We start from the raw sequence: 144,179 nt of genomic DNA on the forward strand, positions 1-144,179 counted from the left end.
CATGGCGGGCTTAATTGAAACCACAATGAAAACACGGCACAAAATAATAGGCGACACTGAAAATAATATCGATTACAGGCTCATAACATTGGGCGAAACAGGCATTCTTGAGTGCGTTTAAGGCGAAACCTTATAATATTTTTTTATTACGAAATAGCTAGGAAAATTGAAGGAGATGTGTGTGGTATTGATAAGGATTTTGAAACTTGGTTTATGAAATGTGTATTAAAGTGAAATAGTTGAAGTTGGAGTATATTTTCTCCAATTGGGATTAAAAATTGCACATGAAAATTTCATTGGTTATTTTCTCATTGTTATTGATTTGTCAGATAGGCCCTTATCGCGAATCCCTCTCGAAGTTATCAAAATAAAAAAAAAATCAAAATCAAAAAGTGAATGGGCTACTGCTGAGGATGATGTTGAGATAAGCGGTTTCTTACATGCTGCTTTAAAAAAAACACGGAGGTATTAAACAAAAAAAAAGCAGAGCGAGTGGGCTACTGCTAGCATTGCAGATGAGCGGATTCCTGCATAAAACTTGAAAAGAAAAAAAAATACAAAAGAAAGCAGAGCGAGTGGGCTACTGCTAGCACTGCAGATGAGCGGATTCCTGCATGATGCTTATAAAGAGAGAAAGAGAGTTGAAATAAATTATCGAATCAGCAGAGCGAGTGGGCTACTGCTAGCATTGCAGATGAGCGGATTTCTGCATGAAACTTGAAAAGAAAAAAAAAATACAAAAGAAAGCAGAGCGAGTGGGCTACTGCTAGCACTGCAGATGAGCGGATTCCTGCATGATGCTTATAAAGAGAGAAAGAGAGTTGAAATAAATTATCGAATCAGCAGAGCGAGTGGGCTACTGCTAGCATTGCAGATGAGCGGATTCCTGCATGAAACTTGAAAAGAAAAAAAAATACAAAAGAAAGCAGAGCGAGTGGGCTACTGCTAGCACTGCAGATGAGCGGATTCCTGCATGATGCTTATAAAGAGAGAAAGAGAGTTGAAATAAATTATCGAATCAGCAGAGCGAGTGGGCTACTGCTAGCATTGCAGATGAGCGGATTTCTGCATGAAACTTGAAAAGAAAAAAAAAATACAAAAGAAAGCAGAGCGAGTGGGCTACTGCTAGCACTGCAGATGAGCGGATTCCTGCATGATGCTTATAAAGAGAGAAAGAGAGTTGAAATAAATTATCGAATCAGCAGAGCGAGTGGGCTACTGCTAGCATTGCAGATGAGCGGATTCCTGCATGAAACTTGAAAAGAAAAAAAAATACAAAAGAAAGCAGAGCGAGTGGGCTACTGCTAGCACTGCAGATGAGCGGATTCCTGCATGATGCTTATAAAGAGAGAAAGAGAGTTGAAATAAATAATTGAATCAGCAGTGCAAGTGGGCTACTGCTAGCATTGCATATGAGCGGATTCCTGCATGAAACTTGAAAAGAAAAAAAAAATACAAAAGAAAGCAGAGCGAGTGGGAATGCAGATGAGCGGTCTACTGCATAAATCTTTAAAAAAAAAATGAGGATAAGGAAAAGAGAGCAGAGCGAGTGGGCTACTGCTAGCACTGCAGATGAGCGGATTCCTGCATGAAACATGAAAAAAAAAGAATTTAAAAAAAAAAAACAAAAGAAAGCAGAGCGAGTGGGTTTCTGCTAGAAATGCAGATGAGCGGATTCCTGCATAATTCTTAAAAAAAAAAAATGAGGATAAGAAAAAGAGAGCAGAGCGAGTGGGCTAGTACTAGCACTGCAGATGAGTGGATTCCTGCATGATGCTCAATAAGACAGCAAGAGAATTGAACTAAATAATTGAATCAGTAAAGTGAGTGGGCAGCTGTTAACAATACAGATGAGGTGATTTCTGCATATGCTAGACGGAGAAAATATGAGATTTGAAGGAAATAATTAAAAATGCAAAGCGAGTGGGCTACTGCCTCCAATAAGTAGATTTGGGTAGTTTGAAAAGAGAACTAGGAATGAAAATAAATAAGAAAAGTTAAGTCTCTAAAAAAAAAAATAATAATAATAATAAACGTGTGAGGCTCTATTTTTTTTAGCTTATTATTGTTCTTTATATTCTTTCCTCTGCAAGAAAAATATAGAAACATGACTTCCCCGTTATCGTAGATCAAGTTAAACTTGTTTGATTTGAAAGTGGATTGGAAATTTTCTGGGTGTTACATTATGGATTTTCAAGAGGCTGGCCAAAAGTATCAAAGAGAAGTGATAGAATTCAGATAGTATGGCTTGATGAGATTCAGAACATGATAAATTCGTTGTTGAGAAATTTAATTGGAAGCTTTTTTGATTTGTTGACGGCTCCAAGAGAAGTAATTAAAAGAAGCTTGTAATAATTTTTGAGAAACTTTTAGAATTGATGGGTTGCGTAAATTAATTGAAAGTTTTCTGGTTTTGTAACATAATTTTTTCAGGAACCTGGTCAGCTCCATCCAAAATAAAAAGCAGTATTTATTTTGACATTTGGAACTTAAAATTTTGTTTGCTGAGGAAGTTGATTGCAGGTTTTCTGGTTATGTTACTAGATGGTGATGAAGTGATAAAAAACCTGCTAGTATTATCATTTTAAATAGAGAACATGTGAAATTCGTTTGTTGAGAAAATTGATAAGAAATTTTCTGGTTTTGTCACTTGACGGAATTTTTCAGGAGCCTGGTCAGCTCCATCCAAGAGAAGTGATGAAAACCAGCTAGTATTACCTATGAAAATATAGAACATGTAAAATTCGTTGTTGAGAAAATTGATTTGAAATTTTCTTGGTTTGTTACTTGACGGAAATTTTCAGGAGCCTGGTCAGCTCCATCCAAAAGAAGTGATGAAAACCAGCTAGCATTACCTATTTAAATAAAGAACATGTAAAATTTGTCGTTAAGAAAATAATTAGAAATTTGCTGGTTTTGTTACTTGACGGAATTTTTTAGAAGCCTGGTCAGCTCCATCCAAGAGAAGTGATGAAAACCAGCTAGTATTACCTATGAAATTATAGAACATGTAAAATTCCTTGTTGAGAAAATTGATTTGAAATGTTCTGCTTTTGTTACTTGACGGAATTTTTCAGGAGCCTGGTCAGCTCCATCCAAGAGAAGTGATGAAAACCAGCTAGTATTATCTATGAAAATATAGAACATGTAAAATTCGTTGTTTAGAAAATTAATTTGAAATTTGCTGGTTTTGTTACTTGACGGAAATTTTCAGGAGCCTGGTCAGCTCCATCCAAGAGAAGTGATGAAAACCAGCTAGTATTATCTATGAAAATATAGAACATGTAAAATTCGTTGTTTAGAAAATTAATTTGAAATTTGCTGGTTTTGTTACTTGACGGAAATTTTCAGGAGCCTGGTCAGCTCCATCCAAGAGAAGTGATGAAAACCAGCTAGTATTACCTATGAAATTATAGAACATGTAAAATTCCTTGTTGAGAAAATTGATTTGAAATGTTCTGGTATTGTCACTTGACGGAATTTTTCAGGAGCCTGGTCAGCTCCATCCAAGAGAAGTGATGAAAACTAGCTAGTATTACCTATGAAAATATAGAACATGTAAAATTCGTTGTTTAGAAAATTAATTTGAAATTTGCTGGTTTTGTTACTTGACGGAAATTTTCAGGAGCCTGGTCAGCTCCATCCAAGAGAAGTGATGAAAACCAGCTAGTATTACCTATGAAATTATAGAACATGTAAAATTCCTTGTTGAGAAAATTGATTTGAAATGTTCTGGTATTGTCACTTGACGGAATTTTTCAGGAGCCTGGTCAGCTCCATCCTCGAGAAGTGATGAAAACCAGCTAGTATTACCTATGAAAATATAGAACATGTAAAATTCCTTGTTGAGAAAATTGATTTGAAATTTTCTGCTTTTGTTACTTGACGGAATTTTTCAGGAGCCTGGTCAGCTCCATCCAAGAGAAGTGATGAAAACCAGCTAGTATTATCTATGAAAATATAGAACATGTAAAATTCGTTGTTTAGAAAATTAATTTGAAATTTGCTGGTTTTGTTACTTGACGGAAATTTTCAGGAGCCTGGTCAGCTCCATCCAAGAGAAGTGATGAAAACCAGCTAGTATTACCTATGAAATTATAGAACATGTAAAATTCCTTGTTGAGAAAATTGATTTGAAATGTTCTGGTATTGTCACTTGACGGAATTTTTCAGGAGCCTGGTCAGCTCCATCCAAGAGAAGTGATGAAAACTAGCTAGTATTACCTATGAAAATATAGAACATGTAAAATTCGTTGTTTAGAAAATTAATTTGAAATTTGCTGGTTTTGTTACTTGACGGAAATTTTCAGGAGCCTGGTCAGCTCCATCCAAGAGAAGTGATGAAAACCAGCTAGTATTACCTATGAAATTATAGAACATGTAAAATTCCTTGTTGAGAAAATTGATTTGAAATGTTCTGGTATTGTCACTTGACGGAATTTTTCAGGAGCCTGGTCAGCTCCATCCTCGAGAAGTGATGAAAACCAGCTAGTATTACCTATGAAAATATAGAACATGTAAAATTCCTTGTTGAGAAAATTGATTTGAAATTTTCTGCTTTTGTTACTTGACGGAATTTTTCAGGAGCCTGGTCAGCTCCATCCAAGAGAAGTGATGAAAACCAGCTAGTATTATCTATGAAAATATAGAACATGTAAAATTCGTTGTTTAGAAAATTAATTTGAAATTTGCTGGTTTTGTTACTTGACGGAAATTTTCAGGAGCCTGGTCAGCTCCATCCAAGAGAAGTGATGAAAACCAGCTAGTATTACCTATGAAATTATAGAACATGTAAAATTCCTTGTTGAGAAAATTGATTTGAAATGTTCTGGTATTGTCACTTGACGGAATTTTTCAGGAGCCTGGTCAGCTCCATCCAAGAGAAGTGATGAAAACCAGCTAGTATTAGTTATGAAAATATAGAACATGTAAATTTCCTTGTTGAGAAAATTGATTTGAAATTTTCTGGTTTTGTCACTTGACGGAATTTTTCAGGAGCCTGGTCAGCTCCATCCAAGAGAAGTGATGAAAACCAGCTAGTATTACCTATGAAAATATAGAACATGTAAAATTCGTTGTTGAGAAAATTAATTTGAAATTTTCTTGGTTTGTTACTTGACGGAATTTTCAGGAGCCTGGTCAGCTCCATCCTCGAGAAGTGATCAAAATCAGCTATAGCATACTATAGTATTACTTATTGAGGTATAGAAAATGTAACATTTGTTTGTTGAGAAAGTTGATTGCAGGTTTTCTGGTTGTCTTACTGGATGGATTTTGTTTCTAGGAGCTACATCCAAGAGAAGTATTCGAAATCAGACAGTATAACCTTTTGAGAAATAGAACATGTCAAAATCGTTTATCAAGAAAATTGATTTGAAATTTTTTGGTTTTGTTACTTGAAGGATTTTTCAGGAATCTGATCAGTTATTTATATACAAAAAAAAATGGAAATCAGCTAGTATTACTTCGAGATGTAGAACATGGAAAATTCGTTTGTTGTGAAACTTGGTTGGAAGTTTTCTGATTTTGCTTTTTGATAAATTGGTCAGCTCCATCCAAAAGAAATAATGAAAACCAGCTAGTATTACTTGTTGACATGTCAAAATCGTTTGTTGAGAAAGTTACTTGAAAATTTTCTGGTCTTGTGGATTATTCGAAGCGTTGACCATCCTACAAAAGTGATGAAAATCAGTTAGTTATACTTATTAGGCTATTGAAAATGTAAACCTTGTTTGTTGAGTAAACTGATTGCAAGTTCTCTAATTTGTTACTAGACGGATTCTTCAGGAGCCAGCTCCATCTAAGCGAAGTGATTAAAATCAGCTATTATTGTGATATAGGAAATGTAAAACTTGTGCGTGCAGAAAGTTGATTGGAAACTGTCTGATTTTGAGACTAGATAGATTTTTCAGGAACCTGATCAGTTCCATTCAAGATGAAAACGTTGCTAATGTTATTTATTAAAATATAGAACATGAAAATGTACTCAATGAGCAGTTAATTGGAAATGATCTGGTTTTGTTTTATTTGTAAATTTGTTACTAAAGATCTTGCATTGACATACATTAATATGTTTATGTTTATGTGTTTATTGTTTTTTTTGTGTTTTTACAAGTTTTAAGTCTTGAATATGTCAAATTATAGGAATATTTAATCGTGGTCTATAAATATGATAAGAAGAGATGTTGTGCTAGCAGTTATAAATGAATTATGGAAATGAATGGTAGCAAACTCTAAAATGTTGATTGCGTCAAAAAAATAAATAAATAAATAAATAAAAAGCAATGGTTGCTGAACATGGAATGGAAATCAAAAATATTACTTTAAATATGAATGATGAAAAGAAGGTAAAAAAAAATAAATGTTTTAAAATACGACACCGATAATTTCAAGTGCTCAAAATTCAGAAAATGAATAAACTCCAATAATAACGTACCAGGGTTTGCTTTAAAAAAAAACAAATAATTCCTCAAATTTTAATCTGACCTTAGAACATATTCTGCAATGTATAGAAATGTTAAAAAAGCTGTTTCCGAATAGTACTAATCTAAATATTTTATTAAAAAGATGAATGGTTAAGAACATTGAGATTAATCGAATTATGTATTAATTCTAGTTATTTTGCTTGTGGATGTATTATCAAAGGTAATTTTAATAGAAATAAATGCTACATTAAAAACAACTCTCTATATATAAACAAAATAATAGATAGAAAATTGATTTTGAAATTTTCATCTTTCCTTTGGCTATTGTGAACATGAGATTAATTACTAACTGGAAAACTTGTCTAAGTAATTTTAAGGTGTAAATCAACGATTTCAATACCAGATGACTGGTCATCAAATAAGAAATTCAACATTGAAGTCAAGTAAAGTGTTTTTATTTTGTTATCAAAACTAAAGGTCAATGTTTACTACAGTTAGAACATCAAACTGAATAACATTATATTTGCATTTAAATTGAATTGTTATAAATACTCAGTCAATTTCAGTTACACTGCAGTTAAATAAATTACGAAAAACAATAATTAAGTCCTCGCAAGGACAGTTTCAATATCAATAATGTCTATAATTTTAAAAGGTCTTTAATATAATGAAAGTCCAAGAAGAAACGATTGACAAGATAAAACGAAGAGTTTAAGACTTATAATAGTTGCAATTCTTGGAAATAGTTAGATTCATATATGATTATGTATGGTTTGTTGAAACGATTATGTTAGGATACTCCATGCGGTAGTTTTTTTTTGTTAATTACTGTAAAAAAAGTGAATTCAAAACTGAGAAGACATGCAAACAAAAAAAAATGTATTAACATATTTTTGACAGCAATTTATGTATTAATATGAAGAGTAGAGAAAAAGGCGAATGTAGTATCATAGAGTTAATGTAGAAAATAACAATTCTATCGTAAGGACACAAAATCATTAAGTTCATAGCTAAAAAAAAAATTTAAATATTTTGATTCTAGAGCATTTCGTTCAGTGTAATTGTAAGTTTTGCTTTCGCTTCCAAGTGATCGAAATCATCGAAATGAACACGAGAATGTATGCGAACAGCGAGAACGAATGCGAAGACAGAGGGGTTGAGCTGAATGGATGCGGAAGAGAAATACGTCGATTGACGCTACGACGCGGGTACTGAATAGGATGGAATGAAGCAAAGTGAAGGAGGAAAAGAGAGGGGTGTGCGTCGCAGTAAGACTGGTCGATGTCGTTGCGCATGCTCCTCAGTCTAATAACGAATTTTGACGCGGACGGTTTGCGTTCAGTTTGCTCGGAGTGAAAAACAAAAAGATAAAATAAAAAAATATATAACCGCTGGTGAAGCCATGAAAAAAAAAAATGTTTTTATTTTGAAAGAATACGACAAAACCTACTAAATTCACACATTTTGACTTGCCATCCATCTGCATAGGCAGTTCATGGGACGTCGAAGCTCCAATTTGACATGCTGACGTCTACATCCCTACAGACCAGGCAATGGACATTAGAGTGGTTCAAAAAATCGTTTTTGCCACACCGCTCATTCGCTTCTAGATCAAATTCTGAGTGTCCTCCCAAAATTTGAGCTCATTTGGATGAAAACTGAGACTGCACAAGCCCTTCAAAGTTTATATAGGAATTACTATGGGAAAAGCAAGCAATTCATTCAATCGGTCATAGTGTTTGCCCATGTGCTCTTGGGGATTAGAGCTACGTTGATACTGTGAGATGCATTCATTAGCTACAACTTTGCCGAAGACCGTTTTCAAATCGGACGCCTCAGTAATTAGTTATTGATTAATATCCAGTCACAAATTCTTCAGCAGTGCTTATTAAACTTATGAACAGGCAACATTGCTGCACCTGGCGCGAAAGATAGCACGCACAAATCATGGCTACTATGTTTTACTGCATATATCCAGTGATGCCTGCAGAACAGCCCAATAATTAAAGCCAAAGTTTTACAACTCATTCAAAAATCAATAACTAATTACTGGGGAGTCCGATTTAAAAACGATCTTCGGCAAAGTTGTAGCTGATGAATGCATCTCACAGTATCAACGTAGCTCTAATCCCCAAGAGCACATGGGCAAACACTATGACCGATTGAATGAATTGCTTGCTTTTCCCATAGTAATTCCTATATAAACTTTGAAGGGCTTGTGCAGTCTCAGTTTTCATCCAAATGAGCTCAAATTTTGGGAGGACACTCAGAATTTGATCTAGAAGCGAATGAGTGGTGTGGAGCAAAAACGATTTTTTGAACCACTCTAATGGACATGCCCTATATCAACTGCAGCGATTTGTAGTAGACAGAATGTCCCGGGCCCGATCTATCTGACAAGCCAATCGAGCCCTCTGTCACCATAGAAGATGGTGTCTCCATCATGTCGATAGCCTGCTACAGACGGTACGATCAGTTCATCAAACATTTGGCTCCGCCCACCGGTGGTTTGAGAAAAATCAAACTTGTTTGATTTTGATCGACCGACTCGCCAACCGTCAAATCGGTACCACAAACTGTCAGATTGGTTCGTCAAGCAGCATCACACACGGTCAAACTAGAGTGCCTGTAAACAAGAGTGACGTCATGTTCCAGTTTTGACAGGTCTCCTGCTCAATTGGAACGCGGATTTGTATAAAAAAATACAGTTCGTTGTTGTGCCAATTTGACGCCAATCCAACATTGGCGCCACTCTTATATAAACCCACTCGTGGTCAAACACAACACCAACATGAGCATCAACCTTGGGGCGGAGTCAATGTTGGTCAAATCGTCTGAGCGTCTGCCGTTTATTCACTAAACATGTCTCTCAAGCTTATACTATCAATCATCCTGTTTTGTTTGACCGAAATTGACAAGTTTTTCAAGCATGGATTTAATAGGGTCCTAAAGCCCTGTCCCAATTGTAGTACCAAACTTAAGTTTAGGCCAGAAACACGTGTTTACTAGATTTTTTAATGGTTTTCGTTAGTTTAAGTCCAAAAAAACATTTTATTATTATTTTATTGAGATTTTGTCACACCCCTTGGTTTAAACTCAAATTTTGGGAATATTTTGGTTTCCGCGTCCCTTCCGAAATGTCAAATAGGAACAACCCCAGTGTTAAAACTAAAAGCCCTGTGGCAATTTTGGAGACAAAACAACGTCAAACACTCAGAAACACGTATGGTCACAGAATTACTAAATTTTTAGTAATTTATGACTATTTTCTATCTGCCTCTCTATCATTCTGCAGGGAATTTTATTCCTATTTGTCAATTCGCCTGGGTTGAAGCATCGCCAACCCAGGCGAAATGACATTCAGTGTAGAAATTCACACTAGAATGAAAGAGAGGCAGATAGAAAATAGTCATTAATGCATAAACTTTAGTAATTCTGTGACTATATTTATTTCTGAGTTAACATGATCAAATGTGTCAAGGTTCATTTTTCGAACCAGTTTTAAAATTAAAGTTTGAAAATGTTATAGTCGTTATTTGAGCTTGAAAAATTGAAAATACCTGAAATACCACAAAAGTCAATTTGGACAAATTGAGATGTAAGATTGTAAAAAATAATAGAATCGTTCTGGTGGGCTTCGATCCCACGACTCCCAATACGCTAGACTGGGCGCGTTAACCAACTGCGCCACAGAACGGGTAACGATTCTGCAGCGCGATCGGCCAACCTGAAACCAAAGTCCGTCACGACCCCATTTTCTCCTTCACAACCCTACAAGCCTTCCTAAGCCGAGTGGTTAGAGTCCGCGGCTACAAAGCAAAGCCATGCTGAAGGTGTCTGGGTTCGAATCCCGGTCGGTTCAGGATCTTTTCGTAATGGAAATTTCCTTGACTTCCCTGTGGAGGTGCTCATAAGAACACTTCGCTGAGAAGCAGGCTCTGTCCCAGTAAGGACGTAATACCAAGAAGAAGAAGAAGAAGAAGAACCCTACATCTCCTTCGGCTCTCATAGATGCCCAATTCGACTCTCCTAAAAAATTGCTGAAGTAAGCTGCAAGAACATGCTCTTTAGTATTATTAAATAAAAACAAGAATTCATCAAACATTTTAGGAACCAATTGGAACTTTTCTTTCAAAACTTCTCAAACACCATTGAAAATCTTTTATTTAAACTCAACTATTTATTTACGAATAAAATCACTGTACAATGCATTCCAAGTTCGAAAAGATTCGACACGCACGGGCACCCTTCGCTCAAACTTGTTAGTCAGTTAAAATAATCTTACAAAGAAAATATAAATAAATATCCGATAACATTAAATGCTTCTGCTGGCAGCTCTGCCAACGTCCGGTCTTCGCTAACATCGGTTCTTGCTCTAAAAGAATCAAAATGCAGTCTACTTTACGAGTGCGATTGCTTTTACCCTTGGATTTTTTTTCTACACGCAGCACTGGTTCCCTAACTGGTAAGCCCAATTTTTAAAGGAGTGTTTCACTCTTCGAAAACGTAGTAAGGTTTAAAAATTGGGCTCATGCTTCAGTGTGGCCAGTTTCCGTTTCTTCTTCGACGTCTAAAATGGGTGCTACACCTTACGATCTAAGTATTTGTTTTGTCTAGCTTCTTAAGTTTATACAGTATTCTGTAGCGCTCATAACTAGTTTGTTTACGGGGTGAACTATTGAATAATGGGAACAGGGAGTTAATCTTTGATGTAATATTTTGGATCACGGTGATGAACTGGATGGTCGATTGGAATGAGAGCTGATTCGCATTACTGTACAATTGCCCGGCCAGAATAGCCCTTAACATTGAGCTCATCTATCGAGGACTTCTTCCCGTTACCTTGGAGTCGTGATGCCAAACCACAAGTCTACAAAATTCATAAAATTAGATTGAAGAAACATTTAAAAGTTATTATATATGAAAAACTCACAATTATAGTCGAAAGCGCCAGCAATCCAGCTAGTAATCCGGAGATCATCACAAAGTTCTTGCACTGATCAGGCACCTCTTTGTACCTCATGTCGTCATACTGTCCGGGCATGATCACAGTATATTCTATATTTTCTTTGAATTTGGTGAACTCGGTCGTGTTCAGGGAAGCCCTACGATGCCGATCGTGTCCGATCATTGATATGAGATTTCCATAAGCTATTTCTCCTGCAGAACGACGACGTCTTCCAAGACCTAAGAATCGAAAAAACAGTATTCAATTTGTTTGAAACCCATTCCAGTCAGCATTCCATACCTTTCCGCTTGGTAGGCTCGTAGAGATCCAAGCAAAAATCCGGTTGACAATCCATCGCGTCCATGCAGGCCTTGATCTGTGAGTGGATCCAGAGAGTGCTTCGTTCCTTCATCGAGCTAAGCAGGAAAGCTTCAAAGTCCAGGAAGACCTCATTGGGCTTGTCCCGATATCGAGCGGGCTGATGAGGAATGATCGAGGCGAAATCTCGATTACGACATCCATCGCGAACCAAAGACACCGATCCGGAAGCATGTGGATCATCTGGATCGGGTGAAACAGTCACTTCCAGCAGTTTGACATATTTCCAGACGCTTTGAGCACTGATGCGAGCCCGCAGTTGCAGTTTCGTTCCAATAGGGACTGCTTGATCCACTGGAACCTCATTATTCGTAACCGAAGGTAGAGAGTTGGATGAATGGTTTTTCATGCCAGCAATTCGAGCGATCGGAGGAGCTTCCTTGTAAAGCGCTACTTCATATTCCAGACGGCCGGGAGTTTCTTCGACAACACCGGAGACACGTGCTCCATGGGGGCTTGAGAGAGTAATGTGAATTATGAGTTTAAGGTGTCATTTTAATGCGATCATGTTGCTTCATTTACCGTTATTATAAAAAAAATGGCACCGAAACTTTTAAGTTCTTCTACACCTCGGGCCCGATTTTTAAAAAATATCTTTAAATAAAATTTTGAGTCACGCCCTGTTGTGTACATTAATATGGTATAACAATACCGACAGTCGTATCTGAATGTTTAAATGAAACATAATATTTGAATCTTTTCAAGCTCAAGCTTTTTGAGGAATTACGGAAGCTGATTTCATTGTATAATTAGAATAAATAGCGTTGTTCAACAAAAATTCTAGTGTACACCACCAGTGATTCTTGGCAAAAAATAGTCTTGCGATCTCATGTGACACACTTTAGAGCCACAATAATACGTTGATCATTTGAATTAATCAGATAAAGGGGCCCTAAACTCTCAGTATGCGATTCCAGACAATCAACTCAAATCAAATTTTGTTTCCCATACTGTGACATATAAAATCACATTAAATCGACAAAAGATAACCATCAGAATCCAATCTGGTCATTTTGAATACCTGTGACCATTTAAATTTAAGGTTCATAAGCCTGTTATTTTTTGTTGATTTATTATTGGAAAATACCCATTAGACGAAAAATAGTAAAATACTAATCGGCAAATAAAGTTGGAATAATGGAAATAAAGTTTGCATGTTCTGGATGAGTAAGGTAAAAAAGTATCATATGCCTCTTGAAGAAAAACTGCGCTATCGCAGTATCAAATGCATGATTTTTTTTGTAAACGATCCAAATCTTGACGTTTTAAAACTACCCGAGCAATATGCGCCTCCCGCAAAAAAGAAAGTTCCACAGCGTTGTAAAAACAGTATTTTTTTGTTTTTTTTTTTTCTTGCGAAATTTGACCAAAAAATTTTATCACTAACTTCGTGGCCAGAAATTATTCATTCTTTGAATTTAAAACATTGACGAAATCTTCTTAAATTTATCAGCAGGATTTTTATGGATTCTATGGCAAATCGTTCGCTTTTATAAGCTTCGTTTTCAAGACCATCTATTATCAGGGGTCTGCAAGATGTTTGTAGACCTTCTAAGGGGGCCGCAACTTTCAAAAGGAACCACTGGCATGGAGCATATAAAAAAAATTTCCTCAGCGTCATCAATTGTCGAAAACCCTTAACTTTCGAATGATGGATGAAGATTGCAATTCCGCAACTTGAATCATTTTTCTTCGATTGCCACGATTAATGCGTTATATGTTTAAGTTAAGTTAGGTTAAGTATATGTATTTAAAACGTTTTTTTTTTCTCTTATAAGCAGGTGAAATTAACTCACCTGTAAAAAATCTGAACTGCTACGGCAAATGAAATGTAATATGTTGTTAACAAAATGGTTATAAAATCGTAGGTTGGTTAATTGGTTTGACTTTATTAACGAGATTTTTAGCCCTGGGCTAGTTCATCTCGGGACCAACGGCTTTACTTCCCTTCTGAAGGAAGTCGTCACTATAACTTTTTACGTCATAAGTGACTATGTCGGGGATGGGATTCGATCCCAGGTCCTCGGCGTGAGAGGCGAGTGTTCTAACCACTACACCAGGTCCGTCCCCTATAAAAAAAAAAAAAAAAAAAAAAAAAAAAAAAAAAAAAAAAAAAAAAAATCGTAGATTTGTATTACCCAATTAGGATGATAGTGTTGTCTAATAACACAGAACACCTAGATATAAGAACTTATGAATGTAATGTTTGAAATGATGCGAATAAAGAAAGAATTAAAAAAAAAAGCTTGAATGGTTTTAAATAAACCGAAATGTGTGGCCTTTATATGATTATTATCCCGTATACTTCCTGGCTTTGACCACTTATTCTGGTCAATTTTAGCACAATAGGGTCTTAAAGACCTGTTCCAATTTTAGAACCAAATGCTTAAGTTTATGCCTTAAACACATATATACTAAATTTTTCAATGTTTTTCGTCTGTTCAAGCCCAAAAACATTTTATGTTATTTTGTCACACCCCTTGGCTTAAATTCCAATTTTTGGTGTATTCTGTTTTCCGTGTCCCTCCCGAAATGTCAGATACGAACAACACCAGTGATAAAAAAAATCAAATAGGAACAACCCCTGTTCAAATTCGGACCAATTTCAAAGTCAAGTTTGAAAGTGATATACACCGTTATTATGAAAAAAAGGTCCATCAAATCTGACTTTACATACTAGAGTGATTTGAGTATGTTTTAATATGGCTTAAGCCAGTAAGCTTAGTTTAATGGAATGAAATCTGAAAAAAATAATTTCAATCTAATGTTGATGGTATGTTCGATAAAAGTGAAACCAGAACTGAATATTATTTATTTACAGTTTATTTTTCGACTTTCACACTAAGTGACCAGCTCACTGTAGCCTGCCTTATTTATTTTGCCTAATAATATTAGCTTTTTTGCACATCAGATTCTACTCCTGATGTATACGTCTAGGTTTTTACCGGGTATTGTCTACAGCACTTAAAATTAACGTATTCTGAATTTTCAGTCACAACAGGATTTTGGCTACTCGTGGAACATCATAGCCACATGTCAAAAGTATTCCAAGATTTAATAAGTTTTCAACAACTTCAAACAAATCCTCAATAAGTACTATCAAAGTTTCAACATCACTAGGACTCCCAATTACTTAGTGACGAAAATCTATCTGTGGCAGGAAATATTTTAACATTATCTGGGAAAGCTGATGTATCAAAAGTCGTAGTGAAGTCAAAATCATATTGTGGCTTAAAATACAGAATACTCAGTCGTAAAATTGACGTATACTTCAAAAGTAGATAAGACAAAATAAATACGGCAGACTTCAATGAGCTGGTGCCTTAGTAAGAAAGTCGAAAAACAAGCTGTAAATAAATAATATTTAGCATTGAATGTTTAACTTTTATCGAACATTACATCAACAATAAATTAAAATTTAGTTTTTAAAATTAATTCCATGGAACTTAGCATACTGCTGTACTGCCCATAAAGGCATAACTGTCCCATATGGAAAAAGTAGGCATTGAGAAAATTGCGCTCAAAGTTGGAACTTTGTCTTCTCATATAAATGTGCATAATTTACTAGTGAATTTAGGCAAACCATATTAATGTTTTTTTCTATCTTTATTAACGAGATTTTTAGCCCTGGGCTAGTTCATCTCGGGACCAACGGCTTTACTTCCCTTCCGAAGGAAGTCGTCACTGAAGTTTTTAGTGACTATCTCGGGGATGGGATTCGATCCCAGGTCCTCGGCGTGAGAGGCGTGTGCTCTAACCATTACACCAGATCCGTCCCCCAACCATATTAATTGAACAGAACCGCCCATATAACTCATTGTGCTCCTATTGATCAGCAGAAAATATAAACATGATCACAATTCACGTTTTGCAGCTGCTATTTGGGTTGAATGTTCATATAGAGACTCTTATGCCTTTATTTTTCAATATGGGACTACACCAACTTCATATTTTTCCACAATATTTTCAAACAAAGTGTGTTAATTTTTATATGCATTGTAAAGTATATATTAAAACATGGATGTTGTGACGAAAAAAGGTGTTGGTTCGAAAATCCATATGGGACAGTTATGCTTTTATGGGCAGTGTAGCCTATATAAAAAAAATATAATTCAGTCGCTCCGGTATATTAAGTCAGTTGTAAATACTTACAATTACAACAACGATAACAATTATATATTAATTAAGAAAAGTTTTTCAACTTTGTAGCGATTTTGAATTGTTTTTCGGTGCTATCGCGTAATTTTTATATAGAATATGTTGAAATTTTTAGTAAAAAACTTCAAATCAAGGTTTCTCGAGAAACTTCCCTGGGATTTTTTTTAACAATTGGCTCAGATTTCCAAAATGACCTCAGAAATCGAGCCCTATACTTAACATTGATGGACATTTTTTTTATAATAACGGTCTTTCTGGGCACCGTTATAGATGTTATTCGAACAGGAAAATTTACCGAAGTAGTAGTAAGAACTGGCTGTCTCGTGTTATAAATTAAAAACAAGATTTTATCAAATGTTCGAGGACCCCATTAAAAACTAAAGTCAATAATAGAACACACTTAGGTATTAGAGAGACATGTAATGCAGATGGGCGTTAAAAATTTTCTTGGATATCTATAGAATATGTGGACCAAAGTAGGAATTTTGGACCGGCAAATTTTTAATCTTTTCGTGTGAAATGTTTCCTATACAAATAAGAGCTTAAAAAGAATAAGAAGCTGTTCGGAATTTCATTCAAAAATACCAGAAATTTGAAAAACAAAACATACTCTTCCGAAATAAAAAGTGGAATTTTGATGCCAAGTCAAAAAAAAACAACTCTAATTTGACTCCGGGTAGTTTTAAGTTTACGAAACAGTTGGATTTAACGTTACGCATGATGAGAATTTTCTGCAAACATGCATCAATGTGCCACAACATTATTGATCCAAAAATATATGAATTTGAATTTAAACCAACTACCAGAGTTACTGAAAAATAAATCTAAAATGACACGTACTCGCCCAGAATGTTCAAACTTTTGGTAGATCAATCAGACTCTTGTCCGTTTTGGCGCCAAATTTCATCATGTTGCGGAATCCAAGTCATCACTGAATATTCGAAAATTAAATATTTTGAAAGCGCGGAGATAGAATTATTCGAAAAGGCCTTAAGTGTCCGTAATATGAATCAAAACGGTAGAGTGGTCGTTGAAAATTACGTGTATATTGATGCTCCTAGTATGTGCATGAAAATAAACTTTGACTTACAATTTTTTTTGCTGTGCAAATTTTACCTTTTTGATTGAATTATCTTGTTCAAACTTGCACATCATTAGTTTAGGCATGTGAAATTCAAATTTTAACACTTAGAGTAAGTGGGGCAAAAGTTCGAGTGGGGCAAGAGTTTCTTTTTAAGATTTCTAGCTCAATTCAAAACAAAACTTAGAAATGTCATGGTGGTTCGAATGCTATTCAAGTAAGAGACTTTCACTCCAAATTTCATAGAAATCGATAGAGATTTGAAAAAGTTATGGCTATTTGTTGTTTTTCGACGTAAATATTGTAATATTTGGTCAAACTTTCGATGCATGGAACCAAATTAAGCTGAAATATTTTTCAATATTTTATGTAAGGGCGTTTCTTGGTCTATCATAAGGATGCTTTAACGTGTATTAGTTTTTGCATAAATGCTTGGAAACAATTTTTGGCCCATAGCGGGGCAAAAGTTCGAATCTGCGGGGCAAAAGTTCGACCTATGTATAAACTCATGGAAAAAAAATCAAATTGCCTGAAATCCATATATTATCTTCAAATTTAGCAAAATTTTCCTGATCGTGCGGAAAAAGTCACAAAAATTTTACATTTCCACTTAGTTTTGCGAAAAACTGCTATTTTTGGGTGTATTACAATTAACTCTGTTTTGGGCATTTTTTCGATGAAAATTTAGTGTGTATTTTTCGGCAAACAGAAGTTTACGACGTGTATAAAGTATGCCTGTCATAAAAGTATTGATATTTTGTGTTTTAGCCAACGAACTTTTGCCCCACACTAGATTCGAACTCTTGCCCCACCGGTGGGGCAAAAGTTCGTTTAGGACAATCCAATTTGAAACTGTTATAATTAAAAATGGGTTAATATTTTGACACAAGTTTGTTCAGCAAAATCATAGCCAATATGTTGAAGGTTCGCTGTATGGTATTTGTTTTGTTCCATCTGCTATTGTTTTCCTGGTAACTTTGATTATACCACTAAGGTCGAACTTTTGCCCCACCTTACTCTATAGACTACTGGACGATATATATGCATTTTTTACCGATTTTCATACAAAATGGCTAACTTAAAAATAGATCAGAGTTATTAATTAATCAATTTGAAAGAATCTTTCACAATTCTCCAGACATAACTTGTATATATTACTGAGTAATTTTCCAAATCATGAGTTCAGAAGTAATAAAAGTGTGACTACAATAAATTTTATTGATAAATTTTAATAATTCACATAACATTATAAACTTCAAGGTCGGTACCAGCTGCAAAATTGTTGGTTACGACGAGATTAACTATTTCATTGCAGACAGTTTTTGTGTAAGGTTTTCATGTTTTGAGCTAAATCGTTCATGATTTTTCGTCAAAAATTTCAACTCAGTCAAACCGCTATTATATTTGAACTCGAAATTGGATTTTTTTTTTAATATATGTTGAATTCAAGGTAAGTCTGACGCGCAGTGAAAACAGCTTTTCGCATTTTGTTCAATATCCATTTCGTAAAACAAGATTTTGTACACAGAACGCTATTTTTACTCACCATACGAATTAGGGATGCGACGTGTTCTTGCGAGGAAAAAGTTCGGGAAAGTCTCCGGAATAATTGGGATAACGGAAAAAGACTAAGGTTCATTTTGTATGGGGGAATTCAATAGAAATATTAGTAGTAGAACGCTAGAAGCGTTGTTCTCACAAAATTGATTTTAATAATTATTACCTTAAATTATGGGTTTTCATTGTTTGTTCAATACCATGTTGTTGTTTTGGTTTTGAAAATTAATTTGACACTTTGAGGCCCGGTACTCACGCTGTCAGTTCGTGGCAAACTAGATGTTGGTAACACAAACAGCAGCAAAATTAGCATTCTTAGGTTAATGCTTCTACTGGGAATTCTTGACGTTTTCTAACAGCCTACTTGATGGCAAGACGAAGCTTGCCGGGACACCTAGTACGAAATAAATCTTTTCAATTACAATGTTTAGTACAATATACTAATTAGAGATTACATTTCATTGCGAAGTTGGTCACATACATGGAATATAACTATGTCGTAGAAGAAAACCGCGAATATTTTCATCGTTTAAATGAAAGATTCCATTTCATAGTATATATATACAGTGAAGCCTACCAAAATTGGTCTGTTTTGTATGGAAAAGCGATAAAGTTGTAAATGAGTAATTCTCACTGAGACCGGCCCACTATTTACACTTGGTCTTTCAAAATGTTCAAATTTGAGAGCACCTGTCGAGTGAGTAAACGAACTGCATTACGTTGGTCAAATTGATGGACCCCTTAGTAGTTATAATCAAAAAAATATTAAGAACCCCTCGGTTTTTGACAATTATTGGCTCACTTGAGCTGCCATAGCTCAGAAATTTATAATCCAATAAGAAATAATTAAATAAATGTCTTTCTAAATAATTGAACAATTTCTTCGACAACTCCTTCCAATAAAATGTTTTTGGAACGAGAAATCATAGAAGCTGTGTTTGCAAAAATAAAATAAAAATGGCATGAAATCGCACATATCTTTTGATCTTGAAAACATACACCTCTGTTTCTTCAGTTATGGCAGTTTAAGTGAGCCAGAAATTGTCAGAAATCGAGGGGTCCTCAATAACTGTTTTGATACTAACTATCGAGGGTCAATCAATTTAACCATCCGAATGCAGTTCCTATTCTGACGCGACAGGAACTTACGAACGAGCATAAATTTAAATATTTTGAAAGATCAAGTGTAAATAGTGGGCCGGCCTCATTGAGAGTTACTCAAATGTAATGAGATTAACTTGATTAAAGAAAAACAGAGGAAAGAAGTAGATGAAAAAAAAACGAATTTAGTACTATACCATTTAATTCCACTAGAGTTTGTATCCTTTGACAGATACGCGTATTTCGACCTCAACTGTAAGGCCGTCTTCAGTGTCGTGTACTAGACTCAAGTCGAGTCTAGTACACGACACTGAAGACGGCCTTACAGTTGAGCTCGAAATACGCGTATCTGTCAAAGGATACAAACTTTAGTAGAATTAAATGGTATAGTACTAAATTCGGTTTTTTTTATCTACTTATAGGTATTCTACTAAACAGCTCGAAGATCAGAGGAAAGAATTTAATAAATAAGTGTGGATTCAGGCACACTATCACTCATGTACTTAGATTATTAAAACTGTTGAAATGTTCAGGTTTTAGAATCACTCACAAAAATTTTCTGCGAAAAACTGCCTTGTGAAATTATCCGTCGCAAGAACAAAGCGAATATAAATAATATCGCACATTTTCACAGCAGTGAGAAGTTGATTTTCTCTTTCTCCTAGCCATGGAGAACTTTTCCTGTGTCCATCGTCATGAGCAGCAGTTACTTTTATGCACCAAATTTACCACTACTTTAGTTATGTTGATATGGAAGCATGGTTAACGTGCAAGCATCGCAGTTTTTTTTAGCAATTTTCTACGTTCGTATCCCGTCGCCAGCACCAGTTTTTGTTTATCCACATAGATAGTAATAATACTCGGATGAATTTTGTGAGCAAAAATATGATAGAGTGGAAAACAAATCATCCCCAAAGTGGAATAAATTTCGGTTATCCTCTAGGGAAAATAAGTATGAGCGAAAAAAGATGATCACGTGAGTAAACTTTTGCTTACTATTTTTAGTATTCTTCTTTCCTACAAAAAAAATAGATTTCGCATCATTGATACGAAAATTCAGAGTCCTGAACATGATGTGAAAATTAAAAAACAAAACGACTAATTTAAAAACGTTGGATGCCAAAACCTTGAAAGGATAACACATCTAAGGGCCGTTTTCTTCATCTTCGCTTAAATCGTAAACCAAGTTTACCCATATGGTTAAACTAGGTTTAAGACCTAAGCGATGGCGAAGAAATCGCTTATAATAGACAAAATGTCGAAAGGGATTTCTAGAAAACGATAATTTCTTCCAAGAATGATGTATTTGTCTCTTTCGACGTTTAAAGATCCGAACCTAAACCTTCAAAAGGGCGAAACTTAAAACTCCGTCTATTGATTTATGTCCCAAAGTAAAAGACGATATGAAAAATGAAATATGGAATAACTACAACTGCCTAGGGCTGAAAATCTCAATAATAAAAAAGAAAAAACTACAACTGCAAAATCGATCCAAAGGTGTAAACTGCATAAACAAGCCACAATTAGAAGCTTCGCTAGCTATTTACTATTTTTTGATAATAAACAGAAAATGAAGCACCGTGCGCGATCGTATGTAATTACTCACAAACTTCCAGCAAAACCGGCGGCCTTATTCTGAATAACTGTGGGCTCCGGGGGTTTACACATGATGATCAATTCCTGATCGGACTGCATCACAACTGACGGGAACTGTGGGAACCAGATCCGTACGTGTACGAAACCCTAAAACCAAAAGAAGTTCACGCGAAATATTTCAGTAGTAAACGGTAAATCATAACTCATAAACACCTGATCATAAAACCCACAGAAAAGCCACCAAAAATCGCCCATGCAAAAAACCGTCATACGACCCAGTTACCAAAATATGGGCCACTCAGGGCGACCACAACCAACAGTGCACGGGGAGCAAAATTCTTACATTCCTCTTCAGCACACCGCACCGTGAGAAGTCGGTGATCTTGAGGTCGAAGCTGAGCTCGCTGGGGTCTTTCCGGTCCTGCTTGATGGAGCATGCGAAGTCGGCTTCGGGATTGACGGCGCGATCGTCTGCAAACAAGGGTGCCCCCTTGAAACCGATCGGTTTCTTCAGCTTGGCCGTTATGATGTCACCCAAGTTGGACCCCTGCGAGGCAAACGAGCACTGGATGTCAGTCACTGGAGTACGACGCACCGGCCATGATGGGAAAAAATAGAAGCGGAAAAAAGACAGAGAATAGGCACACGGTCGGTGCAGGTGTTAATACGGTTTTAGGAGCCATTCAAATTAAATCCGAATAAACAGGTTATAAATTTTGAACGCGGTGGTTTTCCTAACTGCCAAGCAGGCAAATTGGGCATAGATATTGGGAAGTCATTTATGGAATCCAACGGATGGTGGCTTACCATCGTAGTCTTGCGCTCGGGCCAGTGGAAGCTGTGGAGAGAGCAAAATAGGAAAATCATTATTGGAATTGAAATGTATTGGTTTAATTTGATTAAATAAAAGAGTTGTAATGCAATAAATTGATGGATAATATGGATGTGCCTAATGAGGTAAGCAACTCCTAACTAAAATCCAATAAAACATGTAGACGTAATGATACCGTATGACCAAGAAAGTCGTGAAAATTCCTAAACTGATGAACTCCATGTCAAAACGTTTCAGTGTATTTTTTGTCTTGTAGCTCAAACGGTTCACTACAACTTCTCCATAGAACATTTTTCTCTGAAATCAACAACTTCGGAACTAGAGTTTTTTAAATAAATTGCATGCAAAATATCATAGGCCATTTTCAAAAGTTATTCTTGACTCAAAATGATTGATTTATCCATGGAAAAAACTTATTCTACCATAGTGAAAACATGTGAGAAATATAATCTAAATCAAAAATCATCGAGCTCAATTTTTATCTTATTTTTTAACGACTCATTCTTGATGGAATTCATCGACTGGAAATCAAACCCAGCAACCTTCAGTAACCAAGCAGGGATCCATAATACGCACCTTTTAATAGCACACTATATTTTGATATTATACCTTAATTAGGCATCGTTCAGTGGTTCAGGTGTTGACTGCACCTCAATTTCATAGTAACCCCTCTATCGTCAGCTTCATTTTTTCACGACAAAAAATATTCATATCGTGAAAATATTTCTTTTTCGTGATATTTTTGCACCATTTTTTCATAAGCTTTCAAAACATTTTCTTTTTTTAGAATCACTGTCGATATTGACCGTCAATCATCTGGTTTTGAAGATATTCCGATTTTCCTTGGGGGACCGACACTTCCCATATACAATTTATTTGACTCCTTTTTTTGTTTCTAGTCAATTCAACAAAAATAAAATAAAAATGGGCTATAAAAAGTCAGATAACAAGCAGCTTCACTGAAAAAAACATACAAATAGGTTGAGCTCGGACGGTCATCGCGTGCGCTGAGAAAGCGTTCAAGCAGAAGGGAAGAGGCAATCGATAATTCACAGTGTTACGATAGATGTTAAGAACGCGTTCAACAGTGCCACTTGGGAGGCTATCGCCACAGCCTTACACAGAATGCAGGTTCCCGAATATCTGTGTAAAGTTTTGAAAAACTACTTTCAGAAACAGGTACTTGTTTAAGACACAAACCAGGGACGGATGTCAATCAAAGTAACAGCGAGAGTTTCACAGGGATGTGAATGCTTATAACTTATAGAAAAAATGAAGATATTGTCTTGGTATGTTCAGCAAAGTTTTGTATTTTGAAAATATATACATAGTCCTAGAACATTGGAAGCCATTTAAATCGCTTTGAAAAAAGTTAAGTGAGTATTTGTACTTTTGAAGTGGTTTTTATATGGAAAACGCTATAAATCCTTTGTTTTAATAGATAGAGTTTAAGTGTCTTCCACAACTTTTCTTCATTTAACAATTCCAACAACTTTGTAGAAGACACCAATTGCTTTTAACGACATACAGAGAAAATAAAAATTCATATCACTTAAGAGTAAAAAAATCAAAAATTCGTGAATGTCAAAAGTTGCTGCTTACCATATGCAGTAACTTTGCCAAATATAGTATGACAATATTTTCATTCTTTGATACTGAAAAAGCTGATGATCGTGTTTTTTGGATTTAAACCACTGTGCTGTGTGGGGTTTAAAAAAATATATATGAAAATTCATCAAGCATTCTTCAGATATTACAATACGCGGTAATTTTCAGTTAAATATTCATAGAATAGGCTTCAGATTATATTTCGAAAATTACTTCTTATACAAGGTTCATCAATACATTATTCAGGTAGCCTGTATAAGAAACTACTTGGTATAGTAATTTATTATTGTTATTCATATTTTTTATTCTGCAGCAATTTTCTCCTATGGTGAATCCATTATTTATTTGATCCCTTGGCTCTCGAAAAGTGTAATACGGTTTTGCAAAAGAGGCTCTTAGTAATAAGAGATCACATCAGATATCGAAAGGAAGTGTGCACAGCAACAATTGAAAAGTCCATTCCATCTTCCTATACCTATATGACGTACCCTCCTGGATTCGATAGTAAGCTGCAAAAACTGTGTCAATCACTCACTGCTCACTTGCAATGGCACATGCCTTGACAACTCCAGAATGGAGCAAGTTTTTCCTTTTTACTGCACTTGATTCCCTTTTAATTGACCCACTAATCGAAACTTGTTCATCAGTGCATTACTTCCACATAACTCGAACGTGGATGGAGAGGAATTGCCAAGAGATTCTGCTGCAATTTTTTCCAAGCGCATTGATAAGTAGTGAGAGTGATATACACGGGCAGAAATCAGGATCGAAAAACAAGATTATGACTCATGATATCATGATTTCAGAGTGATTTCAGCTTATAGTGGTATTTTCTACACCATGATTTGGACTCATTATATTATGAGTCATATTGCCGTTACGCAACACAAGCGTTATGTTTTTGTTGCGGATTGCTCGGAATCATGGATAGCGTGCTTCTTGACATTTTAGATTTTTTTTTTCGTTTGGGTATCTTGAACTAGTTCTGGATTATTCTAATGTATATCAATCAAAACGAATCTAAATACATATTCCGTATCGTCACTATGCCATAGTATTTCTCTGCAAAATTAAAAAAAAAACTGATCACCGTAAAAAATTGAAGAACATTTCCAAGAAGCTTAAACTTCAAAAAAAATATAAACGTGTAAGAATATTATGCTATGTTAGGAGAAGAATCGCATATATTAGTCAAGAATTCACTTTAAGCCTTCACTTCGAATCAATCTTTCACTAAGAATCGAACTGCTGATCATTATCTGATGGATAGTGCTTTAGATCGCTTTTTTTATTCCTGGTCTTGAAGCTTACAAACGTGAGTTAGATTGTGGGATGAGGAAATCAGACTTCAAACTGCAGGAAAAAGTGACTTTTGGGAACACCTTTATGGTGAAGCAAATCTCAAGTGTCAGCATCAGGATGTGTTTCTATGCTTATGATCAATTGGCTTGTTACGACTTTCAGCCTAATTAAATTCATAAAGTATATGTACGGTGACGGTGTTGATGACTTCGGATGAATAACGGATTTTACGGTAGAAGCTTTGAATGAGAGCTCCGAGAATAAGTTTGAATGTAAATCAACAAGAAAAATGTGCTTATTCTGTATATTCGTTGAGGTGACAGAAGCCAATTTGCATCCATTTGAGATGAACTTGTATCGACTCGCTGCACAACTTTCGATGAAATGTCGGTTCGACAAATGTTATATTTTTTCTATTATTGCATCCAAATGACCACCAAACGTATCTTCGATTAAACGTCATTCGACTAAATGTTTTTCGACCAAATATCATAGATTCGTCTCGGAGAAATAAAAATTGTTAATCCATTTTTTGGCATTATGAGTCATATAAAAAAGAGTTGTGTTTGATTTTTTGCTCGCGTTACTTGCTCCTGCGGAGGCGGGTAATGTGAGCAGGAGCAATCGTGCTGCGCGTCGCTCGCGTAGCACGAATAAATAGTGGATCGGATCGCGTTAGTAGTGTTTGATCTTTTGATCATATTGTTTGCTCTTGCGAGAGCGAGCAATGAACTCTTGTTCGGCAATAAATGCATTTATCGAATAGTATCGCAAATCGGGTTATGCGTGAATGTATCATAGGTGGCATAACCAATCGAAGCTGACTCCCAGATTTTAACCTTATCCCACTAGCACAATACCCTTTCCATGACAACTGTCGATGATGCAGAAGATTCTTCGGTCTCTAGTAACAATGGTTGTGTAACTAACATTCCTTTCCTTCCCCCGATGACCGTAAGGACGTGGCCGGCGCCGTTATTGGCTTTTAAAATTTGAGCTCTCGACTTGTGCACATTGAAGAACGGTGAGCTGATCCCAAGCCCCATTCATTAATTCCCTGTGCACCTTCAATTGCTCTGGTCAATCACGGAGTAGCAACTACGAATTGTACGGTCATATATGCTCATGCACCATGAGTCATTTAAAATAGTCAAACTCCACAATGACGCAAAATAAACTTGCCAGTTCTTCATATTTCAAAGAATGCACATGTGCAAGAGAGAGACAGTTTTCGGTAAAAAAAATTAATAACTCCAGATAGCAAACTGCCTGTATCAATGACACACATAAGTCAAGCAAAAACAAGCAAGATGACGTATGAAGTGAAAGAGAAATTGTGACAAGAATGCGTTTGCATTACCACCTGTCAACGAAAGACGGTATGTGCAATTACGGTGTGGTAGGTACATACCGAACAATGAAGATGTATAATGAGTGACATTTGCTTGTCGGTCGTACTGCTGCTCAGAATGATGATCCATGTGTTTTGCATATGATGGTCAGTCTGTCTGCTCTGATTGTTGGTTTTGTGTGGGACAGCACAATTAGCTCGAGACGTTACAGGCAAGGAAGGTGACCTGATTTCATCATATTATTTCAAAATTGACTGGGTTAGCTCAATTTCATGAGCTAATAAGTAAATTATGACTATTTAGCACAACATGATAGAGGTAACTATTACGATTAAAAAGTGCGTTTTTGTAGTGAACTTGTATTTTCAATACGTTTGAACAACTTATTTTATCTGGTTAAATGGCTTAACAGTTCTAATGGTTTTGTAAGCAATGTTAAGTAGGGACGATGGTTTGTATTACAATCTTCTTATAGTTTCATGTGGTAGCACACCGGATTAGTGCAATATGGATTTCACAATCATTAACTAAAAGATGTCTTTGCCATTTGACTATTATTTTTGCATTCTATGCTCTGGGAAATCCTGAAAATTTTATAACCGTTTTGGCCACCAGAAAGTGACATACACTACCCGTCATAAATATGGACTCACTGAAATAAGTATTGCAACACTCAGCTGAATAATGAATCACCCCCAAAAAGTTCAGCATCACCTCAAAACAGGTTAATTCACATTGCTATATCTCGAGATCCTTATGACTTACAAAGAAGCGATCTTCAGCAAAGTTGTTCAGGGGATCAAGGACATCCGGAAAGCGAACAGTTTAGTTCGCGATTTTGCCGCTAGGTGGCGCTAGTGAGCATGTAAAATTGAGCATTTTGAACTAGTTCTAGCTTGTGATCCATAAGAGATAGAAAGTTCGGGTCTTGCGCAAAGTTGCTCAGGGGTTCAAGGACATCCGGAAAGGGAAAAGTTTAGTTCGCGGTTTTGCTGCTAGGTGGCGCTAGTGAGCATGTAAAATTGAGCATTTTGAACTAGTTCTAGCTTGTGATCCATAAGAGATAGAAAGTTCGGGTCTTGCGCAAAGTTGCTCAGGGGTTCAAAGACATCCGGAAAGGGAACAGTTTAGTTCGCGGTTTTGCCGCTAGGTGGCGCTAGTGAGCATGTAAAATTGAGCATTTTGAACTAGTTCTAGCTTGTGATCCATAAGAGATAGAAAGTTCGGGTCTTGCGCAAAGTTGCTCAGGGGTTCAAGGACATCCGGAAAGGGAAAAGTTTAGTTCGCGATTTTGCCGCTAGGTGGCGCTAGTGAGCATGTAAAATTGAGCATTTTGAACTAGTTCTAGCTTGTGATCCATAAGAGATAGAAAGTTCGGGTCTTCGGCAAAGTTGCTCAGGGGTTCAAAGACATCCGGAAAGGGAAAAGTTTAGTTCGCGATTTTGCCGCTAGGTGGCGCTAGTGAGCATGTAAAATTGAGCATTCTGAACTTGCTCTAGCTTGTGATCCATAAGAGATAGAAAGTTCGGGTCTTCGGCAAAGTTGCTCAGGGGCCGAAGACCCGAACTTTCTATCTCTTATGGATCACAAGCTAGAACTAGTTCAAAATGCACAATTGTACATGCTCACTAGCACCACCAAGCGGAAAAATCGCGAACTAAACTGTTTGCTTTCCGGAAGTCCTTGAACCCCTGAGCAACTTTGGCGAAGACCCGAACTTTCTATCTCTTATAGATCACAAGCTAGAACTAGTTCAAAATGCTCAATTTTACATGCTCACTAGCGCCACCTAGCGGCAAAATCACGAACTTAACTGTTCCCTTTCCGGATGTCCTTGAATCTCTGAGCAACTTTGCCGAAGATCCGAACTTTCTATCTCTTATAGATCACAAGCTAGAACTAGTTCAAAATGCTCAATTTTACATGCTCACTAGCGCCACCTAGCGGCAAAATCGCGAACTAAACTTTTCCCTTTCCGGATGTCCTTGAACCCCTGAGCAACTTTGGCGAAGATCCGAACTTTCTATCTCTTATGGATCACAAGCTAGAACTAGTTCAAAATGCTCAATTTTATATGCTCACTAGCGCCACCTAGCGGCGAAATCGCGAACTAAACTTTTCCCTTTTCGGATGTCCTTGAGTCCCTGAGCAACTTTGGCGAAGATCCGAACTTTCTATCTCTTATAGATCACAAGCTAGAACTAGTTCAAAATGCTCAATTTTACATGCTCACTAGCGCCACCTAGCGGCAAAATCGCGAACTAAACTTGTCCCTTTCCGGATGACCTTGAACCCCTGAGCAACTTTGCCGAAGACCCGAACTTTCTATCTCTTATAGATCACAAGCTAGAACTAGTTCAAAATGCTCAATTTTACATGCTCACTAGCGCCACCTAGCGGCAAAATCGCGAACTAAACTTTTCCCTTTCCGGATGTCCTTGAACCCCTGAGCAACTTTGGCGAAGATCCGAACTTTCTATCTCTTATGGATCACAAGCTAGAACTAGTTCAAAATGCTCAATTTTACATGCTCACTAGCGCCACCTAGCGGCAAAATCGCGAACTAAACTTTTCCCTTTTCGGATGTCCTTGAGTCCCTGAGCAACTTTGCCGAAGACCCGAACTTTCTATCTCTTATAGATCACAAGCTAGAACTAGTTCAAAATACTCAATTTTACATGCTCACTAGCGCCACCTAGTGGCAAAATCGCGAACTAAACTTTTCCCTTTTCGGATGTCCTTGAGTCCCTGAGCAACTTTGCCGAAGATCCGAACTTTCTATCTCTTATAGATCACAAGCTAGAACTAGTTCGAAATGCTCAATTTTACATGCTCACTAGCGCCACCTAGCGGCAAATCGCGAACTAAACTTTTCCCTTTCCGGATGTCCTTGAACCCCTGAGCAACTTTGCCGAAGACCCGAACTTTCTATCTCTTATGGATCACAAGCTAGAACTAGTTCAAAATGCTCAATTTTACATGCTCACTAGCGCCACCTAGCGGCAAAACAGCGAACTAAATTGTTCCCTCTCCGGAAGTCCTTAAACGCCTGAGCAACTTTGCCGAAGACCCGAACTTTCTATCTCTTATGGATCACAAGCTAGAACTAGTTCAAAATGCTCAATTTTACATGCTCACTAGCGCCACCAAGCGGCAAAATCGCGAACTAAACTTTTCCTTTTCCGGATGTCCTTGAACCCCTGAGCAACTTTGCCGAAGATCCGAACTTTCTATCTCTTATAGATCACAAGCTAGAACTAGTTCAAAATGCTCAATTTTACATGCTCACTAGCGCCACCTAGCGGCAAAATCGCGAACTAAACTTTTCCCTTTCCGGATGTCTTTGAACCCCTGAGCAACTTTGCCGAAGACCCGAACTTTCTATCTCTTATGGATCACAAGCTAGAACTAGTTCAAAATGCTCAATTTTACATGCTCACTAGGCCACCAAGCGGCAAAATCGCGAACTAAACTGTTTGCTTTCCGGATATCCATGAACCCCTGAGCAACTTGCCGAAGACCCGAACTTTCTATCGCTTATGGATCACAAGCTAGAACTAGTTCAAAATGCTCAATTTTACATGCTCACTAGCGCCACCTAGCGGCAAAATCGCGAACTAAACTGTTCGCTTTCCGGATGTCCTTGATCCCCTGAACAACTTTGCTGAAGATCGTTTCTTTGTAAGTCGTAAGGATCTCGAGATATAGCAATGTGAAATTACCTGTTTTGAGGTGATGCTAAACTTTTCAGGGTGATTCAATATTCAGCTGAGTGTTGCAATACTTATTTCAGTGAGTCCGTATTTATGACGGGTAGTGTATATTAAAAATATATTTGATTCTCTTCTGGTTGAGTTTGCTTTGGAAAGAAGGTCTCTCTTCAAACTTGATCTACAATCAACTCGTTGTTGTCCCTGCTCATGCGATGAAATTTCTCAAAGGTGGATTATTACATTTCCCTTGTTATAATTACATTGATGTGAATTCATATTGTTGCTCTCACCATCTCAGCTTCCTTCTTCTCCTTGTCAATGTACAGTAGGGTGCAGCTTATTTTCGAATGTTCTCAAAACCAGTTAGAGTCCGCGGCTGTAAAGCTATGCTGAAGGTATCTGGGCTCGATTCCCAGTCTGTCCGTAATGGAAATTTCCTTGACTTCCCTGGGCATAAAGTATCATCGTGCCTGACACACGAAATACGAATGTGAAAATGGCAACATTGGTAAAGAAAGCTCTTAGTTAATAACTGTGGAAGTGCTCATTGAACACTAATCTGTGAAGCAGGCTCTGCCTCAGTGGAGACGTAATTCCAAGAAGAAGAAGAAGAAGAAGATGTAAATCACATCACATTAAATTATTATTTTTATTTATGAAGATGGTATAAGATTCGAAATTGGTTGAAAAATAATTCGATGAATCTTCCATGAAGATCTTCTTCTTCTTTCTGGCGTTACGTCCCCACTGGGACATAGCCTGCTTCTCAGCTTAGTGTTCTTATGAGCACTTCCACAGTTATTAACTGAGAGCTTACTATGCCAATGACCATTTTTGCATGCGTATATCGTGTGGCAGGTACGAAGATACTCTATGTCCTGGGAAGTCGAGAAAATTTCCAACCCGAAAAGATCCTCGACCGGTGGGATTCGAACCCACGACCCTCAGCTTGGTCTTGCTGAATAGCTGCGCGTTTGCCGCTACGGCTATCTAGGTCCCTTCCATGAAGATCATATTTTATGATTCAGCTACAAGATGCTTGCGCCACCATTAAAATTTAATGTTTTTTGCTCAAATTTTGAAGTTTGTCCTTTAGCGTGATTTGAATTCAATGGAGCTTACGATTTTTTGGTTTTGAGAACTTTCAAAAAATAAGCCGCACCCTAACGAACAGCCCCAGCGGCAAAGGTAAACCTAGTGGTGGCGGTATACCTCAAACAAGAGGTTGCGCCAAGAGGAATCTGTAAAAAAACAGAAGCCGGCGCATTGCAAATTAGCATGGAGAAAGATGGTCGGTACGCAGGAACAACGTAGAACAATGTGGCAAGTAGCAAATACAAATTACGTGTTGAAAGAAGCGTGAAACATTTGCTCCCGGCTTTTCAGCGCATCATTATACAATTAGCGAAGGGGTGTGGTTCATTGAACGAGGTTCAGGTTCATGGCGGCCGGCGGGCTTGACGTTTGCGCTTCAGTTGATCGAGAGCCAAGAGGATGGGGTCAATTACGCTGATAGGGATAGCTAGATGATGATGTTGTTACATTTCTCAATGAGTTTTTTTTTTTTTCAAAAGATGATATGGCTATTTGATATTATACTTCTGTCTGGAATTACAAGTCCACTTCTATATGCATTTAAATGCCAAAAAAATATTCAGCAATAGTTTCTTAACAGGATTGCTTTGAACTACATAACCACATATTACAGAAAGCGAAAGATAAAGAATCTAATATAACACAGCTGGGATCTAGCTGTAACTTAATTCAAATTTCAAACTCCACTAGACTTCAATTGCTGTATTGAAGGGGAGGGTGTTTAATGTTAACAGTATGTTTCAACACCTTCATAATTGGTACAAACTAGTGTGCTATTATCGATAACACTTTGCTCTCGTCCATGATAGCACAGGGTAAAAGTGATTATTTTTAATTGATTATTGTTTGCAGTGGAAATTAGCAACCGAAGAAAGAAGGAGATAATGTTAAACAAGGAAAAATTAATTGCTACGTGTATGTAGTTGAACTGATCTGGGAATATACATAATTTCATCTATGGTAAACTAACTTTATGGTACATATTATTCGTTGAGATGATGATAATGATGATCCTAAGACCAATTGAAGAAAAAGCTTGAAACAAATCGAGGGGCACAAAATCAAACGGGTGTAACTTGCGAATGCGGTAGTTATTGAGCTAAGTACAAAGAAAACAAACCGATTCATACTTACTAACTTATTTGGCTTTACATCAATAATTTTGATAAAGCCTCGCTAACGATATTTCGCCAATTCACTCGGTTCATGGCCGCTTTTCTCCATCCTCGACTGTGACCCACGCTCTCCAGGTCCTGGTGCACCTGGTCAGTCCACCTAGCTCGCTGCGCCCCACGCCTTCTTGTTCCGACAGGATTCATAGCAAACACCATCTTAACAGGGTTGTTGTCCGGCATTCTTGCAACATGCCCTGCCCAGCGTATCCTTCCAGCTTTAGCTATCTTCACGATACTGGGTTCGCCGTAGAGTTGAGCGAGCTCGTGGTTCATCCTTCGCCGTCAAACTCCGTTCTCCTGCACGCCGCCGAAGATCGTCCTTAGCACTCGGCGTTCGAAAACCCAAGAGCTTGCAAGTCCTCCTCGAGCATAGTCCACGTCTCATGCCCATAGAGAGCTACCGGTCTTATGAGCGTTTTGCACATCGTACATTTGGTGCGGGTGTGAATCTTTCTTGACCGCCGTTTTTTCTGGAGCCCATAGAAGGCACGACTTCCGCTGATGATGTGCCTTCGTATTTCCCGACTAACATTGTTGTCAGCCGTCAACAAGGATCCGAGGTAGACGAACTCGTCCACCACCTCGAAGGTATCCCCGTCTATCGTAACACTGCTTCCTAGGCGGGCCCTGTCGCGCTCAGTTCCGCCAACCAGCATGTACTTTGTTTTCGACGCATTCACCATTAGCCCGACTCTTGTTCCTTCGCGTTTCAGGCGGGTGAACAAATCTGTCACCGTTTCAAATGTTCTCCCAATAATATCCATGTCGTCCGCGAAGCAAACAAATTGTCCGGATCTCAAGAAAATCGTGCCTCGACTGTTAAGTCCGGCTCCCCGCATGACACCTTCAAGCGCAATATTGAACAACAGGCACTAGAGTCCATCACCATTGTCGTAGTCCCCGCCGAGACTCGAACGAACTGGAGTGTTCGCCCGAGATCTTCACGCAGTTTTGCACACCGTCCATCGTTGCTCTGATCAATCTTGTGAGCTTCCCGGGAAAGCTGTTCTCGTCCATTATTTTCCATAACTCGCTACTATCTTATGCCGCCTTGAAATCGATGAACAAATGGTGCGTATGGACCTGGTACTCACGGCATTTCTGGAGGATTTGCCGCACGGAAAAGATCTGGTCCGTTGTCGAGCGGCCGTCGATGAAACCAGCTTGATAACTTCCCACGAACTCGTTTGCTAAAGGTGATAGACGACGGAAGAGAATCTGTGGTAGCACTTTGTAGGCGGCGTTTAGGATGGTGATTGCACGATAATTTTCACACTCCAGTTTGTCGCCCTTTTTGTAGATAGGGCATATACCCAGGTAACAATTTGAAGCTGCTCAAACGCTTTTATAGCTAATTCAATTCAGCCTTTGTTTGAACAAAAGCTGTTCATAGCCTGCATTCACTGTTGTTCAGCTGTTAAACATCTAATTCTGGCGATTTTATTCAGCCTTAAGCTTAATTGAAGCTGAATAAAGGTCTATCATGCGCTTATTCAGTCCTCTTTCAATAACCATTATTCTATTTTTAGAACAGATGGCAACCTTCGAAAGCTTAACGATCGCTTATTCATCCATTATTCAACAATTAACCAAAAAAAATTAAAAAGTATTTACAGGTTTATAGTTTTGGGTTTTATCAACGCAACTAACAATTTCAAACACACAGTGTAGAAAAGTGCTGGAATTTAAAGATGAAGATTAGTAAATATGTGCCATTGAGATTTGAACTGGGATTCGCTGATTTATAACCACTTACCTTGACATCTGCTTCACATAAGACTGTGTGAACATCATCAACAACAAGGGACTAACATATTGTTTTGTCTGAATAAGGGCTATTTTAAAGGCTGCATTGAGGTTGAAGAAGTGATAACAGCACTATGCAAAAACACTTGAGTAAGCTGTCAAAGTGTGTTGTGATTTTTGTTCAAAATAGAATCCTCGGTAATTTTTAATTTCTGCTATTCAATTGTTGTCAACGCAAGTTGGTAATGATTTCGATTTCGTACAGTTACAGTTAATGTTACGAAGAAATCTGCGTCATCGAGTGTAGTGTTCCATCTTGTTGTTACACAAGGTCATCGATGCCGAATTCAGGATTTTTTTCGACAAATGATAGGCCCGTGTGCGTTTACAGCATGTCTGCTTCGGGATGTGAAAATTTTGTTGTTCGATGAAACAGTTTTATTATAATTAATTTAGTGTTCGACCCAATGTGGGTATATATTTCGGTATATATATTTTTATCAACATGCAGGTGAACAATTTTTCGACAATGGCTGTTGATTTGATTAAAGCTTTGAATAACCTTTAATCAATATCATTCAGGTTGGCTAAACAAAAGTTAAAACTGTAGATGAAAAATAGTTTGTTCAACCCAATATTCAGCTTTGAGTATACTGCTGAATAAGAGTGCTTAATAAGCTTTTCTTCAAATTATTGTTTAGCTGTCACGGTGTTCAGCCTTGTACACCATTGATCAGCCAATATTCAGCAAATACTCTTGTTGTTCAGCTTTCATTGTTACTTGGGTAACGCCTTGCTTCCACTCCTCCGGTAGCTGTTCCGTTTCCCAGATTCTAACTATCAGCCGATGCAGACAAGCGGCCAACCTGTCCGGGCCCATCTTGATGACTTCGGCTCCGATACCATCCTTGCCAGCGGCCTTGTTGTTCTTGAGCTGTTGAATGACATCCTTAACGTCCCCCATCGTGGGAGCTGGTTGGTTTCCACTGTCCGCTGTGGTAACGTAGCCATCGCCTTCGCTGTCCTGACCTTCTGTGACTGTGTTCTCTGTGCCATTCAGGTGTTCATCGTAGTGCTGCTTCCATCTTTCGATCACCTCGCGTCCGTCCGTCAAGATGCTCCCATCCTTATCCCGTCACATTTCAGCTCGCAGCACGAAGCCTTTGCGGTAGAGTGTCCATCCCGGGACATCCCGGGATTTGACAAATTTCGGGATTTCCCGTTTCCCGGGATATAACTTCTGACATCCCGAGAGATTCCCGAAATCTACGTAAAATTTAATGGAAATTATTAAATTTCAATGAAAAACAATGACATTTTTCCTCACTATCAAGCCTAATTTGATCAAGCATCATGAAAAAGAGTGTAAACTAGTGATTATTTTCATGAAAAGACCAATTTACCAAGTAAGAAACATATATTTCTATTTGTCTTGTTGCAAAATGTTAAAGCTTTTCTCTTCAAAATTAGCCGCTGTTGGATAAGTAGATGAAAAAAAAACGAATTTAGTACTATATTATTTTATTCCGTCTTAACCCTAGTGGAATTAAAGGGTATTTTACTAATTTCGTTTTTTTTTTCATCTACTTATAGGTATTCCACAAAACAGCTTGAAGATTTATTATCGTTTTTGGACGCCTAGGATAAGAAAGAAAATTTAAAAATACACCTAGTCTTCAGTCATTAATTTTCAGTAATTAACTTTAAGCATCATATTCTACAATCCCTTTGATGATTTTAATTGTTTTTTTTTTGTTCTAAAGTTTTGGTGACTTTTTAAATGTCTGAAGCAAATTGCTGCAATATTATGACTTAATTTCTTTTCATACTTACATTCATAAGTGTTATAAAGAATTTGAAAAAAAATCCCTGGCAAACCAGTCATGCCAAGTTTTGATTTTTTCTTAAGTTACTTCATCAGAATAAGAAAGTCATATATGAAATGTGATTTTTTGTAATTAACATATTATCGTGGAAAATTACAATATCTCTTTATTTCATTGAAGAAATTATTGTATTGTTGAATTTGTACTTTCATTTTAACAAAATAGCAGTTTTTTTTTTGAAAATTTGAGAAATCCCGGGACAAGCTTATATTTTTGTCCTGAATCCCGGGGCGAGCAAACTGGTCGGGAAATGGACACTCTACTTTGCGGGATGTGTTGAGCTTCTGATAGAACTTCCGCGTTTTTTGAGAACGGTACAGCAACTCCATCTCCTGGCATTCCACCTTTTCCAGGCGGCGCTTTTTGTCCCAGAAAAGGCGGGTTTGCTGTTTTCGCTTCAGTCTGTATCGTTCCACGTTTTGTCGCGCACCATGCTGCAGCTTCTCCGCTGCATTCTCCTCCTCTAAAACCTCCTGGCACTCTTCGTCGAACCAATCGTTTCTCGAGCTCCGTTCCACATATCCGACAATGCTTTCGGCAGCGTCGTTAATGGCTGCTTTGACTGTCTTTCAGCAGTCCTCAAGAGGGGCCCTATCGAGCTCGCCCTCATCCGGCAACGCTGCCTCAAGATGCTGCGCGTACGCATTGGCGACATCCGGTTGTTTCAGTCACGTTAGATTGTACCGAGGCGGGCGTCGGTACCGTACATCGTTGATGACGGATAGTTTTGGGCGCAGTTTCACCATCACCAGGTAGTGGTCGGAGTCAATGTTAGCGCCACGATAGGTTCTGACGTCGGTTATGTCGGAGAAGTGCCGTCCATCGATCAAAACGTGGTCGATTTGCGATTCTGTCTGCAGAGGTGATCTCCAGGTGTACCGATACGGGAGGCTGTGCTGGAAATAGGTGCTATGAATGGCCATATTCTTGGAGGCGGCAAAATCTATCAGTCGTAAGCCGTTCTCGTTCGTCAGCAAGTGAGCGCTGAACTTTCCAATCGTCGGTCTGAACTCCTCCTCCTGGCCGCTCTGGTTGCTCTGGTTCAAATCTCCTATGATGATCTTGACGTCGTGGCTTGGGAAGCGGTCGTACTCGCGTTCAAGCTGCGCGTAAAATGGGTCCTTGTCATCATCAGTGCTCCCGGAGTGTGGGCTATGCACGTTGATTATGCCGAAGTTAAAGAATCGGCCTTTGATTCTTAACTTGCACATTCGTTCATTGATCGGCCACCATCCGATCACGCGCCTTTGCATCCCGAGCAGGTGAAAAAAGCTCAGCAATAGCTAATTTTGATATGGACATCTAAAAGTGATATTAACTTGATAGATATAAGAGATAAAAGAACTGAAAATGATATCTAAAATTTACTCCTAGAATATCATTAGCATATCATATTTAGCTTTTGTAAGATCTAACCAATATCAGCGAGCTATTCATTTGATCTGCAAACATCAAATTTTGATATGGCTTAGAAGTTCCAGGAATAAAATTTAGATGTTATCTTCAGATCTTTTATCTCTTATGTCAATCAAATCAATATCTCGATTTGATGGTCAGAACTTCGCTTCTGCTCGGGATAGCACCCATCACTATAAAAGCTGATCCCAGCTCGCGTGTGTTGCCGCAGCTCTGGTAGATGGTATAATTACCTGTAAACGTTCGCACCAATGCTACTGTCCAGCACACATCCTGCAGCGCTACGATACCGAAACCGCTACTCTACGATACGATACCAGTACATTGGAGAGTATGCGAGTACTTCCAATGAAGTTGTGAGATTTGCAGTTCCACGTACCGAGTTTCCAATCGCTAGTCCATTTTCGTCGCTGTGGTCTTTGCCGATTGTTCCGGTCCGTATTCTCTCGTTGACGTTCCTGTGCTGATGTGATTTTACGGTTGGCTTGCAGGACGCGGCTACAAAGCAAAGCCATGCTGAAGGAGTCTGGGTTCGATTCCCGGTCGGTCCAGGATCTTTTCGTAATGGAAATATTCTTGACTTCCCTAGGCATAGAGTATCATCGTACCTGCCACACGCAATTAAGGCAAAGAAAGCTCTCAGTTAATAACTTTGGAAGTGCTCTTAGAACACTACGCTGAGCAGCCGGCTCTGTCCCAGTGGGGACGTTAATGCCAAGAAGAAGAAGAAGTGCGCAGTTTAGCTTAGAGTCCTTCTCTGGCACTCGGACGATGATCAACCGCCCCTGACATGGGGAACAGACGCTGTTGTGAACCGCTCCTAACATGGAGTACAGACGCTCCAGGTTTGCAGAAGCAAACCTTCCCTTCCCTGTCAGCATACGACCAAAGTTTCCACAGGGGGTTGGTTACCCGATCTTCCCCAGGGTTACTCGTACCCCGGCCAGTACCACGAGGAGGTAGGGATAGGAGTTGCTGGGCAAGAGGCTAAGGACCGCACAAAGGGGTCTATTTTATTCCTGCAGGTACGCGAGGTACCAATGGTACGGCATGCCCAGCCATTTACCGTGCCAACTCTGAATATCCTCCCTAAATAAAAAAAAAAAACATTTCAATATAAACTGAGACTTCACAAGCCGTTCAAAGTGTTAAAAGGTTCAAAAAAGAAAATATTAATGTGGGACTAATTCAAGAGCCCTGGGTAAATAATGGAAGGGTACTTGGTTGCCCTTCGAGCAGATGTAGAGTTTTGTACGACGAACTCATTTCAAACCACAAACAGCTATTCTTGTAAAGGGACACAACATTTGTCTCAATTACAGAATACATCCGTAGAGACATTCTTGCGATCAAAGTAGAGGTGCCAACTATCCGGGGAAAAACGGAGGTATGTATTGCTTCTGCTGTTTTTTTTCTCCGGAGATGTTGAAGATGGGCCTCCATGCTCTGTCGTTCATTTTGTCAACTACTTTAAGAAAATTAATGCCCAATTTATAATAAGGTGCTATGCAAATGCCCATCATACAACTTGGAGCAGCACCAATATTAATAAAAGAGGAGACGATCTTTTAAACTACATGTCGTCTAACAACATAGACATATGTAATAGAGGGGATTCTCCTACTTTTGTAAACTTTATCCGACAAGAGGTTCTCGATCTCACGATCTGTAGCGATCTGCTATTGGAGAAGATTGTGAACTGGCATGTTTCTGATGAAGAATCATTGTCAGATCATAAACAAATTCGGTTCGATATTAAAGCTGAATCAGAAATAACAGAAAGCTATAGAAACCAAAAAAAAACAATTGGGATCTCTATCGTTTTCATTTAACGAATAAGAATTCGTATAACGGTGAACAGTTGACGACTGTTTCACAACTGGAAAATGCCTCTAATTGGATCATTGACCAAATGGTGTCATCTTATCATGCTAGCTGGCCTATTCAACAAAGGTCATCTAACAGGGATGTGCCTTAGTGGAATGACAAGCTGGCAGAATTGAGGAAGAAATCGAAGCGGTTGTCCTAGATCAATGACAGGGGCAATGAAAAGTACACCATCGGTTGCCTTGGATGCCCTTCTTAATATACTGCCTTTGCATCAATTCATTAAACTGCAAGCTGCAAAAAATACCTTGAATTCAGATATGGAAACAATACTAGATTGAATGACAACGAAGACCATCATAGTGTTAAACCAAGCCGCTTTATTTGAGATTCTGGTGGGCCAAGTTTACGTCCAGGTTCTATTGTATTTTATACCGACGGGTCAAAGATGGGCGATAATACCGGAGCTGGAGTTTTCGGCCAGCAAGGTAATCGCTATGGGGCGCAGGGGTAGTGCTTCGTGAAGCCCAAGCAGGACAGTTCGGTTTTGCGTCGTCCGATTGATTTTGCTGACGGTTTCGCGCGTGTTTTCGTCGCCGAAGATTTTTTTTCCCCTGTTCTGGAGCGTCTTGCTGGGTACGTATTTGGGAATTCCCAAGCAAGACGGTTTATTTTCGGGACGCCAAGAAGTTTTGCTGTCAGTGTCAGTTTTGTGTTCAGTCGAGAATGGATTACCAACTGGTGAGTTCGTTCCATGCTTATGATAACACATATTTTCTTGAAAGCGTAACTTTTATGTAATATTAAAACAAACTTTGTATGGTTTGTCACTATAGGTGTCGGCATTATGCTTTTTTCTTATACAATTTGAATATACATATATTTTTCTCTTTTTGACGTTATTAAAAATTATCTTTTGAATTGTTCGACATTGTGAATGTTGACGTATTTTCTAAAACTTCTACCATATCGAGACAAAATGCACAGTAATACTCATATGTAATTTTCAAACAAACTATGTATGGTTCGTCACTACAAGTGTCGGCATTATTCCTGTTTCATATAAGTTAAAATATATACATGTAATTTTCAGTTTTCGTCATTAATAAAAACGTCTTTTGAATTGTTCGACATTATAGATGTTGACGTATTTTTTCCAAAAACTTCTCGAGACAAAAATACAAAACTAGCTTTAAATGCAAGTCGTATATTTACCCCTTGTCCATGGATCGCATCACCGACCAGAGGTGACTCCCAGATCTTTTCCTCCCTCACTAATAAACACCCTTCCCGTGGTGATTGTGGAGATGCAGAGGTATTCTCGGTCTTTAGAAGCAACAATCATTACACCCTAACATTCCTTCCCCATCCCAACTGACTGTAAGGACTTGGCCGGCACCGTTATTGATCAATAATATTAGATCTGCTAAAATTGCACTTCGAGAGTAAGCGGAAACTCCCATCCCTTATTCATTTGGATCGTAGTGCAATTCTTACCACTTCCAATCAATCACGGAGTAGCAACCATTGACATGTACAGTCAGTCTATGCTATGCTATGCTATGCTAGCAAGGTAATCGCTATGGGGCGCAGTCCCACTGTGTTCCAAGCTGAAATACAACCCATGATTGACTGTACAAATGTTTGTCTCAAAAAAAACAATAGGTTTGCAAAGAGCTGTATTTTCTCGGACAGTCATTTAGCTTTGAATGCACTAAAAGCATTCACATGTAGATCAAAGTTAGTGTGGGAAGGCATTCTTTCTCTGAAGCAATTGGCCAGTAGAAACAAAAATACATTGAACTGGGTGCCCGGCCTTTGTGGAATGGAGGGTAATGAAATCGCCGACAATCTAGCAAGACAGGATGCAGCTTCGAGCTTTGTCGACCCTGAACCGGTCTGTGGTGTTCCTGAGGTCACTCTCAGGATGAAACTGAAAAATTGGGAAATGTCCATGGTAGAATCCAGTTGGAACGCCACGGATAAATCCAAGCAAGCGAAAAGATTCATAAAAGTCTAGAAAAATCCCGGGCTATACTGAATCTTAATAAAGGAAATCTTAGAGTAATAACTAGCCTGATGACCGGTCACTGCCCAAGAAGGTATCATCTTAAAAAAATAGGAAAAATCCAATCCTCTGAGTGTCGTTTTTGTCAAGCTGAAAACGAAACTGCTGCATTGCTTAGTCAAAGCATGTTAGGAAAAGAGTTAGGGTAAGTGTTCCCTTAGTTGTGGGTGTTCCTATAGTTGCGGTAGTGCCGTTTTTACTGATTTTTTACATTAGCAACCGAACCGACACTGCCAATCGACTTATTGACTTGTTGATACACGGAATAGTCGAAAAGAGCGTTCAAATTGCTTCAAAACTGATGAAATATCACTAAAATTGCTAAAACTTTTCTTACTTGTACCAATAGTTGCGGTAAAGTGTTCCTATAGTGGAGGATTCCATAAGAAAACAACGGATACCGCAATTATAGGAACCCAAATTAAAAATTTACCGCAGCTAAAGGAACAGTGTACCAAAAGTGGAGGTATAATTTTTCACTGACATGCCGTGGATTACTGCGATGAAATATTTGTTCTTATTAAGTCAATGGTTGTTACTTCCCGTTACAACATTAACATGTACATTAATTGCGCTTTTTGAATTTAGACGGGTAAATGAAGTTCAATCGTGCTTAGTACCTCCACTATTGGTACATCTACCCTATTAGGGCCCTGGAAATTTGGCAAGGTAGTCCTAATCTGAGAGAGACTCGCGAAGAGAAAAAATATCAATGTCATATGCAGCCCAGATCCCGCTGTCACGAAACGTTTTTATGGCTGAAAAAGTGAAAAGTATTGTATTCAAAATAAACTACTATTTAAAACCTAAGTCAGCGGAGCAGATTTTCCATAGATGCTGATGAATCTAGACACAAGACTAGTTATTTATAATATCTGCTACGTTTGCTGGCATGAAATTTCACTCAAACTGCCGTTTATGCTTCAGTGTGATGTAAACGCAAATTTTTTTTGCTGAAATGGTCATGTGAAAGTTTGAACGGCTTGCGCAAGATTGATATAAACACTGAGTGGAAAAAGAAGACCATCTCCGCGAGTCTCGTCTCAGGTCCTAATAGGGCATTAGGCTTTATAAAACGAGTTGTGCTCAGTTGGGACATGTGACACATCAACCAATGTTTATCACATCTCAATTGTGAAAGGATATTTGATGAGCACCAAATAATATATGGGTCACACCAACACATTCCTGAATAATGGAAGCAGTGATTAAAAGGCTCTACAGATGAGGAAAAAAATTTTAAAGGAATTACTAAGGATTACTAAGGAAGAAGCAAGCAATTAATTCAATGTTGTTTTTTTGAGGAGGACTTTAACCCGAAGGTCATTCGTCCCTTAATTCACTCAATCGGTCATGGCGTTCGTCCAAGTGCTTTTTGGGGGTTACAGCTACGTTGGTACTGTTACACACAATCATCAGCTACAACTTTGCCGAAAACCGCATTGAAATCGGACGTAAACGTATCGAAGTAGCTGCAACCCTTAAAAGCACATGAACGAACACTATGACCGATTGCATGAATAGTAATCTCCATACATACTTTAAAGGGCTGAATCTGAATGATTCAAAATTTAAAACACTCAAAATTAAATTAAATAATTACCGGAACGTGAGAACTTTGAATAAACTCTCGCGTGTTAGGCTCCTGGATCGTGAACTGCGGAATGTCGGCGTGAACGTGGCAGCTATCCAGGAAATACGTAGGTCGAAAACCGAAGAACGTGAACTCCAAGTTGTCACGTTGGGAACCCCCGCGTAGGCAGCGTCAAAGCTGATGATGCAGGCAACCTACGTTCAAAGACAAAGTGAGACTTTCACACACTTCTATACGACTGATCTATGATCACCTAGAAAAGGGTTAAACAGAAGCGAACAACAGAACAATACAATACAAAACAAGAGTGATTTGTGGTATGCTATTGCTATTAATCTATTTCTGAAACTAAGTGAATTTACAATGAAATATTAAAATAATCCTCTTATAGGTCTCCATTTGTTATCTGAACTATTCCCAAGCTAAAGCTTATATTATATTATCAATAGAATTCTGCCTAAAACTAGTGTTTTCGAGCCGTAGAAGGTAAACATGCTATGAGGAATCTTAATACTAAATATCTAACTAAATTGAACTCAAATCCAGGCAAACGTGCAATTACAAGCGATATATTAATTCATTATTATCTCTAAAGCAGTTGAGTACAATCTAAACTCATTGTAAGTATGTTACATTACAATTTCGCGACAACTAGATCTAACCACAATATCTATATATGCAGCATACATTACAGCGCAAGCCAAAAGAGTTGGTACAGTAAATCCAATCAGTTGCAAAGGTTCACCAAAAATTGTAAGCCTAGAAACACCAAGAGAAATTCACCGTAATGCTAAATAAATTTACCCATTTTAGCTTAAAGCTTGCCAAACTAAAAAACTGGTTTGCTTCCGAGATTTTGGAGAAATCATCCGTACAGTTTCTTTAAGAATTTTTGTACGTGGATAGACGCAATGGAAGGAGACCACGATACGACTGCGTTCAATTGCAAAACCTGCAATCTACCGGACTCGGCTGATGCGCAGATGGTCGCCTGTGACAAGTGCCACTTGTGGGAACACTTCACGTGCGCGGGCGTAGACGAGACCGTGAAGGATAGGCAGTATGTATGCAAAGATTGCATAGCCAAGGTGAGTGCCGATAAGTCTAAACGTGCTAAGCAGCTTAAGGCGGACAATCGATCCGCAAAAACCGGTGGAAGATCAACTTCAAGGAAGGACTCGAAGATTCCGTCCGTTCCTGCGAGTCAATCGTCCAGTGCTCGTGCTGCGGCTTTAGAAGCCCAAATGAAGGTCATCGATGAAGAAAAGGCTATGAAGGAGCAGGAGCTTAAGGAACAAGAAGAGCTTAAAAAATGGGAACTCGAGGAAGAACAGCGGCAGATCGAAGAGAAGAAGAAGCTCATGGAAGAAGAGCGAAAGCTCCGCCAGCGAAAGCTTGAAGAACAGCGGGCGTTGTTGGCGAAACAGCAAATGATTCGCAGAGAATCTATTGAGAAAAAGAACGAGCTGATCAAATTGATGTCGGAATGTGGAAGTGTTAGCAGTGCAAGCTCGATTTCGGGAAAAGGTAAAGAGTTGGCTGGCGGATCAAAAGTCCAACGGAAGTTCGATGGGAAAGATGGTGAAGGAGCAAGAAAGCAATAATGGCCTTCATCCTACTGGTTTCCACGACCCGTTATCATACCAGCTGGCACCTCCGCTGCATAGGGCTGCTCAACTCACTACGCAATCGGTCCTTGAGAAGCAGATTGGACCCGTCAAACTTCAACAGGCTCGTTCTGAAATTGTTGTGCAGCCATTTCACCAGTACGTTTCGAGTTCTCGGCCTCGTCCCCAGCAGAGCAAGCAGGAGAACTTCACTATGGCCCAGCAACTGCATCAATCCCAATCGGAGGATGGGTTACCGTTACATCGTAGCCAAACGTTAGTTCATCAGCATCACCCGTTGCCAGATCGGCATTTTCATCAACCAACCGGCCAGCCGCAGTTATGCCAGCCCCTTCCACAACAACAGTACGACAATTGTTTTCGGATGGATGCAGCTCAATCTCAAAGAGTATTCGAGCAGCCAATTCAGCACCACGCTGAGATTCTTGTGCCAAGTCGTCGGGCTTATCAACCCGAATTTCATGGTGTCGCCAATCCTCAAATAGATTTGCAGACCAACCATCGGGAGCAGATGTTTGTCCCGCCGCAAGTTCCGATTCAGCAGACAACAATAGCTGCGGAGCCGACCGTTCTTCAATCGCAGCAGATTGCAGCTCGGCAGGTAGTTGGGAAACAGTTGCCCAGGTTTGACGGAAACCCGATGGACTGGCCAATGTTCATTAGTAGCTATGAACAGTCTACGGCTGCTTGTGGTTACACGAATGCAGAAAATTTGATTCGTCTTCAGCAGTGCCTCTCGGGACACGCAAAAGAGTCAGTTTGCAGCAAACTGCTACTGCCAGAGAGTGTACCTCACGCCATCGAGACACTTCGAATACGTTACGGTCGTCCGGAACTACTACTCAAATCCCTGTTAGAAAAGGTTCGCCGCACACCGGGTCCTAGACAAGACAAACTGGAAACGGTGATCGAGTTTGGATTGGCAGTAGGGAACTTCGTCGATCATCTGCGGGCGGCGCAATTGCAACAACATCTCTCAAATCCGATGATGATGCAGGAACTGGTTGATAAACTTCCAGGCTCTATGAAAATGGAGTGGGCTTCCTTCAAGAGTCAACATCCGTTGGCGGACTTGGAAACTTTTGGGCTCTTCATGGAGAAGCAACTAACAGCAGTGAGCGCAGTAAGCTTCGAGCTTCCACTGCACGATAAGCCGTATAAAAGCGAGAAACATAAAATGGGGGGTAAATGCAGGTATACATGCACATTCCCAAGGTGACCGCCAAGGAGATAAACAGCCGAATCTCACAGAGCAACATCGGAAACCGACAAAAGTGTGTGGCGTCTGTACTCGCGAAGGTCACAGAGCTGTCGACTGCTCTCAGTTCAAAGAGTTGGACACAAACGAGCGTTGGAAGACCATCCAAAAGAAGGGGTTGTGCAGGACATGCTTGAACAGTCATGGCAAATGGCCGTGCAAATCATGGCAAGGTTGCGCGGTGGATGGATGCCGCCTGAAGCATCACACCCTTCTTCATTCTCCATCGCCGACACATCATGTCAACTGCTCATCTACTCACTCGTCTACGAAAGCTCTCTTCCGTATATTACCCGTCATTTTGTACAACGAAGGAAGAAGCGTTTCCGTGTTCGCCTTTATCGATGAAGGGTCGGAAATAACACTACTTGAAGACAACGTCGCAAAGCAGCTAGGAGTAAAAGGTCCCGTAAAGGCGCTAACTCTTCAGTGGACGGGCAATGTGAAGCGGAACGAATCAAAGTCCCAAGAAGTTAACTTGGAAATATCTGGAAAAAGTGGTTCAGGGAAGTTCGATCTTCGAAATGCCAGGACCGTAAGCTGTTTATTTCTGCCCAGCCAGCGGTTAAACTACGGAAAATTGGCACAGCATTTCCCACATCTCAGAGGACTTCCAATGGAGAGCTATGAAACCGTCCAACCGAAACTTTTGATAGGATTGGATAATCTTCGTCTAGGAGTCCCTTTGAAACTCCGCGAGGGCGGACTGTACGATCCCATAGCAGCAAAATGTCGACTGGGTTGGACCGTATATGGATGCACCGGTGAAGGAAGCAGTAACGCAGCAATCGTAAACTTTCACACAGCCGAACCTTCCACTGCAGATCACCTGCTGAATGCGCAGTTGCGTGATTTCTTCACGATTGAGAACGATGGAATCACTAATCGCAACGGAGACCTCGTTTCAGAGGAAGACAAACGAGCGAAGATGATACTCGAAAAGACGACAAGACGAGTTGGCGAAAATTTCGAGACAGGTCTATTATGGCGGACGGATAATCCTGAGTTTCCCGATAGTTATCCCATGGCTGCTAGACGGCTTGTAGGTTTGGAGAAAAAGTTCGCGAAAGAATCATGGCTTGGAGATCGAGTGCGGGAACAGATTCACGATTATGAAAGAAAAGGCTACGCACATAAAGCAACTCAAGCGGAACTGGACTCAGTTGACCGTAACCGGTTATGGTTCCTGCCATTGGGAGTAGTTCAACACCCCAGAAAACAAAAAGTTAGATTAATTTGGGATGCTAAAGCGACAGTTGGCTCGATCTCACTTAATTCCAAGCTATTGAAGGGGCCTGACTTGCTGACACCATTAGTCGCTGTGCTTAGTTCTTTCCGTCAATTTCCGGTGGCTGTGTGTGGAGACATCAGGGAGATGTTCCACCAAATCAAAATCAGAGAACAAGATCGTCTCTCCCAATGTTTTCTGTGGCGCGACAGGCCGTCCGACGATATCCAAATATTTGTCATGGATGTGGCAACGTTTGGATCCACGTGTTCACCCGTATCAGCCCAATTCGTGAAGAACCTGAACGCTGAAGAGCTATCGGATCAGTATCCACGAGCTGCGATTGCTATCACGAAACATCATTATGTGGACGATTATCTGGATAGCTTTAAAACGATCCAGGAAGCCGTAGAAGTTGTAAAGGAGGTGAAATACGTTCACTCCAAAGGAGGATTTGAACTTCGGAACTTTCTATCCAATTCTGGAGAGGTGCTGCAAGCTATCGGCGAAGAATCAGCCGACACAACGAAGAATCTAGCGTTGGAGAGAGGTGAGAACACGGAATCAGTTTTAGGAATGAAATGGATACCCAGCGTTGATTGTTTCACGTACACGGTGAACATTCGAGAAGGCCTGCTTTTCATCCTTAATGATGGCCATGTTCCTACGAAGCGGGAAATACTCAAGGTCGTCATGAGCCTTTTCGATCCGCTAGGCCTTATTTCCTTTTTCCTTATCCATGGAAAAGTCCTTATCCAAGGAATTTGGGCTTCTGGAGCAGGTTGGGATGACAAAATCAACGAAAACCTTTTTCAACAATGGAGACAATGGATTAATTGCTTCGATCAGTTGGAAAAGCTAAGGATACCGCGATGTTACTTCTCTACACCGTATTCCAGTAGCGAAAGTCGGTTGGAAGCTCATGTTTTTGTTGATGCAAGCGACACGGCATACTGCTGTGTCGTATATTTCCGAATGGTGAATGGCAACGGCATTCAAGTAGCCCTAATCGGCTCGAAAAGTAAAGTAGCTCCCTTAAAAACCCTTTCGATTCCGCGACTGGAGTTGAAGGCCGCAGTTCTTAGTACTCAATGTTTACAATCCGTTCAGAGCAATCATGAAATCCCGGTGCTTCAAAGATATTTGTGGACCGATTCAACTACGGTATTGGCGTGGATTCTGTCAGATCATCGTCGGTTCCAGAAGTTCGTTGCTGTGCGAGTGGGTGAAATTCTTACCTTAAGCGACCCTCAAGAGTGGCGATGGGTCCCAACCAAAATCAACGTAGCTGACAAAGCCACAAAGTGGGGAAAAGGCCCCGAATTTCAAGCGGAGAGTGCATGGTTCCATGGCCCAGCATTCTTGCATCAAAGTGAAGACCATTGGCCTGAGCGCCGTCACAATGTTTCTACTCAAGAAGAGCTTCGACCCGTTCATACCCACTGGTCAGCAGTTTCGGTAATCGATGCAGCAATGTTTAGCCGCTACGAAAAAATGCAACGAGTAATGGCTTACGTCCTGCGTTTCGTTGACAACCTGCAGAATAAACGTAGTGGTCGAACACTGCAGTTAGGCTTACTGATTCAGGACGAGTTGAAACGGGCTGAGGAAACACTGTGGAAAATAGCACAGCATGAAGTATTCCCAGAGGAAATCTCGATTCTTTCTTCGACTCAAGGATCGCCGGATAAGCGACATGCTTGCGTGGCCAAGTCCAGTTCAATTTTCAAAGTATGGCCATATCTCGACGATCGCGGGATACTTCGGATGCGTAGCCGAATTGGCGCCGCAGAATTCGCACCAGTTGAAGCCAAATACCCTGCTGTCTTGCCACGTCAGCATCCAATTACCATGTTAATCGTCGATTGGTATCACCGTCGTTTTCGGCACGCAAACAGGGAAACAGTTGTGAACGAGATAAGGCAACGGTTTGAAGTTGCAAAGCTGCGAAGTCTCGTAGAAAAAATAGCTAAGGAATGCGCCTTGTGTCGAGTGAAGAAAGCTTTCCCAAAGCCACCACCAATGGCTCCACTCCCGCCGGCTCGTCTCCGAGCGTTTGTCCGACCGTTTACGTATGTTGGAGTAGATTACTTTGGACCAGTTCTCGTCAGGCTTGGGAGAAGCCAGGTGAAACGGTGGGTTGCAGTATTCACATGTCTCACAATTCGTGCGGTGCATATCGAGCTAGTGCACAGTCTATCCACCGAGTCGTGCATTATGGCGGTTCGCAGATTTGTTGCTCGACGTGGTCCCCCAGCTGAAATCTATAGCGACAATGGGACGTGCTTCCAGGGTGCAAGTAGAGACTTGGAGGAACAACGCAACATGAACGAAGCATTAGCGTCGACTTTTACGAGTGCCCAGACAAAGTGGCTGTTCATTCCACCGGCTGCGCCCCACATGGGTGGTGCCTGGGAGCGACTCGTACGATCGGTGAAGGTCGCCATCGGAGCAGTAGCAGAAGCCCCTCGAAAGCCAGACGATGAGACTCTGGAAACTATTTTGGTCGAAGCAGAGTTCATGATAAATTCAAGACCTCTCACCTATATACCCCTTGAGTCGGCAGATCAAGAATCGCTTACACCCAATCACTTTTTATTGGGTAACTCAAGCGGTTTAAAGATTCTGCCATCCAAACCAATATTACATCGAGGCATCCTACGAAGTAGTTGGAAGTTAGCGCAATCGATTTGTGACGACTTCTGGCGTAGATGGGTGAAGGAGTACGCACCAGTCATCGCCCGTCGCACCAAATGGTTTGCGGAAACACAAGATCTGAAAGTTGGGGATCTAGTTTTGATGATCGGTGGGACGGCACGTAACCAGTGGATCCGTGGACGTATAGAAAAAGCTATTCCTGGACGAGATGGACGAATCCGTCAAGCTCTAGTGCGCACTGCATCTGGAGTGTTTAGAAGACCGGCGGTGAAGTTGGCTGTTCTAGACATCAGAGAGAGCAGTGAACCTGAAGGTGCTCAAGGAACCCCAGAACATCATCCAGGTTCACGGGCGGGGGGATGTCACGTTGGGAACCCCCGCGTAGGCAGCGTCAAAGCTGATGATGCAGGCAACCTACGTTCAAAGACAAAGTGAGACTTTCACACACTTCTATACGACTGATCTATGATCACCTAGAAAAGGGTTAAAAAGAAGCGAACAACAGAACAATACAATACAAAACAAGAGTGATTTGTGGTATGCTATTGCTATTAATCTATTTCTGAAACTAAGTGAATTTACAATGAAATATTAAAATAATCCTCTTAAAGGTCTCCATTTGTTATCTGAACTATTCCCAAGCTAAATCTTATATTATATTATCAATAGAATTCTGCCTAAAACTAGTGTTTTCGAGCCGTAGAAGGTAAACATGCTATGAGGAATCTTAATACTAAATATCTAACTAAATTGAACTCAAATCCAGGCAAACGTGCAATTACAAGCGATATATTAATTCATTATTATCTCTAAAGCAGTTGAGTACAATCTAAACTCATTGTAAGTATGTTACATTACAATTTCGCGACAACTAGATCTAACCACAATATCTATATATGCAGCATACATTACAGCGCAAGCCAAAAGAGTTGGTACAGTAAATCCAATCAGTTGCAAAGGTTCACCAAAAATTGTAAGCCTAGAAACACCAAGAGAAATTCACCGTAATGCTAAATAAATTTACCCATTTTAGCTTAAAGCTTGCCAAACTAAAAAACTGGTTTGCTTCCGAGATTTTGGAGAAATCATCCGTACACCAAGTGGTTGATCCTATCGCCAATACTTCTAGGGGTGCTATTAGGAGATCTGGGGTTCAAAGAAATGACACTGTCACCAAACAATCGCATATATTTCTTTGCTTTGCGGACGACATTGACCTTATTGTAATCGATCGCAGAACATTGGAGGAGGCCTTCGCGCCTCTCAAGAGAGAGACAGTGAGGATAGACCTGACCATTAATGCTACCAAAACGAAGTACATGGTTGCAGGTAGAGATAGAGGTGGGCATAGTGGTGCTTATACTGAGATAGTATTTGATGGAAATGTGTTTGATGTTGCAGTGTTTGTTTACCATGGAACCCTTGCGACATGTGATGACCCGCGAAGTGAAATAACGAATTGTGACTGCGAATAGAATCTTTAGCAATACGTAACCAGCGTAGAAACCGCAAATGATTCTTGCGGACACAAAGCGTGACATTGTAAGAGGGGCTACTGAAGAAGTATCGCCCAAAACCGAAGAAGATGGAGCTCTACAATATGCCCGGCAAAACTCTACGCTGTAGTCATCGAGATATTAGGGTAAGGTAGGGTTAGGACCATATTTGGAGGCGTATAGTAAGTTTGGGGTTACTGAACACATAGCCGCGTTCAGAAATGTTGAACTGAAGGTCGTCAAAGTTGTATGATATATTGGTTTTATTGATGGTTTAATTAAATTTAAACCCTGATTAAGGCTTATTTTACTGAGCATGCAAAATAGGACTTACTCTTTTGTATAGAACATAGTTTGATTTAAATCTCATAATTAAATATCGATTTGATCAAAGATTTGGACATGCATGGAGGATGAATGAAGGATACAAAACTTGTCATCTTTTATATGATCAGATACACTGCCCATAAAGGCATAACTGTCCCATATGGAATTAGTAGGCATTGAGAAAACAGCGCTCAAAGTTTGAAGTTTGCATTTCCATACAAATGTTTATAATTTTCTAGTAAATTTTTGAATCCAATATTTATTTAATTCCACCCCACAGAATACTCAATTTACTAATATTGATCAGTAAAAAATATAAAGTTGAACATAATTCCAGTTTTGCAGTTGCTATTACGGTTCAAAGTTCATATAGAGACTGTTATGCCTTTATTTTTCAATATGGGACTACATCAACTTCATATTTTTCCACAATATTTTCAAACAAAGTGTATAAATTTTTATACGCCTAGTGAAGTGCATATTGAAACATGAATGTTGCGATGAAAAAAGGTGTTGGTTCGAAAATCAATATGGGACAGTTATGCTTTTATGGGCAGTACAATACTTTTGCAAATCATCAAAAAGTACCTTTTAAATCATGAATGTGTTACAAAATTCATGATTACGATTTGTTTAGGACCTAACTACAGATTTCTGTAGTAAATCAAGCGCTTAAATCTGCAAACAAGCTGGTAATCTTGCATGTAAGTAAACTGAAATCGATGAATAATACATTTTCACCATTTATATCAAAACAAAACAGACGTGCTATGACGTTTTTGGAAACGGCAATGCGAAATAAGCAAATAGCGGAACTATGATGCTTGACACAAAAACTATGTAATTCCTCTCTTTTAACATGTTAATTGGAACGCTGTCCCCATGATCCACCCATGTTTCCGATCTCAAATCGGAAGTACATACTGTTCCAAGTACAGTCAACCCATACCCGCAACAAAACGATGTCATCCTATACATTACAGCTTATTTCGCATACCGCTGTCGAACAACCGTTTACCGACTCAGCCCTCGCAGCATTTGGCGAAACCAGACCGAAAACGGTCCAACGTAACAAGTGCACTTGCGGTGCAGTGTAATAACAGCCTTTTAGCCTGGCCCTGTCGATTGACTGCGCACCGCTCTTGGTACTACCTACTCCATTTTTTCCTTCTATTTCCGTTAAGTAAATTGGCAGTGTTTGACAGTGCAGTCGAAGCAGTAGTGGTTTGTCGTCGTCGTCGTTGCATGAGTTGACGAAGAAACAGTCCAGTTTCAGAATAAAAAGTGAGTGCACTCGGCAGTGAAAACGGATAGCAATTTCTAATTACGACCCAATCTGTCACGGAGTGGTTGCAAAAATTTCTTCAAGCGGAAACCATTCGCTCATACTGCGGTCCAACCGCGTTTGTTACCCATTGATCGGGTTGGTTTGATGTTCGAACCTCAAAAGTGACTTTATGTTTCAAACTGGATGCAAAATGCATGAGCAGGTCGACCCAGTTTGGTGTTAACTCAATCTCGTTAGTAACACTCTGCTTGGCACCGAATGCAACTAGCAGTGGTTATAGATTATTTGCCAGAGGCAGCCCGTAAAGTTTACCAAAATAGCCCATTCTTTTCTCGCTTTGCTAATCGCAATAATTATGCGATTGAGCGATAAACATCTCTAATGCCTTCCTGGATTGTGGTCAGAGAAAAATATATCTAATAAATTAGTTGGGATAGGCTCATAGTTTCACAATCTTTCGCTATCTGTATCAAAATAAGAATCTGAACACGATTCTCATATTTGAACTGCGTTAATGCAAACAATTATTTTTTGATGTCTTGACGTTCTTGAAAAGATTGTTAATTCATTGATTCCTCAGGAGTTTTAAGTTAAATTCTTATCAGAAGACCGGCTCCAAAGGCACGTTGCTTCCCATAAGTAAATATCAATATCTTTTGATACCGCCGTGCAAGGTCACATTGGAATTAGGGGATGACTTTGTCTAGATTACTATGCGTTTTAATATATTGCCTGTTGACAAATTATTTTAACAACTTCACAATGCGGCAAAATCTGTATAGTAGGCTCAAAAAATAGGTTCTCTCATCAGAATTCTAATTTTTTTTAGATTTTTTTTTGGGTTTTCACTTGGAATCACCTTTTTTGAGTTTCGAACGACATACACTGAAATTCTATTTTAAAGAACATAGGAAATCTTGAAACTTTTAATAAATAGAGTTCCAAAAGTTTTCTTTTATATTTAGACAACACAAAGGACTACGGACGACAACAGTATTCACTCCCTGAGGAAGACACAATTGCCGTGTCGAAACGTTGGGCAAATAAAAAAGCCGTTGTTAAAATCAAGACTGTGTAGCTGAAAAGCGTTTGTTTTCTTTTAAATTATTTAATATCGGCACGCTTACGACATATGGTCTGTATAGTATCTCTGAACGCCAGTTTACCTGAAAACCGATAATTTAAAAAATAATGTCCTTCACGTTATTTAGATATATTAATACTCTCCATTGACAGTAAGAAAATCTAGAGAGACTCAGAAGCAATTGAAAAAAGGAGAAATTGGAATGCTTTCAACTAAACATTTGGTGAAACTTAAAAGTTGATTGGAGTAGCTGCAAGTTCACACATATTTTAAAATTTTTGTGTAGACAAAAGACCAAAGGGAGGGGGATGGTCTGGAATCCCAATAAACTGTCCACGTGGTAAATGGACAGCCGCTAGAGGATTCGAATACATTAAAAAGAGCTAATATGAAATGTTATAAGTTCGTCATTGTACTAAGAGGTGAACCCGCCTAAGGCTGAAAGCCTCTATAATAAAGATAATCAAAATCAAATCAGTTCGTCATTGTAAAGTGCTCGTTTTGGTAAGAAAAAAAATCTGTTAAAAATTTGAAGTCCGTCCATGGACGCTAAGTGGTACCCCAATGCCCCTAAAGGTATCAGGTGTAGATGATCCCGTGCACAAAATCGAGCTCGCTGCTCTAGTGATGAAAATAAACTTCTGTGCGTGTAAGATATAGAATCCACTGCGTTGAAGTATTGAAATAGGATTGATCATAGCAGTCGGTTTCCTGAGTGAAGAGCAACTGTCGCCTGCACACTTGCATTCATTCTGTCACTTGTGAACTGGCACTTGCCTGGGTAAGTTGTGCGTGCATCTCGTGGAGGGTGATTTCTTTTCTATCAATATTAATTAAAACTCCACAGTGCGGACTATCAACGCGTGCAGGAGAATTCGTTACTAGTGGCTTTTCGTGTTGCGTGCACTAGAACAGCGAGCTCGATTGTCAGCTACACCTGATACCTTCAGGGCCGTTGGGGGACCATTAAGCGTCCACGTACGGACTTCAAATTTTTAACAGATTGTTTTCTTACCAAAATGAGCACCTAACGATTACGAACTTATAACATTTCACATTTTCGAAAAATCAGGGACGGATAATCTGAAGATGCATTAAAGATTGTTCGTTTGGTGTCTCGAAAAAATCGAAATTATGATAAGGGGCTGTCCATTTATTACGTAAGACAATTTTGGACGTTATACAACCCCCCTCCTCCCATGATAAGATTTTTTGTATGAAAATATGAAATAATGTGTATGGCGAGTAAGAAATCTCAAACCCCCTTTCACCCATAGCCACTTATGTAATTAATGGATGACCGCTAGAGCTGAGTACCAGAAACTTTTTTGGAAATGGGCTACAATCAAGTCAGGAAAAAGTAGCACGTCTAAAGCTAAATTGTAAAATTTTGATAATTACCCACACAACCAAAATGTACGTATAACGAAATCATCTGGAGGCTTTGTATGTGCAAAAATTCACTTATAAGATGTCGCGAAAAGGCCTTCTACGTACAAAAGTGGAGGCGATATGCGTGCATACATTATGTGATGAATAATAACATACAATGCGAGTGAATAAATATTCTACCGAACTAACCTGCGATGTTATGCCACTTAACTTATGATAACAAATGTTGATTTGACAGCTGCTACGGATTGATTCGACTTACTTTGTACGAGTGTACGGGACGAAACAAAATGTACAAATGGACTTGGAATAGAAGTGTTTTATGCGAGGAAAATCATCAATCTGACTAGTTTATCCAGTATTAATTGATGTAATTAGTATGAATAAACGAGTTGTAACGTGAACTTTCATGCGATTTCTGGCTGTCTGGGTACCTTCTTTCTCGGTATTTAAAATACCAATAGAAAAAACTTTATCCCACATACAACTGAAAAAAAAACACACACACAATTTTGTTATGATAGTCTAAGGGAAGAGCATTACATTTTTTTACCTACAAGAATTTCGATCCATATAAAGTAGCCATAAGGTAACTAAGTAAGATAACTAATAAACATCAGTGTCGAAACTAGGTGCCTTTCGTTTAGAGAATGTGTTATTTTGGGTTCAATTGAAATAAATTTGAAGAACAAAAAAGTGCCTCTTCCTATATTTTTAGACCGAACCTATCATTTGATATTCGAAATGAATACGAGAATTTGGTGCATGAAAATATGAATTTTGAATTTAGGCCCCCTTCATGCGATCTGACCCGGGTTCCTCGAAGCCCACATCCGGCACTGCTGGTGACACTTGATTCCTCAACTGATAAACAGACATAATGTTTGCAGTAGAAAAAAGTATAATCAGGAAGCTTCTATTTCTCAGAACTGTGATATATCTGATGATGTTATAGAATGGTTTGATGTTATAGAATGGTTTGATGTTATAGAATGGTTTTTGTGTAACGTCAAACTGTCACTGGGAAATCACCCATCACGCAGACAACCGCTTCGGAAGGGAACACACGTCTTCCTTTGTAATCCTCTACACGATGACTGATCGGTGAGCAACGATCGGGCCGAAACGACACAAACACACAGTTGTCATCTCGCCCCGCACATCCTCCTTTCTCTCCGGAGTAGCATATCATCTTCAATGTACATTTTCGAGGACTCTGAAACTAGTAATGTCAGTAACGGCGCCGGCCACGTCCTTACGGTCATCGGGGAAGGGAAGGAATGTCCGTGTGACATCCATTGTTACCGAGTATACCTCTGCATCTTCATAATTTTCACGGGAAGGAGTTTTGTTAGTGGGAGGGCTTCAAAGCTACATGATCAGGATTCACCTTGGTAAGTGATGCGATTCATGTAACCTTTGATTAAAAAGATATCTATCAATCTTAAAGATCGAACTATTCAAAGGTTTGAATCTGGAAATTTTATAAAACATGAATAAGCGCTTATGTCAACACTTAAAGTAACGAACTATTCATAGTTTGTTCAACAAATTCATAAAAAATACATGTTATGATACAAATGTGGTATTACAAGCATGAAACGAGCTCACCAATTGGTAATCCATCCTCGACTGAACAGGTACAATCGCATCGTCAACACGTATAAGCAGGAATATAAAATAACTCCAATCGCGCTAACTGAAAAAAAACACTTCAAGCGCGCGAAAATGAATCGGACTGCTTGAGGCTTCGCAAAGCACTGCATTCGGTACAACCTGAATCAGGTTGGGGTTGAAACTGTGATTCAGAACATATTTCACCAGTTCCATCCTAGGTTCACAAACGAATTTGATATATGCAATGCATGTTCATAATACTTTCAACTGTGTTGAAAAAGATTTGGAATAAAAATCGATAACGAAACGGAGAGAGCAAAAAGTACTTCACAAAAAGGGGTTGAAAAAATCAGGTCAGTGCTGTAATTATTTCGCTTATCTACAGTATACATAGTAAAACCAACGGATCAAGTCACCCCAATTCGAAAAATCTCGAAAACTTATTCAAACAGTTTCAAGTCAGAAAAGTAAACAAACTTACTTTATCGATCCTACGTGTTTCGCAGACGAAATTCTACACACCGATACTTTCACCGCTCCGTTGTATGGAGCTTTGCCTTAACCACGAATCAAAATAAAACACAACTTGAGTCGATTTTGCACTGGTACAAAAATGTCTTAAGTAGCTTAATGAAACGGCTTATCATTTTATCATTGATTTTTTTGTGAGAAATAATAGAAACTACCTATTTTTTTATCGCAAGCTGATTATATGCAAAGCGATATACACGGCGAAAAAACTATCAAAAAGTTGTTTCATTTTAATACAGTTTTAGACGACAGGTTGTGATTCTTTTAAATTAATTTTCTCCAAGCCGTATAAAAGTTACTTACGTTATTTATTTATTAAAACAAAATAAAACAATTTCACTCTAATTCAGTGCTTCCCAAACTTTTTTGACTTTCGCCCCCCTGAGGCCAATATATTCTTGGAATCGCCCCCCTGATATGTTTTCGAAATATTTATATTAGACGCTTTAATTTGCTTAAATTCAGACCAATATGTTATAATAAGCAATTAAAAATTGGTTAAGCTACTGATCAATATTAAAAATTGAGAAACTTAAAAGTAGATGGAGTACCGTGTACCTTTTAATTCCGCTCCTAAATGCTCCTAAGTAACTCGTATCCACTGGATACTGGACAGTGGATACGAATAACTGACACTGAAGAAGACTGCAAGTGGTAGTCGAAATACGCGTATCTGTCAAAGATAAGCATTTAGGAGCGGATTTAAAAGGTACACGGTACTCCACCTACTTTTAAGTTTCTCTGTTTGAGATTCTGCTCAGAGGATTCGAACATTCATTAAAGAATTAAAAATTGGTTAAGTTTACTGATTTAAAATTCTAAACATATGTGGTTTTGAAGCTTAAATTAAACATATCATAATTATTGATATTCTTGTATCATCAAAACTATTTGAAGATCTGCATAGTATCATCCTGATAGATTTTCTTAAATTTCAATAAACGATCGTTTTTTAAAATGAGTGCTGGTATGTAATTCATAACAGCAAACAACCTAAGTTTATTACATGCTACTGCCCCACTGCACTAAATAAATTTGAATGACTTTGTGAATTTCGAAATTTAGTAATTTGATTAATAAATATGTTATTTTTGAATTTGTAAAACAAATTTAAAAAAAATGTGAACTACATGTTTGACAATTTAAAAACTCCATAACTTAGAAAAGAACATTGGTTAATAAAAAAAAACTTTCCATTGCCTTGTTCACTGCAATGTAAGAACGTTTTTTGGCAAAAAAAAATAGATTTTGTTTCTTATATCCTGAAGGTTTTTATCCGATAATTCTTCAAATATATTTTTAGTTGCATGATTAACGTCTTCGGTAATTATTAGTTTCATCGTTGGCACCTGATTTTTCCATAGTTTTCATAGTTTGTACTATAAGAAACAAGTTTTGTCCCAAAAATTTTCCTGTGAGGACCCGCCAATAATCGTAACACTAGCTGCCCAATTCTAAAGCTCTTTTATAAATAAAACATCCATTTCTTAAATGTAGATACTTCAACCAATATACAAAAATTTTAAATAGTTTAATTTATTTGATATTTTGAAGAACACCTTCAAACTATCTCTGACTGCAAATATATAATATAGTATTGAATACGTTATGTTTTGGGAAAATGACAATTGCCAATTTATAATTCATAGCGAATTTTAACACTTATTTTCAAAAAACTGGATGCTTTACAAACATATTTTGTCTTTCACGATTTGTATCCAAGTTTTGTCTATCCTGATTTAAAAAAAAGGTTTAAAGGTACAAACAAATAGAGGGAATGATATAGATGTGGAATCATCAGATTGTTAGAAAATAATCGCCTAATAAATTGAGTCTCTTTTCCAAATGATTCGTAGTTTTCAGTTTCTCTCACTTTCGCCCCCCTTCTAGTATTTTCGCCCCCCAAATTCCATTTTACAAGTATTCGCCCCCCTGCACTTGAAAATCGCGCCCAGGGGAGCGAATTTGCCCACTTTGGGAATCACTGCTCTAATTTGAGGCTGCAATGATATAAAAACAAAATGTAATTACCTTTTCCAATTTCAGTAACTCTTACGGTAACAGTGATTTGCATATTTATCTTTATTTCCATGAAGTTTAAATTAAAGCTAATTTAAATGCCTTCGTTATAATTATAGACATTATTAATAAAAAAAAGTCCATAGAATTGGCACTCGGCATTCAAAAGACATGATATTCAAGCATTTTTGCAGTTAGGTTGAGAAAACAACACCGAAGGACAACATAATTAGAATACCTTGAAGTTTTAGACCTATTATAAAGCAAATTTAGAATATTTAATTTGCACCACTAAATGCAACAAATCAAATATTGACTTCGATCAGCTGAACAGAACTGACAGCGGAAGTCCCACTTTGTGAATTGCGGCGGATTACAGAGGAGCTTCGAAAGAGGAATTTGATAAGTTTGTTCTTTCCATCAACATTCCACAACATTCGTCGTAGAGTTCTCTACGTATTTCTTAAGTAGGTGTTCAATTAATCATCCTTTCCCATTCCCCAGCTTTCACAAGGACGTAGCCAGGACAGCTCTCGACTGTTGGAGGATGCGTCAATCTTGTCTAAAAGTTAACGGTTAGTCCCGAATTTCTAACTTTGGTAACGGACGGGAAGGAGGCAATGGTCTAGGACTGTACCACCTACGAATTTGTTCGAAATGCTTAATGATAATGCTAATGCTAATGCTAATGCACAACTAAATGCAAAAAAATCTCTACAATACGATAATCAATGTGATTCAAAAGCGTGATTAACTACTGACAGCTGCTTCTCTTTGATTATAACAGCAACTATACTTGCACAAGTAACAAAGAGATACTATTTCGTGTTAATTATACCACCCTCAGTATGTAAGTATTGGATTAAGTCAATGGCGCCCTCAGGTAAGCTTGTGATCTTGTAGTAATCCATCGATCTCACATTTGGCTTCGGTTATTTAAAACTACGAACCGACACAAGGCATAATCGCTTTATCCCTACTAGAAAGAGAGCTGACTTGTAGCGACCATTGACGCTCTTAGAAAGTTCGAACGGCCTTGTTTTCATTGGAAAAAAAAAAGTTAAAAAGGGTATTCTGTCGTGCATCTTTATATAACTTCTGCTTGTGTGATAAAATTGAAATGCATCAGAATCTAAGAACTTTTAACGAACACTCAAAAGTAACGTCCAGCATTTGGGGGAGGGTAAGGTTAGTCTACGCAAAGCGCGGAAAAAGCGCTACAAAGAGGGAAACCCCGCCTAGAAATCCCGAAAAACGACGAACACCAGTTTTGATCTTCCCCTAGGGGTTTTCAGTTTAGAATGTTGCTCGCTGTATAAAAAAGGAAAATGAGTATCAATGTTTCTACGTAATTCTTTACAATTTTATTTCTGACACATTTCATTTAATATATTGGTGATTAATTTTGTAGTGCTGTGCGTATTTTTCCGCATGATTCCAACTGAACAATGGACGACTGAATCCTTGAATCCAATTTGAACTAGTTTCATTTGAATTGTAGATATGGATATCATACGATTCGGTGCCATCAAAGTTAAAAATATGGATTTTGCAAATTGCATCTTTTGGATCACCACTACCAAAATTGAATGCTTTAGACCTGGAGTGACATTGACAGACGCATCTGCTTGGCTTTGCCTGAAATATTTGCATGTTGGTTAGAGAAGCTTAGATATCGTACGAATGGATCGGTAGAATCAATAAAATTTTCTCACCAAAACCGCTCAAACATTCTAAAATTTTCAATTATGTGTAGATACAGACGTTAAGTTTATGACCAAATAAATCACTAGATACATTTTCATCGTTGCATCAGACATAATCATCACCAAGGATTGAATCCTCTCTAAAATGGACAGGATTCAATGCATGCCTAGATTGAAACAGTCATTATCCATAGCAGTCTTCAAAAAATCTCACTCCAAAAGCTGCTGAGATCCAAATCTCCTTGAGCAAGATCGATTGCGCGCGCAATCGATCTTGCCCAAGGAGATTTGGATCTCAGCAGCTTTTGGAGTGAGATTTTTTGAAGACTGCTATGGATAATGACTGTTCATTTCATAAAGTGCACACTTTGTGCATGCTGTATCTTTTTAATTTATCAATAAAATTGCAACAAGTTTTGTGTACATCATTCGACTAGTATTTTACAAAGTTGTGATAAAAAAAATGCTCCAAAATAATTGAATTTCACACGAATATGGAACATTGTTTAGCACGGTCGATTTATGGAGGTTATCAAAATCAATGATTCTTAGAAATTGGCTGGAAAATTCGGCAATCTATATTTTTTATTTTCAAAAAAACACTTGTTCATCGAAAGCATCATCAATCAGAAGCCTACTGAAAATAATAAGTTATTTTTGGAGTAACAATTTTGCAGGTACCATTAAATAATTTTTCATCGTTTTTTCGGAGACAAATGTTTGAAATTTAATGAGAACTGATATGAGTAGAATTGTTTGGTTTAAAGTACGTCCTGACGGAAGTGCTAATATATTATTAATATGAAAAATAACCTACTCCTTCAAAGAGTTCCTTATTTAGTCCCACGTCACATTTAAAACACAATAGAAAAACAAATGATTTATTTTTAGAAGATTGGTGATTGATGGTGGTGGCCCAAAGACAATGTAGGCTAATAAGGAAACTACTATGGAGAAATTTTGAAAAATGTCCCGAAAACATTGGTACTATGATGTAAGTACAAAATTATCATCACATAGTGCAAACAATTTTAAACACCGAAGGATGGTGCTGATGACACAAATCTCATTCTTCATTCGTTTGAGATTTTAGTAGATGTTTGCAGGGCTATAATCCCAGATGAAGCAAAATAATGGTTATCAATCTCGTGGATATCTCTTCGCCTATCCGTCGGATTGAAATACTCTGTTCAGCAAATTTCTTTATTGTGGTTTGAACAGTGAGTGTTTTACTATGGGATGAAAAGTTTGTACTCACATTCCAGTACTAACATGTTTGTACCATTTTATTGATTCCCCGATGATAATTTCTATATAAACAACATCGCATTTTGGCCAGTGAGAAAGCTGAAAATTTCAAAGAACACTATTTTATCTTAAGGATGGAAAGAAGAGAATCATCCTAACTTTTTTTAAGTTTTGAGCTGCCCTAGTGTTGAATTCGTCATCGACACCATTTATGACCTTGCACCACTTGATCCAAAGTGGTGGGGATTTAGTTCTTTATCCCGAAACATTCCTCACAAAAAAAAAAACAAGTGTAGAAAGAGGTGTGCAAATAGATAGGTGCAACCGCCATTCAAAGCTATCCATTACCAAACACCGTATGGCAGCCGTTAATTCAAATGAACATTTGAAAAATGTGCTGCAGTCGGAAGTTTCCCTCCCCCGGTTTGGCCGCATAATTATGCTGGACGGCTCGGTTCAGTCGGTTTGCATTGTGCGTATTTATTGGATTGTTAAAACACTTTTGTTTATGATACTCTTCTTCACTTTTCAAACCATATAGTGGAAGAACCATTTAAAGCGAAACCAGCGATTTGGCGTTAATGATCTATTGATATAAATACCATCTTTTTAACCGATGGATAATATTTAACTATTATTTACGTTTCATCATTGGTAGCCCTGAGTGTGGATTGATGAGCAGAATTTTAAACCATATTGCTCAGCCTGCTCAATAGTAATATGAAGGCATCATAAGTGGGTTACTGTTATTATCGGTTTATGCATACGGGTTTAGTTTTCTTTTGATTTATGAGTTATAATCATTATCTGCTTAAGAATGTTTAGAGTTAAAATAAGCTTCAAGAAGAAGCATGCATGTTGATGTTGATCGTTTGATTAATGGAATGTCGTTTGTAGATCGGTTGTCTGAAGAAAGATTAGAGTACAATCCCCCCGTCCAGTGAATCAAACAGAAAAATAACATTGTGTAATAACTGTGGGAGTTCTCATAAGAACACTAAGCTGAGAAGCAGGCTCTGTTCCAGTTGGGACGGAACGTCAGAAATAAGAAGAATCCTTCTTCTAGATGATATAAAATCATGTTCCTCTTAGATTACGGGTTTAATGCCGTTGGTTTAAAATGTTGGTCAGTCCTATTATAATCCTATATAATTTTCAAAAAATGCCACAACTTCAAGTTACAATTTTGTAAAAAAATAATTAATAAAAAACATGTTTGTCAAAATAGCCATAGGGAGTTTCAATTAGTTGTGAATTTGCAGAGATACGGACAGAACACTTTTGTATGGTGTTTAAGGGGTGAACCCAAAATTATCCACAGGAGTGTACATCGCCTTAACTAGTGTTGGAATCTTTTGATTTGAACTGACTCGCATTGCATAAATCCATTTAAATATTGCATCATTATAACAACATAATTTATTCGAACAGAACTCAACGAGAAGCAACTTCGTACTTACCACCGCAAAAGCCATCACCAATATCCGGAAGTGTCGATTCTGCACCATTCTAGTGCTTAAGCGCTCCATTTCTTTCCAGTTTCCAATTATCAGCAGTTATGCTGTGATGTTCGCCGCATCAGCTCCCGTCAGTTGTTCATTCAAGAAAGCGGCAGCTTCCTACGGAACAAACAGAACAGCAGAACAAACAAAAAAGCACATCTATTAGCAAGTTACAAACTGCAAACACGACTCAGCGTAGAAGTGTACAACACCGCGCATTGTGGGCGTATGTCAGTAGGAAAAAAAACTTTCACTGTTGTGCTCAGAAGTGGTCTCAGCGCGAACAACTCATAATAGGGCACTTGACGTTTCGCGAAATGGTACACACAAAGGTTCTTTATGATGGAAGACCAGCCTCCTGACACCGCCTATACAACCCCATTGAAAAATAACGAGCAAACATCTCTGGTTCCTACTGGGAAGTGGTTCCCACTGACAGCTCAATGTTTGTAAACAAATAACCGTTTGAGGAATAACAATCGATGATGGCGAAATCATTTTCTCCGAAAAAAATCTTTTCCCGCATAACAACAGCTATTCGAACAAACAAACGGTTGCAAACTATTGGATTGCAGTACAGCAAGTCAATTTGGGTTGATGTGATTAGCTAGAAACACATTTTAGTATTGGAGGAAAAATTCCCTAATATGATTAGGCCAATGTACGTAGTTGCTCTTGAGTTTGATGCTGACCACGAAAACATGGCTGCCTAGCACCGGGTTGTGGAAGACAGTCAGCATTTACAGGCTCCAGTTACGGCGATAATTGTGTCTAATCACGATCTTCATCGTTCTCTGTCGGCTGACTGTGGTTTTGGTTTCTCTTCTTTACACTTTGCGCTTGTGATCAAACAAGTTAGCGTTCGCGTGCCCAGTTCGGACTGTTGTGGTCCAATCTTGGTATTCGCACTTACACTTTCAGTAATGGTATGCATGATTTAACTACGTCTGGAACACTGGAACAAGATGGTCCGTGGCAAAGTAAAGAAAATTGATCGATCATGGATATTTTTAGGCTAATTTTTTGTATCTGGTTCAATCTGGCATAGCACTCGAAACTGGGCTATCATTCAGTTTTTTGATGTTTGATATAATTACTCAACTCGGCAGAGATCAACGGGAATTCTTTGGTCGATACCGACGGATTGATATGGGTCAGACAGATGTGTTAGCATCTTTGCTTCTTCTAGAGTACGGAAATTGAATGATTGATTTGCAATTATGTTAATCCGCCATATGTATATCATTGCTCAATGAAGTGAAATAAAAGTAGCCCAAAAATCGGAAGGGCACGTGGATTTTTTTGTGGAATAATCAGCAGAACCGAGAGAATTATTTGCTTTCTTTTGATAATGGAAAGTGAAAACAGCAAACCGAAGCGTGATTTCTTCTAAATCGCGATTCATTATTGAAATCAACGCAAGTATTTTTTTAGCGTGAAACTACGGACAAGCGGCTATGTGTAAGATTACCATCGAGGAAAATTTTACTATACTACTTCTTTCTCAAACTTATATTATCCAATCATCACATTTCTCAGACGAAATTCTACACTAGGGCGATTTTCAACTGTTGCCGGCTGCTGTTGTATGCTTGAAAGACAAAATTGAACACAACGACGAAACTGATGTGCAATTATAATAATGTGATATTACAATCATTTTTTGTACCAACATCTGACAAAACGGCCCAATTCTCAGATGCTTCCCACGCTTTCGTAACGATACTTTGAATAGATTAGAATTCAAAGAGTTTTGTATGCTCGTCTGTTTTCTGCACAATGATGCACTCATGGTGACGCAAAAGGAAGGGCTAGCTTACAATATCAATTTACGCCCATCTGTTCAGTTTTTCCCATTTTCAACCTTTTTGCTTTCGACGCAAAGCCCTTGAGGGATAAGGGATGCATTAACCTTAACTTGAGGTAAAGTGCTTTTCCAAAACAGTACAGTTTCTTTATCCACCGTTCTTCGGTGATTTCATTTCCAGTAAAGGTTCGCCAGATGTTTCTGCTCTCTAACTTGCAGCATTTACATTAAGGGCATGCCGTGCTTACAAAAAAGTGGTAAGAATAGTGTTAACACTGCAAAACAAAAAAAAAATCACTGAGTTTAATGGGGCCTTCCTTAGTCGAGTGGTTAGAGTCCGCGGCTTCAAAGCAACGCCATGCTGAAGGTGTCTGGGTTCGATTCCCGGTTGGTCCAGGATCTTTTCGTTAAATAAATATCCTTGACTTCCTTGGGCATAGAGTATCATCGTACCTGCCACACGATATACGAATGCGAAAATGGCAACTTTGGCAAAGAAAGCTCTCAGTTAATAACTGTGGAAGTTCTCATAAGAACACTAAGCTGAGAAGCCGACTCTGTCCCAGTGGGGACGTTAATGCCAAGAAGAAGAATGGCAGTCTAACAAAAGCTTTCGAGAAAGAATTTATGAAAAAAGTCATTCAGATAATTGTTTGTTTCTTTTGAATAATCTATTTTTGGAGCCATCCGACTCAATTGCTTACGGAGGTTCATCAGACATTCAAGACGTCATTCAGTTTGCTACAGTTCAGTAATTCTTAGCTACAATATAATTCATTCGTTACACTTCCTTCAGAATCTTTTCAAGAAGGTCAGAATTGATTTGATTCCTGACAAAAACAAAGCTCCCTTTTCGGTTTACTCTATGGATTGGTCACTCAATGCCATGCAATTCCCTATTTGCTCTGTTTACCGCATATACAACACCAGTTTTCCAGAACCATTCGTTGAACCTATGATGGTGCGCGAAATCTATGCCCATGACGCACCGGGAAATCTCCCATCCAGCGTCGTTTATCGCAGTCAACAACCTTTGGCCACTTCCGCTCACTATACAGCAATCCAATTCGCGAACTTACCGCCACCCTGTGCCTGTGGTGCTGCAGTCAATTATAAATCTATTACCAACCGTAAATAGAACGGAGAAATTTCCATCCAACCCCCGTGTACCGAAGTCGAACTGGAATGGTACACACAGTATTGGACAATACATTGCAACATTTTTGATTTTTCTTACAAAATTATCAACTTTGATAGTACTAAGTCGAGTCTAGTACACGACACTGAAGACGGCCTTACAATTGAAGTAACTGTCAAAGGATACAAACTCTTGCGGAATTCAATGGTATAGTGCTACATTCGGTATTCCACTAAACATCTCAAAGATTTCTTATCATTTGTTTAGGCTAGACCTCAGTGCATATGTACTGATTTCAAGGATTTTGTTAATGGCACGTCTGAGAAAAAAACTTGTATTTTAACATATATTTTTGAGGACCTAATCTTTCAAAACACAAGTTCAGAAGTAATAAAAATTATACTAAAGTGAATTTGTTTACTAAAATATTATAATATTTAAAAATTTTATTTGAAAGCTATGCACAAATACTGTTTTTGAAAAACCTGTTCATATTGTCTAAATCTCCTACTTAGCTAAAGATACCACGAAGTTATTCCTTTGTTGTTGCAGGTATGCCAATTATAAAAATTTGTTTAAAATCACTATAGCCATATTGTAATTGCTTTCAAACTTGGAAAAATCATTTATAAATATGTGTTGAAATTCATGTTTTGTCTGAAGGAATGTGAAAATTCCATACAAATCGGTGAATGAACAGATCAGATTTAACACTCTAAATTGGACCATTTTGTATGGAAAACGGAAGAAAATGCAAATGTAATATCCAACACTGTAGAACATCGACGTAAGGTCGTATCCAGAAACTGGCTGCTGATCGGCGCCCATCAGCGATATGCCGCACCACATCAAGCCCTCATCGGATTTAATTGTTGTGGTTATAATGCAAATAATACGCTCATTGACGAGAAAGTGGCTCTGCGCTACGGCAAAAACGCTACGGGTAGATTGTCGCGAGCGGCCCACCATCAACCACCTCTAAGCAATGCGCATATTTTTATAACTCTTGAGGTACTGAGATAGAAGCAGGTGGAAGCATGTGCGTAACCAGTGGGGGCTGTTGCCCCCTGGCTGGTCAGAAAAAAAGTCAAAATAAACTGAACGGATCAGGCTTTCGTTTTCGATCTTCCGATTATAATGAAGATTTAGTCAAAACTCCTCAATGTATCTTGCAAGGAATCTACAAAATATTATTAGTATTATTAAATTGTCTTGAATTCTACCAACGATCTTGGAAGCAGGCCTACTGCCCATAAAGGCATAACTGTCCCATATGGAAATAATAGGCATTGAGAAAATTGCGCTCGAAGTTTGAGTTTTGTATTCTCATACAAATGTTCATAATTTTCTAGTACATTTCTGCATGCCATATTTATTTACAGATAACTCATTTTGCTTCTATGCATCAGCAAAAAATATAATCTTGAACACAACTCACGTTTTGCAATTGTTATTCGGGTTGTAGGCTACATATAGGACTAATTAGATCACTGTTTCCCAAACTTTTCTGACTTTCGCCCCCTTGAATCCAATATATTTTTAGAATCGCCCCCTGATATGTTTTTGAAATATTTTTAATAGACGCTCTATTTTGATGAAATTCAGATCAGTAAGATAATAAGTAATCAAAGATTGGCTAAGTTATGAAATAGACGGATGAAAAAATGTTAAACATGTGTTGTTTTCAAGCATATTATGAACTTACATTAATCCTATCATATAAAAATATTAAATTATTAAAATGATGTACTGGTAAGTAATTTATAATAGCAATCATCATACCAACCTAAGTGTATTACAGGCTACTGTCCCAGTTTTCACTAAATAAATTAGGTTGACTTTCGGAATTTCGAAACTTATTAATTTGGTTGTTGAAATTTGTTTTCTTTTTTTTAATCTCTGAAAACAAATTTTAGAAATCCATATTTGGCCAAATTGGTTTTAATCTGATAATTCTTCAAATCTATTTTAGTTGCATGATTCACGTCTTCGGTAATTATTAGTTTCAACGTTGGCACCTGATTTTTGCTTACATTATTTTCTGTTTTTCTTTTCAAATACAGTTAACTCTCCCTTACTCGATATTCCGTATCTCGATATAGTAAAAGTTGGTTTTCATGGCTAACTCGATGGTTCCTTGGATCGCAGTTGCACTGGTTTTGTGTTCTGTAACTCGATACCTCCCTAACTCGATGGTCCCTTCAATATCGAGTAAGGGAGAGATGACTGTAGTTAAGTGACAAGTTTTGTTACAACTTTGTCTATGAGGACTCCGATGCTAATAATCCTAACACAATCTGCCCAAGTCTTAAGCTTTTTTATAAATAAAACATCAAATTATCGTAATCAGATATTTTAACCAATATCTAAAAATATATACCAATTAAATTTAATTGATCACTTTAAAAATATTTTCAATGCTATCTCTGACTACAAATATATTCTTCTTCTTCTTTCTGGCGTTAAGTCCCATCCGAAACAAAGCCTGCTTCTCAGATTAGTGTTCTTATGAGCACCTCCACAGTTATTAACTGAGAGCTTTCTTTGCTTTCTTTTGCATTTGTATTTCGTTTGGCAGGTACGAAGATACTCTATGCCCTGGGAATCGAGAAAATTTCCTTTACGAAAAGATCCTCGACCAGTGGAATTCAAACCCACGACCCTCAGCATGGTCATGCTTAATAGCTGCGCGTTTACCGCTACGGCTATCTGGGCCCAAATGACTACAAATATATAACATAGCTGAATACGTTTCGTTTTGTGAATATTTCAGTTACCAATTCAGAAGTAGAAAATGTTAAGAGTTTTGTACTTTTATAGAGAAAGAGTTAGATGTAAAATCTTTCGATTATTAGAGTGTAATCTACTATTAAATTGAGTCATTTCTCAAAATGAATCGTAGTTTTCAGTTTCACTCACTTTCCAGTTTTTTTCCTGGACCTGAAAATCGCTCTCAGGGGGGCGAATTCGCCCACTATGGGAATCACTGGCTTAGATAGATATCGCGTGCATACACTGAAACTGAAACTAGAAACTAGGTTTAGATTACTAAAGAAACTATATTTGTATAATAGGAAGCTTAATCGTGAGTTTTACCCGCATCTTAAAGAATAAATTTTACTCTACTTGATGATACAGTCGCCTCTCCACATCTCGATATCGAAGGGACCATCGAGATAGGGAGAGATTGAGACATAGAACAAATTTTTAACGAATACTAGATTGAAAATCACTCCGTTGCCAGGAAAATCAACAACAAACAGATGTCATTTCGTCTTCGCAAATTGTTTTGAATCTCTAAAATCTAGTCTAGTAACCTTTGATAATGGGCAGGGATTGAATCCTGAGAAAATTGAGAGAATCTCTCACGTATCGCTCTCTGTAACTATCATAACATGCTGCACATTATGAGAGACTGTTTATCGTATACTGCTACAAGTTTGATCAGATTGGGGGGATAGTAGTGCATGATAAAACCCATCTAAACATGCTCCAAGCCTGGGGGACACTGTTGTTATTGGAAGTTCAAGGATTGTTTATCGTGCCAGTAAAGAAAAACACCTATCCCCAACGGTAAACAAGCGAGAAAAATGGATTTTATCATCGCTCTCTCGTTGGGGCTCTCGCTCGCTGCTTCCATTTATCAGACTTGTTACACCTTGCGATACAATGACGATCGTGGACCGCAACAGATGGGATGTTTTTCTTTGCTTGCTTTGATCGTGCTTCATTCTCAAATGAGAGCGAATTCTGCAACGCCTGATAATGGGCATATCGACATACGGAGAGAAAATTGGGAACGAAAATCACATCGAGATAGGGAGATATCGAGATAAGGAGGATATCGAGATATGGAGAGTGAAAATGTATGCAGGGTGAAGGGACCGAAAAAATCATCGACATAGGGAGAGATATCGAGATGTAGAACATCGAGATGTGGAGAGTCGACTGTACTTACTTGTTCTTAAAAAAACAAGCCCTTTCTGCAAATACAAAAAATAGATTTTTTTATTTTTCCAGCTAATTTCTAATAATCATTGATTTTATGAACCTTAAAAAATTGACCTTTAAATGTTGTTTTTTATTCATGTAAAATTTAATTATTTTGGTGGATTACAATATTAGTCGAACATACAATATTAGTCAAACGATGTCCAGAAAACCAATTGCGATTTCATAAAAAAAAACTAAAAAGATATAGCATGCACGTGGTGTCCACTTTATAAAATGAACAGTCCTTACATTGATTTTTCAAAGTTTTCGGCAAGGTTTCCTGTATTTCCCTCACAATATTCATAATGAAATGTCCTCGGTAGCTCAACAAATCTGGACCTAAGACAAAAGTAATCATCAAATTTGAAACTTACAATGCATGATTTAAAAATATAACTCAATGAAATCGATCAAACGATTGCGTAGTAATTCTGTTATTCACTCACTCCGATTTCGGCACCCAGCATTGTAAAGGTTAACCATACGACATGGAGGGTCGTTGTCTTGGAAAAGGTTGTTTAACGGTCTAAACTGGATTCGTTGATCAAAGAATCCAAGGTGGCGAACGAGAAAACAAAATGGCGACCAAAAAGAAATGATTTTTAGCGTTCAGACATGCCACCCACTTCCCACCTTCCGAAACCTCTCTGCTGTTCAACATTGAATTGAGCTGACTTATTTGTTGTGTTAGGATCTACTATTTGTTAGTGAAAGGCTTTGGAAAATTTAACGATCATTGACACACGAGCCATAATTTCATCCCATTTATTCGCCTACATTCATACAACACCCATGACATTTACCGTTCGTGGAAGATAACGAGACATGAACATAAGCAAGACAGACACACACCACTCACTGTTTGGCGCCGATCACTGTGTGTCAAACTTGTAACATTCGCTGACTCACTGTCATTCTGATCAAGAAACAAAGACGAATATTTTTCTTTTTTTTTTGTGCTATGTTTGCAACCAAAGGGATGTTCAATAATCCAATAGATTATAATTAGGTTGTTAAAGGCTACATTAATAGAAAATATGAAAGTTTTTACCAATTTCATGCAAAACATAAGTCACCCGAATGGCTCGTTACTGTGCAGTCTGTGAGAGTTGCTGCTCTTGAACGCTCTCGTGCCACGTACCAAATGAGAGAGTGAATGTTTACATTCATAGGGCTCTCCGATTGCGGTGTGCCACGAACTGTTATGGTTCGTGAACTGCAACACTCTCCGAAAATCGTTCGGTCGGCTTATTCGGATCAACATCCAAACACTGGTTAGTGACGTATTGAAATTCAACTGAAATAGTACAAAAACAACCGAGATATTGCGGGAAGTGGGTGGCAGCGTGGTGTAAAAGATCTGACTGAATTAAGTTGAAAACAATGAGTTTACTCATGTAATATAGGTATTTTTTAAACGAGTAGATGTCGGAAGTCGATGTTTGACACCATTTGTACATCCAAGATGGCGGACGCAAGTTTGTGAAAAACTATGGACCAATGCACGAGTTCATTATTTGACGTTTGAGCGGTGCCGTGTTATTTACGTGACCATAGAAACAAGTGAATTCGGCACCGCTCAAACGTCAAATTAGTGAACCCGTGCATCGGTCCATTGTAACTTATGCAATATTGGCATTTCCGTGACGAGCTCGATGAATATATGTTGAACATTGATGTTTGCATGGATTTTCACAAGCTGCAAGTTTTCAACTTGCTACCTGATCCACCATGTTGAATTCCAAGAGGGCGTTCAACAAATATCTCCAACATCTATTCGTTGATTCCATTCCAAAAATACCCGTTTTATATCGGTTTCCACCTGGGAGGGAGGCACCGATACTACACACGAAATATGACATGATTTTTTTTTCAAATTGCAAGAAAACTCCAGCTTGCCAACGACAATTGAAAAAGGGCCAACATTTTCTATGCATTTCATTTTCGTTTTTATTAGAAAAAGTAAAATGATGCGTATTTAAGTACTTTATATTCAATCAGAATAAAAGGTGCTATCGTGACATTACTTTTGAATAGACATGAATAGCTTATCAATCGATTTTTTGTCACATTTGATGAAATGCCAAAAAAATGTTTTGATCAGTTACGCACTTTTTCCAAGTTTGTCCAATGTTTGAGATCCGGGCTCACAGTGACAGTTTGTGACAACAGAATCTCGGCTCACTATGACGTACAGAAATTTCGTATTGGTTTCTCCCTCCCAGGTTTCCACCATACTGGAAATTTGCTTTTTGATACACCATACGGACCGATGCACGAGTTCACTATTTGACGTTTGAGCGGTGTCGTGTTATTTACCATGGCAACAAGCAAATTCGGCACGCTCAAACGTCAAATTAGTGAACTCGTGCATCAGTCCATTGAATTACAGAATGGCGTCAAACATCGATATCCGACATCTACTCGTTAAGTCCTTTGCGGAAATACCCATATTGCATATTTTTCGATTTGTCTTCACAAACCAGAAACCTTTTGCACACAGGTTTGCCATCTTGGATGTCAAAATGGAGTCAAACATCAATTTTGTACATCTACTCGTCGAGCCTGTTCCCTAACAAAAATTAAAGTTGTGCTACTTTTCCCCGAATGTCGGTTCCCCGAACGCCAATTCCTCGAATGACCCGTTTCCTTGAATGCCATTTCCTCGAATAGCTCACTTCCCCGAAAAGTTTTTGGCACTCATACTTGTCATTACTTTATACATTTCAGGGCGGTGAACGGTACTGGTTATCTTATATGTATTACGAGTTTTACCGTCCTCATCGTTTTTGGCTACATGTGTATAGCCGAGAATGACCAATAACTCCATCTTTTGATTGCTTATCGTTCTTTCTAATTCACCATCCTGCCACTGAAAACTATTATACCACTTTTTCGAACTGCTCCATTTTTCGGGGAAACGGGTCATTCGGGGGAATGGCATTCGGGGGAATGTTATTTGGGGAAATGGCATTCGAGGAAACGGGTCATTCGAGGAATTCGGGCGTTCGGGAAACCGACATTCGGGAAAAAGTAGCACAATCCAAAATTAAATAGGTGTCTAATTGTTTTCACAAACCGACTGTCGCCATCTTGAGTTTCACAATGGTATTGTACCTTCTATGTAGTAAGGTTAACATGATATTTTATGTTGGAATCAATTTACCGAAATCCCATTAGGGGCCATCCATTAATTACAAAAGAGGTTATGGGGGGTGTTCGAGATTTATTACGCGCCATACAATTCATTTTTAATTTTCATACAGAAAAACGTACCATGGGGAGAGAGGGGTTGAAAAAACTCAAAAATTGTCTTACGTAATTGAAGGCCAGCCGCTAAGACCTGTACCTTCCTGTCCCATCTGACATGGAAACCTGCGGAACCATTCAACAAGAAAATTATGGATTCGAGCCCACGACCCTAAGCTTGGTCTTACTGAATAGATGCGCGATTACCGTTACTGCGATCTGGGTATCTGTAAAAGTAACTCAAATAAATTCGTTCAGGAAGGATGAGGGATTTTAGCTCTTGCTTCAGCAAACCTGGAACGTCTGTACTCCATGTTAGGGGCTGCTCACAACAGCGTCTGTTCCCCATGTCAGGGGCGGCTGATCATCGTCCGAGTGCCAGAGAAGGACTCTAAGCTAAACTGCACACTATGGTCCTCCGAACATTTAAAGGGAATGGTCCTCCGGAAATCTATGGGGTTGGTGTGTAAAAAAATCAAGCAACGAATAATCAACGACAGAATACGAACCGGGACAATCGGCGAAGACCACAGCGACGAAAAGGGTCTAGCGATTGGAAGCTCGGTACGTGGAACTGTAAATCTCTCAACTTCATCGGGAACACATGTATACTTGTCGACGTGCTGAAGGACCGCGGATTCGGCATTGTAGCGTTGCAGGAAGTGTGTTGGAAGGGATCAATGGTGCGAACGTTTAGAGGTAACCATACCTCTACCAAAGCTGCGGCAACACACACGAGCTAGGAACAGCTTTTATAGTGATGGCTGATATGCAGTGGCGCGTGATCGGGTGGTGGCCGATCAATGAAAGAATGTGCAAGTTGAGGCTCAAAAGTCGGTTCTTCAATGTCAGCATAATAAACGTGCACAGCCCTCACTCCGGAAGCACTGATGATGACAAAGACGATTTTTACGCGCTGATCGAACGCAAGTACGACCGCTGCTCAAGCCACGACGTCAAAATCATCATAGGAGATCTAAACGCTCAGGTTGGCCAGGAGGAGGAGTTCAGATCGACGATTGAAAAATTCAGCACCTACCGGCTGACGAACGAAAACGGCTTACGACTAATTGATTTCGCCACCTCCAAGAATATGGCCATCCGTAGCACCTACTTGCAGCACAACCTTCCATACCGATACACTTGGAGATCTTCACAGCAGACAGAATCGCAAGTCGACCACGTTCTGATCCTCTTGAGGACTGCTGGAAAACAGTGAAAGCAGCCATCAACAATGCAGCTGAGAACAACGTCGGGTACGTGGGATGGACTCGACGGAACGATTGGCTCGACGAGGAGTGTAGGCTTGCGCAATTTTCACAAGTAGAGCCTTATTTCAAAGCTTAAAATTTACAATTCATATTTCACTTCACTGAAGCATAATTCACATTTATTTTGAAGCATGCACGGGTAATTTCTTATGTTTTGACAAAAAAATCCCTTCCGGAACCCTTAAGTGAGCATCTGTTAAAATTAGATCAAATTCAGTATCTACGAGCAAAAACTTTGTTTTTGACATTTTTTATGGAAAAAAATATGTTGGTATCACCCTGAATTCTTTGAAATGTCAAAAATCTTGTGTTTATGCAAAGTGCTTGGTGAACTTTCAAGAAAATCGCCGTTTTCATGCTAAACTGAAGGTGGTCCGTTTTACCCCGGCGGGCGCTCTTACCCCGTCTTCCCCTAGATTATGGAGGAGAAGAATGCAGCGGTCATGCTGCGGCGGTCATGCTGCAGCAAGGGACCCGACAGAACGTGGAACGTTATAGACGGAAGCGGCAACAGCAGATCCGCCTCTTTCGGGAGGAAAAAAAACGCCGCCTGGAGGAGATGGAACAGTTGTGCCGGTCTGAAGATACACGTAAGTTCTATCAAAGGCTCAACGCATCTCGCAACGGCTTCGTGCCACGAGCCGATATGTGCAGGGGTAAGAATGGGAGGGAGCATTTTGACGGACGAGCGTGAGGTGATCGAAAGGTGGAAGTAGCACTTCGACGAACACCTGAATGGCGCTGACAGCACAGGCAACGAAGGACGGGGCAACGGAGGAAATGCCTTCGTCAGTACTGCGGAGGATGGAAACCAACCAGCCCCCACATTGAGGGAGGTTAAGGATGCCATTCACCAGCTCAAGAACAATAATCGTTGGTAGTTCGACTGTAGTTCCTTGTTGATGATAGATTGGCTTTTCAGTCTTGACAAAATTAAAAACTGTTATTTTATTTTGTCTAACGTTTCGGTCCGTTTGGGACCTTCCTCAGGGACTCAATTGTTGTTGACGAAAGAACTGTAACAATTGAGTCCCTGAGTAAGGTCCAAAACGGACCGAAACGTTGGACAAAATAAAATAACAGTTTTTAATTTTGTCAAGACTGAAATGCCAATCTATCATCAACAAGAACAATGAAGCTGCTGGAAAGGATGGTATCGGAGCTGAACTCATAAAGATGGGCCCGGATTTGCCTGCACCGGCTGATAGGTACAATCTGGGAAACAGAACAGCTACCAGTGGAGTGGAAGGAAGGGGTAATATGCCCCATCTACAAGAAAGGCGACAAGTTAGATTGTGAGAACATTCAAAGTATTATCTCAGATCATCTTCCGTCGTCTGTCACCTGTAGTAAACGAGTTCGTGGGAAGTTATCATGCCGGCTTCGTTGACGGCCGACCGACAATGGACCAGATCTTTACTGTACGGCAAATCCTACAAAAATGTTATGAATACCAGTTCCCAACACATCACCTTTTCATCGATTTCAAGGCAGCATACGATAGTATCGACCGCAAAGAGCTATGGAAAATCATGGACGAGAACAGCTTTCCCGGGAAGCTCACGAGACTGATAAGAGCGACGATGGAAGATGTGCAAAACTGTGTGAAGGTTTCAAGCGAACATTTCAGTTCGTTTGGATCCCGCCGGGGACTTCGACAATGGTGATGGACTTTCGTGCCTGTTGTTCAATATTGCGCTAGAAGGTGTTATGCGGAGAGCTGGCGTACGATTTTAATGATATGGACATTGTCAGCCGAACATTTGAAAAGGTGGCAGACCTGTACACCCCCCTGAAAAGCGAGGCAGCAAAAGTTGGACTGGTGGTGAATGCGACCAAGACAAAGTACATGCTAGCTGATGGGGCCGAGCGCGACAGGGCTCGCCTAGGTAGCAGTGTTACGATAGACGGGGATACGTTCGAGGTGGTCGATGAGTTCGTCTACCTTGGATCCTTGCTGACGGCTGACAATAACGTTAGCCGTGAAATACGGAGGCGCATCATCAGTGGAAGTCGTGCCTACTATGGCCTCCACAAGAAGCTGCGGTCAAAAAAGATTCACACCCGCACCAAATGCATCATGTAAAAAACACTCATTAGGCCGGTAGTCCTCTATGGGCATGAAATAATAACGATGCTCGAGGAGGACCTGCAAGCTCTTGGAGTTTTCGAACGTCGGGTGCTTAGGACGATCTTTGGCGGTGTGCAAGAAAAACGGTGTGTGGCGGCAAAGGACGAAACACAAGCTCGCCCAACTCTGAGGCGAACCCAGTATCCAGAAGGTGACCAAAGCTGGAAGGATACGATGAGCAGGACATGTTGCAAGAATGCCGGACAACAACCCTGCAAAGATGGTGCTACGGATGCGGTTGGTACATAAAGGCGTGGAGCGTAGCGAGCTGGGTGGGCGGATCAAGTGCGTATCGATTTGGCGAGCATGGGGCAGAACCGAGGATAGAGATATGCGGCCACGCACCGAGTATTGCGGCGTTAAATTGTTGATTCAGTGTTATCTGTTGATGTTAACTAAATAAATGAAAAAAAAAAACTACGAAGCGGTCATCCATGCTCATGGTCATACAAAAGTTTAAAATAATAAGTTAACTGGCGAATAACGTCTTTAAAGTCGTTCGCCCTCCTCTGATGGAAACCCTTCCTACGCCTATGGATGAGACCCAGAAACAGTCGAAACTACTAGATATACCTCCCAGTTTTCCAAGGTGGGTATCGCTATTACTAGTTGTTAAAGGCAGAAACATTATTACCGGTACCACCAGCGGGTCTATAAATGGAGAGCTCGCATGTACATTTAATGCCAAGAAGCGATGGACCACTGCCAGCCAGCCAGCCAGCAGCCACAATGACGAGCGTCCAGACCAGTTGTTGCTGTTTTGATCTGCAATTTCCATCTTCTACCTTCAGCCTGCCGTCGCACGCCGCCCGGTTCTGCGAGAGATCTAGTTATTTGCGGCCCAGGTTTTCTTTTGCCCGATGCACGCTGGAGAAAGGTGTTTGACTGCGGGCTTAACCTCAATTATTGGATTGTCTGTCCGGTGCGCGGTTTTCGCGGGAGGGAAGTTTTCAAGGTGAAACTAGAAAACTCTCGTTTTCCAGCGCCGAGAACGCAAACAATCATCGAACGAAATCGAATGTTTGCGTTGATGGTTTTCTTGTGGGTGAAAGTCCTCTGAATCGTTAACATTGAAAAACATGATTGCTTTAGGACAAATCCATTCATTCTAAAACTATGAAAACAAAACCTTTTTAAACCCATGCTTTTTACTTCCCAGTGCGTACACTGGTGAGTTCCTTTTTTTTCAATATGGCAAGCTAACAACAATTAATCCAGCAAAGTCAATCTTTCAAAACTCAGTTGCCCGACGTCAAATTTTTTTAAAAATAAAAACAATTGAAAAATAATGTTTCTCAAGAATTTAGTTTCACGGGGTGCCTAAGAAATTTACTTGTCTTCTAAAATTAGCTTTATGAAATAAACTGGGTACTTCCAAGAATTCATGCATTTTTTTTTTTTTGATTTCCTCCAAGATTCCTTTAAAGAATCTTTATTCTTCTTCGAAAGTTGCTAGAATTTTCTTCACAATTTTGTGTCACGTTTTTTTTTAGATTTTAAATTTCTCAAAGAAAACCTACAAAGAGTGTTTCCAAAAATTGTTTGTACCATCTCTGCATCTTTTTTATTTTCTAGTCTTGATTTTACGGACGTGAGTAAGATTTTGTAATGCGGAAATCAGACTTAAAACTGCAGGAAAAAAATGAAAAGGAAAACCTTTATGGTGAAGTGAATCTCAAGTGTAAGCAAATATACGTTAACGGTGTTGATGAGTTGGGGTGAATAACAGAGTTTGCGTTGGAATTTTTGAATGACAGCAGCGAGAAAAAGATTGATCGGAAATCAATAAAGAGTTTATTCATAAATTTCATAACACCTAAAAGGGTTATTTTTGACACCCACCCACTCCATGGAAAGGCTTTTTGTCTGAATATTCTACAAATTTTGTATGAGCTGTAATTTGTGCATGGGCCCAAACAAGAGAAATGTGCTTATTCTGTATATTGGGTGAGGTAAGACAAGTTGACTGAAGTGACAAAAGCCGGCTTGCATCCGTTTGAGATTAACTTGCAGAACAAATCTAAATGAAAAAGCACCACGAAATTACACAAACGCAACTTTCGATGAAATGTTGGTTCGACCAAATGTCATATTTTTTCTAATTCAACTAAATGTTTTGGACCAAATCTCCATTCGATTGAATATCCGTTGGCCCAAAGTACATCTAGTCGAAGGGACATATGGTCGAATGGTTGCAGAAAATTTGTCGGTAGATCACATTCAAATTTCCATGAATCGATATCTGTATGGACCAACAGCTTATGGAAAATCGAGTCATGAAACAAAAAGGCTTTGGAAAGCACTTTGAGAGGACCATAGTAATCGTAAACATTTGTTTTTAGTATAAGGTATGGTGGGGTAAGTGGATACAGAAAAATCAATAGTTGACTAAATCTTTATGTTCAACTCACGTGAATAATGTAATTCTAACTTTAATCTGTGGAAATCAAATCGTTTTTTGATTCAATTTTTTCTTACTATGAAGTGAAAGCAAGGAACTTGAACATTTGCGCACAATGATCCACTTGCTCCACCATGGTGTGGTAAGTAGATCACCGATAAAATATAATCTATTCTCAAAACAAATGTGATGTAATTATGTTTAGTAAAAATGATATATTTAACTCTTGTTCATGTTGTTAGTGCTATGCTCACAATAACGCGAATAAAAAAATATATTGTAATTAGAAAGTTTTTGAGAAAAAATATCCATTTCATACATATTGGTTTTACAAAATTATTGTAGGGCAATTCCTAAATATGTTTTTAAATTACCTTCGTAGTTTAAAAAATTAATTACCGTAAATGGGGTGTTAAGGACTCGTGGGGTTTTAAGGGATTGAACTTCTCCATCAAGTTTGACAAATCACAAAAATGTCAAAAATCGATATATCAGTCATCTGAAATGCTTGATTTATTCGGAGGATTGTGAGCTGCATTATGTGATAGGGGATGTCTGTTAAAATAAAGCATTCTGGAGTCTAGATATTGAAATCGATTTAAAACATTTTTGTTTGAATTTTATAGGCAAAATACATTTAATTACAAAACTATGCAACACTATTTACAAAAATATGTGAGTAACTTAGAACATCTTCTTCTTCTTTCTGGCGTTACGTTCCCACTGGGACAGCCTGCTTCTCAGCTTAGTGTTCTTATGAGCACTTCCACAGTTATTAACTGAGAGCTTACTATGCCAATGACCATTTTAGCATGTGTATATCGTGTGGCAGGTACGAAGATACTCTATGCCCTGGGAAGTCGAGAAAATTTCCAGCCCGAAAAGGTCCTTGACCGGTGGGATTCGAACCCACGACCCTCAGCTTGGTCTTGCTGAATAGCTGCGCGTTACCCGCTACGGCTATCTGGGCCCCGCAACTTAGAACATAAGTATAATTAATTGAGATCACAACGCAGACAAAAACTTTTGAAAATTTTATCTAGATTTCGACTTTTAATATTTCTTATGGAAAAAAGTATCTTTTTGCTAATAAGGGGGGTGTTAAGGGTTTATTTTTTCTAATTTTTCCTAGTTACAAAACTCATTCGATTCATGGCGTGATATATTCCAATATAATTTTGGCTTGTTCTGTGAAGTAAAACTGCATTGTAAAAGTTAAGGGGTCTTTTTTGTATGCTACTGAATATCACCTAAATGTCTAATCTCAAAAATCGGTAAAGCTGGTAGGAAAATATTGATAACAGTAAATATTGGATTTTTCATGGTAATATTTCCAAAATTTGTCACACTGGTAAAATGTTTGGAAAGTTTGAATGATTCTTTTATTTGGAAATGGTTTTGGAGCCATTGATCTTTTTAGTGGTAATCCTATGAAGTAGTAAACAAAGATAATATTTTGTCATTTCTCTGAGTCCTTAAATGAAGAGTTGCGCGAAGAGTGAAACCAAATCTATCCATCGAACTGTCAAATCGTCTACATATCGAGCAGGCCAGCAAAACAAATAGGGACTATTTTCGAAGACGAAGAAGAACAATCATTCAAAGAAGCCTCTTCGCGCAAGTCTCTTTATATAGACTCTGTCATTTCTGAGCTCTTTTAGAGAAACTTCGCAGCCTCGTCGGGCACTAAACGCATTATGTTATAGAGTAAGCGTTAGATTTCTGCTCCATACTGGAACATTTTTCTTCTTCAGTTTTTTTTTTCTACCATGCCACTGGGTGTTGCATGCAAATACTTTGTTCAGTAAAGTGTTTTATTTACAGGGCAAATTATTGTCCAAAAAGATTATGTTTTGTTGTTGGAAAAATATGGTTTTATTTACGAAACTCAAATTTCTTAACACCCCATTTTGAATTTCCGTCAAAAATCACACATTTTCATGATTATCTCCGAAATCTGTCATAGGATCCTCATAATTGTATTTGGCTTTTTATATATACGACGAGAGAATTATTGATATACTAGAAGTTGCTTGAAATTCGTGTCGAATTTTTTTTTCATCCCTTACCACTCCATTTTACGGTACATTAAGTTTTGTTTAACAAACTGAAACCTTTTAAATCTATTTGTAAATATATTTGTATCATCTGTCTCGAATATTTGATACGGTCAAATGACGTACGAGAATAGGCTTTCAGTTAAAGAATTTGTATATTTTGTTCTTCTGCAATTAAGTTTGCAAAAACCAACAAAAATCTTGTTTGAATTTTGCAATAGTTGTTTTTTATTTAATTTTTTTATACCAGAGGCTACAAAAAGCTTTTGGGCAGATCATTTTTTTTTTTTTGCCATTTGCTGAGCAGACACGAGTTAAAATTCCACGGATTGCTCTACATAGTTTATAAATAAGATCAGATTAGTGCACAGTTCCTTGGCTGCAACTATGAGATTGTCGTTCAAGTTAACGTCAACTTCAGCTGCAAAACTGCTCCATCAATCAAACTAACCTGAATTGAACCTGATTCGCATGCACTGCAAAAATCTAGCCGTGGTTCTTCGATACACATTTAATCACTCCAAGCAGTCATTTTTTCGCATTGCTACCATGAAAACATGGGAAGTGCAACCGGGCGATGAAAGCAAAGCCTCGATCGAGTTTAGCCGCTTCACCTGTTTATATCGACACCTGTGATGATCAACGCGGGCTGCCGGTGCGTACCTAAAAGCGGAAAATCGAGAGCAAACTCTCTTGAACGGGTGAGAGCCTCATCATAAAAAGCGAAAACCGGCCAACAACGGCGAAGACGACGTGCGGAAAATTGTGCCAACTAGTTAACTCCGTAGAACAGTGGTGTTCAGATCGTGCTCCCCGGAGCATTTGACGCTCCGCGAAGCTTTGGCTGGTGCTCCGCGATAGTTCATAAAATTTACAAATAAATTTAGCCATAATATATTACGGTTGATAATAAACAACCAAATAAACAAATGAATAATTTGTGTCATTGAAATTTTCAGATACCATTTATCGTTCAGGTGTATTTTACCAAATTATTTCATAAGAAATTTTCTATTTCTTTTGTAGAAGACACTAACAAAATTGAAAATGTTTGAAATCGAAATTCTGAACGATAAATGGCATCCGAAAAATTCTATGCACTTTTACTATGTTTAAAAAGTGTTTCAGACAATATAAGGAATACTTTCTACCAAACTCTCTTTCAGTTGCATGAACTAAAAACGTTACTCAAAAAGTTTCTCAACGAGAGCAATTCTATTGTTAGAAACCATTTCGAAATATGCTTCCAAATACAATTCTATTTAGATGCCAAATTGTCACAATTTAAGACTTAAATGAAGCAGAAAGTATATCTTTTAAATGTATAAAAAATAATTTTAAGCTAAATTTAAATATATAAAAAGATGAATTGATTTGGTAGGCTTTTGAGGATCAATCAATCATCGTTTCGTACAATCCAGATTTCAAATGAATTAGCAATGATGAACAAGTGCTCCACCTGCCAAACAGTCTGAAAACCCCCTGCCGTGGACGAAAAAGATTGATGCTGTGCCGACTCGGTGTGTGATACGACTCGGAGATTCAATTGGATCTTGACCAATTTGCATTAGTGCGTTTCGACTTGATTTGAGTAGCCCAATTGTTGTCAAATTTTTCGCTAATCGTCGGGATTGTCTCTCTCCGCTTGGCACTCAGTTGGATTGATTCGGCGTAAAATGAAAGTTATTCGCGCGTAATTGGGCGTTAGCAGGGTGGTAACGCACGGGAAAAAGCACCGATTCCATCTAGATCTGTGTGAGGCCTCCTAATGAGGTACTGGTGGCGCGCCATACGTCGATCAGTATCGCACTGTCATTTTTGGATTTTCACGATGAACAATAACTTATCTCCAAAATATTGATAATATGTATTTTCACGAAAAGAAAATACACCCGAAACTATTTAGGCATAATTTTGAAAGCAGCAACAGAGTTTCTTCTTATATAAAAAATATCTTCAAGAATTTCTTCACTTCTTGTACAGCTTCCACACTTCCAGGGTTTCGAGCAGTCTAGAGATTCCTTCAAGAATTGTCCCAGAGGTATAGAGGTGTCCCAGAGAGTATAGGCACAACTTTGACAACGACAATCACAATATTTTTCGAACAAATAAATATTTTTATATTTTTGTATTTTTCCTTGGGGAATTTTAAATACTGACTGTGAAATCTTTTTTTGATTATATATGTTTTAACAATGAAATTTTTTATTTTAAAAAATCATTTCTTATCTAGCCAGCACAGACCCTACTATCAAGATCCTTCGATGTGATGAAATCAAGTACATTGTATCCAAGATGTTCCTCAAGAATTTTTGTTCGTATTTGGCTTTGCTAGAAATTTTCTTTATAAAATAGCAAAAATCCCAAAAATATCGCTTGTTTCTTTATCTTCACATAAGATAATTTCACGAAATTATAGCTTTTCTAGTATTTTCAATATAAATAAAAATAATTCATTTCAAATTTAATTATGTCAATTATCTATACTTTTGGATAGGTTAAAAAATTTGACATGTTTTAACGAATTTACAAGGACTTGGTTTTGATCCTTTTAAAAATCGACCACATGTTAAATTGGGTTTTTTGTTTATATTAGAATTTTATATACTTTAACCTAGCACAAAGGTTTTCTTTGAAAATTTATCCTTTATTTTTCCATGGATTACTTCACAAATAAATCAAAACCTTTCACTAAGAATTTCTTGAAAAGTTATTTAAAAATTCTCCGGGATTTTAAAAAGTCACTATCAATTATTTAAGAAATACATCGTATGTTCAATTCAGAACATTTTCGAGACCCCTGCAGACATTTTTCCAGGGCAAATTTCATGCAACGTTTCAGAGATTACTCCATGGGATCTTCCAGCAGTCACTTGAAAGAATTCCAGTCATTATTCCTTGAATTTATCCAAGGAGAGCTCCAAAACAAATCTTGCAGTAATTTCTCCAAATTTCAGAAAAAAAAACCCAAAGATTCCTCCAGAATTTCAAGAAATATCTCCTAGAACATCTCAAGGCCGAAAATTCCGTCATGGATTACATCAAACGTTACTCTGAAGAATCTTAAACAAATTTTACTTGAAAGTTATTTAAGTATTCATCTCGAAATTCCTTCAGAAATCCTTTCAATGTTTCTGCATAAAGCTTGCCAATTATCAATATCGATTCTGCTTTCAAAATTAGAAGCTTTTTTTTTGGAATATTATAAAAAAAACTTAAAAGTTTTCGCGATTTGAATAATTGTTTGTAATATAAAAATGATACTGCCGGTACAGGATAAAAAGAGAAAACTAAAGGAAACTGATCTGCGTCTCTTTAAGAAATTTCTACAAAGATTCATCTAAGAATCACTCTACGGAATTCTCAAGTAATTGTTTTCAAGATTATTCCTTGAGAATACTCTTGTGGGCTTCGTAGCCATGCGGTTAGCGTCACCGAGGCATTTAGCCACATCGTGCTAAGGACTATGGGTTCGATTCCCGCCTCAGGCCGAAACATATTTCGAGAAGAATGTTTTCCGACTGTGCCACTGGGCGTTCCATGCTAGTCCGTTGTGTAGTGTGGTGCTTCTTTCAAAGGGCAAATAGCCCACTGGGAGCATTAACGTGTAGTGTCTTTAAAAAAATACCTGTACATTTATTTTGGGAATACTCCAGGAATACTTCTAGAGATTGTTTTATACTTTTCTTCAGCATTTCAGTCAAAAGTTTCTCCTGCATAGCCGCCACAAATTTCTCTGAGGTATCAGCCAAAATTATGAAATATTTTGTTAAAATGGAATTAAATGGTATAGTACTAAATTCGGTTTTTTCATCTACATACCATGAATTGTTATGAATTCCTCAAATCATACTGCCACGGTGCTCCCCTGGCCGTTATTAACAAAAAAAATCTTCATCAAATCAGTGTTCATCAGTCGGTTTCTATAGCCAAGCTGCATGTACGGGCAAAATTTTGTTAAAATCGTAGGGCTCGGTTTGAAGTTACGCCCTTTCGATTGTATTAGTCCACAAATTCAAAGGAAATCTGAGATATTTGAATGGGTTTCCATTGGCCGTGATTATCAGAAGAAATATACCATCAAAATTTGGTTCAAAGTTGGTTTGTTTAGTGATTTGTAATCTCTGGGCGGCGTTTTGGATGAGACGAAATTTGATGTTGCGACCTTTTTGAGGTGTAACTATTGAAAACACAAATTTCAAAAAGAATATTTAGGCATTCTCATACCATTAAGTATGTTCAAATGCTGCCAAAATCTCTCACACTGATTGTTCAAAAGCTCAAGTGCTATAAGGCATTACGGAGCCAATTTCATCATGTTACCAAATTTGTGTTTGTAGCACAACATTATTTACAAAGATTATTTACCATGCATCTCTTTGCTGCATGCTGTATATCGAAGCGTAAGTATACGTCTAGGACTACTTTCGGACTTGGGTTATCGGTTATAGGTAGCAGTGTATGGAATAAAATAAAATGAACGACGTAGAAAGCAGCGATACAAAATGGAAGAAAATAATGCAATATTCAGAACATCCGTTATTATTTTGTTTCATGGAATTCGAAAATCGTAGTGTAAGTTTCATTCATTTGAACTTGAAGGTGAATTTTCAAGTTAAACATTATGACCATCAGTAAATTCTTCATGATTTGGTATTTTCCAACCAATTTTTAAGCTTTTTTAATCATTCTCTCCAAAAAAAATATCCAAAGGTTGTGGAACATCAAATTTGTCTACAATTAAAAGCATTTTTTCCTAATTGAGGAAATTTTACTATAAAAATCATCTTTGTTGTACCACAATTTTATGATAACTTAATAAATTTCAAATATTGTTACATGCTTTTGTAACTTATTTAGTTGTTTTAAGATTTATATGCAAAACATTTCAGTAAAACATTAGTTAACAAGAGCTGCCTCAAACTGATTTTCTATTTTTTGAACCTTCATAAAGGTCGATGCAATAATTTTCAATGAATTTTATGACAACAATATTATTGAGTTTTTTGAAGACAAAATTTGATGTTCCCCAAACTTTTCATAAATTTAACTTTGAAGAGAATGATGCTTAAAGTTTTATCATAATTTGTTAGAAAATCCCTGAGGATCATATTTTATAACTTTAAAATTCAAACTCAAGTCGCTAGCGTCACCTCTACATCTATTTTTGGCCCAAACATTGAGGTTTCTCTTTTTATGTGATCTGAATTCAGAAGAAGACACGATTTCTTGGTTTTGAACAATTTCGAAAAATAAGCCGCACTCTATTGAGCACCTATATGGGGCAAGATGAGCACTCCTCAAGTTACATTATTTTAACTATGAAAAGTTTATCAATGGTAGGCATTACATATCCTACTTCAAGCCATACATTTTTGAATTGGTATGTGCAGGAAGTTTATGAAATAATTCACAAATTTGAGATGGAAAGTCTTTATATTTTTATTTGCAAAGAAATGAAAACAAAAGGTGAAAAACGACTACTTGAGGGTTCAATTTTGTGGCATACATGTGACACAACAGATTTACAAGCAAATTGTCAAGCGTATTCAAATTATTTGGAAATATTTGCTTTTGTTTCCTTGAGAGGTAATTATCTTTATCCACCTTGTAAAAAATATTTACAGTGAAACCATCATGAGTCGATGTGCCATGACTCGATATCGACTCATGGAATCAAACTCAAACAAAATTGCATAGTTTCTATGATGACCCCCCCTTCAAAAGCACTCCTGTTCTATGACTCAAATATTTTCATGAGTTGATGGTCTCTTCAGATTATGGTGTTCTGGTCATTTGCTATAATAAAATTCATTATTTTCATATGTTAACAAACTTCAACTATGTCTTCTAGTTCTTATATCTAATACCTTCTAACAGGGATAATACTTGAATAGGCTTCTAGTAAACAGTAAATGATGTGTTGTTTTGACGTAATTTACTAAATCAGTCGCAAAACTTAGGGGTGCACATGTTGCCCGCTCTACACTAGTGCGACGAACGAAATTTGCATCTTGTTAGTACCCAGGTAACCAATAAGCATTTGAATAAGCCCTAAAGCAGTATTCTAATTGCATTCTATCCCGAGCAGAAGGAAATAACTACTGAATACCAAATTGAGGTATTCCATACCAGATAATTTCCAATACTTACAACCTGAATGAGCCGATTGAATTGATTTGAATTTAATATCCGGTATGCATTGGATTTATGTGAGGTTCAGTATTATATTCAAATAACTTTTCGACATTGGTACATTGGTCTTAATTGGTCTTATTTCTTTAGCTTATTGAAATTGTAAATAAAAGCAAGAAAAAAATAAACGTAACTTTTTCTACGATCCACTAGAATGACAGGAAAGGGTGTGCCGGTGACATACATGCCCAACACTATCGATCGACCCATGACCCCTTCTCTCTTTTTCTACTATTCACTTAAGATGGTTCAAACCAACAGAAGAAAGATCCTTCTCATGTCAATATCTATTCCATTCGATTGCTCAAATTGCAAATGTTAACGAAAGGAATGAAATGCTGTAGAAGCAAAGTTTAAGTATTGCAAAAAATCTTCGCGCATGACTACATCATCTATAGTGGTTACTACGCCCAATGGTATGGGTGCCCTAGTGTAGATGTGATTGTGAAACTTAGAGGAAAACAATATTGGCCATATGGTCGTCGTTACCGGGCCACAGTACAGGAGCTGTCAAACACAGCTCCGAACAGAGCAAAGAAGAAGAGGAAAACAATATGCACTCTGTCTCGAAAACACCCAGAATACGGGTATATTTTTTTCAAATTGGGTAATATTTCCATATGCATTTTGATGAGTTTGGAAAGCGTGTACAAGTTTCTTTGAGGAAAACAAAAACAAACTGTGTATGATGAGCGTATGCAAATGTTCGTGTGTTCAAATGTAACTAAGCTCTATAGCTCATCCTGTAGCGCGGCGCACTACCAATCAGTACTCAACAATCAAAGGATCGTAGGTTCAATTCCCGGTGGATTGGCAAAAAATAGTATCAACGTATATCAACTTGTTAGAATAGAAACAGTAGCTATGAGAGATGCAGCCAAAAACAGTATTAAAAGAAGACAGAGATAGGTAGGTATAGGTACGAGAGATGGAAGGGAGGAAAGAGATAATTTTTGTTTTGCTTCACGTGAGACGTTACGATCTGACCGTTATCATTTTTGTCAGGCCAATACTGCACTAAAGGGCGAACACGAAGTTATTGCGACACATTCAACAGGGCATAACTTTTCAACTATTGGGTAAAAATCAACCAAATTTTGCACACTTTCTCATTGATGTATATTGGAAAATGGAGGTGAACCAACGCGAGTCGAGAGAACAAATTCTTTCCAAACACCAGGAATTTCCTGACCTGTTGCACCGGCAGTTGGGAAAAATGTTGAACATTCACCATTCAACCGTTTTCAGAGTGTTGAAGCGGTTCCAGGAGCAGTTGACGTTGGACCACGGCAAAGGGCTGGAAGAAAACCTGGACCGGAGAACAAAAAGACGGAGGGAAAGTTGAAGCGGATGATTAAAGTAAATCCCAGCATCTCAAGCCGTGATTTGGCTAAAAATATCGGCATGTCGCAAAGCTACGTCCAGAATGCAGAGAAGAAAGATGAACTACATACATACAAGGTACAGAACTTCCCAAACCACGATGAACAGCAACAATGGACGGCTCAAACTCGGGGACGGAAGCTCTACGAGAAGATGCTGACAAAATATGGCTGCTGTGTGATGGACGACGATACGTACCGTTTTGATTCATATTACGGACAGATTTTAATTCCGGACACTCTACTTTGTATGGGAAACATTTCACACGAAATGTTTCAATTTTTGCCGTTCGAAAGTTCTCAATTTCAAGGCTCGTTTTAATAAGCTATTTTGATAAATATCTAGGTAAATTTATAATGCACAACTGCCTTAGACGTCTCTTTAGTGGTTTAACAATTTCATTTGATGATTTGACTTTTCTTTTAATGATTTTCATGAGATGTCCGGAATTCGAATCAAAGTGTCCGGAATATGAGGCGAAAGAGAGGACTCGTCCGGAATAAGAATCATCAAAAGGCTATACATTTCGATTTATTCAAAATTATTCAAGTTGCGGAAGCGTATTCTTCACCCACGATTTGAAAGTTAAGGGTTTCCGGCGCTCGATAACGCTGAGGAATCATACAGAATGATTTATTTTGAATGCTCTATGCTGTGCTATACTTCCAAGAGGCCTTAAGTGTCCGTAATATGAATCAAAACGGTATATAAAAGTCGATTTTAAGCAAATTCCGGCTTGGATTTTTTCACCGGCAAGAGCAAGTTCGATGTGGACGACAAATTCAAGAAGAAAAAAATGTCGAAGTTCGCCTCCAAATATCTCATTTGGCAGGCCATCTGCTCTTGCGGACTGAGGAGTGAGCCTTTCGTAACAAAGGGCACAGTAAATGGCGAGAAAGTGTCCTGGAGTGGTATGAGACCGATTCTGTCAATTTTGTTCCAAAGGACATGAATCCGCCAAACTGTCCGGAGCTGCGCCCGGTGGATCAGTACTGGACAATAATGAAGCGGGAACTTCGGGAGAGCAAGAAGACAGTCAACGACAAGAAGGACATGTTAAGAAAATGGAAAAAAAACTGAGAAACTGGTACCGGATGACACTGTAAAGACTTTGATGGAGGGCATCAAGCGAAAATGCTTTCAATTTTACACTCAAGGCTCCATCGATTAATTTGATTTCTGAAGTAAATATATGTATAAAACTACCCTAAAATTTTGTTTTGATTCTAAACATTATAAGAAAATTTGCAAGACATTTTCGGTGTCGCAATAATTTCGTGTTCGCCTTTTATACTGCTGAATTAATGCTTTAATAAGTACTTACTGGTTACCTGGGTAAAGCTGCTCTTTTGAGAGTAAATCTTACATTTATCCACTTTGCATCCATGTGAAACTTTTTCACACGGTAGTAAGAAGAAGATCTGCGGACTGTTTAATGTTAAAATACGCCGCACCTTGAGGTATAATAACAAATTTCGAGTGCTTCTTGCTTGCCCATTCATTGAAGTCTCTCAAGCATCACTTCAAGCGTACGGCAGCGTTGAGTAATTCAATGATCACACTTGGCTCAGCCCAAGACGGTTTTGACAACTTTATGTGTCTTTCGTACCCACAAGTGTTGCATATATAGAAAAGTTTTTAATTATACATCTCTTTTCTGTCTGCTCTGCCCTCTTCAAAAAAACTCCAAAATTCTCTTCAGTCGTAGTTACTCGGGGACGGACTACCATTGATGATCGAAAGTTGATAGTGCTCGAGGGTTCGCGGCGCCAAGACCGATAAATTGCCTAGAAAGTGTGATTAAAGAGGCATTTTTGTTCCGTCTGGCTACCGTTGCTGTGTTTGAGATTGACGATTAATTTCAGTTGTTGTGATTTTTCGGTCTTTTCCGTAGCGATCACGATCGAGATCAAGGTCGTCATTTATGCACTTCGTCAAGCAGTCAAGCACAAGTGCGTACAAGTGAGTGAAAACTGATGGATGGGTATCACTTCGCTAGATCGACCGCCGCCCGTTGGGTGGGATCTTGGGAAAGTGCGCTCAACGAGAATCGGAAATATAATGAATGTTTGTTTTAAGTGCGGGCAAATTTCGCGTCACGCTGGGGTTTCGATTAAACTTTTCCCGAGCACTACAACAAGAGACAGCCGGTGTGATGAAAACGAAAGTGAGAGTTATGTGGTGGGTCGTATCTGCCCCTGGTGAGGGTTGTTGATGCTGGATGGTTGGGAGGTTGTATTGTTTATTCATCGCCCGCATGCCCCATGTTGGGGTAAATGAAGCGAGTGTGAATCTGATTAGAGGCATAAGAAATGCTTTTCATCAGAGATGTTTGTTTTTTTTTTTTTTTTTGTTAAGGTTCACATGATCTTCAGGTTCACTCCGGTTGAATGAACGAGGCACCACCAAAGTATAAAAGCAAAATTTGCATTGGATTTGCTAACATACGTGATTGATTGGTGAAAACAGATACTTCCAATGAAGATGAAAGTCGCCCAAGTTGGAAAAATCTTGAATGCAAGGGACTATAGGCAATTGATAAAACGTAATAAAAATCATTCAAATTAAATTCTTCCTTCTTTTATCATGTTCCAGCTAAGACTAAGCTTGCTTTATAGTCAGTGAATCAATTGTCACCCAACACGCAGCAACAAAGACATTGTCATCTCCTATTCTTGTTGCAACAATTCTATACCGCAACAACAGTTTATCATCACTTGAACAGAATATGACAATGATCGATCATCACGTGTGCAGTGATTTTCTGGGCTTCGCATTGCCATTTTCGAGAACTTTCTCCGAATTGGTAAACATTGACAACAACAGCATCCATAAAACAAATTTGGTTTTGAGTTACAAATAACTGGTTGATCGCGAGTAGAAAAGGTTGCAATAATGTTGCGCCCTGTGATTGTCATGACAATTTTGGTTTTGATTGTATCTCTATCCGCAACAGTTGGGACAAACGGTTGTGAGCGAGCTTGCATTGTTGTTTGTTTTTCGTCTGTTTTGATGACAATTTGATTCACTGTTTATAGTACAATGTTCTATGGTAGGCCTGTCTAACATTTTTGTCTCATTTCCGACATAAATGGTTGGTGCATCCGCAGTAGGGTGTCCCAAAATTTCGCTTTGTCAGAATACTTGAGGGCTCAACCTTCAAATGGTAGCTAAGAATGTCACAATCAACTTTTGTATGAAAGAAACTCCGAGAAATAACGTTTAGAGGTTGCCCGGTTGAAACGTTCGAAAAACAGATTTCCATGAGTTATGTCAAACAAATATTTCTAGTTAAGCAAAATTTTGAAAATCCTTAATTTTACGCGTTTTAGAGTTTTACCTCTAAACGTCATTGCTCAGAGTTCCCCTCATACACAAGTTTGATGGTAATATCCAATATCCTTAGTTACCATTTGGCGGTAGAGGCGTGCGCCGAATCAAATTTGATCGGTGGCGGCGTTTGTGAAATTTTCGCTCGGAGGCGGCGTGATCGTCGTCACGCTGAATTCAGCGGCGTGAATCGGCGTGGCTTAATTTCAATCTCTCTTTTCCAGATAAAATGTATTATTTTTCAGAAATATTATTTTTTTAATTTTTTTTTTCAATTCGGAACAAAAGCATTAAAACAATATGTTTCTCAAAAATAAAAACAGAATAAAGTACCAAATTAATACTATTATTAGACAGATGCTCATAACTCATAACATTAGGTAGGCCAAATTTCTACCGAGAGCGCTACCATTTAGATGGAGGGTGCCAGAAGTATGTTGCACTTGATAGATAAGCAATATTAACATCTAAATGCAACTCATGCAATATCCATAGGATGTTCAGACATTAAACTTTACAAGGGAGTGAATGACTGTGAAAAATAGCGTTATGAAATATGCGAGAGAGTCCTTATAGAAAACTTTGAAGGAAATTGATCATTTATTTCCATATCAAAATTGAATAGACCAGTAAAAATAGACTAAACTGCACATGCATGAACCTGTTGTTGTATTTCGAATGTGGTCAGAAACAAACAAATGGTGAATTGAACACCAGCATTCTAACGCAGAATTGGTAAAACCTGAAGAATCCCGAAGTAGAACGCGGATGAACTCCAAAGGCGGAGTTTCGAAAGAATTCCCGGCAGAACTCCGAAGATGTTTCCGGAGGAATTCCTGGTGGAAATTCCCGCAGAAATTTTTCATTTCAGGAAACCCCCGGAGGAATTTCTGAAGGAAACCTTCGGAAAAAAATCTGAAGGCATTCCTGAAGGAAATCCCCAGAGGAATTACTATTGGAAATCTCCTTAAAAATATCCTTAAAAATGGGAGAAATACCCGGAAAAAGTCTTTGAAAAAATCTACGGATGATTTTCTGGAGCCAGAGAAGTTTCTAGAGAAAATCCTGAATGAAATTTCCGGACAATTTCTAGACGAAATTCCCGGAAAAATGCCTGGTGGAAATCCCAGGAGAAATTTCGGGAGGAGAGGTCTTTATTGAGGAAATCCCCGGAGTAACTCCTGAAGGAAATCCCAGGAAGAATTTCTGTACGAAATGGGTGCAGGTCTTTCGGCCGAGTTCTGTTAGGCCGAATGTTGTTGGGCCGAAGTTCATTAGGCCGAATGCCATAAGGTCGAAATGGCCGTTAGACTGTTAAAATATTTGATCATTTACTACTATTTTAAATGGTTACCACATTCATCAGTTGATCTTTCTTTTAATCAAAGGCTGTTCCTTCTAGTTATATTTCATAGCGGTTATTGTTGACTTCTAGGTAACGAAAATTATCTTGATCTAACAATTAACAAGCCATTCGACCTGAAAATTCATCCGACGGCTTCTAGGTGCTCCTGACCTATCCCTGTTAATTACCCATTCGACCATACGGTTCATTGGTGCTATCGGCCATTTTCGGCCTAATGGGCCTTTCAACCTAACGACCCTTTCGGCTTAACGGCATTCAGCCTAATGGATTTCGGCCAAACGGGATAGAACCGAAATCTTCGGAAGTGCTTATTGAGGAAATCTCCGGAGTAATTCCTGAAAGAAATCCCAGGAAGAGCTATTGAAAATCCCCTGATAAATTCCTGGAGAAAATTCCCGGAGGAGTAAATCTCAGTAGAAATTCCTTGTTTAAATCCCAGGAGAAATTCCTGGAGTAAATCTCCGTATAAATTCACTCAAAAAATCCTTGAAAGAATTTCTGGAGAAAACCCTGAGTTCTTTGAGGATATTCCCGAAGGAATTCCTGGAATAGATATCTGGAAAAATTCCTGAGGCAAGTCCCCAGAGATATTCCTGGGAGAAATCTTCAGATAAATTCTCTGAAACTGTTTCCGAAGAAAGTTCTGAATAAAATCCTCGGAGGAACTTCTCAATGAATTTCTAGATGAAATCCCCGTAGGCATTCCTGAACAAAACCCCTTGAGGAGATCCCCGGAGGAGTTCCAGGAAAAATCTTCGGAGGAATTCCTGGATCAAATTTCCGGAAAAAAAAATCCCGGAAGAATTCCTTGACGAAACCTCCGGAAAAAATCTTAGTGCCAATTCCCAGAGAAATTTCTGGAGAAAATTTAATCCTTGGATTCCCGGAGAAACATTCTGATGAATTCTGGAGGTGTTCTGTATGAGTTTATCGAGGAGTGACCGATGGGATCGCGATGGAGTTCCTGTTTTTACCTACCTCAAATGAAAAGGAACTAGAGACGGTGGCAGTTTCAGCGAAAAAACTCCGCTGGTAAAAATCATGTGTCAAATCTTGGTCTAAAGCCTGTTCAAAAAAAAATGACCATCATACTGGTATAAAACAAAATTGGCACATTATTTGCAACACCTGTGCATGTTCCAATTTATAACATGGTCCAAACATTAGCACCAAACCAGGGATATCGACCACCGGCGAAGTTGCCCTAAGCTGAGGAGCAGGCAGTTGGTACGTAATGACATAAAAATATAAGAACAATACTAGATTTTTTAAACATGGCATACATATTTCGCAGAGAATTTTAAGAACAAACAGCTGGAATAATGTTATAATAAATCAACCGATAATTTTTTTTGCAAAACTGCTCTAATAGATACATTTTTGTTGGATTTTGATTTTAATCGATCCAAATATGTTCCAAATAAAACATAAATTTGGCTTGAATTGAAATATTTACCTCAAATAAGAGCATAGGGGCCTCCTTAGCCGAGTGGTTAGAGCCCGCTGCTACAAAGCAAAGCCAGGATCTTTTCGTAATGGAAATTTCCTTGACTTCCCTGGGCATAGAGTATCGTACCGGCCACACGATAAACGAATACGAAGATGGCTAGTTGCCAGGCAAAGAAAGCTAATAACTGCGGAAGTGCTCATTGAACACTACGCTGAGTAGCCGGCTCTGTCCGAGTGCCAAGTTAAGGCGCCTACTTTTTCTTAGAATTACGTCCCCACTAGAACAGTTTTACTATTTACTGAGATTATTAACTGAGAGCTTTCTTTGCCTGAGTTGCCGTTTTCGCATTCATATATTGTGTGGCAGATACGATGATACTCAATGTCTAGTTCGTTCTCATTCGATTTTAGATCAAATTCTGAGTGTCATTTCGAAATTTGAATGAATTTCGTTGAAAACTGAGACTTCAAAACTTAGGGAACAAGTTCTTCAACGTTTTGAAGAAAATAACTGTGAGAAAAACAAGCAATTTATTCAATCATCAGAGTGTTTTCCTATGGGCTCTTGAGGGGTAGAGCTACTCTTATGACGTTAGATACATACATCAGCTACAACTTTGCCAAATACTGTTTTAAAATTTGTAAAAATTTGTACAAAAATAACTGTTTTGTAATATGCGCGAGCCCATTTCATAGCATGCAATAAAATCTAAAATAAATCGTACTGCCTTTACGAAACATTTGCACACTGTGTTTCGAAGCTCATTATCAATACAAAATAAAGGAGTATCGGCTCAAAAATGCTTGGTACTATAATAAGTATTTTCTAATATCGTTAAACGGGGCAACTTTTTTTTTTAAATAAAATCTGATTATTTGTGCATTTTGTTTTAAAAATATTTTTCAACAAATTTTCAAACAAATAATTTTATCTTAGTCGTCGATTGCAATCAAAAGATAGCACAAAGATTCATTTTGAATGTAGCTATAATTTTTAATATTCATCCAAAGCCAATTTTCGGTTTTGGAGTAGCCTTGATGATGGTTACGTTAACACATATAAATTCATAACCAAACTACTGTTTCCCAGCATTGCAGTGGGAACTGGAAATTCGATCTAAGAGACCATCGAGGTAGTCATGAAAACCAACTTCTACTATAGTTCTCCAAATCGATATCAAGATAATAAGGGAAAGTTAACTGTATAAATAAATGTATAACGAATAAAATCGAATGAATTACATAAAGTATATGGAATTCTTTAAAATCTCATCGTAGAATAGATGGTGTGTAAATGTTTCAAAAATGCTAATATCTCATAAATGTCTTATATTATTATTATTATTTATCTTTATTAGGGAGATTTTCAGCCCTTGGCTGGTTCATCTCCGTAAATGTCTTATACTTAAATATAAAGACTTATATGTTCTCGAGTGTAACGAAAAATGCTCTGACATGAAGTGTCATACTAATGCATTTTATGTTTGTATTCGTTTTGCTTAACTAATTATCAGAACCCTGTTAATCATGTATCGTATAATAGTGTGCGTTCAAAATCACATATTCGAAAGTCAAAAATAAAAATCTCAGAATATGCAATTAATGACTATTAACACAAATTGTACTCCACTACGAATGACTATTGACAATCTGTGTTGACAACAAAACCTGTCGTAAAAAGTATAATCTAGATTCGCGTCAAGCTGTATGAACTGACAGATCATAACCGAAGAATATCAATTTTCAACCCAGCACTTATTTTCGACCCATTCATACGACCGGCCTGCTTTGTATGGAAATCCGAAAATTGGCACACAATTCATGTAGGTCGAAAATAAGAACTTTTGCCCTCCAGAATGAAATTTCCTTCCAAGTTTGGTATCTGCTGACGATGGGTCACAAAGAATATCCAAGCAAGTGTGTATAAGAAGCTTGAATTCCTATTAGCATATAATCGTTCCATTGTCATGAATCTTTTCATGCTTCAGTGATGAAATGTCGAATCTAGGTTAAAAATTTTTTTTTTTGTTCTTATCAAATTTTTGTGGTATCGTATTTCTGATCGCAGAAAGTCTGAAAAGTCGTGCGAAGTGTTTGGTTACGTAGGTTTGGTACGTAGTTAGCTTTTCCATGCATTCTGTAAGAGTGAATTGATTTATATAGAATAATGTAAAACAAAAGATATGCCAACCAAAATGTTGACTAAGAAATTATGATATTTCGTTCATAAAGTTGTGAACCGCGTTCTATCAAAGCTACCCTCATTATCAAAGATACCTCGTTTTACGATACGTCAATTTTGAATAATAGTTGTAAAGCTAAGAACATATATTCGAAAAAATATCGAAAAATAAAGCCAGGCATTATTTTCACATCATCTGAAATCTTTTTATCTTGGATTTGTGGAAAAAATGGATACTACGAAAACTTTTGTTTTTGTATTTATTACCGCTTGTGCCACTATAGGAACACATGTGCCTATAGTAGCGCTATTTCAAATTTCTGTTCCTATAGTAGCACTAGCTTCACGGCGTCGGCAAAATACAAATCAAAACCGAATTTTCTACAAAACATTATATTTTTCCTTCAAAATGGAGATCAAAAGCTTTCGGTTGAAGTAAAAAGATTCTTGATTCATCAATTATTTTGTTTAAAAATAATAGCTTTCTCTTAGTAGTGCTACAATAGAAACAATATGTTTACCATAGGTTCAAAGGTGCTTAAACTTTGGGCAAAACTATTTATTTCTATATTTGAACAAAATCCAGCTGTAAATCATAGGTAATTAGATAAATAGCTCATAACCTGAATGTCAAAAATCGATTTATAACAAAACTACCGTAAAAAGTATGTAAAAAGCCGGAAAAATGGCCCTATATCGAATCTAGTACGAATATAGGGAACTGTCTACTAAGGGAACATCGACCTTATTATGTTTTTTGAGATGCCCCTTCTGCGTAGAGTCAATCTAAACAAAAAAAGTGTATTGAAATTATTGACCTTTTTGAATTATCATCGAAAAATATAATAATATAGAACTTTATTCCATTTTATGAGAGTTTGGATTTTAAATACCGAAGATCCATCGACAAAAACACCTTCGTAAATTTGTTTCATGAAATTACAACAAACTTGTACAAGTATCTTGTATCATAAAAGGTTTATTAAAAACAAAGTAATTTATGTATCCAATCAAATGTTTTATAACCTTTAAACATACAAATGGTAAATTCACAATAGCTATTACTCTTCAATAATGCTGTAAACCACAAACTCATGATTGTATTGTTTACTTTTAACAATACTAAAATATAATAAAACGTTGAAAATTTTACCCCGTATAAGCATTTACAACTATGAATAACTGAGCAACATTGAGCAAAATTTTTTTTTTATAAATTTCGAATATCTTTACAACATTTTTTTAATTTGGGTACTGTTTTGACTCATATTCCGAACACTTAAGACCAACAGTGATTTCCAATCCATCTGATAAGCAAAAATAAGCCGACGAAACTGAAGACGGCCTTACAGTTGAGGTCGAAATACGCATATCTGTCAATAGATACAAACTCTAGTGGGATTAACTGGTGTACATAGTATCAATTTCTGTTTTCATTTTTTCATACCAATTTGCTTCAAAATCAACCTCAAAAACCTACTTACTCAGCTTCTCATGACGACCTTGAGTGAAAGGTTCGTTTTTCTCATTAGAGACAACAACGCATGTATTCAACTTACACCATATTCAATATCCAACATTGCCAACGCTTTTCAAGCGACCATCAACGTAAATTTCCCAGTTTCCCATTATCGTCTGCACCAGACACCTACTTTAGTCGCAATCGACCCATCTTAATTTTTTCCAGACCAGACCAGATACCATCCATCAAGTAGTGTTTTACTTTCTATACGACTTGCCCATCTGTCGCTTATGTTTCTGTTACAGCAAGCTTCGTCGTGCCTTGAGCTGCGCAGCGTCCCACAGAATCATACCAGAAGAAGCAATTATCGATCGAGTGAAATGTGCGCTTTAATCCCGGTTTCGCTGACGGAGTTGATCACGTTACACTTTGAGCAGATAGCAGTTTATTGTTGTTGCCGCACTTACAGTCTTAACGGTTCGGTGGATTGATGAAATTTGTAACCACTTGTAAGTCACAAATCTTTTCCAAATTGGCTACAAGACCGTTTACCAGTTTGAGAATCCAATCGTCCAACAACAGTAGTTCCGTTCATGAAAATTACACGTTCTTAGAGTCACAACGCCACTTGAAAGATCGAAATTATGCCACACCGATCTATGTCACTGAGCCCTTTGAAACGTCTTCGGCCTGAACGAAACAAGCCACTTCAAGTGTTTTCCGTCCGCAGAACTGCAATAAAACCACTTTCGTCTTCTCCGATCGTACTCTTTTGTTATTAATCCAGCAAAAACAACCTCAAGCACAAGCACACTGTCTGTTCCACATTCGATGCGTTACAAGTGCTTTCCCAGTTGGAGCAACTTAAAAGCATAATGTTCCACTCGGAGTCTTATGATAATCCATCCTGCTGAGCACAACGTGGCACACACAACACATTTTTCTGAAAAATATTAAAATTACCGGCTTGGTGATGTTTTACTATTCACACGATCACTTATCGAGATGTCGTCGTCTTCTTCACGAAAACACACAGCGCGACTAGCAGACCAGTTAGTAGAGATACGACCGTTTTGCGCGAGGTCCAAACACGGAATGAACTTGAAACCAGCACCGGGATCGGTACCACTGGCAGACTGACTTCGGGTTTACCAATCTATGGCTCTATCGCGGCAAACGGCCTGGAACCAGAGGCAAGGCTTTCCGCGAATAACTGTGGAGAAAGACGGGGCGCGGAGAAATAAAGACGATCGGCACCGATGCACCGACTTCCAGTACCAACCCGAGTGGGCCCGAGGGGTTTCGGTGGGATGCGATTGTGGGGCCTTGCAGGCACGATGCGGTGCGGCGCAAATTCGGAAGCAGTAGTAACAATGCCCCCAGGATGATTGGGGCACTGTAAAAAAATGGAAATGATTCCTATTTGATCGGGATATTGGTTGGGTTTATTAATTAGTTTTATAAAATTATCAAATCTTATAAATCGAACCCCCTGAGCAGAATCTCAATAAATAGAATCAAGGCAGTAGATTTGAGAATTGTATCTTTTAATTTGTTTTAAGAAAATCGACTTAGAAGTTTTTTAGCAATTTTCCATTCCATAGAAACTGCATGTGAACCAAAATGTAAGCCAATCCTTTGCGAATTATGTTATTTTTTCTGTAAGACGGAAAAATAACTTGAAAACACAGTTGGAAAGTTTGAAAACAGTTGAGTTTTGGTGGGGGAACTTGCGTATTCTCGGCAGTCTAAGCCGATGCCGCGCTTCTTTTGTAATTTTCTCGGACATAAGCAGACAAATTACGTGTTTGTTTACATTCATGCATTGCTCAATCCTCTATCGATTCACACTGACAGACTTGTTAAACATTTTCTGGAAACGTTTTTACAACGCTGCGAACATCTCTTGTCAGTGTGACTGTTGTCGGCAGCCTCAATCTCTTCGGCAACTTTCCCATAAGCGCTGCCAGCGAATCTGTTCGGAAGCTCCAAATCTGTCGCATTTTGAGGCGTGTTCATTTGAATTGATGACATCTATGGCAAAATTGTTTGTTCCGTCTCGCAAATCTCGTCAACGGAAAGCTGACAGAGCAAAGAATCATCTGAATATTTTCGTTGGTGTGTTTTGATAGATAAATACTGTGTATTAGACGTTTGAAATTTGGTTGCCGATAATAGTCGAATGGTGCCGAAGCCGTAAGTTTCCCTATATGTACTTGTCTTAAAATCGTCTAAAATGTCACTTACATCCATTTTTGGGCTCATCAAATATCAAGAAGTTTATTTTGCATTAACCTAATTTGATAGCCATCTATCAAATCGGAAAAACGGCAATTTGAACCCACTGCACATTTGTCCCAAAGCCATATCAAGCAAGACAAAAATTATTGCGCCTAAACCGTCAATTTTAGATGCCGAAGACACCAGGCAAAGTTTCTCCATATTTTTCAGACATTTTTTTCCAGTGATGTGAAATAAGGGTGGCCTACATAGTTTACGATCAATTTTTTTTTTTGCTGAAGCATTTAGGTCTATACAATGTTCCACTATGTTTTAGAACAACTGATTTGGAGCAACTTTGACGAAAAACCCAAATTTCTTATGGTTCGCGAGTTAATTTTTTTTAAACAAATAAGTAAGGGTGGTACTGAAAAATCAGTTTTTTCTCGATAACTTTTTATACGACAATTTCTTGCAAAAACTTTGTTCCGAGCACTTTTAGAACTTTTGATATGCTGAAGAAGCTATTGTTCTTCATGCTTCATTCCACTTACTATGCTTGATATTAATACATATGTATTCAAATTCAAATGACTTTACATAAAGTTATTTCGGTTGCTTTAGCAACCTTTTTTCGCTTTCTTTACCATATAAATTTCGGTTTATGATGAATATATCTCAGAGCATTGATTTTTTATAAATACTTTGTACAAAACACTTTTAGTACTTTCAATTTTGCATATTTTTGCTGAATGCACCAAAGAGCTATCTCGATTATTTTTCAAGTTATGGACGATTTTTGTTTACAACATATTATTTTCAAAATTTTGCCAATCTCTTCAAACGAAAACGGTCCTCACAGTTTTTTCACCAAAACAGAGAAGGAGAGAATCTTTCTAATGGCCACAAAAGATTGTGAATACGTTTGCGCCTTTCAGAGATATCGGCATTTGAAAACAACATTTTTATTTCGAAGAAAATCTCTGATAACTCTGTAACCATAAGAGATAAAACCATACGGGCTACTCTAATTTCATATCACTGAAAAAATATCTGAAAAATATGGAGAAACTTTGCCAAAGACACCTTTTATGCCTTCCTAGATATGGCCTTGGGGCCAACGTGCACTGGGGAAGCGACGGGAAACCTTGACAATTCAAAATGATCACCGCGAAAATCGTTTTCAATAAAAATATCTGCCAAAATAAGCTAAACAACAGAAAGCAATAGAGGAAAATGGTGATATTCTATTACATTAGGCATCTGTAGTTTCAAACAAGCGAGTTTGTATAAAATGTCAGTCAAGTGTGTGAAGATATTTTTTACGGTACACTTCGTAGATTGGATACTGGCTATACATGTACTTTTCTTTGATAGTCTCATCTTGGAACAAACCTTGATTTAATTTAAAACAAAAATACAAAAACCATGAATATTGCTACTCCCGGCCACGCCCATCTTCACCGTAACTTGGGATAGGGGAAGGAAATGCTGTAATTTTATGAGAGGCCACCAGCTCAGTGACGCCCTCATAAATCTACGAAGTTGGGGGTTGGTAAATGCATAAGTTCAGGATTAACACTAAAGCTGGTGATGAACCCAGAGCGTTTGATGTTTAATGTTTTGATTTTAAACTTTTGAATGCCGGCAATCAAAAGAGAGAACCAAAAAATTATTTACAACTAATGGTCCCGACAAACGTGGTATTGCCATCAAGTAGGCTGTTGAAAAACGCCATAGAACGTCTTGTACAAAATGACAGTTTTGTTCACTCCCATTTTCTCGACTTTGCCGTTCAATATCTTGCACTTTTTATAGATACAAACACGTCGAAACAGTTTAGGAACATAACTATGGAAAAATTGTCAATATCCAATAGCCCGTTTTCAAGCCATTTCGTGACATACAAACACCACTCCATTTTTATTTATATACTAGTGGGCCCGGCAAACTTCGTCTTGCCATCAAGTAGGCTGTTGAAAAACGCTATGGATCGCCCCATACAAAATGACAGTTCCGTTCACGCTCGTGTTTTCCGACTTTCCCGGTGAATATCCTGGGATTTTTATACACACAAACACGTCGGAACACTTGACGAACAAAACGGAAAAATAATCATTCAAATCGGTTGACCCGTTCGGGAACCATTTCGTGACATACAAACACCACTCCATTTTTATTTATATAGATAGAAGATATGAAAAATAAAGTTACCCGTAAAAAAAGATAAATAAACACGCGTTCGATGCTAGTGAGTAAAAAGGGCTCTAGGGCCATCCATCAAAAAGAAATAACACTTCTTCATCAAAGTTTATAAAAAAAAAATGTTGGCCTTTTGTTTCAATTTTCTTACAGTTTGACATTTATATTAAATTTTAAATGGAATATTGGATATCTGAGTGATTTTCAGATCTGCTGTTTAATTCTAGAATTATTACCCTTCCTAGCCCGGAATAGATCTTTTATTTTCAATCGACTTTTGCTAAAAAAACACAAATAAGTTTAATGAAAATTAGACTTACTGAGAGTGGGGTTTTCAAATCGGACGTTCAGGTTCATGCATGCTTCTTAGTCACATTGTTTACAACTTTAGCAAAAGAATTAATATTTTTCAAAAGGCTTCAGGCATTTTTATACTTAACCCACATCGACCTGAGTTTAAAAAAAGCGTTTCCATTAGCTTGGCACAGATGTTCAGATTTGTAGGATCAATCAAATGCAGGAAACATAGTTATCCAATTCAATCGTTACTCAAAAAGTTCAAACTGATGAGTTTACTTAAAATTCTTTGAAATAGTGGCCATAATATAACCGATTCCGGAAAAATCTATGATTTTAAATTTGCCTACCTCCAAGGGTACAAAAACAAAGACAAAATCCACATTTTTTTTCCGCCGACATTCGCCCTCAGTGGCCGGCCCACTGGAGTCTGCCGTACTTCACACAATTAATAAAATTCGCATCATCACGCTCGAAAACACCATAGACATTCCGGTCTGCCACAATAATCAATATTTTATACAGGGCGAGTTTTTATCTTAGCGGATTATATCATCCGTAAAAGGCCCTATTTACAGACGCAATTCACTTCGCGGAAAACGTCATTGTCACATGTCACAATTGTTCCAAAGTAAACAAACTCTTCAACAACTTCAAACACTCCCATCAGCCACTACCTCAGCATCAACAACACATGCGACCGTGTGATGATATTGTCGTTTCTCTATTGTCAGCCCTCACGAAAACCAGCATGGTATTCGTCGACGAAGGGCTCCTCGAGTGGTATCAGTCTGTAAAGTAGGATGCGTGACAGTATATTGTACGCCGAATTCAGCAGGGTAATTCCTCTGTAATTGGCGCACTCCATTCTGTGTCTTTTATTGTAGATTGAGCGTATGAAGCGATTTAACCAACTTTTAGGCATTTCTTCGTCATCTGATACCTTCAGAATAACTCGCGTGTATAAATTGGAAAATTTGCTCACTTCCGTGCTTGAGAAGTTCGATCGGGATTTTGTCCTCCCCAGCAGCCTATTAGTTCTTCCGCTCGCTGATAGCCTTTTCAACCTCTCCTATGTTTGGTGGGTCCACAGCTTGATCTTTGTCGTCAATGTTCATCCTGTTTCTCGCTACATTTCCATTTTCACCGTTCAACAATTGCTGGAAGTACTCCTTCAGCCTGGCAGCCACAGCCGTTTTATCTGTCAGCAAATTCCCTTCTCGATCATTGCGCATGGCGGGCACTGGTACGGTATTGTTGCTACCGGGTATATTCCCAGATCCTGGCGTAATATTACTGTAAACATTATCCCGAAAGGAGGACGTGCGTCGTATGAAGAAGTGAAGAGTTTTAGACCAATCAGTCTGATCTCTTCTGAAATGTCTAGAACGCATTACCGATCATCACATCCGTGATGCTTATTTGTCAAACATGCCTCTTCATGTGAATCAACATGCTTACCAATCTGGAAAGTCCACTGTGACTCTTTTACACAAAGTTGTATACGATATCGAGAAAGCATTCGCTCAAAAGCAATCCTGCTTGTGTGTTTCCTTGGAGGGTGCCTTTGATAACGTGTTTTTCGATGCCATACTAGAAGCTACACGAAACCATGGACTACCTATAATGATTATCAATTGTATCAAATGCTCAAAAACCGATTTGTGTGTTTGCGGATGCCCCCAAGGGGGAGTCTTGTCACAACTTTTGCGGAATCTCGTAGCATGCGCTATGGAGGCAACTCAATCAGTGCGGTTTTCCAACTTATGGATTTGCCGACGACTATCTGGCTTTAGTAGTTGGTATGTGCATACCCTATTCGACCTTTTCACTTCACTTTCCTAACAGGACATTTACCATACAATTCCCTTCACGGGAAGAGTGAACGTCTGGCTATTTGGAAAGAAGTACCGTCAGACAGGGCTACTTTTGGTTCCGGGGGCTACTTTGGACACTCGCGTTCTTGATTTATTTGCAATCGGGGAAAAAATATCATAACCTCCTTTTAGGTCAATATTTAATCAACTAATTTTCATAAATCTGACTCCAACTAAACTTTTCATAGTTTTGACTACGGATGTTATGAGAGAAATAAATTATATAGAGTGGATTAGTGGACTACCTAAGCTATAAAAAATCATAACAAAATAACGAAAAGCCTTAACAGAGATCTTTTGGCGTCAGCAGAAAGATTTCAACCTCTATGGGAAAAATGTAAAAAGAATGGTAAAACTATTTTATTAACATGAAATCGCTTGAGCCACTATTGGTTCACGTGTTCCAGTAGAGGACGTTCGGGAATGATACATGGAATTTGAAAAAAATGGTAAATTTTTACATAGGTTCATCATTTTTCCCTCGGAACAGCAACTAATATCTTTCGGATGAAGTATTAAGATCATCTCTGGGGCTTTTCTTCATTTTTATACATCCATTTTAAAAACTGCTTCCATTAGTTGATCCACTATTGGAGCACGACGGCAACTAGTGGTGCAAGTGAGCAAATTTTTTGCATAAAATTAATTATTCATATGACTTTTTGATAAAATAAAAGCTGAAATTTGGCAAATCGACTAAATTGGAGACGATCTATCCACTAAAAATAGCACAAGTCGTTTTAATCGAAAAATGTACGTTTTATTCCATAGTCCAATCTACTGGTACATTACAACCATTGGTACAAGCACCCTAATGGGAGATTTGGTTCTAGCTAATGTGTCGATTTACCTGTATGGAGCAAGTCCCATATAAGTCAATTTTGTTTTTCATCTAAACTGGCAATTTTGGGGTTCATTTTGAAAATGTACACAAAGTAGTGAATTGCAATCCGGCGACAGCAGATATTTAAGGTGAAGATGTATCGAAGCCAAACCTCCAATTTTCAAGAGCACAAATCTAGAGAACTGGACATCCTTTTGAGCTGAAAATTTAACTCACTGGTCACTCACCGGTGGTAACTAGTGAGTTAAATTTTCAACACAAACAGTTGCCTGGTTATCTGGATTTGTGCTCTTGAAAATTCGAGGTCTGGCTGCGTAAATCAAAACGTAGAAGAAGAAACCACACTGTTGTTTTTGATCCGAAACACCAAAAACCATAAACGTACCCAACAGTCGTAATGAAAAATTTAAAATAAGAAGATGGAGTTAGTTAGTTTACTATTTGTGGTTATCCGTAAACCACGTGATCATTTTTACGCATTTTCAGACCTCTTGTGGTCTTTTGTCCATACAAAAATATTAAAACTTATATGGACCGTGGCCATTGACCTTACCCAACACCTCTCCCCTTTGTATAAGCATACGGCTTATTTACCGTTTTGATTCATATTACGGACACTTAAGGCCTCAGTGTAGTATAACCCAGCATGGACCATACAAAATAAATCATTCTGTATGATTTTTTAGCCTTATCGAGCGTCGGAAGCCCTTAACTTTCGGATGGTGGGTAAAGAATACGCGTCCGCAACTTGAATAATTTTAAATAAATCAAAACGTGTGGCCTTTTCATGATTCTTATTCCGGACGCTCCCTCACTTTTGCCTCATATTCCGGACGCTTTGATTCGAATTACGGACAGCTCATGATAATCATTAATGGAACAGTCAAATCATCAATTGAAATCGTTCAACCACTTAAGAGACGTCTAAGGTAGTTGGGCATTATAAATTTGCAATGATATTTATGGTAAAAACCTAATAAAACGAGCCTCGAAAATGAGAACTTTTGGACGGCGAAAATTGAAACATTTCGTGTGAAATGTTTCCCATACAAACGAGAGTGTCCGGAATATGAAGCTGTCCGTAATATGAATCAAAACGGTACGACCCCTTTCAAAGGATGTTACCGTTTTGATTCATATTACGGACACTAAAGGCCTCAATGAAGTATAACTCAAAATAGAGCAAACAAAATAAATCGTTCTGTATGATTCCTCAGCGTAATCGAGCGTCGGAAACCCTTAACTTTCGAATGATGGGTGAAGAATACGCTTCTGAAACGTGAATAATTTAAAATAAAACAAAATGTGTAGCCTTTTTATGATTCTTATTCCGGACGCTTCCTCAATTTTGCTTCATATTCCAGACACTTCGAGTCGAATTCCAGACAGCTCATTAAAATCATTAATAGAAAAGTTAATTAATGAACAGAAATAGTCAAACCACTAAAGAGACGTCTAAGGTAGATGGGCATTATAAATTTGCATACATATTAATGGAAAAAGCTCATTAAAGCGAGCTTCTAAAGTGAGAACTTTTGAACGGCAAAAAATGAAACATTTCGTGTGAAATGTCCGTAATATGAATCAAAACGGTATGTTTGAAAACGTGAGTAGGGGCACAAGTCGATCATTGATATAACCATCTCTAAAATCCGGGATGTTCAGCCCTTTTTAGGTTTTTTTTCTTTTTTCAACATTTAGGATAACATTTGGTCCAAAACGCTCCCATAATGCTAGATATCAGATAGAAATTTTAATAGGGCGGATGAAATTCAAATTGCAATTGAGTGGGTACTTACATCTTTGACGTAAGGCAGCATCGTAAGGGCAAGTACACATGTTACAATTCCATTATTCTTAGAGTGTTTACAGCAAACCACTCATCCTCCAACAATACAGGTACGAGATGCACCTGCCTGGAACAAATCCAATGCTATAAGACAATGTATGAACCCAAAATGTTTGTTATTATTTTCTATTTTACTTCCACACACATCTTCTGCCTTCTCTTCGCGGTTATCCGTTGGGGAGATTCGATTTATTCTGTTTTCATCTTTTCTTCATTCATCATCAAGAAGTGAGTGTGTACTGGATATACCAATCATTTAATCAGAAATCGGATACCCGAGTGAGTCAATCACTTTTGGCTGACTCCAATTTTCGCTCATCCGTACGATTTTGCATTTTGTATGGGAGAGGCAAAGAAGGTGATCTTCTTACTCGCCGAAACAACCAAATCACAGAGCTGAGCTGTAGTGCACATACGTCATCAGAAGCCCATGTTCTCTTTGCTGTGCCCAATTTCTTCTTATTGGAAAGGCCAGCTGGAAGCCAATTCCCCGTTCTGATCTTCTAATGATATGGCAGTGGAGTTTTTCATGGAAGTTCCTAGTTCCAATCAATCGCCTCTTCCGATCGCTTATTACATAATGAAGTCGCCCTACTTTTCCTCAGTTTCACGCATTTTCATACTTTAGCCCCCCAGAATTGACCGAAATGGAACGTGCGTTCAACTGTACCGACGGCAGCTGGTTTTCTGGGTTGGCCAATCGCATGCCATCTTGCACCGTGCCAATTCTAAATACCATAGCGCACAAAACGGAAGATTCTTTAAGAAAGCGGCAAATTACTCTATTATACAATCGAGCCACCGCTATCCATCCGTTCAGCCAAACAGCCATCCAGCGTGATGAGTGTGGACACGAAACCTTTCATTCATGTTGGCTCAACATGTTCTTTGGGATGGGGACAGAAGAAAAAAAACTGGAACGATGAGAGCCACTCGCCGGAAAACTTCTATAGCTTTATCAGGATTAAGACAGCTGTGTTTGTTTAAGAGCAGTGTTTCTCAATTAGTGGTAGAAGCTTAGAGTAAGGTGGGGCAAAAGTTCGACCTTAGTGGTATAATCAAAGTTTCCAGGAAAGTTATAACAGATGAAACAAAACTAATACCATACAGCGAACCTTCAACATATTGGCTATAATTTTGCTGAACAAACTTGTGCCAAAATATTTACCCATTTTTAGTTATAACAGTTTCAAAATTGATTGTCTTAAACGAACTTTTGCCCCACCAAAAGTTCGAATCATGTTTGGGGCAAAAGTTCGTTGGCTAAAACACAAAATATCAATATTTTTATGACAGGCATACTTTATACCAGCCGTAAACTTATGTTTGTCGAAAAATACACACCAAATTTTCATCAAAAAATGCCCAAAACAGGGTTAATTGAAATACACGCAAAAAATAGCAGTTTTTCGCAAAAATAAGTGGATATGTAAAATTTTTGTGATATTTTTCGCACGATCAGGCAAATTTTGCTAAATTTGAAGATAATATGTAGATTTTAGAAAATTGGAAAATTTTTCCGTTAGTTTATACATGGGTCGAACTTTTGCCCCGCAGATTCGAACTTTTGCCCCGCTATGGGCCAAAAATTGATACCAACTATTTATGCAAAAACTAATACACGTCAAAGCATCCTTATGACAGGTCTAGAAACGCCCTTACCTAAAATATTGGAAAATATTTTATCTTCATTTGGTTCCATGCATCCAAAGTTTGAGCAAATATTACAATATTTACGTCGAAAAACAACAAATAGCCATAACTTTTCCAAATCTCAATCGATTTTTACGATATTTGGAGTGAAAGTCTATTACTTGAATAACATTCGAACCACCATGATATTTGTAAGTTTTGATTTGATTTGAGCTAGAAATCTTAAAAAGAAACTCTAGCCCCACTCGAACTTTTGCCCCACTTTACTCTACTGTATTAAACAAGTAATCGCCCAGCATTTAACGTATTTTTACAAAGCAATCCGATGCTTGTGGAAAATGTTATTATTATCAACGTCGCCTTCCCAATAGATTTTCATTGTTTTCTTTTCACAAGTGTCGGATTGTTTCACGGTCTCCGGCAATATTCTTTATCGTAAAAATAGGGTGCAGAGCTACTTGGGCACTTCCATGATTCACTTTGGCATTAGGGGTTTTTATTAATTGTCTGCAACTTTGCAATAAGAAGCGTTTAAATATGATGCATATTGTAGCTTTAAATAAAAACCCCACTTCCGAAATGTATCAAAAGTGCCAAGAATAGGATTCGGCTCCTACCTATCGAGATCTGTGTCCAGAATTTTTCTAGAGGTCAACTGGGCGACCTCTTGCTATTTTTCTTTGCAATAGTAAGTTTTCCCATAGTAAATCCCATACAAACTTTGAACGGCTGGCGTTAAAATATACTTTCACAGATCGCTGAGAACAGCTAAAATTTTACACAGTTGGGACCTAGGGTTCATTCAAATATTACGTAACGCAAAATTTGCCAATTTTAGACCCCCTCCCTCCCTCCCTGGTTCACTCTGACTGAACAGTTTCTAGGAAAATAACAATCATTTAATACTTGCAAGTTCAAACTGGGTGCATATCTCCAAGATAAACAGATTATCAAGACCCTTCGACACCAGTATCGTAAATTCTTCAATAATCCATATCGTCAATACCGAAATCAGTGGCATTACGATAGCTTGAAAATTAGGGTTTTGCAGGGTCATGGCATTAAAAACCAGAAATTTTCAAATATGCGTTCAGTCAGAGTGGACCAAGTGAAAATATTGAGTACCGACCAAAATATACAGGTCCAATAAGCGGGTTCTAGTACATTCGATATATACACCATAGAACTATCATAAACTTCTATCGGACTCTGAAATTGACTCAAAAAATGCAATAATAAATCAGTTTATTGCATTTCAACACTTGGTCCGCTCTGTCTGCTCAGAAATGTTGCAATTTCTGACCACCCATCTAAACATAGAAAATGGTCAAAAATCAAAATCAAATACATCGAATTATATAAAATTTATGAATTCCTATTGATGGATGAATAAAAGAATCATTCGATGTTGAAAAATCAGACGAATCTCTTGAAATGTTCTTAATTTTCTCGCATTCCTCAGCGCGCTGATCATTTTCGCTGTTATGGTAATAAGCACTTGGTCCACTCTGACTGCATACTTTTATCGATTGTTATTGATCATCCAAAGTAAATTTGTTACATATCTCTAGCAGTTTACAGAATTCATCAAATCTGATCAAAGTGAAATGGAGGTAAGGTTATTTCGCATCTAATGAAAGAATAATCCAATTTTCCCAAGTTTTGTACTTGGTCCCCTCTGACTTAACGCCGACCACATGCAATCCAAAAAGTGAACTGAAGCGAGAATCAAAATTTTGTCCAACACTACTGTACAGTCAAAATGCAATAGGATATTATTTTTTTTTAATTTCACGAAGGGAATTATCACTTTTATATTTATTTGTTTTCCTTAAATTGCGAGTCCCTGTATCGGAAAACTGCTCCATATTATATGTCATGGTTGGCTGGCTTGCACGACTCGTCGTCATCTTCGTAAACGCAAATTTGAACAATCTAAAACAGGAAAAACGGTCGCAAAACAGTTCATTGCGTCGATGCATAAAAATTCAAGCAAATTCATAACGGCTACAAAACAAGGTTATTGAGTTGATTTTGATTTGTTGTTTATTATATAAGAATATTAACGGATTAGTGTTGCATCGAAAAATGAGCATGATAAGTATAATTTGGTTGTGTAATCAACCAGTGAACCAGAAAATTAAAACTGAACGGAATCTTCATTCAAACACACAACTTTTGGGACGAGGGTAAGAAAACATGTGCCGTTCACCCGAGATAGAACTTACTCAGGAGGCTGAAAATCTATAAAAATCTGAATGTAGGATACAATCTAGAAACTATAAGCTAGGAGCTAAAAGGTAGAAGCTAGAAGATAGAAGCTACAGTGAGACCTCCATGAGTCGATGTTCCAAGACTCTATATCGACTCATGGAACCACACTAAAAATACTAAAATTTCATTGAGCTCTCGCCAAGCGGTATCACGCACACATGTGCAAACTTGCTGGTGGAAAACACTGCTGAAAGATTTTGCTGGAAACAGCTGATCTTTATTTATATTTTCCACCAGCACTCTTTAAGTAGTATTGGTGACATGTAACGTGTATGTACATGAACACAGAAACCACTATGGTTGCTATCAGTGGATCAATTGTCAACCAACACGCAACAACAAAGACGTTGTTCACTCCTATTCTTGTTGCAACAATTCTATTCCGCAATCACAGTTTATCACCACTTGAACAGAATATGACATAAATGACAATGGTTAGTAAACATTGCCACATTATTGAACAGCATCCATAAAACAAATTCGATTTTCTGTTTACAATAACCATCACCCCGAATGCTATTTCCCCGAATTCACAATAATCTTGACATGGTGATATTGATGACATTTCTCTATGATTTTGGAATTCGGGGTAATGTCATTCGGGGTGATGGGTCGTTCGGGATTTTGGAATTCGGGGTAATGGCGTTCGGGTAAATGGCATTCGGGGTAATGGGGTAGAATCGAAACTTAACTAGGAACTAAAACCTAGAATGCAGAAAATGGAAGTTAGAGGCTAGAACCTGGTAAAGATAAAATTGTATATGATACCGAATAACAGTACAAAAGTGGAGGCGATATACAAACATCGCTAATTTGGATGCATGCAACTTGAGCGTATATCGCCTCCACTTTTGTACTCTTATAAATCTTATATGCGATCGGAGTCGGATCTGGTTTGCGCGGTGTGAAGAAAGAGAGGCGTGATAGTATCAGTATACTATAGTGTTAGATCCATCAATTCTCGCGTAACTTTTCAAAGGGACCTATCTAACATTGAGGGGCTCCCAACTGGTGGGAATCGTGCCTTTGGAGCCGGCCTTCTGAATGTGGCGCATTAACCCCTTCTGTTTCGATTTTTATATGAAACGCTAGCTGTCTTTCGATCTATAGTGAAAAACTTCCCGAAAGCTTCAGTATTTTCACGGCTGCTTGGGCACGTCAGGAGTTAATCATCAATATTAACCTCCTTTTCCCGAGCAGCCTAGATAGCCGTGTAGTGTCGGTAGCGGTTGTTTCAACTGGCTAAGAATTAACACTACGGATTGCCTGTTCCGGTGGTAAAAGTCCACCTCACAGGTGACCCCTAATTTATGGTGTGATGCGTACCGTGCCTAAGAATGAATGGTTAGGGGGGTCTAAACAAAACCTAACCGCAAACGGAGCCTGTGGGGTACCAGGGCGCCCTCCACAGTATTGAGTCCTTCCTGTGCTACCCGGAGCAATGGTGCAGGTGACCTTGTGTTTCTCCGAGATAATCGGCTGCCCTTCTTCAGTCTCTATCTTGAGGCTTAATAAGGGTGGGATTATGAATATGTTGACATTTAATTTAAATTATCACCTATATGGATTCGCATTATGCGTTTTACACAGTGTATTCTGTGCTCTTTCGCCTTTGGCGACTTTAAATAGATACCGATCTGGTTTTTTCGTTGCTGGTCTTTTTCGTGCTGAGATTGCAAAAAGCTTAATCCTGCCTAGTTTGGGTAGTGGCTACGGTTAGGTTAGCTCAGATCAATCTTCAGCATAAAAGAACAGCAACGATCAATCTTTGCAGACTCATGCAAAATGGTGCAGCCCAAGTGGCGCTAGTTCAAGAACCCTACTTTCGTAGAGGGAACTTCTATCTAGGTAACCTTGTGGACCCAGTTTTTGCTACTTTTAGCAAGCTTGAAATGGCAAACTCGCGCTCCATGCCCCGCGCATGCGTGCTCGTTAATAAAGCAATCGTTGCTACACTCATTTCTGAGTTAACTACCAGAGATGTATGTGCTGTCACAATCGATGTTTCTGTTGGTGACCTCAACAGGAAATACGTCTATTGTTCGGTATATTTACCACATGATGAACCATCCCCAACGGATGACTTCAAACGAGTTGTCGTACACTGCGTAACAAAAAGCCTTCCGCTGATTGTGGGCAGTGATGCCAATGCTCATCACATCATCTGGGGCAGCTCGGATATCAATTTGAGAGGCTCCAGTCTGATGGAATACTTAAGTAGTACAGACCTTGGATTACTTAACATAGGCAATCGCCCAACCTTCATGGTTTCTAATAGAGAAGAAGTGTTAGACATAACGCTCTGCTCGAATAGAATCAGTCACGAGTTGACGAATCGGCATGTATCCGATGAGGAATCATTATCTGATCATCGCTACATCTTCTTTGAACATTCAAATGTAACTGCGCAGACTTTGCGTTTTAGGAATCCCCGGTCAACAAACTGGGAACTCTACATTGAATTGGTTGCGACCAAATTTCATGGATATTCTCCGTCCATTGAAAATCCAAGTGATCTGGATGATGCCGTTGATACTACAACATCCTACATTATGGAAGCTTTTGAAGAAGCATGTCCTCTGCGGTCTGTAAAGACTACAAGAGGGACCCCATGGTGGAATTCCGATCTGACTAGACTCAGGAAACAATGTAGAAGGAGTTGGAACAGACGCCGTTCAGCTGGATCAGAGTCGTTCAAGTCAGCTCGCAAGGCTTACAAGAAGGCTCTTCGTTCTGCTGAACGATCCGGCTGGAAAAACCTTTGTACAAATGTTTCCAGTTTGAGTGAAGTCAGTCGGTTGAACAAAATTCTTGCAAAATCTAAGGATTTCCAAGTGAACGAAATTCGCTTACCTAATGGTGACTTTACTTCTTCCGATGAAGAAGTTTTAGAATGTTTATTCAATACACACTTCCCCGGATGTGTGGACATAGCATCTACGGATGAACCAAATGTCTTTTCATGTAGTTACGAGTCTCTGGCCTCGGCTCGCAGTATCGTAACTACTGAATCGATTCAATGGGCACTTAACAGTTTTGCTCCTTTCAAATCTCCAGGAGCGGATGGGATTTATCCTGTTCTGCTCCAAAAGGGATTTGAGTCTATCAAACATGTTTTGAAAAAGCTACTTGTAAGCAGTTTTGCTACCGGGTACATTCCCAAATCCTGGCGTGATATTACTGTAAAGTTTATCCCAAAAGGAGGACGTGCGTCGTATGAGGAAGCGAAGAGTTTTAGACCAATCAGTCTGACCTCTTTTCTTCTGAAATGTCTGGAACGCATTATCGATCATCACATCCGTGATGTTTATTTGGCAAACATGCCTCTTCATGTGAATCAACATGCTTACCAATCTGGAAAGTCCACTGTGACTCTTTTACACAAAGTTGTATACGATATCGAGAAAGCATTCGCTCAGAAGCAATCGTGCTTGGGTGTTTTCTTGGATATTGAGGGTGCCTTTGATAACGTGTCTTTCGATGCCATATTGGAAGCCGCACGAAACCATGGGCTACCTACAATGATTACCAATTGGATTCATCAAATGCTCAAAAACCGACATCTCTTCTCGACATTGCGTCAAGCAGCGATTCGAAAATTGAGTGTTTGCGGATGCCCCCAAGGGGGAGTCTTGTCACCACTTTTGTGGAATCTCGTAGCAGATACGCTATTGAGGCAACTCAATAATTGCGGTTTTCCAACTTATGGATTTGCCGACGACTATCTAGCTCTGATAGTTGGTATGTGCATAAGCACCCTATTCGACCTGATGCAAAGTGCTCTTCAGGTAGTCGAGAGTTGGTGTCGCCAATATGGCCTTTCGGTTAACCCGAATAAAACATCTATTGTTCTTTTTTCGGAAAGACGAAACCGCGATGGAATTCGACCTTTACGTCTTTTTGGCACTGAGATTAATGTGACTGATCAAGTAAAGTATGTCGGAGTCATTCTAGATTCCAAACTTTTATGGACAGCTCACATTGATTTCAGAGTCAAAAAAGCTTGTATGGCCTTCGGTCAATGCCGGCGAACCTTTGGTAAAACTTGGGGCCTCAAACCCAAATATTTCAAATGGATTTACACAACAGTTGTTCGACCAATATTGGCATATGGATGTCTTGTGTGGTGGCAAAAGGGCGAAGTGAGAACAATCCAATCAAAATTGGGCCATCTCCAAAGGATGTGCTTGATGGCGATGTCTGGTGCGTTCTCTACAACTCCCACAGCAGCGCTCGAGGCCCTTTTCGACGTTGCGCCACTACACATATATCTTAAACAAGAAGCACTTTCTTGCTCTTACCGTTTATGGGTACTGGATCTACTGGAGAAAAATCCAGTGAATCGTAGATCTACACACACTTCGTTGTTTCCACTTTTGGTGAATTGGGACAAAATTGTCCTTGCTCCAAGTGATCTCACAATTGCTTGTAACTTTCCTTACAGGACATTTACCACACAATTCCCTTCACGGGAAGAGTGGACGTCTGGCTATTTGGAAAGAAGTATATCAAACAATATAGTATGTTACACTGATGGCTCCCTTCTTGAAGGTAGAGCTGGTGCAGGAGTATATTCTCGTGAGCTAAGGCTGAATCAGTTTTACTCACTTGGTAGAAACTGCACCGTTTTTCAGGCGGAAATATTTGCTCTTATGTGTGGAGTGCAATCAGCACTTCAACAGCGCGTAATGGGTAAAGTCATATACTTCTGTTCAGATAGTCAGGCTGCTATAAAAGCTCTCGCTTCGGCCAACTCAAGGTCGAAGCTTGTTATCGCATGTCGAACTCAAATTGAGGAACTGAATTCAGTCAACTCTGTAAACCTTGTATGGGTACCTGGCCATTCTTCCATCGCTGGAAATGAATTGGCTGATGAGCTAGCTCGCGATGGAGCATCGCATGACTTCATTGGCCCTGAGCCGGCTATTCCAATTTCGAAGTGCTGGGTGAAGCTTCAGATAAACTCTTGGGCGGCAACTCAGCACAAGCAATATTGGAATAGTTTGGAGTCGTGTCGTCAAACAAAATTGTATATTACTGAGCCATCTCCAAAGGTGGCGAAGTATTTAACAAATCTGTCAAAGCAGAATTGCAGTCTCTTGGTCAGAGCGTTGACAGGCCACTGCCGACTCAACTATCACATGGCAAATATTCAGCGTGCTGACTCATTTGTGTGTGATAGTTGTGACTCCGATTATGGAACTTCGTATCACCTGATATGTAACTGTCCAGTTTTTGCGCAAATGCGATTCCAATTACTTGGTAAACACTTATTAAGTGAAACTGAATACAGAAGCCTGAATCTTCAGGACATCCTGTTATTCTTAACCCGCTGTGGTAATGAGCTATAGGCTCTCTTTACGCTCATGCGTTTTGCAGTGCCCTTTTTAGGGCGCTGTTCGAACCCATTGTGGTATGGAGCTACATGCTCTCATTTCGCTTATGCGATCTTCCCTCTTCAAGGGACCCCACTCCTATTTCCTCCCATCTTTCCCTTCCCTTTCCTCTCCCATCGGGTAGATGATGAAATAGGCTCAAATATGGCGATGGCACAAATCTCCCAACTGGTGGGGAACGTGCCTTTGGAGCCGGCCTTCTGATACCTGATACCTGCACAAATCAAGTGGCGTTGTGTATTTAATTTAACCCTCTGATATAGTATTTTCAACCGCAACGCTGTTCTCAGTGTAGTGTTAGATCCATCAATTCTCGCGTAACTTTTCAAAGGGACCTATCTAACATTGAGGGGCTCCCAACTGGTGGGAATCGTGCCTTTGGAGCCGGCCTTCTGAATGTGGCGCATTAACCCCTTCTGTTTCGATTTTTATATGAAACGCTAGCTGTCTTTCGATCTATAGTGAAAAACTTCCCGAAAGCTTCAGTATTGCACTGTTATATTCGAAAAAGAGCGAGAGATGAGAGAATCTCTCATTGTTTCATGGGTCCTTTTGGGGTGTTGCGAGAATTGTGTCACTTGCCCTTTATCAGGAGAGCGACGCAAAAAAAGGTAAGGATTAGTTGGCCCCGGTTCGCGCAGTGCGAAGAAAAAGCGGCGTGATCGAGTCAGTAGTGTTTGGTCCATCAGTAGTGTCGCTTACACCTGCGAGAGCAATCGATTGGACCAGAAGCACGCTCGTTTGGCATACAATGCATATTCGAGTAATATCGAAAATCCGGTTAAGTGTGATTTTACCATGGACCCCACCTTATCCCACCAATCCAATATCCGTCTCATGACAACTGTGGAGATGCAGAAAATTCTGCGATCTCATTGGGCGTGGCCGACAGCGTTATTGGATTTTAAACTTTAAACGCACGACTTGTGCACATTGAGAATGGTTCCAAGCTCCATTTATTGAATCTCTGTGAAACTTAGATTGTTTAGTTAATCACAAAGTGCAACTGTGCGGTCATCCATGCTCATGCTTATACATTATCATATGCGATCGTTTGTTTGCTGAGAAGCTAGAAGCCAAGGAACTAAAGGCTAAAAAATGAAAAAAATATAAATAAAAGCTAAATCAAGGTGCTAGAAACTGAAAGCTAGAAGCTAGAATATATAAGATAGAAACCAGAGGCTAGAAGATACAAACTTAGAAGCTAGAAGATAGAAGCTCAAAGCTTTGCTAAAAGCTGAAAGCAAGAGGCTAGAACCTTAAAGCTATGAATCAAAATCTAGAATCTATGAGGAAGAAGTTAGTTAGAAGACAGAAGCTTAAGTTAAAAACTAGAAATTAGAAAATTGGAACTGAGAGCTTCAAGCTAAAAATTAATCATTAAAAAGCTACATTTTTTCCATCTCTATTACGATATTTTTAGCTCTTGGCTAGTCAATCTCGGGACAAACGGCTTTACTTCCATTCCGAAGGAAATCGCCACTGTGACTATCTCGGCAAGGGGATTTGATAACCGATCCTTGGTGAGAGATGCGTATGTTCTGACCACTACATCAAGTATGTTCTCTGCTTGAAGGTAGACCTTGAAGTTCGAAGCTAGAAGCTTGAAGCTAGAATATATAAAATTGAAGATAGAAGCCATATGCTAGAAGCTAGAAGTAAGAAGCCTCAAACTTAAATTTAAAAGATTAATTCTAGAAGCTGATGGCTAGAAGCAACTGCCAGTTAGATGCTAGCAGATAGAATCTTGAAACTAGCAACTAGAATATATAAGCAAAAACTAGAATATTAAAGATAGATACTAGAAGCTAGTAGCTACGAACTAGAAGTTAGAAGCTTGAAGCTGAAACATAGAAAAAAAAGTCTCCCGGGAATGCTTTTCAGTTTCTGGCATGACGACGAACCCAGCGAAATGTTGGCATTGTTACATTCCGAATCATCCAGCCGATTCCAATGACACACATTTAACCAAATGATCTCCCCGCCTGGATTCCCAGAAACGTCCGGAAAGCACGGCATTGCGGTCCAATTGTACATATCTCCGGGCAGGCACATAAAGCAAACTGGGTTTTCAAATAAATTTGAATCCATCCAACTGTTATCACTGAAGCATAACAATCGAAAATGAGCGCCGGCTCGATAGAAACGAATATAGCGAACCATTTGAAATCGGGCCACCACCAGCGTCAGGCCTATTGCAGGGGTATCAATTCTCGGGGCACCAACTCCCACCAGAAGATATAGCGGGGATCCCGAATCCCGAATGCCTCAGCAAATGGGAGTAAAACGTACGTGCTTTGCTCAGCTACCACACGCTCAACCATGTCGACATGTAAAGGCCTAACTGCATTCGTTTATTAATGTAAAACTAAACTGTTTGTGGCTGTAACCGTTTTTCGTATTAACAAATTTAATTGAAATTTCGCTTGCACTTGTTTGCTTTATGTTTCCCTATCGCTTCCATGAAGCCAGCGAACGGAAGGAAGGAAGCAAGGGACTGATTTGTGAAGCTTTGGATAAGGCAATGGAGTTGGAAATGAGAGCAAACCAAGCGATACAAATAGGAATTCCCTCAGCGGAAGAAATCAAGCTTTGGCGTTGTTCAACGGGCAAATTCGTTAGCGCAGTTTTGTGAATCACCACAATAATCGCGAATGTATTGATTTGGGTGAGATGATTCGCTAATGAGGAATTTTTGATTAGGGAGGTATCTGTTCGTTTACATGCAAAGCAAAAGAGGCATAAATGCAGCTACACAGATACAGCATCCGTTGATTTGATGCGTTTGAATTGGTTTGTTTGGGTCTTTCAGGCGCAGACGGCGAAATGTAGGGAATCTGTTAATTAGGCAACTGATGGTGGTGTGGCTGACCATATTGAAGCAGATAATTTGATGGAACAGTGTACGAGGAGAAACGATGCAACGTTGGGGATGTGAGGGGATGATCTTTTTTTTTTGAGAAATTTCCCAGCATATCGCACCTATAAATGGCGAAGAAAGTACTGATCAAACAAACCACGAAGCGAGAAATATACATATACTTCAGCAGAACTGATTATTCTGATAATCAGCTATCAAAATACATTTAAATTTAATTGGAGCAACATTACCCGTAACAATTAAATAATAGATTCAACGATGCACTTTTTAGACAAACTTCTACCATTCAAATATAAAAACTTGAGTTGCCTTCATTGCTTTAACATTACACTTATAACTAGGCGTTCTGTGTTCGACAGCACTATCATTCTAATTTGGTAAAACTAAATTAGGCTTTTATTACGTATGTAATGTAATTTGTAATGCATTATTACTATACCTGGGAGACAACTCCAGAATCTTTTTCTAAATATATTATTTTTTATCATTAGTAGTGTTATTTCTGGTAATACAACAGCTAGTCTATATTGGTACAGCATACAACATGTCTGGGTTGAATATTCGTTTCGTAGATCAAAAGTTTGTTCCTAACCCATTAACGCTCAGTTATATATTTTGACATCAGTTACTTTTTTGAATACAGTTATTTTTTAAGACGATATGGATGGATGGTATCTTCGACAATGTTGATAAAGAGGTCAAGGGCAGTCTAATGACATTTTTCCTTAGTTCAGATGTCATCCACTAGATACAGCGCAATATAAAATATTTCAACTTTTGAGCTGCCAGCTGTGACAGTAGCCCATGTCGGCCTCACCAAGCTCGTCTTATGTTACTATGGTCAAAATGTTACGTGGTTTCCAAATCTGAAATTCCTGAAAGATTGAAGAATGCATCCTAGAAGCCATTGGGGATTCCTGGATTTCATTGTGAATTCTAAGATTTCAGAATGGATCGTGGTATTCCAGTATGGATCTTGAGATTCCAGTGTAGATCCTTGGATTCCAGTATGGATACTGGGTTTCCAGTGTGGGTCCTTGGATTGCAGCGTGGATCCTGGAATTTCAGTATGATCTAAGAACTTCAGTATGGATCCATGTATATCATTATGGATCCTAGTTTTGTGGTGTGGATCCTTAGATTTTATTGTGGATCGTAGCACTTTAGTGTGGATCACTGTATTTCACTATAAATGTCCTTTGATTCCAGTATGGGTATTGGGATTGTAGTGTAGATCGTAGTATTTCAGTGTGAATTCTGGGATTATAATGTTGATTGCACAATTTAGGGATTCTATTGTAGATCCTGGAACTCCAGTGTATATCCAGCAACTCAAGTGTGATCCTGGGATTGTTGTATGAATCGTAGGATTTCAGTGAAGATCCTGTGATTGTATTGTAGATCGCAGGATTTCGGTGTGGATCTTGGAATATCAGTGTGGATCCCAGAACTCCAGTGTGGATTCTGGCATTTCAGTGTGGATTTCTTAATTCCAGTGTGAATCCTGGGATTTCAGAGTGGATCCTGCACCCAAAATAATTCGGATGGCGGATTTCCCTCCTAGCGTATTAGGTGCTAAATCCACCTATTGATGGTAAGATTCGCCTCCTAAGCGTAGACGGGCAAACCCGTCAATTGAAATCGAGCACATTGGACTTGAAAATTCGAGCAATCTAAATGTTTACGCCCGACCCCCACAATTGCACAACCAATCCGAAGCCGAATGATGGCATTGGAAACGCACACTTAGGCAAATGGTCACGCGGCAAATGGATGGTGGACATGTCAGAGGAATGGAATGAATATTGCAATATAAAACGCTTTATATATTGCTTTTGTCACTTCTCACATCAAGCCGTTGATAGGTTCGTGAAGTTAGTACTGGTTTATGAATCGGGAGGTCCTTGGTTCGATTCTGAATAAGCGCGAGGTTATATTTTGTTTATATTTTTTGGTTCTTCAGGCAAATTTATGAAATTCAACCCGATTTCTTGTGGCGAATTATCATAATAGATTCCGGTCCCTGTATTCAGATAATCATTTTGCTTGAGTGACTATCGAAATAAGGTACCGTGTGACAACTGGGTAAAGGAAATCGTATAGAGAGGGTTCTTAAAAAAAATAAAATGAATAAGATCTACTATATTTTTCAGATTGTTTCCTACTAAATCTATGCTATATTTAAATTTAATGTTTGTGCCAAAGTTCAAGGTAAATATTGAAAATTTTGGAAACTAGTGGGACAAGTGAAAATATTGTCGTTTTAAATGACTGAACTGAAACTAAAAATAAATAACAGTCAGATCTGTGATTTCAAATGGCCTCATTTGTTAGTGTATGAATACACAAAAAATCACACATAAATAATAAACATTTTGTTCTTTTTTAAACAATTTTCTTGAGTAAAGTTATTTATTTAGCAACAATGTTACTTTTATTAAAAGTAATAACATCATCGAAAATCAAACACCATTCTATTTTACCGATTTTCTACTACTCTTTTTATATAAAGTTAAGTTATCTCTTTTCTAAGTAATGTATATATTGCCTTTATCGAGCGGATTTAACCCGGTCAAAAGTGTTAACATTCTTGTACCTACTGAATAAGTCATTATTTGAACCTAGTATCCAAATTCATGCGTCATCCGTTGAAGCCATTCAGAACATTACGATGTACATGTTTTTTTTTTAAATTTCTTTATTAGTATCATTCCAAACATTACATTCATTTCTTATATCTAGGTGATCTGTGTTAGACAACACTATCATCCTAATTTGGTATAACAAATTTAAGATTTTATTAACATTTTGTTAACAACATATTACATTTCCCTGGCTCATCACCCGAAAGGCTTTGGGGTTTTACATATTTCGACATGTTGTATCCAACAAAAATAGTCCGGTTGAAAACCCCGTGTAACACCATCGTGACCTTCCCTTGTTAGCTACCCCATATACCATATTGCCCCAAGGCTCCGCCACAAGAAATTGTGCCTTAGACACCAAAATATGAAAAACAAAAAAATAATAACTGTAACTGGATTCGAAACTGCAACCTTCGGATCCATAAACATAAACCCACACCACTCGCCTATCACAGTTTCTCATGTATGAAGTACTCTACATCACACAACATGGAACCATCTTGTCACGGAGGACAACCTGCAAGAGGAGCAAAATACAACACCCGTTGGCCAGCCAAGTGCGAGAAGGGGTGAGATGATATGTTCTATAAATATATTTAAAGTACCAACGCGGTGCTGCGGGAATTTCTTACTTATACCAGAGTCAAAATCTATAGCTGTGTTCAATGACTTTGATCGAACTTGCTCGGGGTTGGTTGTACTAGCTCGTATTTTTTGTCAACAAATAACTGTCAAAGCTACTTCGAGCAACTCCAAGCTGCTTTCTCAATGAACGCTCATTTTACTCTTTTTACTAATTTACCGGAATTCCACGTGAAAAAAAATTCGCGCACTTAACAATCCGTATCGTTTCGGAATTTTGCTTTTTTTTCTCAATGTTTACGTTTTTAAACGTCAAAAACACGAGCTACTGCGAGCTGGTTGAACTAGCTCGGACTCTAGCTTCCAACCTGTTTCGAGCGACTCGGAGTTGGTTGGACTCGGCTCAATGAACACAAACCCGAGCGACTCGAAGTAGGTTGGAGTGGCTCAATGAACACCAAAAGCTGACTCGCAAGTGGTTGCAACCAAGTTCGAGCAGCTCGTTGAACACAGCTTATATGTTTGTATATCTTTATTATCGGCAATGACTTATACATTTGCAGTGGAAATAGAATTTCATGCCGTGCGTGTTGGATTGGGTAATATATTAGGGAGAAACAAATAAACACACTTGACTATAACAGTCGGGCGCTTTATAAGCAGAATTTTATCGTTGACGTTTGCTGATTGATTTACTTTTCATTTATTTACATTTCGGTCTCCTATTACTCGCATGGTTGGGGACGGTATGAGACTCCTCGAAGTAGGAGACCCAGGGTTTGTGGGATTCGATTCATTTGACGATGTAATATTGTAATCAAACATCTAAGTGTGCATACAGCAAACTGGATTACCGTAATTCTTTTAACAATTACTTATCAAAATAGAGGCCGTTGATAAACTATGTTATCATTTAGCGGGGAGGGGGTATCTAGCCAAAGACCACGGTCCACCCATTTGTGTTTCAAAGAAAATTCCACCATCAACTAAACCTGAAAGGTTTCATTAGCAGTCGGATGGTTCAAATTAAAAAAAAAAGTTTTAAAATTCAATATTTCATATCTTCTTTACCAACAACGATTAGAAGACGATTAAGATTTCTATGGAAATTACTATGACAAAATTTGAAAAAAAAAAATGTTCCCCACATGTTAGTACTGTAATGTTAATACAAAATTATCTCTAAGTGAAAACTAATTCCTCAAACAATAATAAGGAACACTGCAGTAGAAACAAATCTTTTTGAAGCTAATTTTGTTAGGAATTTTTGCAGAAGTTTGTCACACTATAATCTCACATTTCGCTTAATAATAGCAAACCAATTCATAAATATCTCTTCTCCCATTTTTCAAATTTCTGTTTCATTCATGAACAAATGAAACACATGATCATTGGGCGAGCGGGGGGTTATTCGTCAAAACCACTCAAAAGCACGAGGGGGGAGGAGGTGACTGAAAAGTCAGGAAAAATGTTCACGTGGTTTATGGACGACCCCTAAGAAAGATATGGGGATTGGAATTTCAAACTTTTTTTAAATTTAAAACCGCTCTTATTAGCAGTCATTTACATTTACCGTTATATTTTTTTTTTGTAAAGAAGATGCAATAGTACCTAACTGGAATTTACAGAAATTACAATAAGGTTTAATTATCGCACTCAACATTTTACACCAAAGCCAGATTTTCCATATTTTTGGAATTGATATACATAAATAATAATTCTCAAAAAACTTATGTGCACAACATAATCGCAAAATAATGGTGAACGCGTCACGAAATGATTTCTTCAACCCTTAAGTGGATTTTTTGGTGTTGGTGTTCGTTCAGAGGTTTGCCAAGCCGCATAACTATATAAAACTCGTGAAGATCTTTTCCGAACAATATTTTTTCTACATCCCAGAAAATTTACTTATAATAATATTGCTCAACATATTGTCGATTTAAAGTCATGCTTTAGAGCATTCATGATGTCAAAACTATGTATCATTGCTTGACAGTTATCGAATGAGTGCAATAAAACTTATTTTAATCTGCATTTTATTATGCATATAAAAATAAACACACATTGTTTGAAAATGTATTGGAAAATATGAAGTTGGTGCAGTCCCATATTGAAAAATAAAGCCATACCAGTCTCCATATGAACTTTTAATTTAAATTTCAGCTGCAAACGTGAATTGTGTTCAAGTTTATTATTTTTTGCTGATCATTAGAAGCAAAATTAGTAAGCTATGCGGTTGTGTTAAATATGTCAGGAAGAAATGTAAGGGGTCATCCATAAATGACGTAGCTATTTAGGGGGGAGGGGGATCTTTACGGGGCCCATATAGCCGTAGTGGTAAACGCGGAGTTATTCAGCATGATCAAGCTGAGGGTCGTGGGTTCGAATCCCACCGGTCGAGGATCTTTTCGGGTTGGAAATTTTCTCGACTTCCCAGAGCATAGAGTATCTTCGTTCCTGCCACACGATATACGCAAGCAAAAATGGTCATTGGTACAGTAAGCTTTCAGTTAATAACTGTTGAAGTGCTCATAAGAACACTGAGATGCAGGCTCTGTCCTCTGTTTTGTTTGACTTATAAACTTGGTTTATAAAATGATGATTCAGCTTCAAAACATTCATCAAGATTGAAAAGGAATCTGAGAAATTTTAGATTTTCTTGATAAATGCAATCAAACAGATTTTTCAAAGCTTTAAATGGTTATGTAAATATTATATTATATTCGTGTCTTAATTGATAAATTTATAAATAAACAAAACCAAAGTTTAATAAATAAATTAAAAATCAATGCTTTAACTACTTGGAGTACATTGTTTTCTCATTTGTTAACAAGTCATAAAGTCAGCCGTTTTCAAGACAATAAAATATGCTCTTTTCGGCAAATATTACATGAAACAAGACATTTATACCGTGTATTATGCATTCAATGTTGCAGGAGATCTCACTCAATCAACTCATCGATTTGTTTTGATGTATCAATGCTTTTGATGGAATAGCCTGAATATTAATGAGGACAACAGATTCGAGTGATATCGAAATTGCCCTATCATTCAATTTTATTGATAACTTGGTTCTTTGATAATTTGTTATTATTTAACTGTTTCATTATAGGTTGTGTAGGTTTATTTTATTATGAAGAAAGATAATGAAGTTCAGCTGAAATATTAATAGAGATAAATAATTTGTATAATAATCGCTAAAATTTTCTAAACATTCCAAATATATCAAGTGTAATCTTTTCTATATCTGGCCACTGATTGCCAAATGGATTTGAATTTGGATAATAATTCATTTCGAATCAATATATTGTATTGTTCATTTTCATTGAAATCTATTTCCTAACAAAGAATAATTAAAAAAAAACAATCCTTTAATAACGAAATTTTTGTTCTAACTAAAAATAAACTAAAAATATATTGAACCCTAACTCAACAATAACGAGCTTCATCAATCCAATCAATTTTTTTTTTCACATTTTCTATAGTAAACTTGTTTGGCTTGGTGACAACAGCAAAAGTAATACAATTTAGCCTATATGAAACTAGATACCAAAATTATGTAACAGGAACTGTGTTTATTTGAAACTGTTTTCCAAATTACTTTCGAGCGATACTGTATATCATACTGTTAGATTAGATTATCCTTACATTTTAGTCAGTAATTAATATCAAATTTTGTATTGAACTTCTGAATTCTAATTTTTTGTTTCAACCCAAACACTGAGGAAAATTAATAAAAAATGCAAAGGGGGGGCCTTCCTTAGCCGAGTGGTTAGAGTAAGCGGCTACAAAGCAAAGCCATGCTGAAGGTGTCTGGGTTCGATTCCCGGTCGGTCCAAGATCTTTTCGGGTTGGAAATTTTCTCGACTTCCCTGGACATAGAGTATCATCGTACCTGCCACACGATATACGAATGCGAAAATGGCAACTTTGGCATAGAAAGCTCTCAGTTAATAACTGTGGAAGTGCTCATAAGAACACTAAGCTGAGAAGCAGGCTCTGTCCCAGAGAGGACGTCAATGCCAAGAAGAAGAAGAAGAAGAAGAAGAAGAAGAAGAAGAAGAAGAAGGAGGAGGGGGGGGTGCTTGATATGCTACGTATTTTCCAAGGGGAAGTATCAGCATTTGTGACGAAACGGTACGAGAGGGAAGGGGGGTGTAAAAATTCAGTGAAAAATGCTACGTTATTTATGGACGGCCCCTAATAGAGAATTATAAACATTTGTATGAAAGAAAAACTTCAAAGTTTGAGCGCTATTTTCTCAGTGCCTACTTTTTTCAATATGGGCCTTTATGGACAGCATAAGTTGTTCTTAGAAAAACTTTCTTATCGAAAATGTCTCTGAAATTTTGTCCTGAACAACTAATTCTTATCCCAATTCATAGATAGTCAAAATTAAAAATGATAAAAAAAGATTATTGCGTTATATAAAAATGAAATTTTGTTTTCATATTTTTCATGATAAAAAAAATCAGTATATATGTTCTCTTGACTTCTCCAAACGGTTTACTAAAATCTCCCCACTGAACGTTCTGTTCTAAAATCAACATATCGGTGCCATAATTCTTAAAATAAATTGCTTGCAAAAACTAATAGCCAATTTGCAGAAGTTGTTCTTGAGTCAAAATGATCGATTCATCTATAGAAAACTCTTTTACTATTATACTAAAACCATGGTTAAAATTTAATCCCATATATGGGGCACGGTTTCTTATAATCGGCTCATTCTGGGTAGCATTCATCAGCATTGGATCGATATTTTTTTATCAATGTGAAAGTAGAACCGTGATCTTGTTTTCTTTGAATAGCACCAGCAAAAGATTCCACAGAGTTTTCATGTTTTAAAGACTATTCATTTATTATTTTTTATAAAGAGGACACCTTGTTTATGCTATATCTTTTTTATCATGTATATAAAATCCCAGAGTTTTCTGTCTGTCAGTAACGCTTTGAAAGGTTTCATTGAGCAGCATACAACAGCAATTTAAGAGCACAACAACAGTCAAATTAAGAGCACTGCAAAAGTCCATTTGAATGTAACAACATTACAATAGGGTCCTAAAGCCCTGTCCCAATTTTAGTGCCAAACGCTTACGTTTAGGCCAAAAACACATGTTTACTCAATTTTTTAATGTTTTTCATTTGTTTAAGTACAAAAAACATTTTTTTATGTTTTTATAGATTTTGTCACACTCCTTGATTTGAACTCAAATTTCGGGTGTATTTTGTTTTCCGTGTTCCTTCCGAAATGTCAGATAGCAACAACCCCAGTGTTAAAACTAAAACCCCTGTGATATTTTTGTCGACTAAGCAAACGTCAAACATGATCTCAAGTGTCAAGGTTCATTTATGGATCCAATTTTGAAATTAAAGTTTAAATATGATATATCCGTTATTTGAGCGAGAAAAATTGCTAAAGTAGTTGCAGTAATATGATCTTTCGTGTTATTAAATGAAAACAAGATTTAATTAACCATTTTAGGACCCTATTGCAAATTGTGGAGCACTATAACAGCTATTGCACAGGGTGTTCTAGAGTTTTCCGGAGCTTTGTCCTTCCTAATTCGTATAAAAGTCACGATCTTTTTATCATTGTAGTTTTCCGGTTTTATGAACTTGGACGGTAATCAAAATGTAAACAAACCAACTTTATGCTGTTCGACCGCACTTAAATTCCGATGCAAGTTGAAAATGTGATTCATTACGGGTTTCGTCATTTCAATATAAGGTTCAAAAACAAATGAAATATTTGCAAAGGAAAGATAAACATGATTGTGGGCCGAATATTCTATTTTTTTTTTTATTTACACAACCTTCTTGAGTCGATGTTCCATGGTTCGATATCGACTTATGAAGGCAAAATAAAAATATTTTTTATGGTAACTATAATGGTCCCCTAAAAGAGCTTTCCAAAGCATTCCTGTTCGATGACTCGATATATTCATTAGTCGATAGTCCCCTAATTACAATTCGATTCGTTGTATATCGTAGACGATCGCCATCGCAGCACAAAGATCTATACAGAAATTGGAGCACTGGTTAATCGGGATTCAATAGAATATTCTAGAATTTTCAGTCAGATTCTTCTCTCTAATTTATAGAAGCTTCTGGAACTTTTGAAATATTTCACAACAGCATTTAAGGCTGTAACTATTTCAGATCAGAATAACGGCACTATAACAGTGGAGTATGGTTAGAGCATAAATTTGGGCGATTTTGCGTTCATAAATATCATGCGTGTCTCAGCTTATTATTCATACACCAATGGCATATTAATCAACAGAGAAATTTATCTGTCCATGTTATCATTTTGCAATTGAACATAAACATTATTAATCTTTGAAAGAGGTTTTTGCTTGAAAATTCTTATGGAACGTGACTACCCACGCTGGGTTAGCTAGTTTATCAATGAAATCCCCGGATAAAAACGTATCATTCAGTGAATGGAATAAACCATTAATGTACAATATAACGTATTGGATACAATACAGCGTATTGTAATTGAATGTCGAAGCAATATTATTCATGTTTGGATATACAATTCAAAAACAATATAATATGTTGTAACAGAACATTGTATTGTTTTTAATTGGTTTTATACCTTACAATTTTGGTCAAATTCCTATTTTCGCGTAAAACAACTGTTGCTTTTTTCTATGTAGCTTTGCTGAAAGAAATAAACAAAACAAGTTCAAAAAGCAAGAAATGTTGGGTGGAAAATATTCAAAAAGTCAAAATAAGTAGTTTTTTAGAAGTCGCTTGACATTAGCTGACATGCAACCATGATACAGTTTGTTGAATTGTTTTTGTATTGTACAACAATACACGAATTGCTTATCAAGACAATACATGAACAATATATCATATTGTGTTTTCAAAATATTTGTATGAGAAAATATCTATATTTGTATTGTTACGATACTTAACCACCCATACATTATATTGCAAAAATCTCATATACCATACAGTGAACTGTTGAAAACAATATATTGTACTGTAATTGTATTGTCATTTCACAAAATACTGTATTGTATTTCCAATATATTGAATGGTACTGTTTCAATACGTTATATTGTTTTTGTATTGTATTTTTTATCCGGGTCATAATCGGTTTTCTGTGCATCGTAATACTATTATTTTCCTCTTATATGGAAATATAAGATCTTACAAAGAAGAACAAAGAAGTTTCGACAAAAACTTCATAGAAAAGATGTTCTTCAAACTTAAACAATATTTTTCACATACCAAAAATCCGAATTTTTATGAATGAATTGTGTTTTGGTATACTCAACTATTATACTTGGCTCCAGACCTACCAATCTTTGACCATTCTAAACATTGTTCCTTATTCGTGTGAATTATAATTATTTTGATGGCTTTTTTGTTTTAACACCATCGTGCAATAATATAATAGTCTAACGATACTGTATACAGAAAACCGATTACGATTCTATTGATATATTATAAAGATATAGCATGCACAAGGTGTCCACTTTATAAAATGAACAGTCCTTAAGTAAGTTCTACAATAGAGAATGTGGCTACTCTGGTAGGTGATAAATTATTATGAATATACATTAAACTTGTTCAACACACGATGATTAACGCTTTAAAGGAGACTTGACTGTATATCTTTATTTTGCTGGGGATAACACATGTTCACATGTTTATCAACAGCATGAGCAATCATGTATATGAAACGTAAAACCACATCGACTTTGGTTACTCTTCATTTCAGTGGTATGTTTGGAGCAGTAGATACACAGTGTGCTAGTCGATCCGATGATTATGGTTCGAATCTGGTTTGCACCCTCACGGTTTTTTGCGTATTTCCATACTTCCAATACATGCACTTAAAAGAGGCATATGTGTGGATGTTTTATTTTTTAATACATGTGTTGGTGATGCACGCACATGAAAAAAAAATACACATGCTACATCTACCAGGATCGATCCATGGTCATGAGCGTGAGAACCAAATACTATACCACAGCACTAAACCCGCTTGTTGGTATGCGTGGTTCAAAAAGCATATCAAGTTGTACTTCCCCATTTGTACCGTAAAAACTGCTCGACTCAATGACCGGATTATCTGCCTATCAATAGACGCTCAAAAACGTCATGTCGCTCAGAAGAACACTTTTCCGCCATCAATAGACGCAGAAAACGCCTATAATGACGGTTTCAACTTTTGGGTGTGGAAATGTGATGTGAATCATAGAGTGACAATTTGGATTTTGGTATTCCATTAGGATTCCAGTGGGGCTGTCGGGATTACATAGACACTGAGATTCCAGCGTGGATTCTGGTACTTCAATGTGATTCATTGGGCAACAGTGTAAATCTTAGGGTTTCCAGTGTAAGTCCTAGGATAATAGTGTGGATTCAGGATTCCAACCTGGATTCTGGTATTGCAGTGTGAATCCTGTGATAGCAGTGTAAAGATTGGGATTGAAGTATGGATCTTGAAACTTCAGTGTGGATTATGAGTGTAGATCCTGGGATTTCAGTTTGGGGCTTGAATTTCCAGTGTGGATCGTGGGATTCATGTATAGAGCTTAGTGACCTTTGAACGCACGAACACTCGTATGCACTCATGTCACACAGTTTTTTCTTGAAACGGACATCCAGATTCTGTGTGTTTGCTGAGACAGAGTGCATATTGTTTTCCTCTGAGTTTCACAACCAGATCAATACATGGGCATACCCATATCATTGAGCTTGATAACCACTATCGATCCAGAGTTTGTAGCGTGGATCGTAGAATTTCGATGTGGATCCTGGGATTGTAATGTGAATTGTAGAATTACAATAAGTTTCGGCAGAATTACTAGGTTTTAAGTGTGGATCTTTAAATTCCCGTGTGGATCCTATATTCCAGTGTGGATTCTGGGTTTCCAATGTGGAATTTCGTGGTCCAGTGTGTAGTGTCCGGAGGGAGGAACCAGCACATTCAAAGTTAATGGCTCGATCAGCCGAATTGCAACAGAAGCAATTCCAGCGCAACTTCATCGCTCAAAGCACTTTACATGACTCACGCGTCACTCGTCTATTCCCGTTTGCTTAGTTTTTCATTGTTACTGAAACTATATGCCCTTCTGCTCAGTTTATATCTTCTCTAGTACCCCTCTCAATCCCTACGTTCGCCTCTTGATCTACTCTGATAATAATAAGCTCGTTCCATCTATTATTTTTCAAAAAATATAGGTATATTCATATTATTCGACATTCATTTCTTTTTGTCCTTGAGTTCTGTCATATTACAGATAACATAAATATATTCCGAAAAATTTAAAACACTTTGTTTCAACTTCATCATCATCAGCATCATTATCATCATCATCATCATCTTCATCATAATCATTCCTTACTCATCACTCCTAATTCCTTGTCCATCATTTCACATTTCACACTCTTCACTCCTCCTTATTCCTCATTTCTTACTTCTCATTTCTCATTCCTCACTTCTCACTCCTCGTTCCTCACTCTTCACACCCCACTCCTCATTCCTCATTCCTCATTCCTAATTCGTTATTCCTCATCCCTTCCTCCTCACACCTCACACCTCATTCTTCATTCGTCACTCCTCATTCATCACTCCTCATTGCTCATTCATCACTCGCCACTCCTTATTCTTCACTCCTCATTCCTCACTTCTCACTCTTCACACCTCACTCCTCAATCTTCACCAGTGGTGGAAAGAATCATGCCGTTTACGCAAAATGAACCAATATTAAGCAGGATCCACGCTCACACGCTCACGAACCAACAGCGACCGATTTGGTCACAGATTCTTGCATCGGAGAACCAGAACAAAACAAAAACAAACAAAAAAAAGAGCGTGATTGCTGGATGAGCAGAGTCTGCTCACAGCCGTTCTTTTTTCCGTTCCTAGCTATTTATGTGAATAATTGGATTGATTATGATTATAATAGATAGATTACAAACTAATGTACTACAGTATTGAGAAAATTGACCGATATGTGGTGTTAGTGTAGAAATATCACAGGGAATCGGACGCGTGATTGCATGCCAAAATGAAATGATGCGATGCCCTTTACAGTATATGTGTTCGGGCGTTCGTGAGCAAAGAAAGCTAGAACGCAATCGCACAAAATGAACCACCGATGCGGTAGCATTTTTCTGGTGTGCATGAACAGACTCTGTTCACCGTTTTACAGCACTGATCTTCACTTCTCACTCCTTACTCCTCATTCCTCATTCTTCACTCTTCACTCTTCCATACTCATTCCTCACTCCTAATTCCGTAAACCTCATTCCTCACTCCTCATTTCTCATTCATCATTCCTCATTACTCACTTCTAATTCGTCATCTGTCATTTATCATTCCTCATTTCTTACTCCTCATTTCCCATTCCTCACTCATCGTTTATTATTCCTTACTACTCACCCCTAATTTCTTATTCCTTATTTCTTGCTCCTCATTCCTCACTCATCATTCCTCATTCCTCGTTTTTCACTCTTCACACTTAACACCTCATTCCTCACTCCTCAAACCTTACACTTCATTCCTCATTCCTTACGCTTCACAACTCACTCATGCCTTACTCCTCATTCCGCATTTCTCATTACTCACTCCTCGTTCCTCACTTCTCACTCTTCACACATCACTCCTCATTCTTTACTCTTCATTCCTCACTCTTCACACCTTACTCCTCATTCCTCATTCCTCACTCCTTAATATTCACACCTCACTCCTCATTCCTCACTCATCACACCTCACTCCTCACTCCTCATTCCTCACTCTTCACACCTCACTCCTCATTCCCCGTTTCTCATTTTCACTGATCATCCCTCATTATTCACTGCTAATTCCTTACTCCTCATCTCTCACTCATCATATCTCCCTTCTCACTCCACGTTCCTCATTCCAGGCTCCACACTTCTTTTTCCTCATTCCTTATTCCTCACTTCGTCACACCTCACAACACATTCCTCTCGGGGAATTGATTTACCCTCTCGGTAGAATTTCAGTATGGATCGCAGGCAGCCAATGTGGATTCTGGGATTCCATTGTGGATGCTGGGTTTCCAGTGATGATTCTGGGTTGCCAGTGATCAATAGTGTTACATTATGGATCCTGGTATTCTAGTGTGGTTTTTGATAATGTGGCGTAGATCCTGAGATTCCAATGTGGAGCCGGGAATCCTGTGTGTATCTTTGGATTCTAGTGTGGATACACTAAAGTTTTTTTACACGGTTTTTTTGCGCGTTTTATTTTTACACGGCTTTTATTACACGCTTTTCGGAATTTACATGACACTTTTTTTTTGCACGGAATCCAGAATTTACATGGTTTTTTTACTTATATACACGGAATCCAGAATTAACACGGTTTATTTTTACACGGATTCCTACATCAGCATGGTTTTTTCTTGCGCGGATTTTTTTTTTGCACGGTACGGGGGACCAGTACCGTATGGGTCCCTGGATTGCAGTGTGGATACTAGGACTCCAGTGTAGACCCTAGGAATCCACTGTGGATCTTAGGATATCAGTGATACTACAGATACAGCAGATACTAGGATTCCAGTGTAGATTTTGGTATTTTAGTGTGAATCCTAAGTTTCCAGTGTAGATGTTGGGTTCTGGTATTACAGTGTGGATCCAGAGATTCTTGTGTTGGTACTGGAACTCGAGCGTGAATACAGAGATTTCAGAGAGGATTCTAGGATTTAATTGTGGATCTTTGAATTTCAGTTAAAATCCTTAGATTTCAGTATAGATCCTGGGAATCTTGTATGGATTCTGGGAATCCAGTATGTTTTGTGGGATTACAGTGTGACTGCTGGGAATCCTGGGATTGCAATATGGATTCTTTTGTTTCAGTCTGGATTCTTAGGGTTCAGTGTTGATCTTGGAATTCTAGTGTAGATTATATCACTGCCCTAGGTTCATAACGTTCCTAATGGTATTCCAGTGCAGTGTTGTTCAGACTCATTTCCCCGAAAATAACATTTTCCAAACTACGAAGCCACGAACAACTACAACCATGCTCTATCCTCCTAAGATAGAAAAGCAGATGGTTAAGCTTGAGTACTGCACACAAAATCAATCAATTTTGATCCCAGAGAGCCACAATTCAAGTTTCGGTGAAATGAAATGAGTGAGTGAGTGAGTACGAATCATTTCACCGAAACTTGAATTGCGGCCCACTGAGATCGAAACTGTCGGATCCCATGTGCAACACTCAAGCCCAACCACCTCCCCCTCCATCTCAGGAATAAAACCCACAGTTATAACATTTCATGACTTCACAATTCTAATTTCGGGGAAATGAGTCTGGTCAACACTGTTCCAGTGTAGTTTGTTGTATTGAAATGTGGAATTTAGGACTGTAGTGTGGATCTTAGTTGAACAGTGTAGATCGTAGTGTCAATGTGGATCTTAAGATGCCAGTTATGATTCTGGAAGTGTGACGTGGTCGTGTAATTTCAGTGTGGAACCTGATATTTCAGTGAGGATCTTGAGATTCCAGTGTGGACCTTGGGATTCCAGTGTGAGTCATAATTTTCAAGGTGAACTCTGGGATTCCAGTGATGATCTTAGAATTCCGATGTGAATTCCCAGATTCCAGTGTAGATCCTGGGATTCCGTTATGGGTTCTGGATTTCCGATGCGGATTCTAAGATTTCAGTATTGGATACCAGTGAGGATTCTGAGTTTCTAGGGTGGATTCTTCGATTTCGATGTGGATCCTGGAATTCTAGTGAGGATTCAGGTATCGTAGTGTTGATATTGGAATGGTTGAATGCGAATCCTAGAGTTCCTGTGCAAATCTTGGGCTTACAGTGACAATACTGTAGGAATCCAGCGAGAGAATAAAAAATACTGCGGAAATAGTAAGCAAATAATTTGTAAAATACATTGGGCATCTTACTGGGATGTTATGGAATGTCCTGTGGAAATCCTTTGGCAATTCTAAGAAGATTCGGTGTGAGTTCAAAGGGAATCCTGTGAATCCATGGAAGAATCCCAATAGAAATATGTAAGATTTCTCTGGGAACTTCCTGTAATAATCTGTGCAAAACCTTCAAGAGGTTTTTATTACAATAAAATATTAACATATTCATGGAAATTTTATAACTATGGCCTTCAAAACCATGAGATACTAACGAGCCTGGAAAAAGACTAGTAATAAGTACCAAGAGTGAGGAGCTAGAAGTTATATCGGATAAAGGAGATAAAAGTGACTACAGCTAGGACATAGAAAATGCAGGGGGCTTGCAGTTAGCAGCCAGGAACTAGGAACTAAAAATTAAAAGCAAGAAACTAGGAGCTAAAAACTATAATCTAGAAGCGTATAACTAAAAGCTACAGCTTAAAATCTAGAAGCTTGAAGCTAGACGCAATAAGATTAAGTTTGATGTGTCACAAGATAGATCTCTGAACCGCCAATATAATGGCCACTTCCTCTGGGGAACAGGGTATCCAAAACAACCTGGCTTGTTATCAAGTCATCCAAGAATGTTTGAATTACCCTTCTTTAGCCTTGATTTGGGAATTTATGAAGTTTGATGTTGCCAGCTAGGTTTCAGAACCTAAAGTTTAGTGGCCATTTCCCCTGGGAACCGAGAATTCGGAACAATCCGACATGTGGTAACTTACCACTGGTAAGTCATTCAAATACATTTGAGCCACCATTTGATTTGAATTTAACGAATGAACATGTTTTAAAAATCCCAACCAACACATATTGTTACTGAACATCAACGTTAGTAGAAATCTATTCACCTGCCACAATACTCGCGATCCACTAATCCTCACGCAACCCTTTGAAGCGTATCCCATTCTTCAAAGTCAACACCCGAAAGAAGTTTGCGTGTGGGAACGATGATCCCATATCTTTTACGCCCAGAGACCACGATCTGCTTGCGTTTCATGGTTTAAAATGCCATAACTGGCCAGAAGCAGTGAAACTAGGCCATGCCTTACTGTGTATTACCGCACTCCTGTTGATGATCATTATTGCAATACAATTGATTTTGAATTGCACCACAGGAAAACATTGAAACGGTAGTTGAGTAAAGATGCATGGTTGGCGACTAGCCAAGACTGACTTTGTTGTGGAACGAAAACTTCTTCGGCGGTTTTTGTTTTGGCCATTTTCTTCATCTGTTCGTTAGAGATGATCGTAAGTGCCAATCGATATACGAAAAATCTCAGGAAGGAAGTATCTTATCCAGATACGCAAGAACGTGAGCGCAATCACGCTTGTTATATGTCATGTTTGCTCACTGTCGTCACTTTCCTTTGCATTGCTCAAATGACAGACGCGCGAAAGCTGCCTGACGCGGGCAAAGTTGTCCCGAACTGGCTCACCTACATTTAATCCGGAATGATACAGTGTATACGTTGAGCTTCCTTAGAAGGCTAATTGGCAGTGGTAATTAGTCAATAAGATAAACTTGTTACAAGTACGGATTGTCGGGACAAGTTTTCTTTTCCGTTTTCAACAATACACTATATGGTCCAAGAAGCACATTTACGAGGAAAAATGCTTCAAAATGAAAATTTTGAAATGACAAAAGATGTCCTCTGCTAAGTTGTATGTATTAGCTCGGTATTGTGTTGTCTGGAATAAGAGTCGTTCACATTTCCATTGGATGTATTTTCAAAATTCCCATATGTCTGATTTCACCTGCAGATGTAAGCCGAAATAAAACCTTTTTGACCTCGAAATGTTGTTTGAGTGCAGCAGCAACCAAATTAGTTCATCTACTGACCTGGAAACTTAGAATCTTAAATTTAACTGTAGCTAATTTGCCTATACTCAAAGAGAGAGCGGGCGCGGAAACAACAACACCTATGAATTTTCAGCTATTAAACTCGGAATTCATAGCCCACCGACTCATCGAAAGCAGAAGCAGGTGCCTACCGTACATCTCCTCCATTCATCCACTTCCCAAATAAACACTGCATGGCCGAGTCTTCAACACATATACCCTGCTGATAACGGCCGGCAGCCCGCGAGACCAAATCGGAACTCGGACGGATGAAAGTGTTTCCATTCGGAGCGTTCTGCCAAGCCAAGGAGCATCATCGTGCCGAAATCCGTGATAATGATAGCCCCGTTCAATTGAATGCAATTTGCCAATCTACAGTTGTAATTTCCCACCACGTTCCTATATGCATATAAGCCAATTGAATTTAGTGAGTTGGATTCGGCCGAATACCGTAGCACCTCGAAAGCTATATATGACCGTGGCCATGGGCATAGCCAGGGACGTTGCCCTTCAGCTCGAAAAAAACTGAATTCAAAATAAACTGTTTTTTAGTAGTATTGTCATTTACAATTGTCAAAGATTTAATTAAAAATAAAAATACTGCCCCAAGTGATTTCTTTTGAAATTCCTCTAATTATGTGTTAAAATATTTCTTGTAGAATTTATAAAAAGTATTTATTTTAACTTCGCCAGAACTTCTTCGGCCATTCTATTCTTGAATTTATCCATATTTTTAGTGAATGAAGAATATATGACCATGGATTTTTTTTCTATAAAGTAAAATAGCTTTGAGATGAAGTGCATCTAGAGCCATAAATCAGAATTTTTTTCAAGTGTTCCTAGAAAAATCTTACAGTAGTTCCTTTTGAATAACTCTCAACTTGTCAAAGATTCTGTAAGGAAATTGATTAAAAATTCTATCAGGCAATCTATCATTTTTAAAAATAATTTTACAGGAATTGTTGAAATATTCTATCTGGAATATCATCAAAAACACCTCTATACATTTCCCTGAGCACAGGTCCGAATTTAAGGGGGGAAAGGGAACATTTGCCCTGGGCTATCCGATCAAGAGGGCCCCTGAGTATATTTAATAAAAAAATGAACATTTGTTACGATTAGACCATACAACTGTTGTAGTTTTTTCAACATTTTTCACGAATAAAGTTATAATTAACTCATGCATCTTTGTTGGACGCTATTTCCGCGATTCTGTAGCAACCATGTAAAGCACTGTATGTTTTTGAACTGCAATTCAAAACACTTTGTATTCAACTTCTCATCGTAATAGGCTGTTTTTCATCACGTCAATCTGCCATTAAATAGCCTACTTTTCTACACTGAATTATGCAGTGCATTAATAGTAGTATACGCAACAAGTTGCAGAATGATGATTTTTACAGCACGAACTATACAATTATCCAACGAGGCTCACCGAGTCGTGTAAGTACAACAAGTGCTGTAAAAATCGAGTCCTGCAACGAGTGCAAAATTGTCTTCGAGGTCGCTCGCCACTCTCTCATTGAATTTCTGGCTACGCCCATGACCGTAGCCAGCAGCAATGCTCATATTCTTCTGGAGCAGTCGCTAGCTCAGTGGAATGCACCCAGGCCGGCCGATTTCCCGCACGCTTAGACTCGATCGACCGTAACCGGGCCGCGGTTTGTCCATTTAAAAAGGAATAGCGCTCCGAGCGAGAGTCAAAATCCGCTAGGCCCACGGTAGTTTCATGTGCATATTGTGCTTGTTATTGTTTGCCACATCCGAAAATTTGGATATCAATTTGGAAATATGCATGCCTAACAGTTAAATTGATTCTGCATCGCTCGACCGAACGAAAGTGGTAATTGGCCTAATGTTAGTGGTACGCGCACACGATTGCTAGTTTTGCGGAAAATTTCTTCCGTTTACGATATTGGTTGATTAATTGGATTTTATCGGGGGTAACAGGAGCATTTTCATCGAGTTAGGAGATTGGAGGGGGTTTCATCTGGTGGGAATTGGCTGCAAGTGGAGCGTTAGTGACGTCAGAGGCAAGTTAGGTGAATGATAGTAAAGATTTATAACAACGGCATGGACAACGACTGTCGTTGTGTATCTTATATTGATTCTTGAATAAATCAGGTCGTGTTTTACAAACACCTTAACTAACATGTTGTTATAACACTTCTACCTTTAAATTACCACACGTTATTTTGTATGATGCTTCTTATAATATTTTATGAAGCCAAAAGTTCATCTGCTCTACTGAGCGACCATTCCTTCCTTTTATTTTTCTGTTTCTTGGCGTGCCTACTCGGTCAGAGCCTGCTTCTCACATAGTGTTCTAAGTGCACTTCCACACTTATTAACTGACAGGCTTCTTTGCCAAGATTAAGGAAATTTTCCTTTTTGTAATTCGTATATCGTGTGGCATGTACGATGATACTTTATGTCCAGGAAAGTCCAAGAAAAGATCCTAAAAAAAGCTACAGAAAGGAATTGAACCCAGCCACCTTCAACATGTCTTTGCTTTGTAGCCGTGGAACCTGAACAAGGCCCAAGAATTTCAATTCAATTCAATTAAATAAAAAACAAGGTAGACATCACTTCAGAAGGTTATTCATATTCTGGGCAGTAATAAATATAATTTCAATCATTTGAAGCCCTCCAATTGGTTATTGAAAATCAAGTGGGTTAAGTTTATCTTAATCAAAGTACAGTGATTCCTAGATATAACGTCACTCGATTTTTTTTAATGTTATACCGAGGTTATGTTTTATCGAAGTAGATTTTTTTCTTTAATACTAGAATAGACTTAAACCTATGTTATTCACCTAGCTGTGTTTTCAACCTGGGGCTAGTGGTAACATTCAAAGCGAAGTCATGCCAAAGATGTTTAATATCGATTCCCGGTCGATCAACGAATTGAATTTCAATTGAATTACTTTTTATTGAAGGGATTTTCTGCCGTAGGCAAGTTCATCCCCAGGTCGATCAAGGATCTTTTCGTAACAGATTTCTTTGAGCATAGAGCAACATCATTGCTTGACTTTCTTGGGCATAAAGCTTCATAGTTCCAGACACACGCTATGGCTGTCTTGGAAATAGCAACTGTAGAAAGGATTTTGTACAGACTTCCTAAGGAATTCCTCCAAGATTTTCATCTAACACACCTTAAATAATTCAATCTGGAATTTCACAAAAATAACCTCAAACATGACTCCAGATTACATCAAAGAATTCCTCAATTAATCGTCCGAAGATCCTTTCAAAAATTTCTGGATGATGTCATCCTCTAGAATACTGAGTATTCCATCGATTTCGTTCGAGATTTCTTGAAGATTTAAATCAGGAAGCTCTCAAAGTATACCTTTATGAATTACTCCACAGATTCCTTTTTGTCACACTTCTGTAGAATTCCTGATAGGATCTTCGAAATAAATCTTGGACCCTTGATAAAGTTTTGGAGTAGTTCCTAGATAAATTGCTAAGAGAATTATTGTAAAAATATCACAGGGGCACAAAATTGACATTTTCAATTATTCCGAAGTTCATATTGTGTATATCTTGTAATTTTAAAGTTGCAATCCAATGTTCCAGCACGTCACCAGTGCAATCAACGATTTTATTAATTTGATATTGAGATCAAGCATGGGAAACACTTACTCAGTTATTGCGTTTCCCTCACTCGCTTCCACGCACTGCCGTTTCTTTAACAAAGCCGAACGTTTCAATTTCCAGTGCCCATTCTGCTTCTTTGGTGAGCACTGAGCGAAACATAAAACGGCAACTGATTGAGTCGCTACCGATTCTAAAAGCCGAAAGCAGCCAAATGCAATACCGCGTTCAACAATCATGATTGTTTACATTCTGATTCCGTTCGAGTGGCATTTGGGTTTAAGTGCTGATGAGCGTTCTGATGACTGGCAGTCCACACCACGGAATGATTCAGTGAGTGGGAATTCGCTCAGTCAGTTCAATACATTCGGCGAATGGATGCTAAATGCGTTCACTCGTGCCTCGCAGATACAAGTGTATTGGTATTCACTTCTCTTAGTGTTCCTTCCGATTCTCGCTTTTACACAATCGGTTTCAACGCTTTCATGCTACACGCCTCTCAGTACGGTCACAAAATGTTCGGTAGCAGCAGATTTTTTGCAAGTTTTTATCGGTGGCGTTCGGGTGACTGAGTGAATTTTCCCATGCTTGATTGAGATAAATTTCAACTACGTTTCATGATTTTGTTTGGTAATTATACACATCTTTGGAGCATCAGTTGACAGTCTACACTCGGACGTTTTCAGAATTTCTCCCGTGCTTCATATCAGCAGAATGAGTGGTGTTCGCAAACACACACTAGTGATCAGTGTTGCCACAATTTTTTCCAAATCCCATCTGTGTTTTCGGCCGAAAAAATCTTTTTTATCTTAGGTTAACCACCAAAAACCTTGGTAAAAATCTGTGTTGTGCAAAAATCAAAAACTTAATATAAAAGCACGTGGATTTTTTCATAATTTCACCCACAATTTGTCCATCTTTACCATGCGTAATGAATTTATTGATTAAGAACCTTTACTTGGCTGTATTTGGCATGTCAAAAATTATTGATTTGAACTAACTATACTAAACGTTAGTTAAAGATGCGTAATTATTTCCAAAAGTTTAAAATATTTGAGTTTTTGAGAAAAAACTAAATAGAGTAATAGCATTTCTGCTTTATATCTTCCAAAACTGTGTCCTAAACTCGTGGAATATCCTAAAATCTTAAAAAAAAATTCATTTAAAAAATCACCTTAACTGGTCGCGAACCTGTCACAGCAGAAGAAGCAATTGCTTCAGTAAACGAACCAATTTTCAATCAGACGTATTCAGGGATCAAATTTGTTTCAAAATGATAACTGTTATCAGATATAATCAGACCCGTTAAGCCTTCGGGCGTTTGGGCCTGCCAAATAAATCGATTGAAAAAAATCTTTGGAGCATGCAAGAATGGACCCAAAGTTTCTTATGAAATATGATTTGATAGAATAGCACGAATAAATACTAGCTTAAACGAATTTTTCAAAATGCTTACCGTCGTCATACTTAACTCTTTTATTTGGCTGAATTTAAATATTTTTCAAAAATGATTTCTATAGTTGATTAAGCACATAAATCAACAAACAAGCTTGTAAACTTGCATGCAAGTTGACGAAGATCGATATGGATCTACCACAAAATACCGAATCACAAAAGACAGAATCACAATTTACGCCCCGCTGCCGAGCAATGATTCATAAGTGATTTCCATACTAACTTCAAATGTGCTCTAAAAATAGTTCTAGGACAAGAAAGTTATGAAACTGTGAATTATGGCTCAATTTTAACGTAGAATCTGTACATGTAAAAAACTGGATACCATTAAACAAGCCAAATGTTTGCATTCGAAAACGTTCAAATTTTCTTAATTGCAGGGCTAGTAGCGACTGAGTATTTT

At 38.3% G+C, this 144,179-nt stretch overlaps 1 protein-coding gene across 2 annotated transcripts; it reads right to left on the minus strand.

Annotated features, from left to right (window-relative positions):
• Window positions 1-10,583: 10,583 nt before the first annotated feature.
• Window positions 10,584-100,400, minus strand: LOC5577299. 2 transcript variants are annotated; one of them, XM_021846720.1, is made up of 9 exons: window positions 100,218-100,400; window positions 63,799-63,957; window positions 52,140-52,142; window positions 22,052-22,082; window positions 21,588-21,823; window positions 21,255-21,391; window positions 11,674-12,206; window positions 11,359-11,612; window positions 10,584-11,295 (listed from the first exon to the last, which is right to left on the minus strand). In XM_021846720.1, exons 2-9 carry the CDS (start codon window positions 63,865-63,867, stop codon window positions 11,197-11,199), a joined length of 1,362 nt encoding a protein of 453 aa, XP_021702412.1. In that variant the 5' UTR covers window positions 63,868-63,957; window positions 100,218-100,400; the 3' UTR covers window positions 10,584-11,196. The 2 variants fall into 2 exon arrangements, with proteins under 2 accessions (XP_021702412.1, XP_021702411.1); XM_021846719.1 differs by lacking the exon at window positions 52,140-52,142 and having other exon boundaries at window positions 100,218-100,399.
• Between the last annotated feature and the right edge of the window lie 43,779 nt (window positions 100,401-144,179).

This window comes from Aedes aegypti, chromosome 2 (assembly GCF_002204515.2).
Source record: "Aedes aegypti strain LVP_AGWG chromosome 2, AaegL5.0 Primary Assembly, whole genome shotgun sequence".
Taxonomy (NCBI): domain Eukaryota; kingdom Metazoa; phylum Arthropoda; class Insecta; order Diptera; family Culicidae; genus Aedes; species Aedes aegypti.

Coding starts and splice junctions, on each gene's coding strand:
- LOC5577299 (XM_021846720.1), bottom strand. CDS start 63,867: ATGGAGCGCTTAAGCACTAGAATGGTGCAGAATCGACACTTCCGGATA. Junction 12,207..21,254: donor GCCGGTTTTGCTGGAAGTTT/GTGAGTAATTAC, acceptor TACTCTCTCAAG/CCCCCATGGAGCACGTGTCT. Junction 11,613..11,673: donor CGAGCCTACCAAGCGGAAAG/GTATGGAATGCT, acceptor TTCGATTCTTAG/GTCTTGGAAGACGTCGTCGT.